The 102,930-nt window shown below is 43.1% G+C and overlaps 2 protein-coding genes, 1 long non-coding RNA gene and 1 pseudogene across 4 annotated transcripts; 1 reads left to right on the top strand and 3 right to left on the bottom strand.

Annotated features, from left to right (window-relative positions):
• Positions 1–13,603: 13,603 nt before the first annotated feature.
• DER1 (DERLIN-1) lies at positions 13,604–45,151 on the bottom strand. The gene is made up of 7 exons (XM_086529179.1): positions 44,997–45,151; positions 18,802–18,937; positions 18,613–18,686; positions 14,529–14,622; positions 14,267–14,398; positions 14,021–14,181; positions 13,604–13,912 (listed from the first exon to the last, which is right to left on the bottom strand). The coding sequence occupies exons 1-7, from the start codon at positions 45,011–45,013 to the stop codon at positions 13,798–13,800; spliced, it is 729 nt and encodes a 242-aa protein (XP_086385305.1). The 5' UTR covers positions 45,014–45,151; the 3' UTR covers positions 13,604–13,797.
• Positions 45,152–59,190: 14,039 nt separating this feature from the next.
• Positions 59,191–61,932, top strand: LOC147443270 (uncharacterized). The gene is made up of 2 exons (XR_015190318.1): positions 59,191–59,554; positions 61,208–61,932. It is a non-coding gene; the product is annotated as an uncharacterized LOC147443270 (long non-coding RNA).
• Positions 61,933–62,292: 360 nt separating this feature from the next.
• On the bottom strand, positions 62,293–64,758 carry LOC147443271 (uncharacterized). The gene is made up of 4 exons (XM_086529823.1): positions 63,997–64,758; positions 63,694–63,893; positions 63,343–63,611; positions 62,293–63,254 (listed from the first exon to the last, which is right to left on the bottom strand). The coding sequence occupies exons 1-4, from the start codon at positions 64,756–64,758 to the stop codon at positions 62,293–62,295; spliced, it is 2,193 nt and encodes a 730-aa protein (XP_086385949.1).
• A 30,887-nt stretch (positions 64,759–95,645) lies between these two features.
• On the bottom strand, positions 95,646–97,029 carry LOC147443272 (uncharacterized; annotated as a pseudogene). Its single transcript, XR_015190272.1, has 4 exons — positions 96,912–97,029; positions 96,761–96,786; positions 95,947–96,240; positions 95,646–95,867 (listed from the first exon to the last, which is right to left on the bottom strand). The product of XR_015190272.1 is annotated as an uncharacterized LOC147443272 (transcript).
• Between the last annotated feature and the right edge of the window lie 5,901 nt (positions 97,030–102,930).

The raw sequence follows: 102,930 nt of genomic DNA on the forward strand, positions 1-102,930 counted from the left end.
CCATGGGAGCTTTTTCCTTCCCATGTGTGTGGCTTGTCCCAGCCTCGCGGTCGTGGGAACCACCGAAACGAGTTCTCTTTACCGGGGCCATATTATGCTCACTACTTAAATTGATAACTTGGAAAAAGAGAGCTAATATTCGAGAGCACATACGACCAAAATGACGGATTAGTTTCAATAAGCAAACTCCTTTATACGAGAGGTTTGATTACTTCAAGACATAGAGATTTCTGATAGCCCCTTACTTGTTCTATGGGAATTGGCCCTAAGGTTAATTATTTGGCCTAGGTAATTAAGAATTTCAGTTTTCTACTTGATCTATTTACTAGAGATGAATTAGGAATGCTTAATCACTTCCTAATGCAAGTAGAGATTTGCAGATTTATCGCATGCATAGGTGAGAGGATTCCTTTTTCCTAGTGGATTAATTGTGGAATTAATTACACTAACTACATCTTAATATTTGAACAAATTGAATCTAAACATAGCTATATAAACATTGTGTGGTAATAGAATGAAATAGACTAACCTTATCACATTGCGGGCTTGATTCTATCATTCATTAACTATAATGACTTAGTGGATAATTCCCTTATTGCTAATCATACATTAATCCATGATTAGGAGAGGTGAATTGTTTGCATAATTGACAATTAGAATTAAGAATGTGCAATGAAATAATCATAAAGCAATTTAGGGAGTGTCTAATGAGAAATTTAACTGTGATTATGCATACTAGCAACGGAATTATGAGAACCATAGAAGGAATTATAACATAACGTGAAATTAGCTTTATGTTACCGTAGTTTGGGCTGAATTTGAATCAATTTTCTGATCCAAAGGAGCTTCTTGTGGCGAGAATTGGGCATCACTTCCGTCTTTTGCTCCTTCTCCAAAGGCTATGTGTGCCGGCAGCACCTCCCCAAGGTGTGTGTGTATGTGTGTGTGTATACTGAATGTGTGTGTGAGCATATATGTGTTGTGTGTGTGTGAGAATGCTCTTATATAGACTCACAAGCTCAAAATTTTGAAATCATCTGCTATGCTGGTCTATAGTCCACTCAAGCCTTCATGGGCAGGGTTACTTGCATGGGGTGCATGGGTTGCAAAGTGTCCCGTTTTCTATTCTAACTCACTCACTCACTATCTCTCAAGCTGGGAAAGTAGCCGATGAGCCCTATCTGTGTGTGAGGGCGCCCTCTACTTGCCATATCAACTCAGCAGTGGCCTAGAGCCGGTTCCCACACAACTCCCGAGCCCCGGTGCCTCCCCGCACAACCTTAGGAAAAAATGTTCTTAATCCTAGACGGGCAATTCTAATCAGATTTTGATGCCGAAACTTGCTATGCTAAGCTAGAACTAAGGTGCATAATCCCGAGCATCTGCCATATTTAGCAGCCCTCGGCGTTCGAAAATGCATTTTTTTCAAATTTGGGGTACGGGTGCAGTTTTTCGAGATGGTTAAAAGTAGACGGGCCGGGTGACCAAAAACTTACTATTTTTGAAAATTTTCCACAAAAATTATTTTAATTCACTTTTGGAAGCTTTATAACATTCTAAACATCATGGAACCAAAAGAATTTAGAAAACTGCTAAAAATAGTAACTTTTTCCTTTATGATTGTTTCATGGTACAATGGTGTTCTTTTAGCTCGGGGTCGGAGACCTTACACAAATCCCTATGTAGAGCTTATCACACTTATAATAGAGAATTTTCTATCCATTATCGTACTTGTACAACCCCACATGAGTGTTGTCCGTGTTGATTTGACTCGAGTCGTCTCGTTTACTTGTCTTAGTTTTGCATTTGAAATGTCTAACTTAGGTAGCTTATCCTCAAACTCTATGTCAACTTTGTTCTTTGTGTCTGTCTATCCCCATTTGTCCACAATATAGGGATTTTGCATAAGAACCCTGACTTATTACCACTTTAATTGCTTCCACATCCTCGATTCAAAATCACTTCAAGTCACAATACTCTACCCCTTGTAATCTATACAAAAAACACTTGGTGGCTATGAGTTTACAACCACTCCGTTAGTCAAAAATCTTTGAACCGACTAAACAATGGTGCTTTTGGCTCAAAATCCATTTTAGCTTGCAAAATCCTCAAATGAAGTCTAAATGCAATTTCAAAAAAACCACTATGCTTCTTACGACTAGATCTAACTATGGTACAATTCTGGTCTCAATTTGTGACAAGGAACATGGATTGTGATCCATGTACCTCAATGGCAGAATGTGATGAAACTTCACACACAACTTGCCCTTGGTACTCTGACACTAGCTATATGATTTTTGTGTTGTTTGGACTTGTTTAAGTTAGATGAAAGTCAAAACCTAGGTCTAACCTCACGGTTTTGCACTTGGAAGTGTTTTTGATCCTTTTGACCTATGTTTTGGACTCTTTTGGCTACCTTGCTTTGGGAAGTTTTGTTTACAATGTCTTTGCTACAATCAAGTAAAGTCTCTACCCAAAATCTTAGATGGGGGCGCGATCCATGCTCCATCACCTCTAGACTTGGAATTTGGCTTGTTATTTACTTATGATGTTTGTAGCGTACTCCCAAGATCTTTTTGGATTTGGATCAAATTTTGCCAGCCAAGGGTGCTCAGAGTGTGCAGCTTCCGCATCAAAACTACATAGATTCAATTACAAGGATTTTTGAAAAAATAGGATAAATTACATAAAAAATGGGCTTAGACAAGGTGTGTTTGTCTAGGAGGCACCCGTCAACTGTATCGATTAAACATTGCAATCTTACATCTTAACAAAACAATAACTAATTGCAATAGCCACTAAAATTAAGATAATTGCATCTCTGATCTTACCATTGCAAAATTACAATGAGTAGGTGAGAAATTGGCACATTTGTAGTAACACTAAAAACCATTCATTACCTTGCTAGCATTTTTAGATGTTGGATTCCTATTGGCAAAGTTAACCATCGTATGCAAAGGGTGCAACTGTCTTAGATGGATTTGTTGACCGTTGTATAGAAAATCTTTAGTTTAAACAATTGAGACAATGGATCTTGTTTCAAAAGGCTTAATTATTACATAGAATCCATGTATACTGAGCCAAATGAAGGTAACGCTGACATGATGCACTTAAAGATGTTACAGATTGATTGGGGCCTCCGTGATATAGGAAGACATTACTTGAAGGGGCATTGATGTCTTATGGGCCGCAACTAGGCAAGCCTTGCATAGTTCAAGAGAAAAAAACAAGTGGACATGGTCACAAGTGAGGCGCTGATGCATGCCCATCTTCAACGTTGGGGTTTGATCATTGATGGCTGCATTACATGCACCACCATTAGTGCTTGGGACTCTAAATAAATGCTCAAGTTGTTGCATTTTTGGATGTCAATTCCTATGGATATTTTTTCGATGTGCAAATCTTGAGTCTTGAGTGGATCTATTGCTTAATGATGCCAGAGTTTAGTATGTTTGTACCTTTCCATACACATTTTTTCAAATGCCTGTTTGTTTTGTTTGCATTAGTTTCACTTACCTCTTGTTGTCTACACTTGCCAATGCATAAATTGGTTTGATGTTGTATAATTAAAAAAATGCAATTTATATGCTATTAATGATGTGCTGACCATAATAGTGAAACATATCCTCTGACTGCCCATTGATTATCTATCTGACCATCCAACTATGGATGATCAATTTTACTCATACTGAGAGTTATGTCCAACCTTTTGAAGACTTCCCTTTGAAAATGAATGTTGAACTTCCTACTTTATTTGACACTATATGTACGGGCAAGCCATATAGCTTATGCAATGTCCTATATTCTTGAACTCTTAGTGATTGAATAATAAACATGTATGGGATATATTTATTGGATGAACGTAGTGGTGCTTGGGATCTAATAAATTGGTATGGGGTTCCAATTACTTGAACCCACCCGCGATGGGGGTTTGTGGCGTCCCTGCATAACAGCCAGAGCAAAAGGGGAAACTGACCCAACCGTAGATCTACCCAAGCGGAGTTGGATGAAACCAGAAGCCTGCTAAAAAAGTGCAATGCTAAGAATAGTAGATAAATGATAGCTCTATTTACATTTCTTCTTTTGAATGGTTTTGAGAATTAAACATAAGTAAAATTGTTAAAATGTCCAAAAGTAGTAATAGTGATAGCCTCCTTATCTTCCCTCAGGCCTGCTTGCCCGATTCTTCTCTTTTAGACTGACCGCCTTCGCACTTACCATGCCATCAAGAAGGGCTTTTGCATGCTCTTGAAGAATACCTTCGTTTCCTTGAAATTTTTTTCTAGCTCATTTACATCAACGAACACGTCATGTGCATGTTATCCTAAGAAGCTTTGAACAACTCTTGCCACCAACTTGATTCACAATGGCTTGGTAGGAGCTCACATAGACTTGAAGGTTCTCATATAGTTGTCCCATGTTTTCCTTTTACTACAAGAGATTTTGTAGCTGAACCTCCTACTCATCTAACAGTTTGGCTTGCTCCTCTACTTGAGTTGTTGTTGTAGCCAGTTGCTCATGCACATCCTTGCACTAGCTAACTTCTTCCTTAGAGTTTTTTTAAAATGATTGGATTTGGCATTGCAACCAACTAGCCATAGCTTGATTGTGCTTAAAACTGTAGTCATTGCTCTTGATGTTCAATCTTTGCTACTGGCTTGATCAGAGGCTTTTTAAAGAATGTAACTCTATCTTGGGAAAATCTAAGAGCCAGGGGAGGGACTCAACCGCTAATGCCTTGCAAAAAATCAAGCTACTTCATCCATATGCCTATGAAGGGAAGTGATTGACTAGTGTGTTTCCCCCTTGTGGCCTCTAGCTTTGGCTCTCTCTTTGGTATTCCCTCTAAAGGTATGATTAGGATTCTTTCTTAACTGAAGTCCGTGTCTCCACCAAAGTTTCATTGTCGCATGATTTGAGTGTAACCAACAATTGGCTCAAATTGTGAGATGGACTTCCCTCATTGTTTTGATGTTCTTCAAGGCTTCAACCGCATTCGATATCTTGATGGTGCTTGACAATTCAACCTTGTGGCTTTTCTCTTGTGGCTCTCATAAGCTACTACTAGGTTTCCTAGAGTTCCTAGTGGAAATCTTTGGCTTCTCTTTTATGTGACTGGCCTTCCCTTTCATACTAGCACCTTGCAACAAGTAAAAAATCTGAAAAATGTGCCCACCATTGTAAAATTTTTGGCCCCTTGAGTACCCCTATCATGTGGTGGTTTAGGATATAATTGAGGATCTAGGCCACATCCATTGAGCTGTCAATGAGTCTGGCCATTTCCATAAACTAATTCTCTAAGATGTGCTTATCATCCTTTTTGAGGGTAATGGCCTAAGCCACAAAAGATGCCATTTGTTTGTATCCCTTCATTTTGGAAAATGGTATGGCCTAGGTAGCTTTCTTTGTTTGTGCTAGCTCCTCCTTCGTCTCTCCCAGAAAGCTATGCACCTATTCAGTGGTCCATGCCATGCTTGTGTTTTCATGGGGTAAGGAAAGAGCGCTCACAAGATTTTATTTAGTTTCTTGAATTGTTGTCTCCTTGTTGGTGCAACACGCTCCTCCAATACATAGTTTCCAGAGCATCCTTGGTGATTTTACATCCAAATGTTGCTACAATGGTTTATAAAACTTTGTGAGCTTGGCATGGGCAAAATACTACCTCTCTTGCTCTATAAGGGTAGTGGTGGTGATGGGTTTTGAGGAGTTAACGAAAAAGTCCACAATTGTCGTCTAGGAAGCCATAGTGTGTGATGAATAGGGAGCATGAGACGAGAAAGCATGCATAGAGGTAACTGAAGGTTGTGTGCAAACCAAGAGCTCATGCTATGTACACACTGATTATGAATAATGTAGAGCAAGTGAACAAGGTAACATGAAGGAATATGGTAACATTATACACACTAGCACTAGTAATGGCATAATAATGATGGAAAGAAGTGGTTAATGAAAGTGGTTGATACGGGGAGCGTACTTTGATGCTTAGGTGACTCTTGATGTGGCTTTCCTGCTATATGAATGTATTTTATTTTCTATGTGGCTACCTTAAAAGCTATCCTAAATGCCTAGAGTGTTGCTCGCAGACAGGTATCCTAGGCCGTCCCTTTGGTTTGCACTATTGTGGTGAGAATGCGTTTGAGAGTCTTATTAGAGCTCTCAGCCTAACAATTACTTTGAGGATAGTGAGTAGTTGATTGATGGTGCCCAATGGAAAAATTGTTATTTAACTGCATAATTACTATGTTAATGAACTTCAATGGAATCTTGTGTGACACACAACAGGGTCTATCTCCTTTACATCTGTATGGTGCCATGTGAATACATATTTTTCTTCTTTGAATTTTTCTAGCTCATCTGTTCCTCTTTTGAAATGTTGATTGTTGCTTCATCTGATTTGGGGTAGCCAATTCCTTGGTCCCTTCCTGACTCTATGCGAAATGAGTTGGAAATCTATGTTGCTGATGCTTGAGTGTCAAACTAGTAGCTGCTGATATAAATCCAATGTTGGAAATATACGTTGTTGATGCTCCAGTGTCAAACTAGCAGCTATTGATTTAAATCCAATGTTATCATTTGGAAGATATTCAATACCCTGAGTTCTCTTCATACTTGCTTTGTGGGTTTAGTAGAGAATAATTCTTGAGGTCTGATTGTTCCTAGAAACCCTACCTAATTGGTTGGTATTACCACCCCTTTCTTCCCCATATGTACATTCAAACCATTTGTTTGCTAGTCATGCAAGGCTCTTGCCACCCTTAACCAAGGCATGCTTACCTACCTTCGTTGGTATTGAGTCTACCATCCTTTTAGGAGGTGTCATTATCCAATATGCCATTCTTAGTGTCAAGGGTGCAACTTAGTAAAAGTAAAATTCAGCATGCAAAACTTTTCACAAAGGAAAAGGGTTTTGTTTTTTTTTTGGTTGGGGGGGGGGGGGGGAAGAGATTGAAAAATATTGTGGCCAATGCGTCTTGACCTCTTAGGTTTCATCAAAGCAGTTTACAATCTCTTAAGCATCCACTTAAATAGATGAAGGTTATCATTGTTGGGGTTTCCCAAGGTGCATAAGAGTTATAGTTGTGAATGATGAGGTAGACACTGGTTGTCTTTTGAGGGGCTCAAAAAGTATCATTTCAAAGGATGTAAGGGTACACTAGCTATTCTTTCACGCATATGAGAAGGAAACTTTGGAGGAAAGGGGCAGTGCTTGATCGGTGGTGTAAAGAGTCTTCTTGGGGAGTTAGGTATGTGTTAAATCTTTTGAGGTTTCTTATGAGAGAGATTAAGCTTTGAAGCTTTAAACTTGGTGTTGGTGTTGGTGTTGACGGGCGCGCGCGCACACACACACACACACACACATAGAGAGAGAGAGAGAGAGAGAGAGAGAGAGAGAGAGAGAGAGAGAGAGAGAGAGAGAGAGAGAGAGAGAGAGAGAGAGAGAGAGAGAGAGGAGATAAGATGAGATGAGATGAAATGAATGTTATATTAAACGTCTTCAAAAGGACAAAATGACCTATGAGACCAAACGGATACAAGTTTGGTGGATCTAAGCGAAAAACTAAAATCATCATCATCATCATCATCACCCAAGGATGCCGGGCAATTTTTGAGAAAGTATTGCATCGATTGCACTGAAGAGCATCATCAATGTTCACCTCTGTAAATAGTTCACATCATCAATGTTCACATCATCAATGTTCACCTTTGTAAATAGTCGTACTGGATATCTCCCATGTTGTGCTAGAATAGTCATGATCCTTTGATGGAGCCTCCATCGATGTCGTGGTTGCCCTTGTAGACATGAGCGTCTAGCTCTCTCGAGCTCAATGGCTCTGTCAACTAATAGACCTCTGGTATAGATTGACTCTGAAGTCTTATGTGAAGCTTTCTCATCCAATTGCTAAGTCCTTGCTATAAAGAAGTCGGTGATCTCTCTCTATAAATGTCTTCCACTGCTTGATCTCCTGAAGAGACTCTCTCTATGTCTATCTAGCTCTAGCAAAAACAGCCTGAGGCATCTCTGATCCTGATATCTCATGACCCTAGCCAACACTCCAAAGCCCTCTCTGAATAGACAATGAAAGCGGCCTCATATCTCATAGTATACCGGACAATGAGAAATGTGATGTAACTCTATCTCTGGCTCTATATGACACAATTGGCAAAAATTGGCCTCTGTTGGTACTTATCAAAATCTTCCAGTCTCAATCTCTAATTGATGTGATGATATGCGCATCTGACCAATAGCACATCGGATAAATGAGTTTCCATATAGGCCGGTCTGATCACATATCCATCCTCTGTTAGTTGGAGAACCATCTTCGTGTCCAACTCCTGTGTCGACTATATCCATGTGCTCCTAGTATCTAGGTGAATCAGATCCTGATGTATGAGTCTAGTGACCTCCGTCCATGTGAGAGATAGGGAGGGTGCATCCAAGGAGTACTAGAACGGAGGCAATCTATCCATGCTGAAATCATGTGACTGAAATTATGATGTCATCTGCCCATAACAACATGTTGTATCCCCCCATAGCGCTAGCTGTCGAGATGACTCAAGGGCTAGCCAATCATATTTTTCTGTGGGGAGATCCATAAACTATGCATGAAGGATACTAATCTAGTAAGTGCCTCGCCCATGAGAGGAGAGGCAGCTAGATCCTCGGCTCGAATAATCTCATGTGGCACTGAGGCCTTAGCCTGAATCATTCGAGAGATCATAGAGACAAAAGGGCTCTCCATACATCTCCATCCATCAGTGCTACCATATCTGCCATGATGGTCCATTAAAGGTCCCCAAATCTGAACCCTGTAAAGCATAGCTGAAGCCACTAGAGTGTCAAAAAAATAGAGCTTTGTTCGAGTTTCCAGAAACTGAACTTGCAAACACATCCTCTCCAAACCTCCCAAGTCTGCATAAGCTCTCACCAGTCTAGTCTCTATTGCTCTCCTCAAAGAAAACACCGGTCTAGTGAAGACCACCCCAAGATAGGTGTATGCATCTATATACTCCACTGTCTCTTGGCCATATGTAAATGCGGGTGCCGACCTCTTGACCCACTGTGGTGTGGTATTAAACACCATAACCTTGGTTTTCCCATGTTAACAGACAATCCACTATCATGAGCAAATGTGTACAAAGCATCTAAGTGATGCTGCATCCCCTCTGGGGAGTCAAAAATCAACACAATATCATCAACATATAACAATAGTGGCATCCATGTCCCTGCCAAATGTGCTCCTCTATCACCATCCCTCTCAATGTTATTAGAAACCTCATCCACATACATATCAAATAGTGTAGGAGATAGCAGGTACCCGTGTTTCACCCCGATAGTTGAGTGTGTTAGAAAATAGGACGTAGCTAAGTAGATATTAGAGTAGTTTACTTAATGGAGATAGATAATTTTCAAACATGAGATATTATATATATATATATATATATATATATATATATATATATATATATCGAGAGAGAGAGAGAGAGAGAGAGAGAGCAAACATGATATACGTGGTTCACCCAATGTGGACTATGTCCACGCGAAAGCAACCACTCAATGGCTTTAATACTTCAAACTAGAAGTAGGTTACAAAGGGATTATACCCTTAATGGAAGTCTCGCCTTGCTTCACTCTCACCACCTCACACACACATTGTTTCATCAACTTCACAATGTCTTTTGTGTGTAGAAGAGGCCTCCTTTTATAGGTCAAAAGGACTACATTCTCTCATGAAAGGCAGCCGTGTGTAGCCGCCCTTGTGTAGACAAGTCCGAGTTGAATTCTCCCATGCGCCCATGTGTGGCCGCCCTTGAGAAGACAAGTCTGCCTAGAAATTGGCCACCGGCCAAAGACTTCCATCCGTCCACCACAGATACTGCCACCGGCCAATTGATCGACCATTTTTTAGTCAATTTCCAGCCGTTGTCCGACTATAATATTTCGACGAAGAGGGAATATTTTGGCGAGGGCGTGAATTTTTGGTTTTTCGGCGAGTGATTTTTCTTACGCACGATGGCTTCTCCACATAATGGGGGCCTTACAAATGTGCGTTTTTGAGACAAAATTACAAGGAGTAAATCAGGCTCCATACTTAACAGAGTGATCAAATAAAGAATCCCCTTTGTAGTGCGTACATGCCCCACCATTGACCTGTATAGCCATGATCTCACAAATCAACTATGTGGGTACACCCATCTCCTGCAGTCTGCACATCAATCTAGCTATGGGCACTGTATGGAAGGCTTTGTGGAAATCCACAAAGCACAAATAGAGCCATCTCCCATGTGATCTCCCCTCCTCAATAATGACTATGAGTGTCAGAATATGATCAAGAGTAGAGAAACCTCTCCTGAAACCTGCCTATCCTGTTGCCTATACACCCTCTCTCTCTGCCCATCTACTCAGCTGCTTCTCAAAGATGGATGCAAACAACCGTGCCAATAGGTGTCCAATCATGATAGTATGGTAGTCTACTGACTTGGAGATAGGTACGATAGTAGACAAACTCCAAGTATCAGGTAGACTCTCACACATGGCATGGTTGAACATCATTGCTAGAAGCTTTGCAAGCAGACCTCTGGCATGTATAAAATGCTTTGCTAATAGGCCATCGTGATCATATGCTCTCTTGGTCCTCATGCTATCAATAGCCTTCTTTACCATCTCGACGGTAAGAAAGCACATGTGTGTGGGCATGGCTATGGCGGATCCAAAAGAGACTGTATAGAGAGATGATGCATACTGACCCAATACCTCCGTAGAAGTAATGACAAGTGGGGTGAATGCCCATGGAAGAGTCTCCATGCCTCATTTGAATCCTGCTAAAAAACAGATGGTATAAATCTTGCTCTAATCGAGCTAGAAATGCCTTCTTCTTCTGTTCCACCAAACGTCGAGAAGCAATCCATGACTGCCTATGAGTGATGCCTCCTATAAGTACCTCCCTCTGAAGTCAGGCTCTTGTCTCATTTGCACTCCTCATCATAACAACTATTTTGGGGTATGCTCCTAGAACATTGTCGCTGCTCACAGGCTTAGTATATGGGTATGCCTTTTGTAGAGCACAAAGGAGAAGCAAATTGCTTCTCTCACAGACGAGAGGAGAACGATCACAAATGAGAGACAGAGAGAGATAAGATAAGGTAGGATTGGAGCAAAAAAAAAGAGTTTGTATTCATTTTTTAGGCATTATATATAAACATTACAATGTTCACATGTTAATTGGCCGCCTAAGTTTGGGCTGACCCCAACAATCGCCCCTTCAACAAAACTTGGTGTACAAATTATTCCTAGTGACTACTGATACATCTAGGCATAGTAAACTAAGCAAGCTTGCAAAACTTTTGTGCTAGTGATCTCTAACGCAAAGTGTCCACCATAGACACCTTTATCACAACTTGTAAGGATCTCCTTGATGTTACTTGAAAGAGAGAACCTTCTCAACACTTGATGCTTACCCTTGCAATACATGTCATTATTTATCAATATATACATAGTGGCTTGACAAACCGGCCATTGTTTTTGGCCCTTCGTGAGGCCATCTAGGCATTCACATGTATCAAGAAAATGCTTTATACATTGCATGCAATCATTGTCTTGAACTAAAGCATCTTTGAACACAATCACCCTTGCTGAGTCATCTTATAGGTGTTCACCAGTCCCTTCTTGATTTTTTGTTTTAGTAGCCCAAGAACTGGTTCTTATAGGCCCAAATTCCCTTTGCCTATTTAACAAGTAGCATGGCATATGAAATTTGTTTAAGAGAGGAACTTTGAAGCAAGGGAAAGCATGTCAAGGTCTCATTGAAGATGGACTTGTACGATGTCATGATGGTGAAAAGTGAATACCTCTGGGGTCTATGAATAGGCTCAAGAGTTTATTCACCCAACTCTATGCATCAACCACAAGCTGATGATGAAGACATGGTTATGGTCTTATTGAGTGCATTGAGAAAGAGTGTGATCAAATTGTTACAATTGTCAAGCAAAAAATCTGGCATTTTACTTTTGATGAATGTTATTGAGATGCTCTTTTGGATTCACATAATCTTGGCTTGGACAAGGCTAGTGGGATCAACAATAGTGCCACTATTACCTCGTGGGTAATGAGACTATATTTGTGAGAAGTAGATAGAACCTATGGCTTTGCTTTCATCCTTCTTAGGACATGATCCACAATTGCTTTCAATTGCCTACAAACTATCTCCAAGGCAAATAAATTATCAAGATCAATCAATATGCTTGTGCTAGACACTGGTCAAGGGGTACACAATGTTATCCTTGAACCAAGTGAACTAATAGAGGCCAAAAGGCTAGATGAAAATTTTACACAAATGTGGGAAGAGATAAGGTACACGTTGCACAAGGGTGGGGAACTAGTGCCATCATCCTTTTCAATAGTTTCAACTTCAAAGTACCACATGAAAAAATTGGTAGCTCTTTAACATGAACACATTCCTTGCTTATGTGGGAGTAAGATGATAAAGGATGTATTGCCCATCCCCTTAGCAATCCCAACACCCTCACACTCTATAAGCCTTGGTGTTTCCGCTAATGACATGCATGATCCCGTTTAGCTAACTTACTAAAGGCAAGATCAACCTTACGGGGAGAGGTCTCACAATTGAAGATATGTGTTGGGTTTTGTACCAAACACAACCTGGATAATTGTGCCTAAAAATTTAAAATGTACCAAATTTAAACTTGTCCCCATCAACAAGGTTTCCTTCATCAAAGCTATGGCTATACTAGACATGAAGCTAGTATTAGCATAGCTACTAAAACGATGGGGGGAAAATGCGGTAAGCAAGCTGTGAAAGACATGAATGATACTCCCAATTGGTATATGGAAACCATGAAAAAGACGAACATTGTTATCACGAGTTGTGGGGTTGAATACATGCATACCTGTTTGACAAGGACCCCAACTACAAGGAGATTCTTGACAAGCCCTTCGTTAGACAACTAATGACCATTCAATTATGTGTATCACTACCTCTATTTGTGGCATAAAGTCACCAATAGGTTCAACTTAATTATCCATGACTACATGATGTGTAATCAATACTATTTTCAAGTTTGGCTACTTCTATTGTGAAAGTAAGGCGAGGGTAAATCTGGGCTCTTTGAAGAGAGAGAGAGAACATGTCTAGCTATTGGCAAAGCTGGAGCTTGCACAAACCACATCAGCTTCAAAATGACATTACAAGAGACACTAACATCCTACTTGGCCCTATTTTGAACAGTCCCTGAAACCCCCGTCCTTAAATTGTGTTCGCTCAAATTAGCTATCTCAAATCATTATATACAATGCTAACCATCCACATGAAGGGAGTTCCTTTGATTGCACATTAAACACCTAAAACAGAATCAGTGGCAACCATTGCTAATGAATTCATAAACAAGCTCAATTTTCATGGCACAATTGTACCTTGTTCCAAAAAGACTACACAAAGCAGATAGAGACTGAGCCATCCTTCGATGGCGAAAAAGAAATAGGATATTGTTACAAGTACTCCAATAAGAGCTCCTCTTTTTATGTATCATACAAATTTTTACTGAATAAGTAGCTCATTTAATGATAACAAAGTGGGCACCACACGTAAGCCCCCCAACTCAAAAAGTAGCCCTGACTTGCTCTAATTGTTGAAGGTATAATCAAAAGCTACAAAATTGCCCCACAAGGGACTTTTTGGTTAAAAAGGGATGTGTACATATTGGAGTTTAGATGCTCTTTGAGACTGAACTTTGAATGTAATCAAGGCTGACCTCCATGATCAAAAATCTTTTCGTTCATGTTTACTGGAGCCGGTAACTCCTACCTGTGAAAGCAGTCCCCCTACTGGCTGGCTGAGGCGGGGCTTGAACACCCACTTGGGGTACGACATTTAGCAACCTTAAAGTAAGCTTGTGTCTGTGATAGAATGTCAAAGAAACACCTGAAAGAGGGCATCCTTGAACAAAGAGAAATAAGAGAATGCCTCCAAACAGAAAATCCGAATACAACACACGTTAAGGATACACCCATAAGGGGGTTTTCAGGAAGTTACGCCCTCTGTTACGAGGATGTAAAACTGTGAGAAAGTAGTAGACATGTCCCACAATGATGCCCATCAAGTCCGTCACGAGGGGTGAACCAAAGATAACGTTAAGCAAAAGCATGACCCAGGGTAAGTAGAAGCCCTGTCAACAAGAGCTCCAAATTGTGTTAGACAATAAAACCTGTTGGATAGTTTTTAGCTGGTAGGGATGTCAAAAACGAACCAACCTGTACTGTGAAAAGGCCCATGATGTTAATTCGTGCACTAGCATACTCTCTGCTCCACAAGTATAAGAGCATGAAAACCAGTGAGGGGCCCATAATCGGTTGCCGAAGAGGTGGTATAATCAACCCAATCCCCTGAAAAATTATTGATGAGCCCAGTCAGTATACCAAGGAGACCACTTCCATGTGGGAGTTGGATAGATAGTTTAAAGAGAGAAGCTTTTGGAACGTCTACAAGCAAGCTCGTAGGGAAAACTGTACTCACCAATAAAGTAAACATAGAGAACAGCATCATCCAAAGAAAATCAGCTGTCCTTCCTTGGAAGGTTCCTTGCTCAAGTTGTACACCATATCTTGCTCTGCAGGCAAGAGCAAATAAGGCAGCCAAATATAACTCACAGCCAAATATAACGCAAGCAACTTTAAAGCTTTAATACTCACTTTTCCTACAGATGATACAAACGAAGATGCTCTGCAGGCACGCCCAAATAAAATGGCAAAAGAAAACCAAGCAACTTTAAAATTCAATAATTATTTTTCCTACAAATGGTAAAATTGAAGATCTTACCAACACTAATAGGAGGCAAATTTTCATAGCCAGGGAGAGCCAAGAATCATGTTAAAAGGAAAGTATACGTTATAGACTCTTCCATACTAAATTCATCAACTCCATCTTGCATAGAAATGACCAACTTCATCAGTGCCCAAAATTGACTGTACAACTAGGTATCAATATATGCTACGCCCCACCGCATGTGCACGCGCACACAACGCCCAGAAGCAACTCCAGTTGCAACAACAGCATATGGCTAAAAAGCTTCTGCTTCGAACAGCTATGCCAAAAGCATCTGCATAGCTGCCACCTCAGCACTGCTACCACATCATCAGCCATGTCATCACTGCTGCCACATCATTAGCATGCCATGTTATCAACAGGTGGTAAACCTGAATCATCCCCAATCACACCAGTCAAATGTGGACATATGCACAAAACCCAGAAACCCAGATAGAAAAGCATGAGACTTCGCTTCTAATCAAGCCAATATTGTAAACGTCATGCCAAGAGGAAAGGGATCATGTCTAATGAGGATGTGACGTCAAATGTTTGTTGTGTAAACTCAACAAAACATCCCGAATCTTGATGTGGAGGCCACTGCTCCTTCCCTAGATCCCAAACAATGTGTGCCAGTGGCACTGCAGTCTGTAACAAAATCTGAATAGGTGATGGAAAGAACTGCAGCAAGGAAGAGACGGGGTCCACCCAGCTACTGCACCCCCAAGGATAGACACAACCGAACTGCCCATCAAACAGAAGAAAACAAAATGAAACAAAACAAGCACAAACAGCCATACACATACCCACATGACCACGCATGCAAACATGCAATCAAACGCACAGCAAGAGCAGGCACATACTGGCAAACAAGAAAACCAATTGCATGCAACAGACAGGCAAACATAATCAGCAGAAAAGAAAAACACAAGCAGAACTCTCTCTCTTTCTCACACACAAACATAGCGCATGGTTTATCAAAGTCGACGATGCGGAAGCCTAGAGCAATGGGGAGAATACGAGAGCGAGAGAGCGAGAGAGAGAGAGAGAGAGAGAGAGAGAGAGAGAGAGAGAGAGAGAGAGAGGGAGAATACGAGAGAGAGAGAGAGAGAGAGAGAGAGAGAGAGAGAGAGAGAGACTGCTGAACCAACCTTGGCAATGAATTGATGATTCGGGGGCTAGGTGTACTTATATAGTCATCTTAGCAAATTGCCCTATCCAGAGTTTGACAATCAAGTAAAATAAATACCTAAAGCCAAAATAAATAAATACCTAAAGCCAAAATAAATATTGGGATCACATTGGGCAGCTCACTTGAGATGCCACAACTTTGACAACAGCTCTGCAACTCATAGTGGACATAAATAGTGAGACCAAGTCGATGAAGAAGCTACCATGGACACCCCAGCACTGGCCAGGATACCAGGATACTGGATTCACCTCGATTATGCTACCCTCAACCTTTTACCTTAGAAGAATTCCATCTTGAACATCGGTTGCCTTTTGGAAAATTGAACTATAGATCACACTACGTCCAAGAATCCCCATTCGTGAATTGTGAACACATCACGTCAAGACTTTCCAGACAATGAACTTTGAAACACATCTTGTCAATAATCTCGCCAACAACAATGGATTGGTGCACTCATCTATAGTGTTTTAGATACGTCTGATTGGTTCCTTGCCAGATGCATGTGCCTTGAACTCCGACCCACAGGTTCAAACATCAATAACTTGAACTACAACACAAGGGTCCAAATTACTTGTAGGGAGCTTCACTTTGCCCCTCTCTGCCGCTCGCAAGCCCCTCTCTGGCTGAAGCTAGTTGCGGCAACTGTGGCCGCCACCACATGTGCCATGCCAATCTCCTTTGTCAAATCTTTATCACCGTTATCTCTGCCCAGCTTGCCCTTGCCTTCGTCTTCTTGTGAGTTCCTCCGTTTGCCGTTGGCTTCGTATTCCCGATCCAAACAAAGCCTCTTGTCACTTTCATAACAATGGTTGTTGGACCTCGTAGGTGCCGAGGCAGCTAATTGAGCACTCGTATTGCCATCCTTGTCAAGCTTGCCTTTGCCTTTGTCCTCTAGCGAACTCATGCATTTGCTTTTGGCTTCACAATCTCGAGCCAAACAAATTGATGGCTTCCTTGAGAACTTTGCCCGTGCATAGGCCACTAACTGGGTGTTGTACAATCCACTTTTCATAGCCATTGGTTTATCATTGTTGTTGTTGATGCCGGAGCTACGAGGAAACAAGCCCTTGCTTATGCCTTTACAGCTCTTTCGGCCTTGCATTTCCATTTCTTTCAAAATGCCATTGCAAGTCCAAAACCGGTAAATCGGTTCTTCCCTTAGCATATCAAAATGCAAATGGAAACATTGCCTGCAACGTTTCAATAGCCATTTAATTGGCATGGAAAAAAAAACAAGCTCCAAAACTGTCCATTGCATGCTGCGTTTTGAAATGCAATTCTTCACCAATTAGCAAGTGTGACCTTCACAACATCGCAGCCTTTCGAGATGCCCTGAAAAACGCTGGCCAAAATCTCGTGCATTGCCTGGCAGCGTTTCAAAATGCTGCTTGGCAAACAGTGAACAAGAAGGCAATGAGAGGGCTGCCAAAGGAGATGTGTCACCACTGCATCTCGAGACGCTTACGAATCGGATCTGTAGAGCTGCATGTGTTTTGAAGACGTTGCTTACTTCTCCCCGTCCCTGTTGGCTGCGTTTCAAAACGCTAATAGACACGCCGATTGTCCAAATGTGCCGCCCTTCAATTGCTGATGGAGATCCCCCTTCCTGCCTGCGTTTCAAAATGCTAGGGCGATGGAAAAGCGTCGATCCTCTAGACAAAAACGCAGCTGCCCTTCTTTGCGAGGTTAATACTTCTTCAATCCTTTCCTCTTGGCGTGCAAATCCTCCAATGATCACCAAGCACAAAGCTCTGATACAATGTCAAAGTCGATAATGCGGAAGCGTAGAGGAGAATACACGAGAGAGAGAGAGAGAGAGAGAGAGAGAGAGAGAGAGAGAGAGAGAGAGAGAGAGAGAGAGAAATGAAATGTTATATTAACCTCTTCAAAAGGCCAAAGTGACCTTGGCAATACCCTTCATATTACTTCACATAAAATGAACATAGTTGAGCAGAGAAGTGGCAATTCTGGTCCAAATCAGTACAGCATCAACTCAAATCTGAGACGATTAGCAAAGAGATTGAAAAAAGAGGCAGAATAAGCCAGACTTATTCCTCAGTGCTCACTTATCAACCAACGCATGGCCCGGAGAATGAGAGCTAAGCCTTGACAAAATCCAAAGTAGTGGTTTCCCAATGTATGAGTTACAAAGGGAAAACGGTAATGGGCAGAATATTCTCATAAGACAATTCTAGGAGGGAAGCGCATTCTTGAGAGAGGGCTGTCTGGACAAGAATTGGAAACCAAACCTAGATACCAGTTGAGAACCAAAACTAAGTTCGAACAGAGACCACAGGCCGTAGTTCTGGAAACTCAGAAACGAAATAAAGTTTCAAAGTTGCTGCTTCAGCTAAATTATCCAGTACCTTCAATAACCACAGAACAATACAAATGCTAATACAAGAATGATAATCTACAATTTTAGCTTAAAGACTTTTAAATGATGTTTTGTGGAGCATGAGCTTTGTTAATCTATATTTGTACACAGCCAATGGTCACTTATGCACTCATTCATCAACATTCTACACAGTAATTAGGCAAAAGACCGAGCACCACACCCTTAAATGATGAACTAACGACTCCCAAGAAATGAAGTGGCCTTACATCATCAAGAGTCTTATTCCAAAATTGATGGAAAATGGACCGAGAAACAGAAAGTTTGTTAACAAGCGCCAAACCTACACAAGAAGAACAAGACCATTGATAAGAACTTTCTAACAGCTGTTTTGAGCACTCGTCATTGTGGAAAAAACAACCATTGACAAATTCCTCTGTAGGTGCAGAAAAACACACCTGGAACTTGTAAAGAACCTTCTCATAATCCATCAAAAGGAGATATACGTTGATTAGGCCCAGCTGATATCCCAGAGTGGTAAGAAAGCATGTAGTGCCATAAGCCTTGCTCACAGGGGGTAACGATTTGTAATAGCTGTAAAACACCCAATAAATGAAAGTTTAACTACTCAGCCCATTTCACCCAAATGTGCATGTTTTTCAGTCACAAACGATAATCACATCTGCTTATTCAAAAAAAAGCATGACTCAAAAAACACAAACATTTATGTACGAAGTGGTTCATATACAAAAAACTACCTTTGTGCTTGATAAACCTTTGCATAAGATTGACTATGCACATAGAGACAGAGAAATGAAATGGAATGAAATGTTATATTAAGCGTCTAAAAACGGCCAAAATGACCTATGAGACCAAACCGGTACAATCCTGATGAATTTGATACAATGTCAAGGTACAAATTAAAACGAACGGAAATAAGATAAAGTCTAAGAGGGACAATCAGTTTTCTCATTCCAAATCGGAGCTCTTGATTTCCTGGGTCGTTGGCTTCCTAGAAGAATCTCATCCAATAAGGAGTACATCACAATACAACACAAATGCTCACATATGCTCACATATGCATGTTACAAGACGCAACGAACAACGCCGCTAAGCACTCCCATGAGACAACGGTTTGCGGTATGAAGCTACTCAATGACTACCTCGTCACTTCCCTTGCAAATAACCTAAAAAGGTCCGGGCCATAAATTTAGAGAACTAGTACAACCAAACGCTCCCCAGATCGCAGCCTGCGTCGCTTGGAGGTTTAAGCATACAACCAAACACTCCCCATACATCCCGTCTGCGTCGTTCGGAGGTTTTCCAACATACAACGAAACGCTCCCCAAACATCCCGTCTAAGTCGTTCCGAGGTTTTCAAGCATACAACAAAATGCTCCCTAGACATCCCGTTTGCGTCGTTCCGAGGTTCAAACAATACCAAAACAACATTTCTCACTACTCCACCCGGGAGTAAATCACCAAGCATTGAAACCAGTATTTAAACCAGAGTCAAACAGTTCAAATCGGCACCAAGACAGGTTCAAAACAAATACCATCCATTTCAAACAAATTCCAAACAGGATCACTAAATAAGTTCTCAAACACATTCAAACTTGAAAAGCAATCTTGACATCAGTCGAGCTTGAAAAGTCGACTGACTTTCCATCCTGAAACTTGCACCAAAAATTAGGGTTAGTTTCCTTCCATAAGGTCGTAGCCGACTGCACCATGGTCCATATGCTCTTGGACAGACAGTGTTCCTGTGGCGGTGATGGTAGTCCCAAGACATAGCAATCATATCGGACCTCCAAGGGTACCAGATCGAGAAGAGGCACCTATTGAGAGATGTCGAGAAATTGCAAGCTATAATCTGCTAGGGTTTCCATGGCAAGCATTTTAAGATACCCCACTCTGCCAGAGTTGCAATCCGAAGGAAGATTTTTGAAGGCATGTAACTTTGGGCAAATTTTTTCTTGAAAGCTTGCCAAGTCCTTGGAGTGTACGGCTTGGTAGCTATAGAGATCCACCACTGCATGGCACTACCTTTGAGAAAAACAGCGGCTTGAAAAGAATCCTTGATCCTTCTTTGCAAGTGATCTTTATGGCTTATGTCACAAATGGGTGACGTGGCTAACCCCGGATACACACACACAACAAACTCTCTCTCTCTTCAATAACAAGTCTTGAGTTCAACTCTCCTCGTCGGCTAGATCTTCAAGGTCTCTTGGGATAGTTTCCTACGATGTTAAAACTCTCTGCTTCTTCTTCTTCTTCTCTCTTCCCCCCATTGGTCACTACGCCTCCGCATCGTTGACTGACATGGTATTAGAGCTTAGTGCTTCGTGACCTTAGGCGAGCAAGGCGTCCCGTGAAGAGAACCCGTGGAGAATGTTCCCTTGCCGACGGCGCCTTCCCCCTCCAGTCTCTACCGTTAGCGTTTTAAAACACTACCAATTGGTGTTCCCCTCGCTACCCCTTGCGTTCTAAAACGCTTGGCATTTCTGCACCCAGTGTTGTCTTCCATCGTCCCACCCCTTGGTGCCCACTGGTTCGCGTGGTGCAGCTAGCTTGGCGTTTTGAAACGCACTCGGCATTGCTTGGCGCGATGGTGATAGTCACCTAGCGACAGCGTTCTGGGACGTTACTTACTACTTGGGAAACCCCCCCCCCCCCCCCCTCCTTTCCTGCCAGCATTCTGAAACGCACCCGCCTACGCCCTCTACTCTCCCTTGACAGTGCCCTCCCCCCCCCCCCCCCCCCCCCCCCTCCCGGTGCTGTGTTTTACAACGTCCTAACTAGCTATGCTTTGGGTGTTGATAGCCCAAGCTAAGGGCATTGGAGAAGGTACTCTTGGCTTTGGGAGGAGTGTACGAGGTTTGTGAAGGGCATTGGAGGAGTTTGGAGAAGTGAAAGCAGCTCGCGAGGTGAACTTTTTCGGGACCTCCCTTGGGAAGACAACTTGCAAGAGTCTTGACGGTGTTTAGGAGCAGCATGGAAGGAGAGGAGTGAAAGAAAAGTGGATCAGCTTAGGGCGAAGCGGCTTGGGGATTGTGCGGCCACCCTTTGGAGTGCGAGAAGGACTTGCAAATTCCAGATCTTGCAACTTCAATATAGTCCCCCCCTTTGCTCGAGTGCAAGCAACATCAACCAAAACCAACTATCTGCTATGGAAAGCAGATCAACCATCCAGTTAGTAGTCTATACTAAACCACAGTTCTCAAGGAACCTGGAAAATTGTTTGGCTCGAGATTGTGAAGCCAAAAGCAAATGGGCGAGTTCGCTAGAGGACCGAGGCAAAGGCAAGCTTGACAAGGATGGTAGTACCAGTACTCAATTAGCTGCCGCGGTATCCACGAGGTTTGACCACAATTGTTATAAATGTGACACGACACTTTGTTTGGCTCGGGAGTTTGAAGCCAAATACAAAAGCAGGCGCTCATAGGAAGACAAAGACAAAGGCAAGCTGGACAAAGATTACGGTAATAAAGACTTGACCGAGGAGATCGGCATGGCACATGTGGTGGTGACCACAATGGCCATGACACCAGATTTCTAATCAGAGGGCAGATGTTGCCACTAGCTTCAGCCAGAGAGAGGCTTGTGAGTGGCAAAGAGTGCTCTGTATGGACCCTTTTGTTGGAGTTCAAGTTACCGGTGTTTGAACTCGTGGGTCGGAGTTCAAGGCACATGCATGTTAAAACACTCTCGATGATTGCACCAATCCATTGTTGTTGGTCGGATTATGGACAGTTCATTATCTGGAAAGTGATGTGTTCACAATTCACAAATGAGGATTCTTGGACGTAGTGTGGTCTACAATTTAATTTTCTATAAGGCAACCGATGCTCAAGATGGAATTCTTCTACGGTACAAAGTTGAGGATTAGCAAATCCGAGGTGTATCCAGTAGTCTACAGCTGCTAGGGTGTCCATGGTAGCTTCTTCATCGATTTGGTCTCACTATTTATATCCACTATGAGCTGCAGAGAGGGTGTTAGAGAGTTTTGGCATCTCAAGAGAGCTGCCCAATGTGATCCAATTATTTAGTTTGGCTCTTAGGTAATTATCTTACTTATTTGTCAAAGTTTGGATAGGGCAATTTACTGAGGTTGCTATAATAAGCAAAGCCTGAGCCACGATTGTATTATATCAATTCTTCATTGCCAAGGTTCATTGGTTTAGGAGACTCTCTCTCTCTCTCTCTCTCTCTCTCTCTCTCTCTCTCTCGTGCTCTCCCCTTGGTCTCTACACTTCTGCATCGTTGACTTTGAACCCCCCCCCCCCCCCCTCTTCGCTGTGCCTGCCCTCCATTTTGCCTCTCGGACCTCCTTCAGAGGGAGTTCTCACAACAACAAAAAGGCCGTGTCGACACTTCGCCCCCCCTCAGCAGTAGCAAACATAGATGGACGCTCCTACTCCGCCTCAGAGAGACTTTGACGAAGCCCCCTCGCTTGATCTTGCAGAGCCGACTATCCGACTTGCTCTTTCGTCGATAGAGTAAGCGAGCCTTGCAACAGATGTGGAGTGCCTTTAGGCCACCTCCGTCATCTACATGATTACAGGCACTAAACCGAGTAGAGGAGAGTTGTGCGTATAACCGGCCTGTACAACGTAGAGGGCGGTACTATTTCAATTACCTGTTAACTTTACACAGAGCACTGAGAAGGGAAGAGAACACAGTTGCGTCCAGCGACTAGAATGTCACTGCGCACACGAGACCGACACCCTGTAGGCCCCAAAGACTGGCGCCCCCTTCAGTATTTCTTTATTCAAAATGAAGGTAGACGATCCGACCACTTAGCACAAGCTTTCACAAAGCTGTCCAAACATGGTGAGGGCTAAAAACGCAGGTTTTCGACCTGATTTTGGCAACATAACGGCGCAAAAACCCCTGTAGGTCAAAAGCACCTGTCTAGGACGGATTCCCTCGCTATCTCGAAGCTTTCTGGTGGGGGATTAGCAATTAGCTAATCCGGTTCCTGTTCAGAAGGCTCTTGCCTTGGCAAACGCGCATAACCCCCAGAACTGTACATGTTCATCTGAATAGCCAAACTAGTGGGGCATTACCATATGTGCCAAAGGGGAGAGAGAGATGCACGAGAGCAAATCATCGCGCTACATGAGACAGAGGAGAAGACAAGCTTTCCATTAAAGCTGTAGACCTGCACCCACTACTCACACACACACTGTAGGTCACTTATTGAGCAAAAAACAACCCCCAGCCTCAAATGGGTGCCTCCTCTTATTGAGGTGTCCTGCAGGCTGCTCTCCTCCTGCCAAGTGTCCAGTTTGCCCCTTAGTTAATTCCCTAGTTCCCACTGACTTATAAAGTTGTAAGTGACTTTCCGAGTGGCCCAGACTTCATTTGGCACACAATACTCATTAGAATTCAGTGCTAATTGGCTCGACCAGTCCCAGACTGACCGACTCAGACTCCAGATGTGAGAAACCTATTCGGCCAGAGCCGTTTCATACTGGCCATGCAATGTCCACTTGCACCTTTTCAAGGGTTCCAGGGAAAACAAGTAGAAATAAAAATAAATAAAAATATATAGTACTTATTTACGAAAGGCAATAGGAAAAATACACCTCCTGGTGACAGCACGACTAGCTCCTCGGGTGTGACTACTATTAGATCGAGTTTGAGACTCCCGGGATGGCTTCCAAGGTCATTTCGATGAGCCCGTTGGCCATTACTGCAATCAAGATTCATTTTAACAGCGACGCCATGGTTTCAACCCAGCTACTGATATTCTTGTCGAGGAAGTAGACTTGCCCATTTTGGTTTGCTTCCTTGGCTTGAGGATAGTGTACCTGTCACGTGCATATCTGACCCTATGTGCATGTGGACAAGCTATCTCACGTCTAGGGTTCAGGTCAGCCTCAAAAGTGTTTTGGCACCTTTGTGAGCCCGTGAGCGGGCCGTGCATGTCCAAGCAGTTAGATTAGTTGCATATCCTCTGATTGCACACCCAATACCACCCAACATATGAATTATCCAAACAGAAGGACCAAATCGCGACCAGTTTTGGGACATAACATTTTACAAAGAATTGGGCATTTTATTATTTTATTTTATAAATTTTCAGGTCGTGGGCTGTAGGAGTAACTGCTCGACCCAGCTTTCGGCAGCTATATAAGAAGACAAGGGGGACACCCATTTCTAGCAGAAGAAGCAATAGAAGAAGCTCAGGGACTTGCAGTATGACTTCTCAGCAAGACTGGCAAAAGACTCTCCTCCGTTTTCAGCCAACAGAAGCAGCCAGCCTTTTTGATTCCATTCATCACCGTTTTCTGTAGCAGAACCTCCCTAGCGTTTTCTCCAGCAGCAGATTAGCCTAGCAGCAGATTAGCCTGGCGTTTTCAGTTATAAATCACGCCTGGTATTTTTCAGATTCCTGACGCCAGATCAGCCAAGACCATTAGCGTTTTCAGTTTTCAGCACTAAGCCTCTGCAGATCCAGCCCCTAGCCTCGCAGATCCCACCTACCTGCAACAGATCCTCGCCGTAACGTCGAGTCAGCCAGCGTTTACAGTTTCAGCCCGCTGTTTTCAGCTTTCAGCATCTGCGTTTTCAACGCATCGTCGTCGAATCGTCATCATTGCCATCCTTGCCAACACAGTGTCAGTATTCAGCAGAAAGTCAACGTCTTCCAAATTTCAACATTTCAGCCCTAGCCTTTTTAGTTTTCAGTTTTTAGCCGTCCTCGTTGGCAAGTCCATTGCATTTGGACCATTGTACCAGATTTGTGCAATCTATAGCATAGACCTCTCTCGCCATAGAGAGGGGGGCTTTTGGAGGAGGGTTTGAGAACCGTCTGGTGTCGTATTCCTCTCTCTCTCTCTCTCTCTCTCTCTCTCTCTCTTTCTCTCAGTCTCAACACCTTCATTCACAGTAGCATTCACTTTGTTTGTGATCATTGCATTCTCTCTCTATAAGGAACGGCAGGCTCTCCCTCGCATAAGAAAAAGGAACCCTTGAGCATAGCTCGGAGCACTCATCTTGAGCAATATCAACATTCACTTCCGCTGCACCTTACATTGGTATCAGAGCTTTTGGCAGTGTTCTATATCACTCAAGGAAAGAACCACAATAAATTTTTTGCTTGTTGCAATCGCATGTAACCCAAGTCCACTTGGGCGTGTCGATTCCTAATCGTGTTTTTGAAAAGTGACAGGTAACCCAAGAAAGAAGGACTTGTCCAGCCTCCTCTTGTTCCTCTTTTCACTCATTGAGAGCGGACCGGGCACTTAGCGGCCGGCCAATCGACGTGAGGTGGGAAAAAGCAACTTTGGTGTGAGCGCAAGGCCGCCAAGGGGTACGCCTGCAGGGAAGAGTCGAGCTCGGGTAAGAGAAAAGCCTTCTCAAACACCGATTGCAAGCTAAAGATCTCGGGAACCTCAAGAACTCAAGAACCTCAAGAACCCAAGAACCTCAAGAACCTCAAGAACCCAAGTTCCTCGATAACTTAAGATCTCAGTGTATGGTCATCACCCAAAGCGGAATGAATACTTTGCGTGAAGGTGATGAGAGTGGAGTTGAAGACAAAGAAGTTTCCCCACCAAGAGGATTTTTTCCCAATCCTCCCCCATTCCCATCTATGCCACGGGTTGCACCAAAACCTATGGAGGCTTTGGTCAAGTCGATGATGGACATGATGCTACAACAAGAGGCGCAACGCATAGCGGCCGATGAAAGGCGAGCGGCTATGGAGTTAGATCATGAGACGTAGAGAGACCAACGCATGCAAGAGTTGGTCCTACAAGTACTCAACTCGAGGTCCGAGCCAGTCAAGGATGTGGACAGCTCATTAGATAGCACAAGTAGAGATGCGGACTCCAACAATCCAGTCACCGAGAAGTTGATGTCAGTAAGTATGACAGGAAGATGGATGCTAATGTTATTCATTCTTAGTTGCATCAATTTAATGCTTACTTTGCGACAACTAAGAAAACAAGGAATAGCAAGGTTTTGACGGCAACCAAGTATCTTGCCGGTGATGCCAATAATTGGTATCAAGCGTGGCAAGAGGCACAGTTGACCGCGCACCTGAGGAAGCCGAAGAAGACGCACCCCTTTCCTTCAATTGGACTGACTTCCAAGACAAGCTCAAGGCGCGGTTTATGCCACCTCAGTACCTAACGCGGTTGAAAGACGATTGGTGCAGTCTCAAGCAAAATGGTATGCCAGTTATGTCTTTCTCTAACCGTGTTTTGCAGCTCGGCACCCAATTACGCAAATCGGATGATGAGAGCAAAGAGGCATTCCTTTTCGGGCTGGACGAGTATATCAAGTTTGATGTCGAAGTACTCGACCCCGTGGATCTCAACACGGCGGTAGAGATTGCTCTCGCACAGGAGATGAAGCACAACAAAGGAAAGCCTAAGGAGAACAAGTCTTCTCACAGTACCTCTCAGTCTCCTCAGAACCCACAGAATGGTAAGAATGGTAACTCTTCTAGCCCATCTTCCTCTAATCCTTTGGAAAAGAACTCTCAAAATGAATCTACGGGTAAAGCTAAAACACCTGCTAAACCTAAGCTAACCCCAAATGAAAAAGCTGCACAAGGAATTATAGGAGGATACATAACGCCAGAAGAACAAGTCATTTATGCTAAGGAAGGTCAATGTTATCAATGTGATGTCAAGGGTCATATAAAGTAGGCTTGTCCTAAGACACCACCACCTAAAGAACCCAAAGCAATGATCGCTATCACAAGCACTTTAGTGAACCAATATGACTCTCCACATGTTTCTGACACATACATTGATGAGTCTCTCTTTAAATGTTATGGTCATGTGAAGGGTCAGCGTTCTGTCATATTGTTTGATTCAGGTAGCATGCATGATGTGATTGGTGACTCTCTTGTAGAGAGAGCCCGCCTGGAGGTTAGCAAGACAACTCCTCTCGAGGTGTCGAGCTTCGCTCCCGGTATCGACTCTCTCATTACGCAAGAGTGCCTTGATGTGTTATTCACTATTCCGCAAGCTTCCGTTCGGTAAAAAATTATCGTGTCTCCTCTCTCAGGATGTGATACAATTTTGGGCATTAGATGGTTTCGTGAGCATAACCCTCTCATTGATTGGGCAGACAATAAGTTCACTCTAAATGCAAAAAGTGACTCTCCCATTATCATTCGTCGTGAGGAGGGTCTACATTCTTTACCTCTCATTTCTCATGTGTAGGCGAAGCGTGAATTACGAAGAGGAGCACAAGCGGCATTCATCTATGCCTCTCCAGTTACCCAGAGCATTAAGGCTCCATACAGGTATTCAACTTTGTTTACCAAGTATGGGCACCTCTTTTTGCAGGATGATCTTCCACCCCGTCTTTCCCCCGAGCGGCCGGAGGACCATTGCATCGAATTCATAGAGGAGGCACAGCCAGTCAGTAAGGCTTCCTACTGTTTGAACAAGACTCAAAGAAGAAGAGTTAGAGCGGCAACTCACGGAGTTGGTGGCCAGTGGATTCATACGTCCTAATGTAAGTCCTTTTGCTGCTCTTATCTTATTTGTTCGCAAGAAGGATGGTTCGTCTCGTTTATGCGTTGATTACAGGGTTTTGAACAAGATGATTGTCCAGAATAAGTTTCTGATGCCTCACATTGAGTATATCCTTGATAGACTCAATGGGGCAAAGGTTTTCAGCAAGGTCAATCTCAAAAGTGAATACCATCAAGTAAGGGTATTCAAAGGCGACATCTACAAGACAGCCTTTCGCACTGGGCGAGGGCAATGGGAGTATGTGGTTATGCCTTGATTGACAGGTGTCATGGGTACATTTAACCGTCTCATGGTAGGCCGTTTTGGCGATATGATTGGCGTGTGTGTAATTATCTTTCTTGATGATATTCTCATTTTTTCTACATTGTGGGAACAACATGAAAAGGATGTAGAAAGGGTTTTAGCCCGTTTGGATGAGTGTCAGTTGTACAATTGCAGCTAAGAAATCTGAATTTTTTCTCACTGAAGTTACTTATCTGGGTTATATCATTTATATAGAAGGTGTCAAGCGTGATCCCGCGAAGGTAGAACAGGTTCATAATTGGAATTTGCCCAAAAATTGCACATGATGTGCGTTCTTTTCTTGGCTTATGTCAAGCATATAGTTTGCACATACAGAATTTTGCACGCATTGCCGCACCCAAAAGATATGTTTTGAAAGGTGTAAAAACTCGCCGACAGCACATAGTTCTGCCCGAGGCAGCCGTGTAGGCTTTCGCAGCTCTCAAGGTTGCGGTGACAAAAGCGTCGTGTCTTGTCCTTACCTCTTGGGACCACCCCTTTGAGGTATGGACGGATGCAAGCAATGTCACCATAGGTGCTGTGCTTCAACAGCATGGCCGTCCAGTTGCATTTCTCAGTCGGAAGTTAAATAGTACCGAAAAGAATTATTCAATTTATGACAAAGAACTGTCATTCACTCTCTCAAGCATTGGAAGCATTTTCTGTAAGGTAGAGAGTTCACAGTTCGCACAGATCATCAAGCCCTCGAGTGGCTCCAGTCTATGCCTAGTACACATTGGAGTCATCGCCAAGCACGGTGGTCACAAGTTTTTGAGCAATTTGGTGGTTTGATTGAGCATGTGCCTGGTAAAGCTAACCAGCTTCCACGTCTCTGAGAAGAGGATCTTATGGTACTACTCGATTTTGAGAAGGCATGTGATATAGTTAGCTGGGGTTTCCTTGAGGGCATCCTACACCGGCTGGTGTTTTCAAATGCATGGATTAGGGAATGTCAGCTCTCTTTAGGCGTGCGCACACTCAAGAGTTGTTGGCAAAGGGAAGAGGAAAACGATTCATGGTGACATGCTAGGTTCGACAGGGCTGCCCTCTTGCCCCCTTCCTATTTCTTTTTGATGCTTAGGCATGAGTAGATTCTTGACCTCACACGAGGTTGGTTTGCGTGGTCTGCAACTACCAATTTGGGGAGAGGAGCTTTTGGACGCTAAGTTTGTTTGCTGATGACTCAGGTATGTTTTTGCAGGGCCGGCAGGCCAGCTTGCACGCATGTGAGCATGCTCTTGAGGTGTTCTATTGTGATCAATTGGCGGATGACAGTGGCTTTCTGATATCACAAATTGCTGACGTGTCGAGCCACTGAAGAACGGAGCCAACCTTCAGATCCCGGTTGAGAAGCCTAAACCCTAGAAGCAACAGAAGAAGTTTCACCAACTTGCAAAGTTTGGCTAAGTGGCCTATTTTTAAAGAAGAGTTCCCACCAATTTATGGGACCCCGTCCGATGGGGCCCCAGGGGACCTAAAGGCATTAAAATGAACCAGAACCGCACGTTTTTTGTTTTGTTTCGGAGTCGGGTAGGGCACGCCCGGCCACTCCCCTCATACACCAAAAAAGTATACAAGAAGAACGACAAGGACTATGCACCCAGAAACCAAAGGCAAACACTTCTGTCACTAGAACCGCACGCGCACATACACACACACTCACAATCTCTTGCGTGACAAGTTGATGATAGATTTCTGTAATCACGCTATCTGTGCCGACGTGGCAACAAGTACGGAATTCCACGTTTTACGTTGGCTGTGCTGAAGTGGCACCTATACAGATTTCCGCAAAACGCACTTGCAGCTTTTGCATGCTAGTGCTTTTGGGGCCAAATGATTTTGTCATTTGAGTTTGCAGCTTTTCATGTAAACTGCTTTTCATAGGCCAAGGGCCTATAAATATGTGTTGAGAACTCAGTCTCTGGCACACTTCTCGGTGAAGGTATAGAGCATGAGTACCGGCATTGTACCGAGTTCAAGTAATATAAAGAAACACCGAAAGGGGAGCCAAGGTTTGGGGCCAGTACTCTCTGGGGTGAAATTCCGCCACTCCGTATCGCGTGTGCTCTCTCTCTCTCTCTCTCTCTCTCTCTCTTTCAATTCAATTGTTATTGAAGTGCTAAAAGTTTGTTCAGTCTGTTCTTTTCCATTGGCACATGGTGTCCGTTCTCGTGACAAGGTTGGTATTGCTCCCATGCTTGATTGGTCGCCTGGAGAGGGCTTTAGGTGGATTCCTCCAAGGACACCGGTATGCTACTTAGGCTGTCAGGTTGGTTTGGATCTGTCTCTAGAGAAGCAGATTACTCCCCTCCTCGTCTCCATCCAAAGGAAACTGCTCCATTGGAGCTCAACACGGCTTTCTCTTGCTGACAGAGTTGTGGTGGCCAACCAGGTGCTGCTAGCTACTATGTGGTACTCGAGCTCTTGTATCAACTAGCTGGAGAGGTTGATCAAGAACTTCTTGTGGTCAAGGCGAGACACGTAGTCGGCTCGAGCCAAGGTCTCTTGGCAAGACATCACTTTACCTTGCTCTTAGGGAGGGTTGGGCATCGACCTAGAACAGCATAGTAGAGTTCTCCTTGGGAAGCTTGTGGTCAAAGAACTTCAAGGGGAGGAGCCCTGGAAGGAGCTATTGCTCCAGGGTCAGGGCCAGGGTCCCACAGAAGGGAGGCCCATGGAGCCCTTCCACCTGTTGGATTTTCACACAGATGTGCACAGTAGGCTTGAGCAAGAGATGGGAGGATCGCTTCGCCATGAGCTTGCTTCGATCTTGGGAGCACCTGCGAGGTGGCCTTAAGCAGCACCAACCCACTTGCATTGAGGAGCGTTTAAGGCAGCCACCTGTCTTGAACCCTATGGTCAGCACGCAACGAGGCCACATGGTTGATATCAGCACGGAGCGAGGCCACATGGTTGATATCAAACCTCATGTCTCTCGGGGTCCCATGGCAAAGGGTCCAGCCCCCCCCTTTGGGGTCTAGCTGCAGTTTACAATACTTTCATAGGAGGTTTAGTGCAGAGCATGTGTCAAGATATTGTAGAGGCTATGCCTGCAGAGTGGTACACCCCTATGAAGCCGACAACTCCCTGTTGGATGAGGGCTTCCACATGACTGGAGGTCCTCATCTTAGCTAACGCTTGAGCCTTGCTCAGACACGGGCTCTTGCATGTTCTTCGAGGTTCACAGGGAGGCCGCCTCCGCAGAGTCACTCCCGAGGCACCAAAGGTGGTTGAGTGTTGCTTTCAACGGATTAAATTGCGAGCATCAGTGGGAGGACTTGTGTCATAGACCCCAATCCGACAGATTTGAATTAGGACACTGGCGGCTCTCGGCTTGCGAAAGCCGTCTTTTGGTGCCAGTACCGTGGAAACCAGAGGAGTGGTTTTGGCGAGATTCCTTCTCCAACCGGTCACCCAAGGACCCCTTTCTTCCAGTACACAGCTCGGCTTGGTCGCCACATATAAACAACATGGAGGGAGGCTCGTCCTGCTGCAATGTCTCATTGGCAGGAGGAGGGTCACGTCCGAGTTCTTAGCTGGATTCTAGGGGGAGCACTTATGGGACAATAGAAAACCAAGGCATGTCACCATGTTCCAGTGGCTAGTTGCACATCGAGGTACCGCACTGAGAGTTGGTTGGTGCACAACAGCCTCTTGGCAACATGTGACCACCCACTTGAGACTCAGTGACACTGGTCTGTGGGACCGCCTCATGGCACAACACGTTTGGCTTCAGATTCTTCGGCTAATGCTTGCACTCGCCACAACCAGCCAATACACTTGGGGTGCTGCAGCTTGGTCCACACTCTCAAGCCCAACACTTTGTTTTGAGATGGCTTCTATCAGTAGGATGATTGTGATTCAAGAGGACCGGCCTACACTTCAGCTTGCCACAGGGCTAGTTCCTCAGGAGTGGAGTAGAGACAGAGAGTTGTGCTCGGAGCTTATCTGCACTAACACTGTGGCGAGCTCAACCCATCCCACCGACGGAGACTGTCCGTGACATTTGGCTGGAGCTGGTCCATACCCCCGATGGCCAGTTTGAGAGACTTCAAGGTAGCTATGACAAGAGCATGCGGGCGCACCGAGAGGTTTTCTTGCGGCTTTGGCGCCCAGGGCCCTTCTTCACCATGGTTCATGGCGCGCCTAGATGGCAGTATCGTCCACCAGTGTGGTTGTTTCCTCCTCCCATTTCCCAATTTAGCCATCATTGTACATGTCTCTTTATTGGCAGTCTCTGGACATGTTGATGTAACCCTCTCTAGCAGGGGTAGATTCAGCCTATTGGGCAGTTTTCTTAACTAATGGAAGGATCTTTGTCTTGCAAAAAAAAAAAAAAAAGACTAGATCCTAAGTTATACTGACTAAGATTGATGCTGATCTATAGCAATAGCTTGTCCACGTGGCTTAAGTACAATGTGCATGTGACATCTCCCCCTGTTAAAAGTGAGCAAATCCTGTGTGTCGCTGCCATTCTTTCTTCGTGCCACACTTCTCGTTGTCTACCTTGTCGTACCATCATGTCCATCATCCACTTGACCAAAGCCTCCATAGGATTTGGTGCAATCCGTGGCGTAGATGGGGAAGGGGGAGGGTCGGAAAAACCTCCTGATGGGGAAAATCCTTCTTCGCCTCTTCCATGCTCATCACCTCCATGTGAAGTATCCATTCCGCTTCGGGTGATGACCATACACTGAAGTCGTGGGTTCTTAAGTTCACAAGGAACTTGGGTTCGTGCGGTTCTTGGGTTCTTGGGTTCTCGAGTCTCGAGGTTCTTGAGGGTCTTGAGGTTCTTCTTTAGCTTGCAATCTGTGTTAGAGAAGGATCTTCTCTTTACCCTAGCTCTTCTCTTTTCCGCGGGTGCACCCCTTGGCGGCCTTACGCTCACACCAAGGTTGCTTTTTCCCACCTCACGTCGATTGGCCGGCCGCTAAGTGCATGGTCCGCTCTCAATGAGTGAAAGGAGAAACAAGGGGAGGTTGGACAAGCCCTTTTTTCTTGGGTTTCCTGTCACTCTTCAAAAACACGATCAAGGTTGCATCCGTACGTACGTACGGATTCTATCCGTACCATACATCCGTACAGTACGGTTTAGTACGTATGGATAGGTTCCGTACACGGTTTTTTTTTGTTTTTTGGGTGGGGCTGCTCTATTTCAACCAATTAGGCCTCTCTTTTTGAAAAACACCTTGCTGCAGCTGAGAGCGATTGGTTTTAGCAGAGATACAGGTACAGTGCAATGTGCTCCTCTCTTGCAGGTGCCAGCTTTGAGTGCAGTGTGCGGTTTGTAGGACTTACTACTTATTAGAGTCGGGACTTCAGACTTCGGTCTTGGATTATGATGATTCATTATGTATTTATATTGATTCTCTTAGTTTTATGTGACCATGACAGCAGACATCTGACACTATTTGGTTAGCTAAGCTCAGCTTTGTGTTTTCATTGTTCGGTTAGAGTCGTTGACTCTAGTTTTTGGCATTTGCAAGGGTCTATTGTTGATTTGCTGGTCTTTATTAAAAGTCTTGATGAATGCATATATAAATGTATGAAGTACTCTCAGTTTTAGGCTTTGTGATAAAAAGTACGAATTTTTACGTATCTAAAAACTCAATCCATTCTGTATTACGTACCTTATGACCAGAATTTGTACCAAACACTACGTACCTAACTACCTTGAACACGATTAGGAATAGACACGCCCAAGAGGACTTGGATTACGTGCGACCGCAACAAGCAAAATAGATTTTGTGGTTCTTTCCTTGAGTGATACAGAACACTGCCAAAGCTCTAATACCAATGTAAGGTGCAGCGGATGTGAATGTTGAACTTTGCTCAAGATGAGTGCTCCAAATTGTGCTCAAGGTTCCTTTTACTTACGGAAGGGAGAGACTTCCGTTCCTTTAATGAGAGAGTGCAAGTGATCACAAACAAAGTGGATAAACACTGTGAATGAAGGTGCTGACACAGAGAGATAGAGAGAGAAGAATACGACATCAGAATGTTGTCAAACCCTCCTCCGAAGGCCCCACTCTCTATGGCGAGAGCAGTCTACTATTGATTGCACAAATCTCTACAATGCTTGGACTTGCCGATGATGTAGACGACGATGAGGACGACGACGAGACAGGCTGAAATCTGAAAACGCAAATGGTTGAAATCTACAAATCTTTATCTGTTGAATTCTAACTCTATGTCGATGGCGACAATGCGACGACGACACGCTGAAAACGCAGATGCTGAAATCTGCGTTTCCCGGGGTGAAACTGCAAACTGTGGCTGATCTGACCGTGCAGCAAGGATTTGCTACGGGAAGGTGAGATTTCCAAGGTTTGGGGGTTCTACTACGGGGTCTTGATGCTGAAAACTGAAAACGCTGATGCTTCTGTGGTCCTGTCGCGACGAATCTGCAAAAACGCTAGGGTGCTTTGCAAAGTCAAAAACGCTAGGGCTGATGTGTGTCCTGCTGCAAAAACGCTTCTGATCTAGTGAGTCCTGCTGTCGCCAGGTTTGCCTGCAAATGCAAAATGCTGGGGCTGATCTGCAATGGAAGAAAAAACGTTGGCTGTCCTTGTTGATGGCTGAAAACGCTGAGTCTTCTTGCCCGAGGGGGGTCTTGCTTGAGAAGGTGCACTGTTGGATGTGAGGTCCCTGCTCCCTCTTCTGCCAGAAAGTGCTAGCACTAGGTTTCTTATGTACTTGCTTATCAAAATCGCCCTACCTAGTTCCCAACAAAAGTCACTTAAAAATAATAAGTGAAAATTGGCTAAAATAGGGAAAATAGGTCCATGCACTGTAAAAATGCTCCTGATGTTGGGTTAAAGACCCAAATGGCCCCCTTTAACGTGCATTTTAAAGGTTTCTAACCTTTGGCCAAGTTCACATTGAACTTGGTCACTAACTTATAAATTAGTCCTATACTTTTAATAAAGCGAACAATCGAGTTAATTTACTCACTTATCATTCCCCTCACCTCACGTGTAGCATGCTCTCTCTCTCTCTCTCTCTCTCTCTCTCTCTCTCTCTCTCTCTCTCTCTCTCTCTCTCTCTCTCTCTCTCTCTCTCGATCTGCTAGCGCCCCGCTTCCTGCTGGCCTTCGCCATCTCTCCCTGCACACACCCCGCACATTCTCGCGTGCTCTTTCACTTGCACACACCGCCGCGCGCTCATCAACTGGTATCAGAGCCCAATTAGGGTTTGCCCCCAAATCTGCAAACGCTGAATTTCAGCCAAGAAGGTCAACTTTCACGCGAGATTTTGCAATTTCGTCGCCAAAGGACTCGTCCCCGAACACTAGAGAGCTCCCGGCAACCCAAATTGACCCAAAACAGGCTGAAATTAGGTCAAAAACAGCAAATTACAGGTTATGACAACAACATACAGGTTTTGCAAATGATGTATTAAGGTGTGGGAATACTTTTGCTAAGTCCTCGCTACCCGAAAACACTGAAATTGCCGAAAAACAAGCCCTAAAATAGGTGTTTTAAACAAATTTCAGATTTACGTAGGTTTTTACAAGTGTTTTTATGGTGCGATTACATTTAGGAAAGTGCAAATTGATGCAATCTATGCACGTTTAACAAATTTTGCCCATGTATGACCATTTGTGGTTCAATTTCATGCAATTTTGATGCTACAAATTGGGGCTTTTGCTCTTACATGCTTCTAAAGGCTGTGTATTAGCCTTATGTATGTTCTGTGAAGCTAAAAACAACTAAATTTGTTGTTTTCGAGCACAAATTCACTCGCTGAAATTTCCTGCGCATAAATTTCAGAAATTGATTTTGTGCCCAAATCGACCTATTTTGCCCCAAATTGCTCCCGTGACCATTTGGAGCTATAGTGCATATCTCTGTGAGGCTATACTCCGATTTTTACGCATTTTGCCCAAAAATTCAGCATATTATCCCTCTTATTTCGTGCAACTATGGCCTCATCTTCTTCGGATGTGAAGAACCTCTTCGAGATTAGGAGGTTCGATGGAACAGGTTTTGATCTTTGGAAAGACAGGATTCAGGGAATCCTTTTTCTTAAGGATTCCGAAGGGACACTTGAACAGGTAAAGCCACAGAATATAACGGATGAAGCATGGGTTAGCATGAACCGGAAGGCCGTTACATACATTAAAATGGCCATGACCGATGAGACCGTCATTGATGTGAAAGGTCTCACGACTGCTTTTGATGTGTGGGAGAAGTTGGAGGGAATGTATGAAAATACAACGCATGTCAACCAGGTGCACTTGATGCGAAAACTTGTTGACATGCAACTGGATGAGTCCAAGAGCGCTACAGAGCACTGTCGTTGTTCGCAGGTACTTTGTCGCAGTTACAAGATTCAGGCTTGCCCCCTTTTGATGATAAGCTGAAAGCTATCTTCTTGCTTATGACCTTACCTAAGTCATGGGAAACTTTGGTGGTTTTGTTGTCCAATAACCCCAATTTGATCTTTGATGGTGTTAGGGGTTCTATCTTGAATGAAGAAATCAGGAGGAAAGCAAGTGGAGAGGGAGGCAGCTCTGCCAACATGGTTAGAGGCACGAAGAAAAGAAGAATGCTTATGCACAAAGGAGTAAGAGTAAGAGTAAAGAAAGGGGAAATGCAAGCAAAGGCAAGGGTGATGTGACTTGCTATCAATGTGGCAGGAAAGGTCACAAGAAACCCGTTTGCAGGTACTATAAAGCTGAGTTAGAAAGGAAAAAGAATGGCGGAGACAAAAAGAAAGAGAAGAAGGAAGTCAAGGCAAATGCACAGGACAGCTCAAAGGACAAAGAGAAGGCCAATGTGGCTTCTAGTGTCGTGATTGAGGAGCTGTCAGATGTTGAGGACATCTTGTGTGCCACTTTGTCAGATGATGATGCTTATGACTTTGATGCCTCTCTTAATGTTCATTCACAAGACATACAGATCACCAAGAGTGATCTTATTGATGCTTCGTTGACTGTCAAAGATGCATTGTCCCAGACTTGGTTTGTTGATTCCGGTGCTTCATTTCATGTAACTCCTATCAAGGAGTGTTTCTCTACTTTTGATGTAGGCAAGCGTGGCCATGTATACCTTGGAAACAATCATGCATGTTCCATTGAGGGTATTGGCACTGTTCATCTCTCCATAGATGGCACAAATGAGCTTGTCTTGCATGATGTTAGATATGTGCCGGGAATCAAGAAGAGTCTGCTTTCTGTTGGTCAGATGGATATGCATGGTTACAGCATCTTGTTTGAGAGAGGATCATGGAAAATGACCAAAGGCTCAAGGCTAATTGTAAAGGGCACAAAGAAAGGGACACTTTACTGCATGCATGGAAAGGCCGTGTTGGGCAAGTTTATTGCATTGGTTGAAATTAACTCTCACATGGAGTTGTGGCACAAGAGGCTTGGCCATATGAGCCAAAAGGGCCTTTCTATTATCTAAGGTTTGTACTTTGAACAAGCTTGATGCTAAAGGCACAAAGCTTGACTTTTGTAATGAATGTCAATATGGCAAGCAAGTAAAGCATTCTTATTACTCTGGTGTCTCTCGTAAATCTTGTGTGCTTGATCTTGTACATTCTGATGTATGTAGCATGCCTACTAAGTCTATGGGTGGTGCATGTTATTTTGTCTCCTTTGTTGATGATCATTCTAGGAAAATTTGGGTTTATTTGCTGAAGTCCAAGGATGAAGCCTTTGCTGCGTTTAAGATATTTCATGCATTTGTGACCACCCAAACAGGTAGAAAGCTAAAATGCTTGCATACAGACAATAGAGGGAAGTACACAAGTGTTGAATTTAACAAGTTTTGTGAAAATTTGGGCATTAAGAGAGAGCTTACTGTGCCATACAGCCCCTCTTTTGATGGTGTGGCTAAAAGATTCAATAGGACACTTTGTGAGAGGGTGAGATACATGTTGTCCACAGCTAATCTCTCTCATGGATTTTGGGGAGAAGCTTTGAAAACTGCAGTGCATATATGCAATCGATCCCCTCACATGTCTTTGAAAGGTGACGTCCCTGAAGAGGTTTGGTCTCGCAAGCCTGCTTCATATGATCACTTACGCATTTTTGGTTGCGAAGCTTTTGTGCATGTTAGACCCGAGTTGAGGAGTAAACTAGCTGCGAAGTCCATTAAAGGCCTCTTCATGGGATATGGTGAAGAAGGCGAAATGGGTTACAGGATTTAGTTACCTCAGCTCAAAAGGGTTGTACGCAGCCAGAATATTGTTTTTAATGAGGCAAGGCTGCTTCAAAGCATGACCATAAAAGGGTGAAATTTCAGCATGACCAGCCACCTGTTTGGCCTATTTTTGACCCTCAGGATGCACAACAAATGGCTGAAAATGTAGATGATCCAGTGGTGTTTGAGCCAGATGATGTTGGACAGCAAATTGAGACTCTTGAAGGGCATTTGCAGCCAAGAAACAATGCTGAAAATGGTGCTGAAAATGATGTACAACAGCCCATTGTTGATGATTTTATCGTGCCACCTGATGTAAACCCATTGCCGGATAATATGGATCATTGGGTGAGGCGGTCTACTCGTCAAAGACGGCCCGTGAGTCGATATGAACCCTCTTTGCCCTACATTATGTTGACAGATGAGGGAGAGCCTCTTACGTATAAAGAGGCAAAGACATGTGAGCACAGCGACAAGTGGGAGCTTGCTATGCAGGAAGAGATTAAAGCTTTGCATGCTAATCATACTTGGGATTTGGTTGAATTGCCCAAAGGAAGGAAGGCTATTCCTAACAAATGGGTGTATAAAATCAAGACTGTTGATGCAAAACCCAAGTATAAGGCATGGCTTGTTGCAAAGGGATATGTTCAAACCAAGGGCATAGACTTTCAGGAAGTGTTCTCCCCTGTTGTGAAGATGATCACTTTGCGTGTATTGTTGGCCATTGTGGTTGCTCTTGATTTGGAAATGGACCAAATGGATGTACATACTGCTTTCTTGCATGGTGATGTGGAAGAAGAGCTTTACGTGAAGCAACCCGAGGGTTTTGTTATCCCTGGCAAGGAACATTTGGTATGTACATTGTATGCTCAATAGAAGCTTGTATGGGCTGAAACAATCATGTAGATAGTGGTACAAGAAGTTTGATCGCTTCATGCTTAAACATGGTTACAAAAGAAGCCATGCAGACCATTGTTTGTATACCAAACGTGATGAGCATGGCAGCCCTATCATTCTTGTGCTCTATGTAGACGATATGTTGATAGCTGCAAAGAAAAGAAGCACTGTTGATGCTCTTAAAGGACAGCTGAAATCTGCATTTTCAATGAAAGACCTTGGGGCAGTTGAACATATACTTGGAGTGCGTGTTACACGGCAAAGAGACAAGCGCCTATTGTATTTGTCTCAAGAAAAGTACATTGAAAAGGTGCTGGACAAATTTAACATGGCTGAAGCAAAGCCTCTTGGTGTGCCATTACAACCATATGTCAAAATCTCCAAGGATGATTGTCCCAAGTCAAAGGAAGAAGCCAATGACATGCAAAGTGTGCCTTATGCTTCAGCTTGTGGTTCACTTATGTATGCTACGGTTGCTACTAGGCCTGACATAGCCCATGCAGTGGGAGTTGTGAGCCAGTTTATGGCTAATCCAGGCAGGTTGCATTGGGATGCAGTAAAGTCCATTATAAAGTACTTGAAAGGGACTAAAAACAAATGCCTCTGCTATGGTAAAGGACCAATGGAATTGAAAGGATTTTGTGACTCTGACATGGTTGGTGATGTGGATACACGAAAATCCACAAGTGGCTATGTATTTACTCTTGCGGAAGGTGTTGTTTCATGGTGTTCTAGATTGCAAAAGATTGTTGCATTGTCTACGACAGAGGCTGAATATATTTCAGCCACTGAGGCTTCCAAAGAAGCTATTTGGTTAGCATGCCTATGCAGTGAGTTTGGTTTGCCTGCCAAGGCACCTATGCTTGGTTGTGATAGCCAGAGTGCTATATGTTTGGCAAAGGACGCCATGTTTCATGCACGCACAAAGCATATTGATGTGCGGTATCACTTCATACGAGAAGTGCTTGAGGATGGCCTTATTACATTAGTTAAGGTCGGTCCATACATCACAAAATGCAGCAGATGCTCTCACTAAGTGCTTACCCAAAGCACAACATCATCTATGCAGAGAGATGGTGGGAGTCACGTAGCTTAAAGGCGCCATTTATGCCTTTAAGTGGGAGGTTGTTGGGTTAAAGGCCCAAATGGCCCCCTTTATTGTACATTGCCCAGCTTCCTACTGGCCTTCGCCATCTCTCCCTGCACACACCCCGCACATTCTCACGTGCTTTCACTTGCACACACCGCCGCGCGCTCATCACCTGATGGGTTCTGATGGAAATCTGATGATCATGCTGTGTGCAACCAGAGTATACACATCTACTCTAAGTGCTTGGACATGCACGGTCTGCGAACAGACTCACAAAAGTACCAGAACACTTCCTAATCTAGGCTGACTGTATTGAAATGAACCCATGTCATGAAGTAGCTTGTCCACGTACACATAGGGTTAGATGTGCACGTGCTGCTGTACTCCGCCGATATAGGGTGAAGATATTGCGTGAAGGTCCCCAACTGAGTGTGAAAACAACTCCTTGTTGTAAAAGAAGTTCCAATAGGCCTGCAAGTGTCCTGCCCAAAAGGATTTGTGGTGTCTCTAGTCAGACCATCTGGAGAAAATGGGAAAGCCCAAGAACCATCATAAGAATGACCAAAAGCCTGTCAATGCATGGACCTGCAACCCACTGTGGCTAGGTGGCTAAGCTGTGAAAAACTCCATGAAGGCTAGATGTAGTAATCTGCGCCGTAAACGTCCTCCAAATCAAGGAAAGCCAGACTAAGCAGTCTGCACTGTAGAAACTACAGTAAGCTGCAGCAATCACCGGGAGACCCACGGACCACCACCGGATGGTGTCCTGTCAATAGGTAGGGTAATCCAAGATGAGGGGAAAGCCAGACTCAACAATCTGCGCTGAGAAGGGCCTCTGAGAAGAGGTGTGGTCGGGGGAATCAAAGTAGGTGGGCTGAAAACAGAGAAAACAGCAGGTGTATATGGCTGAAATTTGTAGCAGATGAAGAGGAATCACACCAGCAAGGCACCAGATGCCAAGCCGGGTAGGAGGGCAAGAACTGTAGAGGGCCAAGGCTAGCGTTGCCCTCCTCTGCTGAAAACGCTGTCGTTTGCCAAAAACGCAGATCTAGCTGAAAACGCAGGTTGTAGAGAGGGGTTTTCCGGCGATGAAAATGCCCAAAAGGGCCAACAGTGGCTGCCATAAGGTGATTGCTAAATGTGGGAGCAACAAGGCAGGTGGAGATGGGGTCCTCTACGACAAAAAAACGCCAGATTCCATCGCGTGCCTGGTTTTTGCAAAACGTTGGCAAATCTACAGAAAAACGCTGGCTGATCTAATCTTCTTCTTGGGAGGAGTACCTGATGCCGACAGCACCCACACCATGGAGAGCCTAAAGCTTTGATACCATGTGAGTGCATGTGTGCAGAAGAGAGAGAGAGAGAGAGAGAGAGAGAGAGAGAGAGAGAGAGAGAGAGAGACAACACAAAATGCTATGTGTGGAAGAGGGGGTGATTAGCCCCCCATGACTACCAAAATAGAAGACCCTGTCTATACATCAAATGTGTGTCTATAACTGAGAAGTGGGTACCCCCCTGGCCCCATATATAGGTGCCCAAGGGGGAGGTCGGGCAGTGCAAAGTATGCTCCCACAATCCAGCATAATGAAAAAGAATATGTAGGGCGCCCAGTACAAGGTGGACGGCCGGCCAGAAAATGTAGTCTAAATGCATATGCAAAGGGTGGCCAGCCCAGAGGCACACTAGCCGTACATGCATGCCCTAGACCTGTGAAGCAATAGAGTGGTATAAGTCTTAACACATAATACTTGCTCCACTCACTCTCATTCCACGGAAACAAGATTCAGCAGTTTAAAGAAAACTCAAGCAGGATTCCAAAGAGGCATGGAGGCTCTTTCATAAGCATCGAGCAACTACACCCATCACCTCTCCAAACACAAGGGACTAGTATGCTACGAGTCTACATACCCCCCTTACATCTGCCTTCTTCTCTCTTGGCATGGTACAAGATGTCATTGACACGTTACATATTGGGAGAGCACAAAACCATGATGGGCTAGTTGTAGAGCACATATCTCATGCTCTAGATATGTCAGCACCTCTGTTGGGAGACATGTTCAATAAGGCAATGTGAAGGCTTTCTTGAGAGCAAGAGCATTAATACCATCAAGCCCGTACTAAAGGCGGGAAATCCTATGCTACCTAGCATCTATCACACCATCATGGTTGGCCATACACTACCAAGTTATAAACGTCTATACTAGAGCGTTAGCTTAGCCGATGGGCAAAGAGAGGGTATTAGAGCTCAAGGATAGGCAGCGTTCAAGAGGGGTACTCTATTTTGGATCATCTACTCACGCTCAAAGCCATTATTGAGGAGGGTAGAGCACATGAGAGTCGGATCTACTGTTGCTTTGTGGGTTTTCGCAAGGCGTTTGACATGGTCCCTACAACTAGATTAATGTGTAAGCTATATGATTTGCGAGCCCCCACTAACCCTACATGGGGGATCCTAGCATTGTATGAGACAATGTCAGGCACAATATGCACAATAGAGGGCTTATTAGAGGTGATTCACTCTACCACTAGAGTGAAACAGGGATACCCACTTTCACCTACTCTTTTTGGTATGTTGATGAGATGTCAGAGTACACTGACAGAGAGGGAGATAGAGGAGCATAGCTATCAGGTACTTGGATACTTGCTATTGTTATATGCGGGTAGGGTTGTGCTCATAGTTGACTCACTACAAGGGTTGTAGAAGTAGCTTGATGCATTACCGACCTTTGCACATGATAGAGACCCATCCGTAAATCTTGGCAAGACCAACATAATATATATATACCTAGATGAATCCAGGATAAGCCCAGATTCACCCTTGAAGGAAAGTGCAAGGTACAATGTAATGGGTGAGGGCATCTTTGACACTACAATGCAGTGGGTGAGGGCATCAGCATAGAGGGCATGCAGCATTAAGAGGCTTAGAGCGGATGTGCTCATAGGTGTAGTTCCAAGAGCCCTGCACTACGCTATGGCTTTCGACACATAGGTGCCCTCCACATTATTGTATGGGGTGCATATTTGGGACCCTAGCTTGGACCATCGCACTCAGACTCGTCGGACCTATGTTGGATGGAAAGCGATGAAGTGATTAAGATATCAACGTTGATCCACTCCCGCATGAGATTGTCAAAGTAGAGTTGGGGACCACACCAATTGTGGTCGAGGCACTTACGAGATCAATATCATATATACATGGCTTATGGGAGCTTCCAAATTAGCACTAGATTCATCGCGAGACCTTGCTATGGAAGGAGACTCCTCATGTTGGTATGCAAAATGTCAGCTTGGTTTCAAATACGTAGCTTCACAATGTATAGATTACCACCTTTTCAAGATGCACCATCGCTCACACTAAGATGGCGAGAGATTAGCACGACAATCAAGCAAGATCTCACACAGCTGGACACAAGGAGGACATGGTTGTCACCTAAAGAGGAGCTAGGGAAGAAAATAGCTCTCCACAAAGACCATTTTCTCCACACCACTAAGCATGGCTGCATCATACAGTCAAGCTACATGGATGAGCATCTTTCACCTGGGGTTATCGTTCAACAATGTACATCCTCACACCAACTCCAGATAGAGATAGGCAGATACACATCAGTTCATCAGAGGATATGCCAGCTATGCCACCTAGAGCTACAGACAGAGGAGCATTACATATGTAGATGCCCAATGTATTACAGCCTACAGGATACAAGGCCGCTTCCATTATTCAGAGAGGGTTTCAAGAGTGATGGACTACATCGACCAGCCGTGTCTTGGGCTTTTCTTATTGCAGATACACAGACATAGAGAGACATTACTATTCAGGTCCAAATAGGGTATCGAGGCAAAGGTAGGTCATTGATTTCTCTACAGGGGGAAGGGGGTCCTCCTCAACAGACCCAAAGGAGTCTCCAGACCACACAAGGACTCTCGTAGATAGAGCTACACAAATTAGCTGATCCGGACGAGCACAACTTCGTGGTAGATCACATTGATGTCACGGGTTTCATCATTGGATTGAGGCCATCATTGAGAAACATAGAGCCGCTCCTACCAGTTCTTCATAGAGGAGGAGATTGAGGCCATGAGCCCTAGGCCTACGAGAGACTTCATGTGATGTCATTGTTGTGTAGGTTGTTTGGTAATTTGTTTAGTCTCTTTCGTGCTGGGATATGGATCATATAATCATAATGATGTAACATCTTTTGGTCTCATAGGTCTTTGAGGCCTTTCGCAGACGTTAACAGTTCCTCTCTCTCTCTCTCTCTCTCTCTCTCTCTCTCTCTCTAGGCTCTCCTCTCTTCATTCCTTTAGTCACTCCTGCCCATTCAAAACAAGAGTCTATAAATTGAGGCATGTTGACAACACTTATGTTGTATTTAGACACCCAGCCTTTACTTGCAAAGGCTGACTGAAGACCCACATGACTCCAAGTTGTGATTCTGGCTTCGCCCTGTGAAATCCTTCAAAATTACATTTTCTTCCCGTTAATGCATCAAGGTGAGGGCCGAGGCATTGCATAGGATACATATAAATGACAAGACGGAAACCGTGGATCTGTGATTTCTGACCAGTGGATGTCTGCAGAATCATGTTTGTTGTCTGTATAATGATTCCGTTTGTTTTCAACCCTGCTAGTTTTTCGCAAACAGAAAGCAAGACTCATATGCAAGCAATGCGTGCGTGCGTGCGTGTGTGTGTGTGAGAGAGAGAGAGGGAGAGAGAGATGAGCTTACTCGGCCGGAGACGACATGATTGCTTGTCAAAGCGACTACAGCAGACTTCACTGGGAGGCTGGGAGCTTCTCTTAAACTCCAAGACAGCCACGTCGACTGAAGCAACTCCCACCGCCGGATCTTTTATAAACGGCCCCGATCCTTCTCGCAGGGTCTCGATATGCACGACACTTAAAATTGTTTTTGTTGGTTAATTATGGGGTGCTTGTTAAGTGTGTCCAAGATTGAAGCATTGTCGATGACACCTATTCCACGCACCTTCGATGTTTCGAGAGTCTATTGCGCGCTCTCTCTCTCTCTCTCAGCCTTTTGGAGCGCGTTGTTTTCACATGTAAAAGAAATATATTTTGTTACCCTTGGAAATTGTTATCGATTGTCACAATTTTAAAATATTAAAGTGCATAAAAATGCAAGCTTTAGTGTGGCACATCTCTTTCTTGGTGTTATCATTTATACTATTTTTGGACATCTTATCAGTTTTGCTTATGTTTTATTCTCAAAAACCATTCAAAAGAAGCAATGTAAATAGAACTCTCTTTTACTTACTATTCTTAGAGTTTAAGTAAAAAACAATCATTTTTATTTTTGGATGACACTTTTCACAAGTATAAGCACTCAAATAGACTTCACTTCTACATTTCATCCGGAAGCTAATGGACAAACCAAAGCAACCAATAGCATCATTCTAGATATTTTACAAACATACACTCATGAGAGACCACGAACTTGGGTTACATACATCCACTTGCTACAATTGGCATACACAATACTCTTCATTCATCCATGTGAGAATCACCGTTTCAAATTGGTACTCGTTGCCTACTCCTTTGTCTCACATTTCTCATTAAGTACCATATACTGGTCAAATCGCTCGACAACACATTCATATCTTGGAGCAAGCAAAACAAGAAATTCACAAAGCACAACATGCATACATCAAACAAGCAAATAACAAGGTGAAAGTTCACTATGGCATTCATAAAGGCTATTGAAAATAATTTCATAATAATAGGTTGCTTTGTGAGAGAGAAAACAAGAAAATGACACTACATTTTGAAGCACTTTTTTTCACAACAGAATAAAAGATTTTTTGAAAATAAATGTATTAATGATGTAATGGAAATGGCCTATGAACTTTGAGAGTAGCAGAATTAGGAAATTAGATGAAGCACTTTTGTGAGATTACTTTGCGAGCATAGTGGATGAACTTAATTGATGGTAGCAACATAAACATGGTATTTAGTTAACTTGGCATGAACAATACTTTTGCAAGAGAGAGAGTTTAGAGAACATAACAATAGTTGAGAACCGGATTCATACGGAGCCGGTCCCCCCTCCAATAGGCATTTGTATTATAGTTTCTCCCATCAAGAGAGACTTGGTACAATACAATCTTTGTGTTCCTTGTAACCTAGGTGATGCAATGAAGATGGAAAACTTTGTAGAAAGCATTAACTATCCCAAGCCTCCGTCCCAAGGCCTCAAACACCTTCGAAGGTAGAGAGAGCTAGCGGGGAATGAGGGTGGTAGGGAAGAGGAAGAAGAAACATTCCATAGGAGAAAGAAATAGTTCCTCACTTATCATCACTCTTCTTGCACCACAAGAGGCTATTCATATTTGCGACGCTCATAGCGACGCCGACTGGGCTAAAAAAATAACAGAGAGCGCCCAAAAACTCAGATCTCAGATCTGAGTTTTTCGGCGCCCTCAAGCAAGGAGCAGGTAACGCTCTCCCTCTCTCTCTCTCTCTCTCTCTCTCTCTCTCTCTCTCTTTCTTCTCCACACACACACACACACACACACACACGAGGAGAGGAAGGAGAGCCAGGTATGCTCCTTCCCTCTCCTCACTCTCATGTTCCCTTCCCCTCTTTCTCTCTCCCTCTCTCTCTTTCTCTCTCTCACACACACACATAGTGTTTTTGAGAGAGAGAGAGAGAGAGAGTACAAACATAAACAAAAACGCACACACACATACATAAACAAAGAATGCACACACACATTGAGAGAGGAAAAGAGAGAGAGAGAGCATGCATAAACAAAAAACGCACACATTGAGAGAGGAAAAGAGAGAGAGAACATGCATAAACAAAAAATGCACACATTGAAAGAGGAAAAGAGAGAGAAAACATGCATAAACAAAAAAACGCACACACATTGAGAGAAAAAGAGAGAGAAACTAATTTAACGTCGTAGGAAACTAATTAAAATTAAAAGACCTAAAGATCTAGCCGAGGAGGAGTTGAACTCAAGACCTATTATTCAAGAGGGAAATGGCATAACCAATCTATCATACTTGGCATGGGTGATAGAAAGGTTATACCATTTATCTCTTTTTATTGGCACACACATCCACACACGCGCACACACACAAGAAGAAGAGAGTTATAACGTCGTAGGAAACTATCCTAAAAGACGTTCAAAATTAGGTTAGATGTGGACTTACGTTAAATTAGATTTAGGTTTATTTAAGTTAAATTAGATTAGATTTAGGTTTATTTTTAATTAGATTTACGTTTATTTATGCTAGATTTAGATTTACGTTATATTAGATTAGATTTAGGTCTCCATAGACTGCGATGCCTGCATGAAGCGGGTGAAGAAAGCCCTCAATGGAATATAGGGTATTGCTGCCTTCACTCATGGTGGGCTCCGTCGATCCAAAAGTACTGGTGAAATGTCTTCAAAAGATAGGGAAGAAGGTGGATCTTCAGGGCGGCAAGAGTCACTACATCCCCGACAATGACCATCTAGACAACCTCCAGTCATTCAACAGCAACTTCAAAGTTAGTAACAAGAGCAAGAACGGTCCAAAGGGCCAATTGCTGTCGTCAGATGTGGATGGAGATGAGGCAGCATCACCGCCGGAAGTTAACTCTCACATCTTTAGTGATGAGAATGCCAACTCTTGCCGAGTTATGTGAAAAATTATGTGTTAAATCAGTTTTAAGGTTCTTATAATCCCTGTTAGTTTAGTTCTTTGTTTTTAATATAACATAATTTACGTTAGATTTAGATTTATGTTATATTAGATTAGACTTAGGTTTATTTAGGTTTACCCACACACACACACACACACACAAAAAGAAGAGAGTTTTAACGTCGTAGGAAACTATCCCAAAAGATGTTAAAGATTAGGTTAGATGTAGACTTACGTTAAATTAGATTTAGGTTTATTTTTAGTTAGATTTACGTTTATTTAGATTTACGCTTATTTACGTTAGATCGAGTCCACGCAAGAATTACTTACGGTTTAGGGTTTAGAGTTAGACGAACAGTGAAAAGATCTACTGTGAAAAGATGTTAAGATGCTGTGAAGTGCTACAGCTAGAGAAGAGGCAAAGGGGTTTTGTCCACTACATGCAGTATCATGTAGACGTGGGTCTGTAGATTTCTTGTACCCACAAATATAGGTATTGACCAATAAAGACGAAATTATAACCCTGTGGTTCTGATCTCCGTGCACCTCTAGACCGAGGTGTGCGGGGATTGGACATGACTAGAGAATGTGAGGTAGAGAGAGAGAGAGAGAGAGAGAGAGAGAGAGAGAGAGAGAGAGAGAGAGAGAGATAAGATGAAGAATGCCAATAGAATATTAAATTTGTTGTCCAGGTTATAAGATTTTTATCCTCATTATGAGTAGTGACGAGGATGTGGGACCGTCCAACCGAAACACCTATCTCTCAACGAGGGTCTTATGTCCTTGTAATCAATGCAAGCATGCTGTGCGACGGACAAGACGCGTTTCTTTGCAGCACGTTCGCGAATTTGGCGAGTTCGATCCATCTATTATAGATCGAGTTGTTGCCAATTATAACTCGTCGGACTCTGACGCTGGCCAACAAGCAGCAATCTTGCAACCCAATAGACGTGTTCGCAGGCGCTTTGGTCAAGTAGCATATGTGAGGCCACAAGATGTAGCCTTTGACAGCTCGGGGGATGATCATGCAGAGCACATTCCCAACGAGGCAATGTTTGAGCCCGAGATTGATGAAATGATCGAGACGATCATGGATTCAGAAAGGCTTATCTATGATGATATGAAAAGTGAAGCCGATACGCCATTGTATAATGGAGCCCGTATGTTTAGATTGAAAGCACTCCTGGTTCTTCTCAACATGCAGGCAAAGTTTGGATGGAGTGACACTAGCGTCACAGCGCTTTTCAGGTGATCTATTACAATTAGTTTACTTTAATAAAACTCTAAATGTATAATGATCTGATAGATTTTTACATGACTGTATCGTATTTTTATGTTGTGTAGATTGCTTAAAGAGCACATACTACCAGCTGACAATGTGATGCCAGATTCCCGAGATGAAGCAAGAAAGATTTTGCGAAACTTGGGGATGGATTACAATTCTATCCACGCTTGTCCTAATGACTGCATTCTTTTCAGAGGGGAATACATAGACATGGAGAAGTGTCCGAAATGTGATTCCGAAAGATATCGAGTAGATCTCCACGGGACAAAAATTCCACAAAAGGTTTTGCGACATTTTCCTCTGCTTCCTCGCATCAAGCATTTCTTCGAATGTAAGTCCATGGCCGCCCTAGCATCATGGCATGAGGAGAATAAATCTTCGGATGGTGTGCTACGAATTCCTGCAGATTGCGCAGCCTGGAAACATATAGATGGAACATGGTCGGATTTTGCCAGGGAAGCTCGAAATTTGCGCTTAGGCCTGGCTATGGATGGCGTAAATCCATTTGGTCAAAGATCAACATCTTACAGTGTATGGCCCGTTGTCATCGTCAACAACAACATTCCCCCGTGGTTGACTACGAAGAAGGGGCACCTATGGCTAAGCTTGATTGTGCCAGGGCGATATAAAGTGGAGAATATGGATGTGTATCTTCGTCCACTATTGGAAGAGCTACAACAATTGTGGATTGGCATAGAGGTGGTGGATATGAGCCGACACACAGGACGACGGAATGCTTTGATCAGAGGCATTCTAATGTGGACCATGCATGACTATCCCGGGCTAACAGAATGCTCAGGTGATCTATTGACACTCCTCACTCAGACACTGTAAATCTTGTTTTTTCCCATAGTTGATCTATTATCATGTGTATACGTGCAGGGCTTCAAACAAGCGGATACAGAGCATGTGTCACATGTGGACCTAGACTGAATGCACGTAGGGCGCCCTCACTGAAGAAGCAAATCTACGAAGGTCATCAAGCGTATCTTCCAGAGAATCATGTGTTACGCGACGGCTTTTTGGGAAGAGAGCCACCAAGGATGTCTGCACAAGCATGGTTAGAGCAGAAGGAGATGTGCGATGACGGATTGCCTCCAGGGATGAAGAGACTATCTCTATGGTACGAGTTACCATACTGGCCCCGACTCATGATCAATCACTTGCTCGATCCAATGCACATATTCAAGAATGTGGGTAATCTACTATGGGACCATCTGACCGGCAAGAAAGATACTTTGGGAGCCAGAGTTGACCTTAGAAATGTGGATCGTATGGAGCAATATTGGCCGCAAACAGCGTCTAGTGGATCGATAAAACTTCCTAAAGCACCATGGATTTTCACAGGAGCCCAAGAACGCAAAGTAAAAGAGACCATTCGATCTTTGCGGACCCCCACTGGCGTAATGCACTCGCTCCGAACGTGTTTTACTAAAGAAGGAAAGCTTACCGGTTTGAAGTCACACGATTGGCATAAAATGTATCAGGTACGTTCATAGTGGACTTTAATATCATTGCATAAAATATGGACTTTAATATCATTGCTGCACATACTTTACAGTTTATTTTACCGGTTGCCATTGAGGGATGTTTGTCTCTCGACATCCGTAACACAATCTACAAACTTGCAAAGCTGGTGCAATGGATCTCACAAAAGGAGATCAACGTAGACTCCATACCATTCGCCAAACTAAATGCTGCGGAGCTTGTGTGCATGTTTGAGAATCATTTTCCTACTACCATGCTAACCATTCAGGTGCATCTTCTTGTTCACATAGTTGATGAGGTGGAAATAGCTGGCATAGTTCATTCCAAATGGATGTTCTTCTTAGAACGTTTCATGAAAACGCTTAAGGGATATGTGCGTCAAAAGACACGTCCGGAGGGTAACAATGCGGTGACGAAGTGACTGAGGAAGAGTGGGAGTACTCTCGGGGTTGTGCGACCAAGGTAAGTTTGCAATGTACGACTAGCTAGTGACTTTATTTCTAAACGTTTGAACGGCCACTCATAATCTTTGTTCGTTGTAGTATAATTCATACACAGCAGCATGGTGTAAAGGTCGACATTTTAGGGTGGAACGGATCGACAAAAAGCGTTTTACTCAAGATTGTGGAATCATGGCAAAATTTGAACAGTCTAGTCGACGACGTTCCTCTGATGCAGATCCTGTGGTGGCGGAACTCACTTACTTCGGCACGCTACAAGAGATTTTGAGGATCGATTACAGAGGATTTTTTGTCGACTTGTTCGACGTGCAATGGTTCAAGATAATCATGGAGGGTCGCAACGCTACTGTGCGTAGAGGAGAGTCTGGTTTTCTTGAGGTGGATTCTACTAAGAAATGGACTGACCTAAGAGACACTTTTGTACTACTCGAGCATTGTGAACAAGTAAGTATGTAAATAGTTAACATCCCCCTTTTACAAGTTATGTGCTTGAAAGCTCTCATGTAAGTTATGTGGCTCTGGCAGGTAATATTTCATCCTACAAAGTCTACATCAAACTGGTGGTACGTCATAGAGGTAGCCCCTCGTAGTGCAAGGACGTATGAAGGCTACCACGTGCCAATCACAACGGCATCAATGGAGGAGATCAGAGAAGATGCTCAATCTGAAGCCGCTGCGGTGGTGCCAGACGAGCATCAAGATGCTACTACTCTATATGGGGTGCATGCAAAGGAGCTACAAAATGAAACAGAGGATATGTATTTAAACGGAGAGCTCTATATAGATATAGGAAGTTATGCTGAGTTATGCGAGGATGAGAGAGAGATCTCTTAAAGCCACAAATATTGTATTTGAACAATTTTGCTCCGTGTTGTAAAAGCTCTGGCTCTCTAAGTACCTTCCATGGTGTATAACGCTCTTTTCTACTCGCGCTCACATCTTTTGATTGAAAATTCTGAGTTTTCGACTTGCCTCTTCTATCACTCAATTCATTCCGTCATTGTATTTATATGCGTCATTACGTCATTGTATTTAATGGTCTTTGCGTCATTGTCTACTCTATTCATTCAATATTAAGTTTAAATATTCGTGTGTTTAATGCAGGTATGGATGATGAGGAGTTTCTTTCTTCTTTGTCACCGCAGCAGAGACAGTGGTACGTGGAGCGTCATCGCTCTGGCGCATCATCGCGCGTTCCTACTCCATCCGCATCTCCCTCTCTTTCGGAGCATTCGGCGCGCTCCGAAGCTTCGGCGTCGACGAGACGAGCTTCACACTCGTCTAGACACCGGCGCTCTAGTGGTGGCGGTGGCGGTTGTTGTGGGGATTCCGCCGCCGATGCCTCCACACCGCCTCGTGTTTGACGAGGCTCTTTACCCTCCCCTTCTTTGCCCGCCCCCACACCAGCCACAGCATCGCCATCTACGCCAGATTTTGCGCGGCTGACTGTTCCTAGCAGCTACACACCTCTACCTACTCCGCCAGGAGCCACCCCACTCGACACTCCTCGCTTCGGGGCCCAGACGCCGGTGGAGACACCTGACGTCCGTACCCCCATCGACACGCCGCTAGAGACCCCTGCCGGGACACCCAGGTTCACGCGTCACCGGCCAGAGGGCTTACCTTACTCCGTCGACTTCAGCGGCGGCATCATCATGGATAATGACGGCAAGAAGGTGATCTCGCGCATGCGTGGTCTTTGCTCTCAGCTGTTTAGACACTACATACTAAACAAATGGAGTGAAGTACCAAGTGATTTAAAAAACAGAGTCATCAGCATACTTCATGATGAGTTTCCCGTTCCAACACGGGATCAGCGCTTCAATGAAGACCTGATGAAGATTCGAATGCGCGAATACTGCAAACACAAGCGTTCCGAAGTGCAAAAAGCAATCAAGCATGGGTGGAACAGGCCAGATTGGTTGGCCAAAGAAGATTGGAAGAATGCGAAGAAAGCAACACGCGAGAATCCCGACAAGTGGAAGCAACAAAAGGATGCAGCCAGAGCGCGAGTAGAGGCAGGGAGCTCGCACCACTTGGGGAGCGGTGGATGGGCATCATTTGAGGCCGATTTTGTAAGTGTTTTCGCATTGCTCTTTATGTTCGATAGTTTAGGGTTTATGAGTTTTTTAATTCTAACATAATGAAATCTTTGTATGTTTTGACAGTGGTCGATGACAGGACGTGATCCCACACCGTACGAGCGCGAGTACGCAGGCAGGAAGGGCTTAAACGCCCTGATGGACATTCTCAGTTCTCGCGGCGGCATGGTTAGTATTAGGGTTTACTCTTTTCTATTTTTTGTATTGTTTTATAAATGTCGTTATATGTTTATACTTACTGAAAGCTGTCTTATTGTCTTTTTTTGCAGAATCCGACAGATACGCCGCTTGGACGCGATGAGACGTCTGACTAGACAACGTCAGTTTAGCTGTAGCTAGATAGTATTAGTTTAGGGTTTCTCATAGCTTATGTATCATGAGACGGATTTTATACGTCTTTTTGAACCATGTATATTATTACATTTGTCACCGCAGTTCATTTTGCCAATCAATTCTTTATGCCTATGATGTTGTACAATTGTCATTATTACATTTGCCAATCAATTCATTTTGCCTATGATGTGTACAATTGTCAATTTTACGCTTGTCAATTTTGCAAACAATGCGTCTTGTGGGTGACTATTTTGGGTCTATTATCTACCCTTGCACTTTTTTAAAAAAGTGAATCAAGTACAATATGGTTGATGGGTGGCAGGGCATTCAATGCCCTGTCACCAAATTTTTTTTCTCTCGGGTGTCGCTATTTATGGCTCTGTAGCGTCGCTATAGACTTCTGTGTAAACGTCGCTATGAGCGTCTCTATATAGCGATGCCTATAGCGACGCATATAGCGACGCTATTAGCGACAGTTTTAGCGATGCCGGGGGTTATAAAAACCCAGTGTATTTCCGTCGCTTACAGCGTCACAAGAGCACACAACCTCTTGTAGTGTTGCTAGCATACATAATAGCATAGTAATATAGATGGAGGAGATGGCAAGCTTAAGCATTGAAGCATGACTCTTGGTTGGATTTGCATCCCATAGCCAAGAGTGTTGTTGTAAGATAAAGTGAGATGTCTCCCTAATAGCCTCTTTACCCTATTTGGGTTTTGTTTAGGGTTTTATTTTTCTTTTGTCAATTACAATTGGTATACATGCTCAATTGATGGGTGTTTTAATACTTTAATCCTTTTCAATCAAAATATTTCTTTGTGTTGATTTAGTGCTTCTACCTTTATCTTACAACAGCTTCATTACACGGAAAGCAGTTGAGCAATTTTTGCCAACTCAATCGCTCAAAGCATCAACATGGCACCGTAAATTTCTCAAGCAAAAATCAAGTGAAATTTGATAGAGGAGAGATGTGTGAGAAATTAGAGTTGTAAAAACATCATAAGCCACACAAAATCCAACAAAAGTGAGTACACAACAAAAGGAAAGATTGGTTGCATACAATCTCAAAGAGTGGTTGCACTCTTTGTAGCCAAGAGACATGCTCAAGAATTTGGTTGTAAACTTGCTCCATAGGTTGGTTATGTGATTAGATTTGAGGATTGCATAGGGCCTAAGACAGTGACCAAATATATGACAGATGGAATGCTTTTGTGGATACATTTAACTAATCTAGAAGGTGATATCCTTCTTTATTTAACATAAGAAGAAATTTTATAGCATGCAAGATCTTGTAAGAGTGAATGATGGGGTTGGGTCCCAAGGTTCCAATGTTGATTAAACTCCCAACTTATAGTGCCCTTCCTAGTGAAATGAAGACAATAATTTTTGAACGAACACTACTAGGAACAAGGAAAGTGGTGTTTGCAACCAACATTGTAGAGGCATCTTTAACCATTGATGGAATCTTCTATGTTGTAGATCCTAAGCAGAATGTCTATAATCCCAAGCATGGGTTAGATTCACTTGTGATGCATCACACTTATTTCTCAAGCTTCTACAAAGCAAAGAGCAAGGCGACAATGTAGAACAAGATTAGGAAAGTGTTATCATTTGTACACGGAGAGCGCATACAAGTATGAAATGTTTCCATCAATTGTGCCTGAATTCAAAGAATAAATGTTTGATGTCCCCAATTCATGCATCCCCCCAACTATAAGAAGAGGAGAAGAGTGTGGGCATAAAGACCATATTCAATGCTCCCTCCAGCCTAGTCATGGAGATGGAAATGACAAAGGCTTTCCCTTGCTAAGTCAAGGAAATGATGAAGAGGGCTAGTGCGTGCCCAACCTTAATGGAGCCTATGAAGATGGTAGCAATAACCTCCGCAATCTTCATCATGCTTGAAAGCTACATATAAAGATGAAGAAGAAGGTAACCTCTTGCCTAGTGACAAAAATGGAAATGGTGAAGGCTTTCCCTTGTCAAGGCAAGGAGACTATGAAAAGGGCTAGTGCATGCCCAACCTTAATGGAGATAAAGATGGAAATCTACCTCTGCAATCCTTAGCATACTTGCGAAGGTGCACGCGAAGAATGAAGGGGAAGGTAGGCTTTTGCCTAGTCATAGAGATGAGCGTGATGAAGGCTTTCCCTTGTCGAGTAAAACTTGAAGCTCTGGGTGTTGAAGAAAAGGCCTCTCTCCACTTGCAATCACTTTCACTTGCAACTTCAAGGTCTATGGCCTTATTAAGACGTTCACACAAATGAGAGAATTTATGATGAGATGGCTACTAGGTGGCGATTGAAGAAACATGTTGCTTTAAGTATATATGCCAAATATTGTGTCCTAATGAAAGCACAAAAAATTACTCCGAGATATGTTTATTTGGAACGTGTTGAATGGAAACCCAACATGACTATAGCCAAAAATCTCTAGGTTAATGGAGATGAAGATGACATGATACCTCTACAATCCTCAACATGCTTGAAAGCTACGGACAAAGATGCAAAAGAAGGCAACCTCCTACCAAATCTGACAGAAGGCGCTTGTGATGACTCAATCCTAGTGCATGCAAGATGTGATGCATATAAGGAATATTTGCATATTCAAGTTGAAGATAGGCACAAAGTCGTTGACAATGTGGAGAAAATGTTTTTACCAACTTTATAGCACAATGCCAGTGTTTTTTTGGTTCAGAGGCTATCCTCTTAGTGCGATGAAGCTGCTAAAAAATTTGTGTTCCCTTTCATCTTGCCACTTTACAAGCCTCAACGCTGAACCTTGTGTGAAGATGAAAAGTGTGATGTTGGTGTGATACTTGAAGCTGTGGGATGTTTGCCAAAGATAGGCCTCTTTCCAGATGCAATCACTTGTACCTTCAAGGCCTATGGCCTTAAGAAAGATGTTCACATGGATGGAGAATTTATGATGAGATAGCTACTTAGTGGCAGTTGGAGGAACATATTGTTTCTTTTGGTTGATACGTATGCCAAATATGATGTCATGCCCTTATGAATTATGAAAGCAAAAAAAGTTCTTGATGAGCATCTTCTCTAGGATGTCTTCACTTTGAACGCGTTCATCGGAGGGTATACCCAACATGGCTATTGCAAAAAAGCTCTGGGTTGTTTTAACTAGTCCTGAAGGTACATCTTATCTTATATATCTATATTAAAAAGAGAAGGTCAACCTCCACATGGCTGCACATGCCGGCTCCCTTTCTATGGAGCCTTTCTATTAACTGTGTCACACATGTCCGGATGGACGTGTGTGCTGCTGATGTGGGCCAATGAAAAGGTCCGCCAGGCCTTTTTCATGTCACACAAGGCGGTATCCACTCCAACTCGGAGCTGAGTTGGCAGTCCACCTCACGGGCGCCAGAACAAGGAGTTCGTCCGAGGGGTCAAGAATGCCCGTACCTCGCCCAAGCTTCTCAGCCTGCAATTGATTCGCGAAGAGGTTTGACAGCTCGTGTTGTCCGCTGGTACTGTGTGACAGGGGCTCCGGTAGAAGAGGTTTCTCTCCTCCTTGATGTGCCGCCCAAGCTCAGCCAGGTCACTCCAGTCCGCTGCCTTGGTGTGACAGCAGCCTAACCCGTTACCCTTCCTCTTCCTTTTGGCCAACGTGGCAGTGGTGGCAGGCACAGGTCAGTGCTCACCAAATGCATGCTGGCAAGCTTCCCCTCGAGTTGCAGGTAATATGCATCGAGCAGGCTGAGCGTAGGTTTTCTAATAAAAAAACGCGCGCAGGTTTGTGATCCACATGGTTGCATATCCATGCAGCCACAATGGAACAAACCCGCTACTCTTGAGTCTCAAGTTCTCAACCCTCGTTTTTGCACGCTAGCTCGACCCCGCAGCCCAAGGTACTCAGTACCCACTGCCCACAGAGCTCGACAGTGTTTGCCCCGCAACCCGAGAAACTGGGAGATATGGATCCTCCTCGGAGCACAATGGAAGCAACGCATGAATAGTTGAGACGGGCCTATTTAACAAAAGCAAAGAGAGATTGAGGGCTGGGGAGTTGGGACAGACATCAACAAGTTGGAAAGATTTCTTCCAGCTGTGTCGAACCTGCTTTGGTTTCTCCTGGCCGGCACCTGATCCCATGCCAACACCTATGCCCCGTCTCACATCCGCTAACCCTAGAAGTTCTTCTTCTATTTTCATGCATTTGTGTTTATGGATCTGCATCATTTGGACTAGCTGGGTCTGTCGCAAAGCTGAGAAGAGAGAGAGAGAGAGAGAGAGCACATTACAATACCCTGTGATCATCAATTAATAGAGAAGAAGATAGAGACTATACATTGATTATGATTTCACATACAGAAGGTTTCATGGCTTCTTCATCAGTGGCATCACGAACAGAGTAAGGTGTTGGGGATGTGCTCATGTTGATCATGTAGGGTAACCACAACCAAGAACAGGCTGCAACGATGCACTGCTATTGCTATATTCAATTACAACATTAGTGATGGAGAGAACTGTGTCAGACTCAAGCTCCATTCTCTCTCTCTCTCTCATGGGCAGAACTCTATACTTATGAGCAATCTCTTTCTCCCAACGCTCTCTCTCTCTACGATGTTAACAAGCTCCGGCTTTTGCAAGCGGCAGACCTCCAAGAACATAGCGAGAGCGCCAGCCGAGAATATAGGTGAGCCACTTCCAGGCTCGCATGTGCCCAGCTTTCCTTCAGCGGCCGGTAGGCAGCATGAGTCAACTACACATATGCAACCCAAAATAAGGTGAAGTGCGGTGGCATTGTAGGAGCCCAAGGGGCGTTCTTGCTCAGAGTACATCAACAAAAAACTCCCACAAATGTACTCTTTAATTGATTGATCATGTACTCTCAATGTACGTAATCTCTCTCTGATCCCCCTTTCTCTTCATGGTGCTGCAAGGCCATCAAGCTGTCTGTTTTGATGCTACGGGCAGGTGAAGACGACATTGTGGATATTCTTCTCTAGAGCCTTTTTGAGAGAGAGAGAGAGAGAGAGAGAGAGAGAGAGTTGAACACCTCCGCCTCCTGCGTATTCATGTCTTTGTGCGGGAGCGGTTCTAACTGCAGCTGTGGCAGTGGATGCATGTGTGGCAAGAAGGTGTTCTTGAATCGAGCCATTGCAACCCGCAGGGACAAACACATGTGCACACATACACACGTGCATTTGGGAGGCTATTGATGCTAGCGCTAGCTCACTCAAGCCTATCTAGCTGCTATACGTTTACCCCTTTATTCTTGAGTTCGTGCCACCTGTTGAAAAATGGGAAAAATGTGGTGGCGATTGGCCCCTCAAGGGCACAAGAGTTTGGTAATGCTAGATTGCCTGGCGATGGTAGCACACGAGAGAAGGGCAGTATAAGATAGGTAGCACTAATGGCGCTTTTCCTAGAAATTGGACTCTCAGTGCAGGTGGCAGCCATGTCCCAGCCTAGGTGGATCCAGGTCCGGTTGGCAAGCTGAAAAAAAAGCCGGTTGTAGCTGACGACCCCACGCCCCTGCCCCCCTGCCGTTTATTCATGCAAAAGGCATTCAAGCCTTTGTGGTCAGGCGCCCCCCCCCTCTCTCTCTCTCTCTCTCTCTCTCTCTTGTTCAGCCAGAGAACGTCGTCGTCCGCTTCAAGAATTCTCAGAGCCCCCTTCGTCTTGCTGTTTCCTGTAGCCCATCGAGACTCTCTCTCTCTCTCCCTCTCTCTCTCAAAGTCTCTCTCTCAAAGCTCTCATCGACGGTGTCATGGCAGCCTATGTGAAGCCCGAGAACTCTAACCGTGCGACACCAAGTTCCTCGTGCTTGCAATTGTGCGTGACTCCATCGACGCATGGTGCACTCCGAACACCGGCTCCACAGGCGGTTGGGACGCCCGGCTCATGCAACATGAGGAGAGCGGCTATGTCGAAGATCGATGCAAGTGATGCTATTGTGAGAGCTCGTAGGCTGGGCAAGTTCTACGTTCGAAGGGAGACCAATGAGGTAATATAAGAGATTATTGAGAGATGAAATGGTGTGGATTATTGTGGATGTGGGAATGTGTGTGTGTGTGAGAGAGAGAGAGAGAGAGAGGACGAGAGAGGGATGAATGAAATGTTAACTTAAGACTTCAACAGGCCTGCCTAACGGCTTTGCTTAATTGCTTTGTGATAAAGTTAAGAGCCAAATTGGGCGTGTACAACACATGTTGTGTGTGTGTGTGTGTGTGTGTGAGAGAGAGAGAGAGATGAAATGAAATGATATGTTAACGTCTTCAAAGGCCAAGGTGGCTTGAGATGAATTGTATTATTGTGTTAGGCTTGAGATGATTTGTATTATTCTGTTAACATTTTCTAATGGTGGAATTGTCTTGTGATGTGGACTAACTAACTTCATCTCATAAAGTCTTCAAAATGCAATAGCTTATGAGACCCAAAACGGTTAGAGGTTTTGCATGTGCAACAACGCACACATGTACACGCGTATTCATGCTTAAACATAGAGTTGCATAATCATACATACACATAAACTTCGCTCATACTATGTGCATAAATATTCATCAACCTTGCACAAGCATGTGTAAGTGATGCGTTTACGTATGCTCATTGTGTATGCATGCGTCTATGCACATTGTATATTTATGCACGTGTATGTTTACGCATTTTTAGGTCCAATATACACAAGCATATACATTCTTAAGTATGCATGATCATCGTGCATGCATTATGCAAGAACATGCATTTTAGGTTTGTTCAAATATGCATGCTCATAATGTGTGTGAGTGTCGATGCACGATGATGTTTGTGCACGTGTATGCATGTGTAGGTTTGCTCAAATATGCATGTTCACATGAATATGCACGTCTATGTTTATGCATGTGTATGCTTAAACATGTTTACGCCTACCCACATGCATGTTCATACTGTACACATGTTTATGCACGTCTGTTTATGCATGTTCACATGATTATGCATGTTTGTTTCTGCATGTGGATCATCCTCTTACACATGTTTACACGTATGCACATGCATGTTCGTACTGTACACATGATTATACATGTTTAAGTTTATGCATGTTTAAGTCTACTCCTATGTAGGTTTAAGCATGTGTAGGCCTAGCTAGACTTGTGTGTCTATTCATGAGCCAAGGTTTATGCATGTCCATATTGTACACATGATTATGCACGTTTATGCACTTCTATGTTTATGCATGCTCACATGATTATGCATGTCTGTTTCTGCATGTGTATGCCTACACATGTTTACGCCTATGCACAATGCTTGCTTGTACTGTACACATGATTATGCACGCTCAAGTTTATGCATGTTTAAGTCTATGCCCATGTAGGTTCAAGCATGTGTAGGCCTAGCTAGCCTTATGTGTCTATTCATGAGCCAAGGTTTATGCATTTTCATATTATACACATGATTATGGACGTGTACGTTTATGCATGCTCACATGATTATGCATGTGTACGCTGACACATGTTTACGCCTATGCACATGCATGTTCGTATTGTACACATGCATAATCATGTTTACGTCTATGCCCATGTAGCTTCTAGCATGTGTAGGCCTAGGTAGCCTTGTGTGTCTATTCATGAGCCAAGGTTTATGCATGTGTAAGGTTTATTCATCGGATTTTTAATTGGTGTAGGTGTAGTACAAGGAACTTGTTTATTCCACCTTGAATCGAAAGATATTCTATTGCAAACTCGCTGCATGCTTGACCTACGACCAGGAATTGTAGGCATAGTGGGCAAGAAGCGTATGGTACGCCACCTCTCTAGAGAGCATGGTCTCGTTGTGGAAATACCCGACCAACGCCTTGCTAAGAAACATACTACAAGCGGAGATAGTATGGACATAGACTCAGCAAAGCGTGCATTACGTTGTTTCAACCCATCCATTCCACATAACTCCAAGCTAGCCCATGTCTTCATCGCCGGTTACATGGAGTGCAAGAAAGGGAAGAGAGAAGAACAACCCATTGATGAAGGTAACAGTTGAAATATTTTTCAAGCTTCTTCTTGCATGTATGATGTGCATTACACATTTCTTTGACAATTATGTTCGGTGGTGTTAGTTGACTTGGTCACCCCTCCTCACGCACAAAGACCTGAAGGTGGGCTACCTATTGCTGAAGATGTGCTTCACGAGGCTGCTGACATGAACCTACCTTTGGAAGAAAACAATCAGCTTGTAGATGAAGGGGTGGACAACTCCATTCATGTCGAGGGCGGCAAGGATGTCATTCACCACCATGTCGTAACTGGACCTAGCAAGGGCAAGAGGCACTGTAGAAAGGTGCCAAAGAATGATGGTGGGGCTCCCCGACGATCTACAAGATTGAATGCATGTGCCATTTAATGTTTCTTTGTATTAAATCTATGTGGGATTCCTTCCATTGCCATGGGCAAAAGACAATTGTTTCCTTTGTTAATTCATGGTGTTGTTTGGAGTATTGTTTGACTCTCTCTCTCTCTCTCTCTCTCTCTCTCTCTCTACATCACACATACATAGCTTTCGTGGAAAAAAGTCTCAACTTATGCATTACTCAAGTCTCTCTCTCTCTCTCTCTCTCTCTCTCTCTCTCTCTCTCATCACTCATACATATCTTTCATGAGCAAAAGTCACAACCTACGCATTACTCAAGAATGGTACAACTTAAGCATTACTGCAAGAAGGGCACAATGAAACTCTCAAACATCACAACTTAAGCATTACTGCAATAATGAAATGCTACAAAATATTTGGTGTTGCCGATTTGGCTTTCTTATCCAATTTAGCTTGCATAGACACTTTGCGTTGTTTTTCCGGCCTCGAAAAGGGATGCACAGATCTCCTTTCCTGTCTTCTAGAAGATCTTTTCTCAATAAACGGCTTTGCCCTCTTCAAGGTATTGCTAAAACCATCCTCCATAGTGGAAAATGCTTCCATGTCAGGTTGAGCCTTCACTAAATTCACATGGGCCAATGTGCGCCTTAGTCCATCGCTTGCTTCCTTAATGAGTGCCTTGTCTCCTCCCACAGTCACTAACAATTCCTCAAAGATTTGCCGAAGTGGTTGAATGTTCACTTGGGTTGTCGAAGAATCAAAGTGTTCGTGCTCCCCTTCTTCCATGGGTGCGCACACGCTAGTAGGAGGGGACTCCGCACTAGAGAAGGCCTCCATTCTCCCTCTTGGTTGCCTGCCTAATTGCCATGATTTGTACATGTCCATGCATTGCTTCACAAGTGACGCTTGGGTGTCTCCTCTCATTAGCATGACCTTAATTTGATGCTTGCATATGTTACCTTGTTCAGCCCACTTACAAGTGCAACACGCCCATTCACAATCGGTGTTGAATACCGTGTACCCTTGGCCAGGGGACGAAATACTTTCCACCAAAGCCACCCCTTTGGAGGTATCCACGAAGGTGACATGCCCATCCGGTATCTGAAGTGCCCGTTGGTAGGAGTTCTCAACAACCATATCTATGGAATTGTTGCGCCTGAATCCATTGTCCTTCAATTGTTGAAGGAACCAATAGTGGGGCAAGCAACTAGTGGTGAGCTTGTGTAGGAGCCAATCTACACGCTGAGCCACGAGCCTTTTTGTGGAGCCAAGGAACTTAGACTTTAATTGCCCATGATATGCCTCGATGGAACCATTTGTATCTTGTCCAACATGAGGAAAATTGCGTGTTGCCCACACCCACATTTCTGTCCAAGGAGAGGTTAAAAAAAAGGGTTAAGAGTCAATGGAATAAGCATAGGGATTCATGAGATATGTGTGATGGCATTGTCTCACCTATCTTGGACTCCCAATATGTCTTAAGGTACATGATGAATTCATTCTCTTGGCTATATTGGTTGTAGAAGGACTCGAGCATTATCTTTGCTTCCTCCTTGGTGACCTCCTCTGTCGATGTACATGTACCCTGCATATTCATAATTGCCCCCAAAGCCCGAAACATCTCTGCTCTTTTTGGCCAATCCTTGACCTTTCTAATAAGATGTTTTAGCCAACACCGTTTGACATGCCACAAACAAAGTAGAATAGGTTGATGGAATACAACTCTGCTTAACAAAACACCCACTAACTTTTGTAAGTGCATGCACCAACGTAGTCATTCATGACATAAACCATAAAGATCTATACCTTAGAGCAGCTATCTCTTGCTCTGCATCATCAACCATACATGCTCCAGGCTCCCAAGACTTGTGGTGGTCAAGCATAGAGTTCCTGAAGCATGTCAACCATGTTCGAGTGCTTTCAAAGGTGGCTGAAGCTGTTAGGACCCATGCAATGGGTACACCATTGCGATGGCTATCAAACACAAGGATAGTGTAGAGATTGAACTGCAGTAAACATTAGGACATGCTTGAGAAATTTCCATCATGACAAACAAGCACGCGATGCAAGAGAGGAAAACCAAACAACACAGGAGACAAGGTATGCTACCTTGTATTTATTGGTGCCGAAGGTTGCATCCATTGCAAGGAGATTTGCATTGCCGTGTTTGAAACACATCTCTCTTTGCCATGGAGTTTGTATTCCTAACACAAAGTCCAAGGAGTTCTTTTCATCCTGATGTTGGTATACAAAAATATTCCCCTTGTTCTCCATGCACCATCTTCTCACACTCTCAGCATCGTTGTCATGCCATTGATATTCATCAATGGAGAGCTTTTGGCCGATATTAAGGACATCTTTTATGCTCAAAAAATCATCCCTAACCATGGAGTACGTAGGATCCATAGTTGTTTGTGTGTGCAGTGCTTGCATAGCTTGAATGTGCTTTTCCATAACTTGTTGAGGTGAGAATCCACAAAACAACATGTTTGCAATCCAAACTTTCTTATGCATAGATATCCAAGGAGAGAACTTTGAGGAATCACCGTCATGAGAAGAACTATGGCATACCTCATCATCAACATTCGTGTGATAGGGATGAATGTACAAAATGACGCCCACATCTGGCTCGTTTGCCAATCGCTTAACTTGGAAGTGACATTGACAACCTCGCAAAAGCATGCCTTTATTAAGTGGTGGGCGCCTCTTCTTTTTGCTATTTGATGCACCCTGTGAGGATGCTTCGTTACCATCTCCATCTATCACACATTTTCGTGTATGAGGTGGTGACGATGATGACTTTGGACCAAATGCACACCAAAACCTATCATGAGGAACACAAGATTTCCTAATTGTATTGCAATAACCCATCATAACAATGTGATTAGAGGTTGATTGAAGTTGGAGATACACTTACACTTTTTGCTCAATCCATGTGTCGATAGTGATGCGTTTAAGTTGTTCCGGTGTACGCCTATGGTGCGTGGTAATCTTGAAAGACGTTGGAAAATCCTCTGACTTTGCCTCGCCGACTACGAAATCATTCACTCGCGACCACGGAATTTGAGCTTCACGCATTATTCGATACTTGGATTTCTTGTTGTAAATATGCAACCATTGTAGTGATGTAGAATTAAAGATACCGGGGTTAGGAATTTGTACATTCATCTTGGATCGAGAGGTTGGGAGTGACGGAATTGGCACTTCCAAATCACGTCAACATCCACATAGGGTGGATGTGGAGGGAGAGAGAGGTTGGGAGTGACGGAAGTGGCACTTCCAAATCACGTCAACATCCACATAGGGTGGATGTGGAGGGAGAGAGAGAGAGGGAGACCCAAGGTTCACTAAGCCATTTTTGACAATGGGATTTCTTTCTTGTGTCTGAGTAGGTGTGTGTGTGTGTGTGTGTGTGATAGAGGAAATTTCAATTTTCTGATTTTGGGCATGTTCAATCAAGGCTTTGTGTGCTCAATGAACACTAACAAGATGTGTGTGTGTGTGTGTGTACTTTTTTTGGGGAGGGGAGGGGAGGGGGGAGAGTTAAGTCCCGATGAGAAAGGCTCATTCAATTTTCATTTTTTAGCTTGGACAATGGACGGCCTTTAAGGTAATATATTATAATAAGCCACGCAGCAGTCCAAAGCTGGAAGGCGACGGCAGCGGCTTGCGAATCAAGTACATTCTGCTGACGTAGTGCGACACTGGAGTTGGGTCAATGCCATGCTGGAGGTGGTTGCCAAGCTTGCGTGGACGCCACCTGGACTCAGAGTCCGATTTCTAGACTGAGCCGCACCAAGGGCACATGTTGCAAGCTGACAAAGGTGGATGGGTCGTGTGCAAAAGACTGTAGGCTTGCATTGTTTGCTTAATAAGGCCAGTGGTTGGCAACGGCAAGATCCACCACAACTGGGCCTTGAATGAACATGTATCTTGGTCTTGCTCTCGATAGTCATTAGTTATCTATTCACATAAGCCTATTTGAGGCTCGACATAGGTAGAAAGCAAGGCTATGTCAAAGGAGGGGATATTGGGAGCAGCACACAACTACACACAAATATGAGGGAAGAGGTTAGCAATTTCCATGAAATTTTTGGACGTTGAGAAAATAGTACAATGGAGCAAGAAGGTTGACTTGGCCAATGTGGCATGTAGCCCTGACGACTGCGTGAGACAAAGAGAGAGAGAGAGAGGTTGCCATGCACGTGATAAAGAGGGCCGAAGGTGGCCGGCCATACTAGTTCTTTCTCCAAATGCAAACACCTATGCTTGGATCTTGAAAGCATGTGGCCTTACGCAAGTATGTATACTCTTCACTTTCACTTGTTATACAATATGTTTTTTTTTTGTTGAAGGAAAACTTCTCCTTTGTTCTAAAATAGGTGGGCAAAACGTTCCGTTTTTTTGGGTTATAATAGCTAGAATCCTAGGAGATACGCTCTGATTTGCTTTAGAAAAGGCAAGGGTAGGCAAAGTAAAGCAAAAAGAAGAAGTCCAGGTGGTAGGCCCTAAGTCAAATGGGACAGGTGGAGTGGAGTGAGTGAGCATGTCGCACTTGGGGTAATCATGAGAGACAAGCATGGCCGATGATAACTATCGGGGTGCTAACCACTGTGGCTAGCCCGCCCTCAGGACTAAATAACACATAGTATTAAAGGGGGGGGGGGGGGGGTAAGGGGATCGAGGGCAGAGAAGTGCACGCACGAAAATCGGAGAGGTTGCAGCCATAGATGGGCACTTAAAAACTAAACCCGGCCACAGATTAAATCCGGGCAGTGCTTATGTTTTAATAATAAAACCCCAAAAACCCGGGCCATGGCTACAACATGTGCGCGCGGGTGGGATGGTTACCCCATGCGTCACAATCTGGGCGACGAGGCTTTGGGTTCAAATCGAGTCGCCGCCCGGGTTCTTTTTCGCGTTGACTTGCCACGCGTCCGGGTTTAATCTGCCTCGGGCTCCCCGCATCCACTTCCGCGCCATCGATCCCCTTACCCCCCCCTCTTTAATGTTATGTGTCACTTAGTGTCGTGGCTAGCCATGGGCTCTGTCTAGCATGGCGACCACTTTCTAGCGTGGCAGGCATTGCCGACGTTCAGTGGGTCTCCTCGACGTCGTGCATGCACTGAAAACAAGCTTTTCGGCGCGCTTTGGTCAACAGTCTGATTGGGCCCTGGCCCCTTGGCCGCCAAGCTGCCAACATGACTTTATTTCCTTGGAAATTTATCTGGGTTTTGGAACGTCACACTGGAGTAGGTTTAATTAGTTGGGCACCAAGCCAAGTTGGTTACGTTGGAAGCCGGGACTATTCAACACACTCTCTCTCTCTCTCACACAGAGAGACACACACACACACACACACACACACACATTGTTCAACACATACATTTTTAAATGAGTACACACAGATGGAAGCAATCTCTCACACACACACACACATATTCTTCATGGAAGAGTACACAAACACACACACACACACACACACGTTTTTCAATGAAGAGTACATAAAGAGTCCAAATACACTTCAAGCAATCTCTCTCTCTCTCTCTCTCACACACACACACACACACACACACACACACAAATAGCCCGCCCTTTCTCGTTCATCAATAATACTCATTTTAGTGATGTGGACAGTTTGATTCTTAAAAGAATTTAATATCTACTGCACCCTTGAGGATTATCTTGCCTTTTTACACATCCATTAAAGCTATAAACCATACCGGTTGTTAAATCCCTTTCCATCCCTCTATTGATAGTGATTTCTCACTATCAATCACTCTTTACTCTTTATTCATCTCTCTATCCTCCACTCCCCCCCCCCCCCCCCCCAAAAAAAAAAAAAAAAAAACCCCAGCAATGGCGGTTCAAAATGTACAATTCCCTCCTCTTGGTCCATTCAATGCTGGTGGATTGCAATGGATATTTGTGCAAGATGAACGTTCGAAGTACAAGGTTATGCGGCAAGCCATGATCCAATGGTCGCAAGTCAATGATTTCGTGCATGGAGAAGGAAAAATTGAAGGATATGACACGGTTTTCAAAAAGTACACACACCATCGAAAAGACCCAACTCAAATAAAGAGAGTGTGCAATGATGCATGGATCGAGAACATTGTGTAAGTGTTCATGCATTTCACTACACGTGCACTTCTTTGTCGTCGTATGTTTTTCATTCATCTTTTGAAAGCATCGGTTTTAGCCTCACAATTTCCTATGGTACTTTGTAGATTTTGGTGTGCGTATGACCCTATAGATGAGCGTAATATCTCATTGGACCGTTCAACATGCAGTGACGATCGTGCAATGCCAAATCAACTGGATACAAGCGTCAATGATAGCCATTTTTGTAGCACAAAACCCCAAAGAAGGCAAATAAACAAAGGACTCCACAAAAGGGGGTGTCAATGCCATTTCTCAATAAGCCGCCTATATAAAGATCCATCTATTGGATTGATATCATATATCAACCCTTAACATACAGACAAGCTAGATTTAGTGTGTCATGGAGAGGGGTCTAATGTGCTGTTCTCTCCTTGGGTCTCCAAGGAAAAGAAGCTTTGGGTATACAATCTTCTCCGTCGAGGCTTCACACCACACCAAGTTCTCAATGGTCACATCCAATCACTAAATGCTGCGTTGAATGCTAACCCCAATCGCCCAAAGTCAAGGGATGATTTCATCTCTGTTCGTGATACAGTGAATATATCAAGAAAACTAGCAATCAAAACATATCAATTGCATGATGATGATGCTGAGAGTACGCGGCGCTGGTGCTTGGAGAACGCATCTATTGTTTTCATATACCAAGAGCAAAATTGCGCGCATAAGCAAGATTTCATTTTGGGGGTTCAAACACCTTGCAAAAGGAAATGTGCGGAGTATATGGAGATGCCAACCTACTTGCTATGATGCAACTTTTGGGACAAACAAGTACAAGGTAAGCTTCTTTTCCACTATTTATCTATGCAAAACATGATACATCACAATCCAATACAATTGAAAAATTTGACATTTTCCCAATTGTAGTTTCATTTGTACACCCTACTTGTCTTTGATGCATATCGGAATGGGGTGCCAATTGTTTGAGTTTTGACTTCCAGCAGCACAATGGAAGCGACTTCCTTGCGGCTTTGCAAATTTAGGAACACAATGTTGGATCACCACAAGTGTTGGGAGCCCGCTGCTTTCATGGTAGATGGCGCAGAAACCAAAATAAGCGCAATTAGGTACAAGGTCATGTTTTCAATGCAATTCCATATCCTTTTGTCATGTTCTTCTCTTGTACATTGAACCTCTTTTTGCATAGGGAGGTGTTTCATGTACCCATCTACCTTTGCTTGTGGCATGTGAGGAGATGTTGGCTTAAACATCTTGTGAGAAAGGTGCAAGATTGGCCAACAAGGGCAATGGTGTTTCGTCGACTAGGGGTGCTCATGCACTCACGAGGGCCCTCTTGCACAACTAAGACGGAAACCAAAGAAAGCATTCAACACATGATAGAGGCATTTCTAGATGAATTCCAAGTGGAAGAGGCATTCATGGATTATTTTTGGACTTATTGGCAACCAAAAATTGGTAAGATATTGGTGATCGAATTACATGCACTCATGCACGTGTCCACCAGGCCATGAATTTCTTACTTTTTATGTGTAGATATGTGGGTTTCTGCAGCAAGGACATTGCCACACTATGGGCAAGACACAAATGGCGCCATCAAAGCATACCATGGCATTCTCAAGACCAAATTTTTAGGAAGCTCGAAGAAGATGGTTGATCGACGTGTTGATTGGCTACTTCACAAATTGATATTTCGTGCGCCCTACTATATTATTGGTATGTACAGACATTGAAAGATAATGGTTTCATTCGTAATGATGCAATAGAGAAGGTAGTGGAGAACTCTTTTGAGAGAGCATCTCACATTCTCGACGACCATGTCGCCATGGTTTCTCAGGATGAGGGTGTTCATGCCGTAGTGTGCAATACTACAAATCCCAACATAGTACACACTATTTACAACCCTGAAACCTCTTGGGCATGTTGCACATGTTTGTGGTCTGAACAAGGAAACCTATGCAAGCATCGGGTGAAAGTTATGATTGCATTAGGTGTGTCCCCATTTTCATTGAAGGAAACATGCATGAAGATCTATGGAAAACAGGTTGAAGACCTTCAAGCGAGGCCACCACTACCTGTTAGGACCGCTAACATTTAGGTGGATGTTGATTTTGCAAATGGCACTGACACTTGCAACAACGAAGACAATGTCAACCCAGATATCAACACAAAAGGTTTACAAGATCTAGAAGACCTATTTCAAGAGCTGTTCATATGTGTGGGTGAGGATAGTCAGCTACTTGTGGAAGCTTGTTCTCTTTTGAAGAAAACAATTGGGCAAATAAGCACAATGAAAGCACGCAAAGAGGATTCTTATCAACCAACAAACCAGTTTGAGACCACCAAGGATGCATCTGGAAACACTCTGAAAAGAAAAAAGTCTTTCATAGAGAAGCAGATTCGAGGAAGAAGAGCGGCAGTACAAGGAAGCAAAGAATGCTTGGCAAATCCATTCAGAGCGTCCACACCAAAAAAGCGCTACACTATGCAAGCAAAGTTGGATCGTCACGCACGAGCAGAGAGTGCAATGGGTAGCTCATCAGACATGAGTGGACATTGAAGTAGCCACACATGCCAAAAATATGTATTGTTTACTTCACAAGTTAGTCACATCATCATGCAAATTCTACATATGAATATCCCGTGTGTGTATGTTTTCTTCACAAGAAAGTATCATTCTCAAGTGAGTTCTTTGTAATTTGTGTCTCTTGTTTGTGTGTGTGTGTGTGTGTGTGTGTGTGTACATGAGAGAGAGAGAGAGAGAGAGAGAGAGAGAGAGTGGAAGAAGAGCCCCGTTTTCAAATGAGAGACTAATATAAAGAGAGATAGAGACAGATAGAGGACACACACCAGATCTCGTATGAAAAAAGTAGCTAGATATAAGTATATGATGTCATTGTTAATGCATATGTATGAAGGAAGAAAGGGGGGAAGGGGGGGGGGGATGGGAGATAGAGTGCAAACTTGGAACATCCCCAATAAACCTCATGCAATGATCCCAAATTGTTGCCCTATGGTACGGGGTGTTGCTCATTATTTCATTAAGAGAGTGAAGAAAGGGAGAACGTGTGCAAAAATGAAACATCCCCAAGAAACCTCATGGATCTATCCCAAATTGTTGCCAAGGGGGCGGGGGGGGGGGGGGGGGGGGGGGGGGGGGGGGGGGGGGGGGGAGGATAGGGAAAAAGGTACAAAACTGAAACCTTGGAAATCATTCCCACTAGGGGACGCGAAAGAGAGATACAAAACTAAAACCTTAGAAATCATTCCCACTAGGGGATGAGAGAGAGAGAGAGAGAGAGAGAGAGAGAGAGAGAGAGAGAGAGAGAGATCCCTTTATTGAAAAATAGCTAGATTGTAGTGTATGAAAAATCACTAACCTCTTTTTGTGTGTGTCATAATAATCAATATCTAATTCTCCTAAATAATTTTCTCATGTTAAACTGACCATTTAATATGGGGAAGTGCCAGGGGAGAAAAAGCTAGAATATTGGTTAAGCTAGCAGACCGGCCACAATAGGGATCCAAAAGGGGGGCCATCTGCAAAAGAGCAATGACAACAATGGGCTTAAAAGACCCTAAGGTTCAGCCCATTAAGACTTCCAAAATGCTAACGTTCCAAAATTCAAAGGTTCTGTGAAAAGGCCAAAACCTTAGGGAAATTGGATGCTTTGTGTGTGTCCCAAAAGTCTTCAACCATCCCTACATAGGAGGGGGCGAGCCCTAGAAGTAGGAGATGAGAGAGAAACTCTCTCTCTCTCTCTCACACACACACACAAGCTCCCTTTACACAAAGGGAATGGGGGACACATGTCAGCTCCCTAGCCCAGATGCCAACAAGGTGTACCCAATTCCCATTGGATGGCCTTGGAGGTGGACCAATGAGAACTAAGCTACAATAAACCTAGTTTAATTAATTTAAAAACACTTAATAAAAGAACCAATAAGAATTAATCTCTCTAGAAGACTATTGGACAGTCTCCCAAGGGGTCCAATGAGCATTTAGCAGCCCAATGGCTTGCCTGATTCCTATTGGCCAGGAGGCAAAGGGGTCCAATGAGAGTTTAGTTGAATTAAATAATTACCTAAAGCTCTCACAAAAGGGGAAAGGGGGACACATGCCAAAAGGCTATCACTTATGCTTTTAAATTTCCATTGGCTAGGCCTGGGTAGGTCCAATAGGGTGGTAGCATGAGCATTTAGCAGGGGGGGTCGACCAAGAGAGAGAGGGGGCTGATTTTTGGAAGGCATTAACACACACACACACACACACACACACACACACACACACACACACACACACACACACACTCACACAATCTCATATGTGAAGCAAAGAAGACTCTCTCTCCTTCTCAAGCTTTAATGGAAAGTTTACCACCTACTCCAAGCTTGTGAGAAGGGAGGCCTACACCAACAACTCTTGGCTTTGTGATGCAAATCCAACCAAGAGCCAAGCTTCAATGCATGCTCATCTCCTCTACCATGCTAATTACTAAGCTAAGCTATGCTAATATGAGTGATTATGTGAGGAGATGTACATCTTTCGCGTAAGAATACTCCTTCTTCCTCTCAATCTACTCTCATACCCCGCTAGCTCTCACCATCTTCAAAGGTGTGTGAGGTCTTGGGTTTGAGACCGTGAGGGAATTGATGTTGTGCTTGATAAGTGTTTTGTTTAGTGTGTGAAGTTTCCATCTTCATTGCACTAGCTAGTCTTGAAGGAACACAGAGAATTGTATTGTAAAATGTTTCTCTTGATGGGAGAAACCATAATACAAACCCTTTTGGAGGGGGGACCGGCTCCATGCAAATCCGGTCCTCAACTATTATTAATTGCTTAATTTCTCTCTCTTTTGAAGTATTGTTCATGCTATCTAACTAGGTGTTATGCTTTTTGTTGCTCTCTCCACCCAAGCACTCTTGTTATTCTCATTAGGAAGCTATTCTAATGAAATGCTCACCATGTTCATGCTATTTTCCGCTACACACAAGTTACTAGACCATTAAATGTTACATTGGTATCAGAGCACAAGGTTTCTCTTTTCTTGCTCAAGAAGGGAGGTCCTCAAGCTAGCTATAAATGGTTGGTACTATTAATTGCATGTGAGTAAGTAGAATAGAGATTTTCAGCCTTGCAGTGTGCCTACCTTTGTGCAGTTAACGGGGCATCACAGTCGAGAGCTATGGTCTTAATAGTGGAGTCCTATGGGGATTGCCTACGGCTTAACCACTATTGAGCTATTAGAAGCTTGATAGGATCCGGTGATGTTTTGGTGTTGAACGACCCTCTCTTCTATTCCTTGCAATTAATGGTATTCGAGCCACAGGTACAATAGCTTGAGTGCTTTTTCTAAAGGGGTAAAGAGGAGTAGCAACTAGGGCTTGAAGTGCCAAAGTACACCTATAAAGTTTACACTAAAAGTGTTAGAATGGCTGACAATAGTAAAGAGAGTGAAATTAATGTTGATAACTTTGATTTTGCTAATGAGCAGGCTACTAATGATGCCCCGATGCTTGTTAACTATCTTGTTTCTAGGCTTCAACAAGCCATGGGCAATCCATCCCTCCAAAGTGAAGTGCAACGGCAGCTTCGTGCTCATGGGATTCTCCAAGCTCCTCACCATGACGAGAGAGCACCTCCTTGCGAGACTTCCAAAAAAGGCCTCTCTCCGATTCGGGAAGAAGAAGAGGATCCATATGAAGGGCTCATAAATTTGCTCCTTGATGACGCCTCTCCTTCTCAAAGGAGAAATCAAGAGCCTCTACCAAAGGAACAAAAAGAAGTGAGTCTCCCGCCACCTCGGCGGAGATGGCTCCACGAAGACGGCGGGCTAAACGCTCTCCATCACCTCCAAAACGGAGAAGACCATCGCATACTTCTCCACACCATACTTCAAAGAGGGATGACAAAAAGCAAGAGAAGAAAAAGGTGAGAAAGAGGACACACTCTTCTCCATCTTCTTCATCCTCTTCCTCTTATGGAAGTGATGGTGAAGACAAAGAAGATCAAGGAAAGAAAAAGGCGAGAAAGAGGTCACCCTCTTCTCCATCTTCCTCAAATTCTTCATCTTTTGAAGAAAGTGATGGTGCAACCTTTGAACCATAAAAAAAAAGAGGCCATAGGAAGTCCTATGCCGCATGGAAGAGGTCGTCCAAGCTCAAGAAATTCAAAGAGGGAGGGAAGAGCATCTCTTTCCTTACCTATGATGGCACTTTTGGTGCTACGGACAAAGTCTTGGCCTTTATCCAACAATTCGATGCGGCGTTTGGAGATGAGGGCTTCACGGAGTCCTCTAAGCTACACCATATAGCTATGCACTTTCAAAAGTCCGCCTGGCAACGGTGGTCTAGCCTACGGGCCAACGGTGAAGCTCCACGAACATGGAAAGCTTTAAGAGCTTCCATTATGAAGCAGTTTTTGGCCACCGATGCCAAAGACAAAGTACTCACCGAATGGCGAAGCTTGAAGCTCTCTCCCTAGAATCCATTCACAAATATGTAGACAAGTTTTGGGATTTACAACTCAAAGCCACCGTCTTCAAGAAGTTGGATTTTGGAGAGCAAAAGCAACAATTTTGTGCGGGCTTACCTGAAGAAATGGCAGAGTATGTCAACTCCCAAAGGCCACGCACCATATCGGCGGTTATACACCATACTATGGTGGCCTCTCGAATCAATTTCCAAACAGGGGCTAAAAGAAATTCTAAGCCCACGGAAAACATTTATAAAGGCAAAAATATAAACTCTCTCCTGAAGAGCTTGAGCGTTATCGCAAGGATAACCGTTGTTTCAAGTGCGGTGAGCAAGGGCATGCGTACCGCGCTTGTCCTCAAAAGAACACTCGCCATGAACCTCCTAGAGCTACCTTGGTCAAAATCCAAGAGGAGGAAATTCACCACAAAGGATCTCCTCTATGCCATGCTTGGGAAAGGTAAGAGAACATGATGCTTTTATTCTCTTTGACCCTGGTTCTACTCACAATTTTATATCTATAGAGTTGGCCACCAAGCTAGGCATACAAGCCTACGAGATGGGAGATGTCCTACCCGCAGATGGTGCTTTCAAGGGGCAAGAAGCTTCAGTCACTCCCTTAATCGGGAAATTGAGGCTCCATGTCCAAAGCTATGTGGACAAAGAGGACTTCTTTATCTCTCCTCTCAAGCATGAGGATGTAATCCTAGGGGCACCATGGTTTGATCGCATGGCTACCAATGTTAAATTCCCTAAAAGGAGAATCTCTTGTAAGTTTAGGGAAAAAGATATGTATATAGATGCTAAGGAAATGGGTAACACTATACCTATTGTACATACAGAAGCTTTCAACAAGTCAATAAAGAGCTCTATTTCCGTGTACATGATTTTTGTTAAAGATTCTCAAAATGAACCTAATGTTTTAGCAAAAGAAAATATACACAATCAAAAGGAATTAGAGTTATCCAATTTTCTCAAGGGGTTTCAAGATGTCTTTATTGACGACATCCCTTGTGAGCTACCTCCTAAACGAGGCAATGATGACCATGCAATTGAACTTCTTCCAGGAAGTTCACCGCCTAACAAACCTCCTTATAGAGTTTCTCAAGCTCAACAAGAGGAGATTATGCGGCAAGTGCATGAGTTAGTTGAGAAGGGCGTGGTTAGGCCTAGCTCATCTCCATTTTGTTCTCCTGTGCTACTAGTGCAAAAGAAAGACGGCACATATCGTATGTGTGTCGACTATAGAGCACTAAATAGGATCACTATCCTATTTCCCATTCCATGGGTAGAAGACCTATTCGATAAGCTACAAGGGTCCACCTACTTCAGTAGGATTGACCTAAAAAGTGGCTATCGTCAAATAAGGATAGTTGATCAAGACATTGTGGAGACCGCATTTCGCACTACGTTTGGTCTTTACAAATACATTGTCATGCCTTTTGGCTTGACCAATGCACCACCACATTCAACCGCTTGATGGAGAAGGTATTCATGCCTCACCGAAACTTTACTGGAGTGATCTTTGATGATATCATCATCTACTCTAATTCATTAGACGAACACAAGCAACACCTCCAGGTAATATTTCAAGTTTTAAGAGAGAATAAACTTTATGTTAATCGAAAGAAAAGTGAATCTTTCTTGCAAGAGATTTAGTATTTAGGTCACATTATCTCTCAAGATGGCATCCAAATGGATCCATCAAAGTTAGAGGTAATAAAAGGATGGCCTAAACCAAGGAATCTTCGTGAGTTAAGAAGCTTTAAAGGTATGTGCGCATACTATAGACGTTTCATAGAAAAGTTCGCACTAATAGCAGGACCATTACATGACCTAACAAAGAAAAACGTTAGGTACACATGGTCTGCCAAGGAGAACAATGCTTTCAAAAAGCTTAAAGAAAAGCTTATCTGTCAACCTGTTCTTACACTACCGGATCTCTCAAAGCCATTTGAGGTCCAATGTGATGCTTGTGGTGATTGCCTTGGAGCCGTTTTGCTTCAAGAAGGGCACGCCATAGGCTATGAAAGTTGAAGGCTCGACCCTATTGAGCAAGCTCTAGGCATATATTAAGGAACTCCTCACAGTTCTACATGCCTTAGACTCATGGAAGCACTATTTATTGGGGACTCCTTTCATTCTGCGAATGGATCACCAAAGGCTTTACTTCATGACGCAGACCAAGCTCTCCAACAAACAAATGAGGTGGGAAAATTTCCTTTCGCAATTTTATTTTCATATTGCTCACATTGCTGGCAAGCATAATCAAGTAGCCGATGCACTCTCAAGACAGCCGAGAGTGAATGCGATTTCCATAGCAACTCACAATGATCTATCTTCTATGATAGATGAGTATGCTATTGATCCCAATTTAGAGATGTGATTTCAGCCCTTGCATTAGGCAATAGACTATGCGTTACTAGCTCACTAAGTGAGAAAGTAATGTATGAATCTCATGCTCCTCCTTATGCGGGGCATAGAGGGATTCAGTCTACCTTAAAGGGGATCGAAACATATTTCTATTGGCCTACCATGAAAGCAAACATACAAGAGTATGTTTCTAAATGTGTGGTATGCCAAAAGACAAAGTTTGATAGAGGGAAGCAACCTGGATTGCTTCAACCTTTGCCAATCCCTAATTCACCATGGGAGAGCATATCCATGGATTTTATCTTTGGATTGCCTAAGTCTATCCATGGGAATACGGGGATATGGATGATAGTAGACAGGTTCAGTAAACAAGCTCATTTTATAGCTGTCAAAAAGACTATCAAAGCCCATCAAATGGCAACCCTCTTCATTTCACAAATCTTCAAGTACCATGGCTTGCCAATGTCCATAATGTCGGATAGAGATCCTAGAATGACCAGTAATTTCTGGAAGGGTCTCTTTGAGGATTTAGGAACAAGGCTAAACTTCTCTTCGGCCTATCACCCACAAATGGATGGCCAAAGTGAAATAGCTAACCTAACAATTCTCGATCTACTAAAAGCCTATGTTACGGAAGTAGATTAAAGATCCCAATTGGAGAAGTACTTACCCTTAGTGAAGTATGCCTACAATAACACTGGACATACTTCCACGAGAAAAGCACCTTTTGAGGTAATTGAGGGAAGATCAAAAAGTCCCTTGCTACTTAAGGGATACGGGAAGATCTTCGTTGCAGATGAGTATAGCCATGACCTACAAGAATCTTTCCAAAAGATTAAGGATGCTATCTCTATCTCAAAGCAAAGGCAAAAGGCTGCTGCTGTTGACAAGCACATAAGAGCCCAAGCCTTTAAAGAAAATGATTGGGTCTTACTCAAATTTCCCAAGGCTCGATTAAGGCACACGATGAGCAAGAATCCTATGGGACACCAAAGTACTATGCTAAGTTAGCAAAAAGGTACTATGGCTCCTTCCAAATTCTTAGGCCAATCAATGAGACGGCCTATCAACTCAAGTTGCCCAACCATTGGCTCATACACAATGCTTTCCATGTGAGCCTACTAAAGCCTTATAAAAGAGAGCCACCTCAAGAACCAACTATTGAAGACGCACCGGAGATCGAGGACCAAGAAGAGGTGCTGCAACCTGAGTCCATTCTCCAACATGAAGACAAGGTACTAAGAGGCGGTAAGACTATCCGACGATATCTTATGAAGTTTAAGGATTATCCTCTGGAAGATGCTAGATGGATGCAAGGCATACAATTAAAGGATAACCTAAACCTTGTCAATGCTTACAATGCTTCCCTAGAGTAAGCAAATGTACAAATGTTAAAAATGAACAAAGTTTTTGTCTTATAAGACTCTCTTTTTCTTTATTGTGCACAAAAATGAAGTAGTATGCATGCTTAGATCAATTTTGCGGAGACGACGTCTCCCAAACACGTAGTAGAGCTTGTCACTCTATTATGGAAGATTAATAGGACTAATGTGCAGACATGCTTGCGGGGCAGCTTAAGCTCTCAAGCACCAAATGAACTAGTCATCCATTCTGGAACGATGTCGTAGGGTAACATAGGGATCCTCTACCCGCTAGGAAAAAGGACTAATGAATATGCTTTATCTTCTCTACCCCATAGTCGAGGACGACTATGATTTCAAGAGAGAGGTACTGTCATAATAATCAATATCTAATTCTCCTAAATGATTTTCTCATGTTAAACTAATCATTTAATATGGGGAAGTGCCAAGGAGAAAAAGCTAGAATATATTGGTTAAGCTAGCAGATCGGCCACAATAGGGATCCAAAGGATGGAAAATAGGGATCCAAAAGGAGGGCCATCTGCAAAAGAGCAATGTGCACCAATGGGCTTAAAAGACCCTAAGGTTAAGTCCATTAAGACTTCCAAAATGCTAAGGTTCCAAAATTCAAAGGTTCCGTCCAAAGGCCAAAAGCTTAGGGAAATTGGATGCTTTGTGTGTGTCCCAAAGTCTTCAACCATCCCTACATAGGAGGGGGCGAGCCCAGAAGTAGGAGATGAGAGAGAAAACTCACACACACACACACACACACACACAAGCTCCCTTTGTGTAATGTCATAATAATCAATATCTAATTCTCCTAAACGATTTTCTCATGTTAAACTGATCATTTAATATGCGAAAGTGCCAGGGAGAAAAAGCTATAATATTGGTTAAGCTAGCAGACCGGCCACAGTAGGGATCCAAAGGAGGGAAAATAGGGATCCAAAAGGGGAGCGATCTGCAAAAGAGCAATGTGCACCAATGGGCTTAAAAGACCCTAAGGTTCAGCCCATTGAGACTTCCAAAATGCTAAGGTTCTGTCCAAAGGCCAGAAGCTTAGGAAAATTGGATGCTTTGTGTGTGTCCCAAAAGTCTTCAACCATCCCTACATAGGAGGGGGCGAGCCATGAGGGACACATGTCAGCTCCCTAGCCCAGATGCCCACAAGGTGTACCCTATTCCTATTGGATGGCCTTGGAGGTGGACCAATAAGAATTAATCTAGAGTAAACCTAGTTTAATTAATATTAAAACACTTAATAAAAGAACCAATAAGAATTAAGCTCTCTAGAAGACTATTGGACAGTCTCCCAAGGGGTCCAATGAGCATTCAACAGCCCAATGACTTGCTTGATTCCTATTGGCCAGGAGGCAAAGGGGTCCAATGAGAGTTTAGTTGAATTAAATAATTGCCTAAATCTCTCACAAAAGGGGAAAGGGGGACACATGTCAGAAGGCTATCACTTATGCTGATTAATTTCCATTGACTAGGCCTGGGGAGGCCCAATAGGGTGGTAGCATGAACATTTAGCAGGGGGGTCGACCAAGAGAGAGAGGGGCTGATTTTTGGAAGGCATTAACACACACACACACACACACACACTCTCACACAATCTCATATGTGAAGCAAAGAAGACTCTCTCTCCTTCTCAAGCTTTAATGGAAAGTTTACCACCTACTCCAAGCTTGTGAGAAGGGAGGCCTACACCAACAACTCTTGGCTTTGTGATGCAAATCCAACCAAGAGCCAAGCTTCAATGCATGCTCATCTCCTCTACCATGCTAATTACTAAGCTAAGCTATGCTAATATGAGTGATTATGTGAGGAGATGTACATCTTTCGCGTAAGAATACTCCTTCTTCCTCTCAATCTACTCTCATACCCCGCTAGCTCTCACCATCTTCAAAGGGTGTGAGGTCTTGGGTTTGAGACGTGAGGGAATTGATGTTGTGCTTGATAAGTGTTTTGTTTAGTGTGTGAAGTTTCCATCTTCATTGCACTAGCTAGTCTTGAAGGAACACAGAGAATTGTATTGTAAAATGTTTCTCTTGATGGGAGAAACCATAATACAAACCCTTTTGGAGGGGGGACCGGCTCCATGCAAATCCGGTCCTCAACTATTATTAATTGCTTAATTTCTCTCTCTTTTGAAGTATTGTTCATGCTATCTAACTAGGTGTTATGCTTTTTGTTGCTCTCTCCACCCAAGCACTCTTGTTATTCTCATTAGGAAGCTATTCTAATGAAATGCTCACCATGTTCATGCTATTTTCCGCTACACACAAGTTACTAGACCATTAAATGTTACATTGGTATCAGAGCACAAGGTTTCTCTTTTCTTGCTCAAGAAGGGAGGTCCTCAAGCTAGCTATAAATGGTTGGTACTATTAATTGCATGTGAGTAAGTAGAATAGAGATTTTCAGCCTTGCAGTGTGCCTGCCTTTGTGCAGTTAACGGGGCATCACAGTCGAGAGCTATGGTCTTAATAGTGGAGTCCTATGGGGATTGCCTACGGCTTAACCACTATTGAGCTATTAGAAGCTTGATAGGATCCGGTGATGTTTTGGTGTTGAACGACCCTCTCTTCTATTCCTTGCAATTAATGGTATTCGAGCCACAGGTACAATAGCTTGAGTGCTTTTTCTAAAGGGGTAAAGAGGAGTAGCAACTAGGGCTTGAAGTGCCAAAGTACACCTATAAAGTTTACACTAAAAGTGTTAGAATGGCTGACAATAGTAAAGAGAGTGAAATTAATGTTGATAACTTTGATTTTGCTAATGAGCAGGCTACTAATGATGCCCCGATGCTTGTTAACTATCTTGTTTCTAGGCTTCAACAAGCCATGGGCAATCCATCCCTCCAAAGTGAAGTGCAACGGCAGCTTCGTGCTCATGGGATTCTCCAAGCTCCTCACCATGACGAGAGAGCACCTCCTTGCGAGACTTCCAAAAAAGGCCTCTCTCCGATTCGGGAAGAAGAAGAGGATCCATATGAAGGGCTCATAAATTTGCTCCTTGATGACCTCTCCTTCTCAAAGGAGAAATCAAGAGCCTCTACCAAAGGAACAAAAAGAAGTGAGTCTCCCGCCACCTCGGCGGAGATGGCTCCACGAAGACGGCGGGCTAAACGCTCTCCATCACCTCCAAAACGGAGAAGACCATCGCATACTTCTCCACACCATACTTCAAAGAGGGATGACAAAAAGCAAGAGAAGAAAAGGTGAGAAAGAGGACACACTCTTCTCCATCTTCTTCATCCTCTCCTCTTATGGAAGTGATGGTGAAGACAAAGAAGATCAAGGAAAGAAAAAGGCGAGAAAGAGGTCACCCTCTTCTCCATCTTCCTCAAATTCTTCATCTTTTGAAGAAAGTGATGGTGCAACCTTTGAACCATAAAAAAAAAGAGGCCATAGGAAGTCCTATGCCGCATGGAAGAGGTCGTCCAAGCTCAAGAAATTCAAAGAGGGAGGGAAGAGCATCTCTTTCCTTACCTATGATGGCACTTTTGGTGCTACGGACAAAGTCTTGGCCTTTATCCAACAATTCGATGCGGCGTTTGGAGATGAGGGCTTCACGGAGTCCTCTAAGCTACACCATATAGCTATGCACTTTCAAAAGTCCGCCTGGCAACGGTGGTCTAGCCTACGGGCCAACGGTGAAGCTCCACGAACATGGAAAGCTTTAAGAGCTTCCATTATGAAGCAGTTTTTGGCCACCGATGCCAAAGACAAAGTACTCACCGAATGGCGAAGCTTGAAGCTCTCTCCTAGAATCCATTCACAAATATGTAGACAAGTTTTGGGATTTACAACTCAAAGCCACCGTCTTCAAGAAGTTGGATTTTGGAGAGCAAAAGCAACAATTTTGTGCGGGCTTACCTGAAGAAATGGCAGAGTATGTCAACTCCCAAAGGCCACGCACCATATCGGCGGTTATACACCATACTATGGTGGCCTCTCGAATCAATTTCCAAACAGGGGCTAAAAGAAATTCTAAGCCACGGAAAACATTTATAAAGGCAAAAATATAAACTCTCTCCTGAAGAGCTTGAGCGTTATCGCAAGGATAACCGTTGTTTCAAGTGCGGTGAGCAAGGGCATGCGTACCGCGCTTGTCCTCAAAAGAACACTCGCCATGAACCTCCTAGAGCTACCTTGGTCAAAATCCAAGAGGAGGAAATTCACCACAAAGGATCTCCTCTATGCCATGCTTGGGGAAAGGTAAGAGAACATGATGCTTTTATTCTCTTTGACCCTGGTTCTACTCACAATTTTATATCTATAGAGTTGGCCACCAAGCTAGGCATACAAGCCTACGAGATGGGAGATGTCCTACCCGCAGATGGTGCTTTCAAGGGGCAAGAAGCTTCAGTCACTCCTTTAATCGGGAAATTGAGGCTCCATGTCCAAAGCTATGTGGACAAAGAGGACTTCTTTATCTCTCCTCTCAAGCATGAGGATGTAATCCTAGGGGCACCATGGTTTGATCGCATGGCTACCAATGTTAAATTCCCTAAAAGGAGAATCTCTTGTAAGTTTAGGGAAAAAGATATGTATATAGATGCTAAGGAAATGGGTAACACTATACCTATTGTACATACAGAAGCTTTCAACAAGTCAATAAAGAGCTCTATTTCCATGTACATGATTTTTGTTAAAGATTCTCAAAATGAACCTAATGTTTTAGCAAAAGAAAATATACACAATCAAAAGGAATTAGAGTTATCCAATTTTCTCAAGGGGTTTCAAGATGTCTTTATTGACGACATCCCTTGTGAGCTACCTCCTAAACGAGGCAATGATGACCATGCAATTGAACTTCTTCCAGGAAGTTCACCGCCTAACAAACCTCCTTATAGAGTTTCTCAAGCTCAACAAGAGGAGATTATGCGGCAAGTGCATGAGTTAGTTGAGAAGGGCGTGGTTAGGCCTAGCTCATCTCCATTTTGTTCTCCTGTGCTACTAGTGCAAAAGAAAGACGGCACATATCGTATGTGTGTCGACTATAGAGCACTAAATAGGATCACTATCCTATTTCCCATTCCATGGGTAGAAGACCTATTCGATAAGCTACAAGGGTCCACCTACTTCAGTAGGATTGACCTAAAAGGTGGCTATCGTCAAATAAGGATAGTTGATCAAGACATTGTGGAGACCGCATTTCGCACTACGTTTGGTCTTTACAAATACATTGTCATGCCTTTTGGCTTGACCAATGCACCAACCACATTCAACCGCTTGATGGAGAAGGTATTCATGCCTCACCGAAACTTTACTGGAGTGATCTTTGATGATATCATCATCTACTCTAATTCATTAGACGAACACAAGCAACACCTCCAGGTAATATTTCAAGTTTTAAGAGAGAATAAACTTTATGTTAATCGAAAGAAAAGTGAATCTTTCTTGCAAGAGATTTAGTATTTAGGTCACATTATCTCTCAAGATGGCATCCAAATGGATCCATCAAAGTTAGAGGGAATAAAAGGATGGCCTAAACCAAGGAATCTTCGTGAGTTAAGAAGCTTTAAAGGTATGTGCGCATACTATAGACGTTTCATAGAAAAGTTCGCACTAATAGCAGGACCATTACATGACCTAACAAAGAAAAACGTTAGGTACACATGGTCTGCCAAGGAGAACAATGCTTTCAAAAAGCTTAAAGAAAAGCTTATCTGTCAACCTGTTCTTACACTACCGGATCTCTCAAAGCTATTTGAGGTCCAATGTGATGCTTGTGGTGATTGCCTTGGAGCCGTTTTGCTTCAAGAAGGGCACGCCATAGGCTATGAAAGTTGAAGGCTCGACCCTATTGAGCAAGCTCTAGGCATATATTAAGGAACTCCTCACAGTTCTACATGCCTTAGAATCATGGAAGCACTATTTATTGGGGACTCCTTTCATTCTGCGAATGGATCACCAAAGGCTTTACTTCATGACGCAGACCAAGCTCTCCAACAAACAAATGAGGTGGGAAAATTTCCTTTCGCAATTTTATTTTCATATTGCTCACATTGCTGGCAAGCATAATCAAGTAGCCGATGCACTCTCAAGACAGCCGAGAGTGAATGCGATTTCCATAGCAACTCACAATGATCTATCTTCTATGATAGATGAGTATGCTATTGATCCCAATTTAGAGATGTGATTTCAGCCCTTGCATTAGGCAATAGACTATGCGTTACTAGCTCACTAAGTGAGAAAGTAATGTATGAATCTCATGCTCCTCCTTATGCGGGGCATAGAGGGATTCAGTCTACCTTAAAGGGGATCGAAACATATTTCTATTGGCCTACCATGAAAGCAAACATACAAGAGTATGTTTCTAAATGTGTGGTATGCCAAAAGACAAAGTTTGATAGAGGGAAGCAACCTGGATTGCTTCAACCTTTGCCAATCCCAAATTCACCATGGGAGAGCATATCCATGGATTTTATCTTTGGATTGCCTAAGTCTATCCATGGGAATACGGGGATATGGATGATAGTAGACAGGTTCAGTAAACAAGCTCATTTTATAGCTGTCAAAAAGACTATCAAAGCCCATCAAATGGCAACCCTCTTCATTTCACAAATCTTCAAGTACCATGGCTTGCCAATGTCCATAATGTCGGATAGAGATCCTAGAATGACCAGTAATTTCTGGAAGGGTCTCTTTGAGGATTTAGGAACAAGGCTAAACTTCTCTTCGGCCTATCACCCACAAATGGATGGCCAAAGTGAAATAGCTAACCTAACAATTCTCGATCTACTAAAAGCCTATGTTACGGAAGTAGATTAAAGATCCCAATTGGAGAAGTACTTACCCTTAGTGAAGTATGCCTACAATAACACTGGACATACTTCCACGAGAAAAGCACCTTTTGAGGTAATTGAGGGAAGATCAAAAAGTCCCTTGCTACTTAAGGGATACGGGAAGATCTTCGTTGCAGATGAGTATAGCCATGACCTACAAGAATCTTTCCAAAAGATTAAGGATGCTATCTCTATCTCAAAGCAAAGGCAAAAGGCTGCTGCTGTTGACAAGCACATAAGAGCCCAAGCCTTTAAAGAAAATGATTGGGTCTTACTCAAATTTCCCAAGGCTCGATTAAGGCACACGAAGAGCAAGAATCCTATGGGACACCAAAGTACTATGCTAAGTTAGCAAAAAGGTACTATGGCTCCTTCCAAATTCTTAGGCCAATCAATGAGACGGCCTATCAACTCAAGTTGCCCAACCATTGGCTCATACACAATGCTTTCCATGTGAGCCTACTAAAGCCTTATAAAAGAGAGCCACCTCAAGAACCAACTATTGAAGACGCACCGGAGATCGAGGACCAAGAAGAGGTGCTGCAACCTGAGTCCATTCTCCAACATGAAGACAAGGTACTAAGAGGCGGTAAGACTATCCGACGATATCTTATGAAGTTTAAGGATTATCCTCTGGAAGATGCTAGATGGATGCAAGGCATACAATTAAAGGATAACCTAAACCTTGTCAATGCTTACAATGCTTCCCTAGAGTAAGCAAATGTACAAATGTTAAAAATGAACAAAGTTTTTGTCTTATAAGACTCTCTTTTTCTTTATTGTGCACAAAAATGAAGTAGTATGCATGCTTAGATCAATTTTGCGGAGACGACGTCTCCCAAACACGTAGTAGAGCTTGTCACTCTATTATGGAAGATTAATAGGACTAATGTGCAGACATGCTTGCGGGGCAGCTTAAGCTCTCAAGCACCAAATGAACTAGTCATCCATTCTGGAACGATGTCGTAGGGTAACATAGGGATCCTCTACCCGCTAGGAAAAAGGACTAATGAATATGCTTTATCTTCTCTACCCCATAGTCGAGGACGACTATGATTTCAAGAGAGAGGTACTGTCATAATAATCAATATCTAATTCTCCTAAATGATTTTCTCATGTTAAACTAATCATTTAATATGGGGAAGTGCCAAGGGAGAAAAAGCTAGAATATATTGGTTAAGCTAGCAGATCGGCCACAATAGGGATCCAAAGGATGGAAAATAGGGATCCAAAAGGAGGGCCATCTGCAAAAGAGCAATGTGCACCAATGGGCTTAAAAGACCCTAAGGTTAAGTCCATTAAGACTTCCAAAATGCTAAGGTTCCAAAATTCAAAGGTTCCGTCCAAAGGCCAAAAGCTTAGGGAAATTGGATGCTTTGTGTGTGTCCCAAAGTCTTCAACCATCCCTACATAGGAGGGGGCGAGCCCAAGAAGTAGGAGATGAGAGAGAAACTCACTCACACACACACACACACACACACACACAAGCTCCCTTTGTGTAATGTCATAATAATCAATATCTAATTCTCCTAAACGATTTTCTCATGTTAAACTGATCATTTAATATGCGAAAGTGCCAGGGGAGAAAAAGCTATAATATTGGTTAAGCTAGCAGACCGGCCACAGTAGGGATCCAAAGGAGGGAAAATAGGGATCCAAAAGGGGAGCGATCTGCAAAAGAGCAATGTGCACCAATGGGCTTAAAAGACCCTAAGGTTCAGCCCATTGAGACTTCCAAAATGCTAAGGTTCTGTCCAAAGGCCAGAAGCTTAGGAAAATTGGATGCTTTGTGTGTGTCCCAAAAGTCTTCAACCATCCCTACATAGGAGGGGGCGAGCCATGAGGGACACATGTCAGCTCCCTAGCCCAGATGCCCACAAGGTGTACCCTATTCCTATTGGATGGCCTTGGAGGTGGACCAATAAGAATTAATCTAGAGTAAACCTAGTTTAATTAATATTAAAACACTTAATAAAAGAACCAATAAGAATTAAGCTCTCTAGAAGACTATTGGACAGTCTCCCAAGGGGTCCAATGAGCATTCAACAGCCCAATGACTTGCTTGATTCCTATTGGCCAGGAGGCAAAGGGGTCCAATGAGAGTTTAGTTGAATTAAATAATTGCCTAAATCTCTCACAAAAGGGGAAAGGGGGACACATGTCAGAAGGCTATCACTTATGCTGATTAATTTCCATTGACTAGGCCTGGGGAGGCCCAATAGGGTGGTAGCATGAGCATTTAGCAGGGGGGGTCGACCAAGAGAGAGAGGGGGCTGATTTTTGGAAGGCATTAACACACACACACACACACACACTCTCACACAATCTCATATGTGAAGCAAAGAAGACTCTCTCTCCTTCTCAAGCTTTAATGGAAAGTTTACCACCTACTCCAAGCTTGTGAGAAGGGAGGCCTACACCAACAACTCTTGGCTTTGTGATGCAAATCCAACCAAGAGCCAAGCTTCAATGCATGCTCATCTCCTCTACCATGCTAATTACTAAGCTAAGCTATGCTAATATGAGTGATTATGTGAGGAGATGTACATCTTTCGCGTAAGAAATACTCCTTCTTCCTCTCAATCTACTCTCATACCCCGCTAGCTCTCACCATCTTCAAAGGTGTGTGAGGTCTTGGGTTTGAGACCGTGAGGGAATTGATGTTGTGCTTGATAAGTGTTTTGTTTAGTGTGTGAAGTTTCCATCTTCATTGCACTAGCTAGTCTTGAAGGAACACAGAGAATTGTATTGTAAAATGTTTCTCTTGATGGGAGAAACCATAATACAAACCCTTTTGGAGGGGGGACCGGCTCCATGCAAATCCGGTCCTCAACTATTATTAATTGCTTAATTTCTCTCTCTTTTGAAGTATTGTTCATGCTATCTAACTAGGTGTTATGCTTTTTGTTGCTCTCTCCACCCAAGCACTCTTGTTATTCTCATTAGGAAGCTATTCTAATGAAATGCTCACCATGTTCATGCTATTTTCCGCTACACACAAGTTACTAGACCATTAAATGTTACATTGGTATCAGAGCACAAGGTTTCTCTTTTCTTGCTCAAGAAGGGAGGTCCTCAAGCTAGCTATAAATGGTTGGTACTATTAATTGCATGTGAGTAAGTAGAATAGAGATTTTCAGCCTTGCAGTGTGCCTGCCTTTGTGCAGTTAACGGGGCATCACAGTCGAGAGCTATGGTCTTAATAGTGGAGTCCTATGGGGATTGCCTACGGCTTAACCACTATTGAGCTATTAGAAGCTTGATAGGATCGGTGATGTTTTGGTGTTGAACGACCCTCTCTTCTATTCCTTGCAATTAATGGTATTCGAGCCACAGGTACAATAGCTTGAGTGCTTTTTCTAAAGGGGTAAAGAGGAGTAGCAACTAGGGCTTGAAGTGCCAAAGTACACCTATAAAGTTTACACTAAAAGTGTTAGAATGGCTGACAATAGTAAAGAGAGTGAAATTAATGTTGATAACTTTGATTTTGCTAATGAGCAGGCTACTAATGATGCCCCGATGCTTGTTAACTATCTTGTTTCTAGGCTTCAACAAGCCATGGGCAATCCATCCCTCCAAAGTGAAGTGCAACGGCAGCTTCGTGCTCATGGGATTCTCCAAGCTCCTCACCATGACGAGAGAGCACCTCCTTGCGAGACTTCCAAAAAAGGCCTCTCTCCGATTCGGGAAGAAGAAGAGGATCCATATGAAGGGCTCATAAATTTGCTCCTTGATGACGCCTCTCCTTCTCAAAGGAGAAATCAAGAGCCTCTACCAAAGGAACAAAAAGAAGTGAGTCTCCCGCCACCTCGGCGGAGATGGCTCCACGAAGACGGCGGGCTAAACGCTCTCCATCACCTCCAAAACGGAGAAGACCATCGCATACTTCTCCACACCATACTTCAAAGAGGGATGACAAAAAGCAAGAGAAGAAAAAGGTGAGAAAGAGGACACACTCTTCTCCATCTTCTTCATCCTCTTCCTCTTATGGAAGTGATGGTGAAGACAAAGAAGATCAAGGAAAGAAAAAGGCGAGAAAGAGGTCACCCTCTTCTCCATCTTCCTCAAATTCTTCATCTTTTGAAGAAAGTGATGGTGCAACCTTTGAACCATAAAAAAAAAGAGGCCATAGGAAGTCCTATGCCGCATGGAAGAGGTCGTCCAAGCTCAAGAAATTCAAAGAGGGAGGGAAGAGCATCTCTTTCCTTACCTATGATGGCACTTTTGGTGCTACGGACAAAGTCTTGGCCTTTATCCAACAATTCGATGCGGCGTTTGGAGATGAGGGCTTCACGGAGTCCTCTAAGCTACACCATATAGCTATGCACTTTCAAAAGTCCGCCTGGCAACGGTGGTCTAGCCTACGGGCCAACGGTGAAGCTCCACGAACATGGAAAGCTTTAAGAGCTTCCATTATGAAGCAGTTTTTGGCCACCGATGCCAAAGACAAAGTACTCACCGAATGGCGAAGCTTGAAGCTCTCTCCCTAGAATCCATTCACAAATATGTAGACAAGTTTTGGGATTTACAACTCAAAGCCACCGTCTTCAAGAAGTTGGATTTTGGAGAGCAAAAGCAACAATTTTGTGCGGGCTTACCTGAAGAAATGGCAGAGTATGTCAACTCCCAAAGGCCACGCACCATATCGGCGGTTATACACCATACTATGGTGGCCTCTCGAATCAATTTCCAAACAGGGGCTAAAAGAAATTCTAAGCCCACGGAAAACATTTATAAAGGCAAAAATATAAACTCTCTCCTGAAGAGCTTGAGCGTTATCGCAAGGATAACCGTTGTTTCAAGTGCGGTGAGCAAGGGCATGCGTACCGCGCTTGTCCTCAAAAGAACACTCGCCATGAACCTCCTAGAGCTACCTTGGTCAAAATCCAAGAGGAGGAAATTCACCACAAAGGATCTCCTCTATGCCATGCTTGGGGAAAGGTAAGAGAACATGATGCTTTTATTCTCTTTGACCCTGGTTCTACTCACAATTTTATATCTATAGAGTTGGCCACCAAGCTAGGCATACAAGCCTACGAGATGGGAGATGTCCTACCCGCAGATGGTGCTTTCAAGGGGCAAGAAGCTTCAGTCACTCCCTTTAATCGGGAAATTGAGGCTCCATGTCCAAAGCTATGTGGACAAAGAGGACTTCTTTATCTCTCCTCTCAAGCATGAGGATGTAATCCTAGGGGCACCATGGTTTGATCGCATGGCTACCAATGTTAAATTCCCTAAAAGGAGAATCTCTTGTAAGTTTAGGGAAAAAGATATGTATATAGATGCTAAGGAAATGGGTAACACTATACCTATTGTACATACAGAAGCTTTCAACAAGTCAATAAAGAGCTCTATTTCCATGTACATGATTTTTGTTAAAGATTCTCAAAATGAACCTAATGTTTTAGCAAAAGAAAATATACACAATCAAAAGGAATTAGAGTTATCCAATTTTCTCAAGGGGTTTCAAGATGTCTTTATTGACGACATCCCTTGTGAGCTACCTCCTAAACGAGGCAATGATGACCATGCAATTGAACTTCTTCCAGGAAGTTCACCGCCTAACAAACCTCCTTATAGAGTTTCTCAAGCTCAACAAGAGGAGATTATGCGGCAAGTGCATGAGTTAGTTGAGAAGGGCGTGGTTAGGCCTAGCTCATCTCCATTTTGTTCTCCTGTGCTACTAGTGCAAAAGAAAGACGGCACATATCGTATGTGTGTCGACTATAGAGCACTAAATAGGATCACTATCCTATTTCCCATTCCATGGGTAGAAGACCTATTCGATAAGCTACAAGGGTCCACCTACTTCAGTAGGATTGACCTAAAAGGTGGCTATCGTCAAATAAGGATAGTTGATCAAGACATTGTGGAGACCGCATTTCGCACTACGTTTGGTCTTTACAAATACATTGTCATGCCTTTTGGCTTGACCAATGCACCAACCACATTCAACCGCTTGATGGAGAAGGTATTCATGCCTCACCGAAACTTTACTGGAGTGATCTTTGATGATATCATCATCTACTCTAATTCATTAGACGAACACAAGCAACACCTCCAGGTAATATTTCAAGTTTTAAGAGAGAATAAACTTTATGTTAATCGAAAGAAAAGTGAATCTTTCTTGCAAGAGATTTAGTATTTAGGTCACATTATCTCTCAAGATGGCATCCAAATGGATCCATCAAAGTTAGAGGAATAAAAGGATGGCCTAAACCAAGGAATCTTCGTGAGTTAAGAAGCTTTAAAGGTATGTGCGCATACTATAGACGTTTCATAGAAAAGTTCGCACTAATAGCAGGACCATTACATGACCTAACAAAGAAAAACGTTAGGTACACATGGTCTGCCAAGGAGAACAATGCTTTCAAAAAGCTTAAAGAAAAGCTTATCTGTCAACCTGTTCTTACACTACCGGATCTCTCAAAGCTATTTGAGGTCCAATGTGATGCTTGTGGTGATTGCCTTGGAGCCGTTTTGCTTCAAGAAGGGCACGCCATAGGCTATGAAAGTTGAAGGCTCGACCCTATTGAGCAAGCTCTAGGCATATATTAAGGAACTCCTCACAGTTCTACATGCCTTAGACTCATGGAAGCACTATTTATTGGGGACTCCTTTCATTCTGCGAATGGATCACCAAAGGCTTTACTTCATGACGCAGACCAAGCTCTCCAACAAACAAATGAGGTGGGAAAATTTCCTTTCGCAATTTTATTTTCATATTGCTCACATTGCTGGCAAGCATAATCAAGTAGCCGATGCACTCTCAAGACAGCTGAGAGTGAATGCGATTTCCATAGCAACTCACAATGATCTATCTTCTATGATAGATGAGTATGCTATTGATCCCAATTTAGAGATGTGATTTCAGCCCTTGCATTAGGCAATAGACTATGCGTTACTAGCTCACTAAGTGAGAAAGTAATGTATGAATCTCATGCTCCTCCTTATGCGGGGCATAGAGGGATTCAGTCTACCTTAAAGGGGATCGAAACATATTTCTATTGGCCTACCATGAAAGCAAACATACAAGAGTATGTTTCTAAATGTGTGGTATGCCAAAAGACAAAGTTTGATAGAGGGAAGCAACCTGGATTGCTTCAACCTTTGCCAATCCCAAATTCACCATGGGAGAGCATATCCATGGATTTTATCTTTGGATTGCCTAAGTCTATCCATGGGAATACGGGGATATGGATGATAGTAGACAGGTTCAGTAAACAAGCTCATTTTATAGCTGTCAAAAAGACTATCAAAGCCCATCAAATGGCAACCCTCTTCATTTCACAAATCTTCAAGTACCATGGCTTGCCAATGTCCATAATGTCGGATAGAGATCCTAGAATGACCAGTAATTTCTGGAAGGGTCTCTTTGAGGATTTAGGAACAAGGCTAAACTTCTCTTCGGCCTATCACCCACAAATGGATGGCCAAAGTGAAATAGCTAACCTAACAATTCTCGATCTACTAAAAGCCTATGTTACGGAAGTAGATTAAAGATCCCAATTGGAGAAGTACTTACCCTTAGTGAAGTATGCCTACAATAACACTGGACATACTTCCACGAGAAAAGCACCTTTTGAGGTAATTGAGGGAAGATCAAAAAGTCCCTTGCTACTTAAGGGATACGGGAAGATCTTCGTTGCAGATGAGTATAGCCATGACCTACAAGAATCTTTCCAAAAGATTAAGGATGCTATCTCTATCTCAAAGCAAAGGCAAAAGGCTGCTGCTGTTGACAAGCACATAAGAGCCCAAGCCTTTAAAGAAAATGATTGGGTCTTACTCAAATTTCCCAAGGCTCGATTAAGGCACACGATGAGCAAGAATCCTATGGGACACCAAAGTACTATGCTAAGTTAGCAAAAAGGTACTATGGCTCCTTCCAAATTCTTAGGCCAATCAATGAGACGGCCTATCAACTCAAGTTGCCCAACCATTGGCTCATACACAATGCTTTCCATGTGAGCCTACTAAAGCCTTATAAAAGAGAGCCACCTCAAGAACCAACTATTGAAGACGCACCGGAGATCGAGGACCAAGAAGAGGTGCTGCAACCTGAGTCCATTCTCCAACATGAAGACAAGGTACTAAGAGGCGGTAAGACTATCCGACGATATCTTATGAAGTTTAAGGATTATCCTCTGGAAGATGCTAGATGGATGCAAGGCATACAATTAAAGGATAACCTAAACCTTGTCAATGCTTACAATGCTTCCCTAGAGTAAGCAAATGTACAAATGTTAAAAATGAACAAAGTTTTTGTCTTATAAGACTCTCTTTTTCTTTATTGTGCACAAAAATGAAGTAGTATGCATGCTTAGATCAATTTTGCGGAGACGACGTCTCCCAAACACGTAGTAGAGCTTGTCACTCTATTATGGAAGATTAATAGGACTAATGTGCAGACATGCTTGCGGGGCAGCTTAAGCTCTCAAGCACCAAATGAACTAGTCATCCATTCTGGAACGATGTCGTAGGGTAACATAGGGATCCTCTACCCGCTAGGAAAAAGGACTAATGAATATGCTTTATCTTCTCTACCCCATAATCGAGGACGACTATGATTTCAAGAGAGAGGTACTGTCATAATAATCAATATCTAATTCTCCTAAATGATTTTCTCATGTTAAACTAATCATTTAATATGGGGAAGTGCCAAGGGAGAAAAAGCTAGAATATATTGGTTAAGCTAGCAGATCGGCCACAATAGGGATCCAAAGGATGGAAAATAGGGATCCAAAAGGAGGGCCATCTACAAAAGAGCAATGTGCACCAATGGGCTTAAAAGACCCTAAGGTTAAGTCCATTAAGACTTCCAAAATGCTAAGGTTCCAAAATTCAAAGGTTCCGTCCAAAGGCCAAAAGCTTAGGGAAATTGGATGCTTTGTGTGTGTCCCAAAGTCTTCAACCATCCCTACATAGGAGGGGGCGAGCCCAAGAAGTAGGAGATGAGAGAGAAACTCACTCACACACACACACACACACACAAGCTCCCTTTGTGTAATGTCATAATAATCAATATCTAATTCTCCTAAACGATTTTCTCATGTTAAACTGATCATTTAATATGCGAAAGTGCCAGGGGAGAAAAAGCTATAATATTGGTTAAGCTAGCAGACCGGCCACAGTAGGGATCCAAAGGAGGGAAAATAGGGATCCAAAAGGGGAGCGATCTGCAAAAGAGCAATGTGCACCAATGGGCTTAAAAGACCCTAAGGTTCAGCCCATTGAGACTTCCAAAATGCTAAGGTTCTGTCCAAAGGCCAGAAGCTTAGGAAAATTGGATGCTTTGTGTGTGTCCCAAAAGTCTTCAACCATCCCTACATAGGAGGGGGCGAGCCATGAGGGACACATGTCAGCTCCCTAGCCCAGATGCCCACAAGGTGTACCCTATTCCTATTGGATGGCCTTGGAGGTGGACCAATAAGAATTAATCTAGAGTAAACCTAGTTTAATTAATATTAAAACACTTAATAAAAGAACCAATAAGAATTAAGCTCTCTAGAAGACTATTGGACAGTCTCCCAAGGGGTCCAATGAGCATTCAACAGCCCAATGACTTGCTTGATTCCTATTGGCCAGGAGGCAAAGGGGTCCAATGAGAGTTTAGTTGAATTAAATAATTGCCTAAATCTCTCACAAAAGGGGAAAGGGGGACACATGTCAGAAGGCTATCACTTATGCTGATTAATTTCCATTGACTAGGCCTGGGGAGGCCCAATAGGGTGGTAGCATGAGCATTTAGCAGGGGGGGTCGACCAAGAGAGAGAGGGGGCTGATTTTTGGAAGGCATTAACACACACACACACACACAATCTCATGTGTGAAGCAAAGAAGACTCTCTCTCCTTCTCAAGCTTTAATGGAAAGCTTACCACCTACTCCAAGCTTGTGAGAAGGGAGGCCTACACCAACAACTCTTGGCTTTGTGATGCAAATCCAACCAAGAGCCAAGCTTCAATGCATGCTCATCTCCTCTACCATGCTAATTACTAAGCTAAGCTATGCTAATATGAGTGATTATGTGAGGAGATGTACATCTTTCTTGTAAGAAATACTCCTTCTTCCTCTCAATCTACTCTCATACCCGCTAGCTCTCACCATCTTCAAAGGTGTGTGAGGTCTTGGGTCTGAGACCGTGAGGGAATTGATGTTGTGTTTGATAAGTGTTTTTCTTAGTGCATGAAGTTTCCATCTTCATTGCACTAGCTAGTCTTGAAGGAACACAAAGAATTGTATTGTAAAATGTCTCTCTTGATGGGAGAAACCATAATACAAAGCCTTTTGGAGGGGGGACCGGCTCCATGCAAATCCGGTCCTCAACTGTTGTCAATTGCTTAATTTCTCTCTTTAATTTGAAGTATTGTTCATGCTATCTAACTAGGTGTTATGCTTTTTGTTGCTCTCTCCACCCAAGCACTCTTGTTATTCTTATTAGGAAGCTATTCAAATGAAATGATCACTATGTTCATGCTATTTTCCGCTACACACAAGTTACTAGACCATTAAATGTTACAGTGTGTGTGTGTGTGTGTGTGTGTGTGTGTGTGTGTGTGTGTGTGTGTGTGTGAGAGAGAGAGAGAGAGAGAGAGAGAGAGAGAGAAGGCGGTCCGATGGACAATAGAATGAAAAAAAGATGTTGCATTAGCGAAAGTTTAAACTACCATAAATAGCCGAAAAACCCTAAACCCCTAGATTTCTAATCATAAATGTTGTTTCGAGAAAGCAGGCGTTTTGAACGCCTGAGGATGTGATCCTCAAAGTGCGCTTTGCTTTTTTTTGCAATCAAGCTGCTGACCTCCTGGGGGCATCTTTGTTGTGCTTACTCTGACTGCCTTGTTTCCTTGCACCCTGCACAACAACACATTGAGCATGCTTATTTTATGTTAGTGTGCAAACTCTCAATTGAAGTATGTGTAGCAACATGTACCTTTGTAGGCTTATCGTGTGAATTTCCAACCTCTACTTGCATTGTTGTAAAGGTTTCTCTCTGTTCAGTGATGGTGTTTGACTCCATGACTTCAGTTCTGTTGAGCACCACCTTAGCTGTCTCTGATTTTGTAGGCACTTCTAATGGCTTCTCGGGGGTTGGGGTACAAAGATAAATCGGGTGGTGTAAGCCGCCTATTGAAGGTGGTGTGATGAGGTCTATGGGGTTCTCCAAGCTACCCATAGGAGTAGAATGCCATCGCACGGGCCTTTGGATGTAAAATGGGACATGGTCCTACATAGGAACAATTTCGCCTACATATTTCATTTAAAGAGGCAAGATTATGTACGTTCCCACTACGTATCTCTGTGTGTGTGCATGTGTGCATGCGTCATAAAGTCATAAAGAAATTAAGTTATTTAAATTGATAGCAACAAACAATGAAAATGTTAGTTTGTGTGTGAAGGTTCTCAAACAATTAAATATACCACAGCATGAGACAAAGTAAGTCCTGTCAATGTTGTAAACTACTCATCCAATCGAGATTTATGGGAAAATCTAGTGTGCTTGTCCGAGACCCTAAACTACAACACCCAATGACTTTCATGCTTATCTAGCAACCTAGTGGAATTTCATGGGGCTCTGCTAAATTGCCCACCGCATTAGCAAAATCAATTTCTTTACCCCTTTAGCATTAAACCATGAAATCTGAGCATCGTCTTAGCTACCAATTGTGTTTCAAAATTCATTCAAGACAAAACACTTTCCAAATGCCATATAAAAATAAGGGCACCAAGCATGAGAAATAGTATACATTTGGGAGGATGATGCGGATTGAACCTGCATATAACAATCCACCAGCCATTAGAAATAGTATAGACATTCAGAAAAAAGAAGGAACTCCAAATACTTTCTATAATTTTCAATGTTTTTTTTGGCTAAAGTTAAGAAACAGAAGGGTTCACCTCTGTTTGGAGCTGGCCCGCTGGCAAAATACCCCACAATCTCTGAGCTGGAACAAAGATCGACAGATGCCTTGAATTCCCTAAGCCGGCTTTTGATTCTGGCCCTTGGCTTCGACGTTCACTCTATTTGCAAGGAATTGTGCATTCCTCTCAAGCCGCTGAATGGAGAGAGAGAGAGAGAGAGAGAGAGAGCCTGAAACTGCTGATCAGAGGTCGCTCATGCGGCTCTCATGTGCTCTGCAAATTTGTGTGTGTGTGTGTGAGTGAGAGAGAGAGAGAGAGAGAGAGAGAGAGAGAGAGATGACATGCTCGGCGAGCGGCGAGCCGATGGCAGTGCCGTCAAAGCAGGAAATTGCCACGCTGGAAAGAAAAATGACACGCAATGAAAGATGGGGGTGCCACGGTGGCAACCACCCCGATTTTTATCAGAAGCCCGAATCGTGAGGAGGACGCAACAGGCGAGCACGAGCTACGGGGCTACGACCTGCGAGTGTGGAAAAGTGAGAAGGAGCAAGGCGGGGGTGGCCACGTAGCGGACATGCACAGTTCTCTCTCTCTCTCTCTCTCTCTCTCTCTTTTCTGCAGGGATCTCTCTCTGCTACAGCATGCCAAGTAGATGAGCTGATAGGTGATGAACTTTGCCAAGTGCAGGTGCAACTGCAAGGCACTGAAACGAGAGAAAAATAGGTGGGGGGCTTTGCCAAGCGCTGGTAGTTGTGGGGGGGGAGGGGCTCCGTCACCCTCACGAGGAACAACTTGCTGAGTAGCAACAGTGCTCGCAATCGAGGGAGATGAACTGATGGCCACCGGCGAAAAGGGGGGTGGTGTGTGCGCGGGAACAGGGATGAGAGGAGAGCTTATAGTTTTGGTAGGGTCTACGCTTTTAATTAATGGGCAACTTCAAGAATAGAGAGAAATAAGTAATAGGAAGGAATAGAGAAATTGGATTGCACTCACTAATTATTAATTGTTTTTAAAAAAAGGAAAGCTTGTCCTTTGTGCTATAGTTGGATTGAGCTAGCTGAGCATTATATTTGCTTCTATTCTTTACAAGGGAAGAATAGTTTCCCTTACATATAACAAGTTTACACGTGTAGATTGAAGCATATAACTGAATCAAGCTTCTTCAATAGCCAACATAAGTACTCTTTCTATATGTTTTCTTCATATGTTTTCTTCATATCTCACTCGTAACATTAGCGCCCCCCCCCCCCCCCCCCCCCCCCCCCCCCCCCCCCCCCACAACACTAACGGAACGAAGGGCACATCTTTTTGTGATTACAACAACAGGGGAGAATAGTATCTCCTCTCCGAGCACACTCATCTAACAGTTGTGTGTGCGATGTGTCCGATATATAATCACTTGTAGTATAGAATGTGCAAGAATGTGACTAGCATTAAAAGAACATAGACAAAGATGTGTATTAAAAGCAACCCCTCACATCTTTTCTTTATCTATGTCCACAAGGAGGAGTACAAAGGTTGTTTTTGGACGAAGCAATTTGCAATTTTCACACACTTCTAGTTCACCGTAAGTGCCTCTTGCCCCACCTTTGTTCATCTTCCATAGCTTCGATTAATGAAGTATTTCATATGAATGCAAGGACGCTTTGCGTGCACTTCTAGTTACAAGTCTTTATATATCTTGTGACCCACAAATAACACAAGATGTACATGTCATGGGCACACCACGCAAGCTATCATTGTCTTTTATGTTGCTTTGTTCAAGCCTTTAGACTATAATCATAGGTCGTTGTATGATATCACTTTGATGTCAGTATGGAATTACAACATGTAGATTTATGTACAAAACTATATTAGAATAGAGGTGTAGAGCCAATTTTTTTTTGGTAAATGTGGAAATATTCCACATGCATATTCTTTCTCTCCATACATCCTTGAAGTCTTCACAATTTTGTTGATAACAAGTCGTTGACAGATCTTGTGGATAACGTTTTTTTGACAAAATAAGAAAAGAATAAAAATCTACTAACATAATATGCCGGAACCCATGACATTTTACACGTGTCATGTTCTGCGAGATGAAGGCTATAAGCCAAAAGTGGGAGAGCGAAAAAGAGAGAGAGAGAGAGAGAGAGAGAGCTCAGAGGGGGAGCGAAGGAGAGAGAAAGGCCGCCGAAGGTGGCCGATAGTACTCGTGTTTATAATTCCTAAGACTAGCAAACTGAAGGAACAAAAAGAAAAGAAGCACAAAGACAAACTATATGTAAACAATAATCTTGCGAATGCACCTCTTGGAATAGGGACAATTCTATGTCTCTATTCAAGAAAAAGGAAGCTTTGCTTTAATTTTGGATCTGTTTTAAGTTTTTGTATTCTTGTTTTATGTTATGGAGCATCATTGCTTAGAACAATGCTCTTGCACATATGCACAACTTGTTATTTGTTACACGGGCACTCCCTCATTGTATATCAATAATCATGCTATCATATATTTTTTAATTAATTGTTACACGACTACTATATCATGTTATCATATTGGTACAATTTTAAAAATTTCCAATAGTATATCTTATATATCTTATGAATGGTCCTGATCCTCCTTGCACAGTCTCGATATATATTATATCATGTTATCATGTGGGTGCAACTTAAAAAATTTCCAATAGTATCTTATATATATGATGAACGATCATGATCCTCCCTGCATGATCTCCATATATACGACACTTAAAGTGATGTTTATTTGGAAAATATGTAAGAATATATAATAGAGAAAAAGTTATCACGTAATTGCTAATTTGGACTTGCTTTGACAAAGTAGCTTCATCAAGTTTACAGATTGACCTTTTTACATTTGAGATGGACTACCTCGTGTACATAAAGTCCATTACAAAAATAATGACAACATTCATCCTTATTTCGTTTCTAGTCTCAATGACACCGGAGGAAATCTTGGCATGCAAGTCAATGAACTTTTTAATGTTGGCATGGTAAACATGGAGCTCCACCAATAGCGCATCCAACTGGTCCAATAGCTCATTTTCCCACACATAAACAAACTTCGATGTGTTGTGTCTGCTCGCCACTACATGTATTTCCTTTTGCATTTATATATCTTTCAAGGTACCTCAGCCAAATGAGGGTTTGATTACAGAGTCGATGCTTGACATCTGCTGCCACACAATTCAACAAATCATTGCCAACTCTTTGTTGGTTGGTTTTGTTATTTCCTTTTTTCCAAATGTGCCACAGATATCCATCCCTAATCCACAGTGAGACCCATGAACTCACCCAAAAGAATATGCTACCACTTAAAGTCAAAATATTTAATACCTGCCAATTTCCTTGGAATCTCTAGGTCCCGTTTATTATTTTTTCCAAAAATAAATAAATGAAAACTATCCTCTTATGCAACTTGGCATCACGACCCTAAAGTTATCTTTTTTTGTAGTCCAAATGCCTTTATGGAGAATCAATCAAAGCAAGAAAGATTTTTTTTGGTTACATTGGGAGGCCCAATTTTGTAAACTTTCACCACCACTAATTCTTAAGTTTTTGAGCACCCCATTTCTTGTTCAATCTGCAATGTAACAAGTTGGAGGTAGATGACCGAAGACGAGGGAGTTTCTGTGTAGAGAAAGCCCCCTATCCATTGAAATTAATGAAGGGATAAATTGCCAGAGTAACTGCGTTTCCAAATATGTCCAACTAAAAATGTCTCTAGCCTCTCCTTAATAAGGGAAGCATCAATAGTAGAAAAACCAAATGAATCACATGCACACTCACCAATCTTCTTAAGAATATGGAATGGACCACAATACCTAAGTGAAATGTTAGGTGCAGAACCAGTTTTCAGACTTTTGGAATGCTCTGGAACCTTAAAAAACACCCACTCTCCCTTCGTGAAGGAGACTTGTCTGTGTTTCCCATTTGCAAACATTTTGTGCAATCGTGAGCTTGCTTAACATTTCTCTTGAGAATCCTCAATATATCATTTTTTTTTTCAATAAATCCCTAGCGAGATGTATGCATTCATTGGCTAATCCTATGGTATTTGGAGACTAAGGTTGATAACCATACATGAGCATAAATGGGCCAAGTCTTGTGGAAACATGGTTCACACAATGTAAACTAATGCACATGTCTTCCAAATACTAGGGTGACCTACTGTCATGATAGTCAAAAATAATTTGGCACCTAGTGTTTAAGTCCATGGGCACACATACTCTCCCCTTGTGACTAGATACCCATCGTCGATGGAAATTAAAAATCATTCCATTGTTGTAATTATGTTTTTGTGATAAAGTGTAGAGCGACCTTCTGCACTCACATTGAAGTGTACAAGGATCCCTCCTTTGTACATGATTGTACACCGTACTGTACATCGGATTATGCTTACACTTTCGTCAAAGAGATGCCAATATTCAATCTTAATATGCTAGCATTGATTTGTGACATACAATTTAATGCATTGTATAACATGGTATACTGACCTTTACGATATCGTAAACATCAATCATTGTTTTGAAGGATCATTGCTCATCTATGCTTTTGACCCTTCAAATGTGTTTGATTGGTAAACCACTTGATGCTCTCATGGTCAGACACAATTTCAAACTCTTCACCATATAAATAATGCTTCCATTTATGGAGAGCATGTATACTAGCATATAACTTGCGCTTGTATGCATAATAATTTTGTTGAGCTGCATTTGTGTTATCACTGTTACTACTTTTGGACATTTTATCAATTTTGCCTATGTTTTATTCTCAAAAACCATTCAAAAGAAGCAATAGTAATAGAACTCTCCTTTACCTACCATTCTTAGAGTTTAAGTGAAAAATAACCACTTCTATTAAGAGAAACGAATCCTTCAATCGCGTCTTCATGCAGATTGCACTTTTTTCACCAAGAATCAACTTCTTGACTCTTCAAGAGGAAGAGGGGCGCTCCGAGAGCATCTTGAACAGGCGACCAGGTGTTTTATCCCCTCCTTTCGAAGGCAACGGAGCCATCAGAATCTCCATAAGAGCAAAGCTGCATAAGATACTTTTTTGTCCGCTTTTATGCTAATTTTCTCTCTTAATGCATGCACCCAAAAATATAGGTGGTTGGTTTTTACTTAAACTCTAAGAATAGTAGGTAAAGGAGAGTTCTATTTACGTTGCTTCTTTTGAATGGTTTTTTAGAATAAAACATAAGAAAAATTGATAAAATGTCCAAAAGTAGTGATAATGATAACAATTTGATTTCTTACTTTCAAAGGAAATTGGTCTACCACATCAATAGCCTTATTACTAGCATCAATCTCCAAAACTTGCAAAAATAGCTAAGCCATCATGCCACACATAGCCTTCGGCCGACTCAGAGGCTAGTCACAATCTCCCTTGAATTAGAATCCTTTGGGAAAGAGTATAAAGAAAAAGTGATCTCATAAATTAAACTCAATACATATGCTAGGGAAAAAATGCATGGGTGGTCTTATCACATGATTTTACTAGAGCAATGATAGTGTCTAAACCCAATGACATGAGTATGGACAAGAGCAAAGTAAAACCCGGTGGGAAAATCCTTTATAATTTATTCATGAAAATGCATAAAACTGAACTTTTCGTGGACTTTTGAAAAATTCAATGAGTATGGAGAAAGCTCGAGTAACTTGCTTGGACAATGCAAGCTTTGAAGAAATATTCCATTAGTATTGATTTTCTTCCCTCCCTTGGTTGAAGCTTCCAATGTGGCTTGTCAAAAGTACAAGCTTTGAAATCTTGTTGAAGCACCATCTCTTGATCTTGCACTCATAGCATGGATAAGATCACCATTGTGTGTGTGGACTGAATATAGCCTCAATCAAGGGCTGAATTTGTCCTTGTGGGTCGATGTTGCGTGATGTTGAGGCCATGAGGTAAAAGAGCTAAACAGTAGGCCCTTGGTGGTGTCATTTGTGGGCTAAAAATTTCGGCCTAGACAAGCTCCTTACAGCCCTCTAGAGTGAGCTGAGAATTTCAGCCAAGAGAGGATGGGGACAATGTACCTTTTGGGAGTGTCGAGTGA

This window comes from Adiantum capillus-veneris, chromosome 14 (genome assembly GCF_014529385.1).
Source record: "Adiantum capillus-veneris isolate H3 chromosome 14, ASM1452938v2, whole genome shotgun sequence".
NCBI classification, from domain to species: Eukaryota; Viridiplantae; Streptophyta; class Polypodiopsida; order Polypodiales; family Pteridaceae; genus Adiantum; species Adiantum capillus-veneris.

Coding starts and splice junctions, on each gene's coding strand:
- DER1 (XM_086529179.1), bottom strand. Junction 14,623..18,612: donor GGAATAAGACTCTTGATGAT/GTAAGGCCACTT, acceptor TCTTGCCTGCAG/AGCAAGATATGGTGTACAAC. Junction 14,182..14,266: donor TGGGCCTTTTCACAGTACAG/GTTGGTTCGTTT, acceptor TCTTGTTGACAG/GGCTTCTACTTACCCTGGGT.
- LOC147443271 (XM_086529823.1), bottom strand. CDS start 64,758: ATGGGTTATTGCAATACAATTAGGAAATCTTGTGTTCCTCATGATAGG. Junction 63,612..63,693: donor CAAGAGATAGCTGCTCTAAG/GTATAGATCTTT, acceptor TTTGTTAAGCAG/AGTTGTATTCCATCAACCTA. Junction 63,255..63,342: donor ATATTGGGAGTCCAAGATAG/GTGAGACAATGC, acceptor CTCCTTGGACAG/AAATGTGGGTGTGGGCAACA.